Source organism: Platalea leucorodia (assembly GCF_965183815.1).
Source record: "Platalea leucorodia genome assembly, chromosome: 3".
NCBI classification, from domain to species: domain Eukaryota; kingdom Metazoa; phylum Chordata; class Aves; order Pelecaniformes; family Threskiornithidae; genus Platalea; species Platalea leucorodia.
In genome coordinates, this window is record NC_138825.1 from 111,749,919 (window position 1) to 111,894,097 (window position 144,179).

General features: G+C 42.6%; 3 protein-coding genes across 7 annotated transcripts; 1 reads left to right on the forward strand and 2 right to left on the reverse strand.

Annotated features, from left to right (window-relative positions):
* Positions 1 to 36,696: 36,696 nt before the first annotated feature.
* NOL10 (nucleolar protein 10) lies at positions 36,697 to 98,436 on the reverse strand. 5 transcript variants are annotated; one of them, XR_014227639.1, is made up of 22 exons: positions 98,345 to 98,436; positions 97,804 to 97,849; positions 96,907 to 97,005; positions 96,020 to 96,097; positions 94,140 to 94,177; positions 90,223 to 90,359; positions 89,401 to 89,466; positions 87,887 to 87,947; positions 87,269 to 87,354; positions 86,863 to 86,941; positions 85,481 to 85,630; positions 83,078 to 83,144; positions 77,617 to 77,669; positions 56,861 to 56,987; positions 55,102 to 55,181; positions 54,831 to 54,929; positions 54,061 to 54,150; positions 52,132 to 52,305; positions 51,493 to 51,740; positions 46,016 to 46,118; positions 42,133 to 42,650; positions 36,697 to 37,927 (listed from the first exon to the last, which is right to left on the reverse strand). XR_014227639.1 is itself a non-coding variant. In XM_082306645.1 (21 exons), exons 1-21 carry the CDS (start codon positions 98,408 to 98,410, stop codon positions 42,531 to 42,533), a joined length of 2,067 nt encoding a protein of 688 aa, XP_082162771.1. In that variant the 5' UTR covers positions 98,411 to 98,436; the 3' UTR covers positions 36,697 to 42,530. The 5 variants fall into 5 exon arrangements, 2 of the variants coding, with proteins under 2 accessions (XP_082162771.1, XP_082162772.1); XR_014227640.1 differs by having other exon boundaries at positions 36,697 to 41,620; XR_014227641.1 differs by having other exon boundaries at positions 36,697 to 37,176; positions 37,815 to 42,650.
* Positions 98,437 to 105,779: 7,343 nt separating this feature from the next.
* On the forward strand, positions 105,780 to 124,784 carry ATP6V1C2 (ATPase H+ transporting V1 subunit C2; the record flags this gene model as incomplete). The annotated part of the gene is made up of 12 exons (XM_082305647.1): positions 105,780 to 105,908; positions 107,476 to 107,543; positions 112,120 to 112,205; positions 116,972 to 117,066; positions 117,766 to 117,857; positions 120,098 to 120,196; positions 121,287 to 121,355; positions 122,295 to 122,387; positions 122,808 to 122,901; positions 123,208 to 123,305; positions 123,714 to 123,843; positions 124,689 to 124,784. 12 exons carry the CDS (start codon positions 105,780 to 105,782, stop codon positions 124,782 to 124,784), a joined length of 1,149 nt encoding a protein of 382 aa, XP_082161773.1.
* Positions 124,785 to 124,992: 208 nt separating this feature from the next.
* PDIA6 (protein disulfide isomerase family A member 6) lies at positions 124,993 to 141,444 on the reverse strand. Its single transcript, XM_082305881.1, has 13 exons — positions 141,386 to 141,444; positions 138,337 to 138,478; positions 136,856 to 136,913; positions 135,952 to 136,078; positions 135,354 to 135,460; positions 133,753 to 133,886; positions 133,218 to 133,332; positions 132,138 to 132,278; positions 130,841 to 130,925; positions 130,674 to 130,746; positions 129,441 to 129,599; positions 127,357 to 127,453; positions 124,993 to 126,625 (listed from the first exon to the last, which is right to left on the reverse strand). The coding sequence occupies exons 1-13, from the start codon at positions 141,417 to 141,419 to the stop codon at positions 126,557 to 126,559; spliced, it is 1,341 nt and encodes a 446-aa protein (XP_082162007.1). The 5' UTR covers positions 141,420 to 141,444; the 3' UTR covers positions 124,993 to 126,556.
* Between the last annotated feature and the right edge of the window lie 2,735 nt (positions 141,445 to 144,179).

Consider the following 144,179-nt stretch of genomic DNA (forward strand, 5'->3'; position numbering starts at 1 on the left):
AATGCCGGCATTCTCATTTAGCATCCATTCAATACCAAAGTTAATTGGAGGAGATATCCCTAGGTGACTACCTGCATGAAAACAAGATGAGATCCAGCTATTTCCATCCAGGGAAAGTGCCATCAGCCTCCCTGCAGTGGTCCCCTTAACTGTCGTAACAAGCTACACAGGATAAAATGCAGACCACCTAAAGTTGCTCTGCAGCAGCACTCAATCTTGGAGAGCATTCACTAGGAATGTACCTGATAACTCAGAAGTTCCTAAGATGATGTTCAAAAAGACCCTGATCTGGACAGAGATGCAGAAAAGGTTGAATATGGACTCTGGTTTAGGCACTAGAAGCCCCTAAAACTTTTAATGGGTCTGATTTGGCAGGTGTGCTCAAGGGAAGCATATATGTAGCAAAAGCATTAAAATCAGTCCAGAGCACATCTTAACCTGCTTTATCAGCTTCTGGGTAATATCCCTGTGGCCAGAGCAGACCCCCAGTGACTGCGAGACCTGGCTTCCAGTATCACCAGCTTCCGTGGGTATGAGCTCTCTTCTTGCACATGGAGGAGACTGTCCTGGCCACCAGGCTATACCATATCCCTGGCATTTGGAGGGGAGGAAAGAGGTATATATATTTATTTATATTTATATGTTAAAGGTGGGCCACATGCAGCCTGGACTGCAAGTCTCAGAAGGTCAGAAGATGAACAAGTGAGAAGCAGCTTCGTCACGGGAGGACTGAGCCAGACTGGGCTATACCCAGAGACCAATTACTCTGGCTTGGAAGCACATTTGATAGAAAGCTGGATCTGTTTCTGAGCTGCGCCTAGCTGGTGTCCATGCGGGCTTGCGGGACAGAGGTGAGTCTGAGTCAGCTGGGTACCTCCCTCTTGCCTGGAGGCAGCACGGCTTTGCATTTCAGGTACCTGGATGGGCTTTATACAAGGAAGATTCTTAAAGTGTGATGCTGCTCTGAAAAGCAAGGAGGTGAAAACAGGATGGTAAGTCTCTGAGTTGATTCCCTCGGTGACTCAGAGGAGATATGGCCTGCTTGCAGAGGAGAATGAGGGGGAGGTTCTCCACTCACCTTCCTTTGGGAGCCAGGTTGGTTGTTTTATTCTCTGGTCATTAATTCTGCCTGATTTTGCCCAGGGAAAAGAGACAGCCATTTATCAAAGAATTATTCTGATGATGCAGTAAAGAACTAAAATACAGATTTCTACTTATTAGAGCAGGGGCAATCCTACATGGTGAGTGTTAACAAAAAGTGAGTAAGTGTATACTTATATGGTACAGTGATCAGCAGATAGCACTCTCAACTTACATGGGATCTGATGAAAAAAACTTTATTTTCCTCAGCCACATTTGCAGGCACACTAGAGTTACACAGTCATTTCAGAAAATCTTCAGATTAAGCTGTAGGTTTTCTTCTCTGAGAGGTCTTTGTTCATCTCCTTGCAGTGTTTCAAGCTTTGCATGTGCCTGCGTCCCCACGCACAAGGCAGATGGAGGACTGAGCCCAGATCTAAAGTCCCGAGCCCAGGAATTTGGGTAGGAGGCAAAGGAGCTACATTTGAGCCACAGCATCTATAGCCAGCCATCTTCTTTTTCACAGTGTTCCCAAGCACATTCACGTTAACGTTATTAGCTGTCCTTGTTTGACTGCAGCACTTTTGATATATCCTGTTAAATTCAGGCAGCTCATTCACCAAATTGGCTGTGGTGGCTCATGCACCCAAACGTCCCATGCTTTTGCTTGCAAGAAGCTCGCGTCGCACCGTGCCTCCTCCTCCGCGCTGCCAAGCATCAATGCAATGCACAAGTCCCCGTTTGAGCCCGGTTTCACTCTGTGACTACAAAAGGAGGGGACGTAAACTGGGCAAGAAGAAAATTCTGGCACTCGGTCCTGGCAAGCGCAATGGCCTTATTTATTATTTCATGCATTTTCTTTCTTCTGCTCATGCAGTCAGTTCAGATCACAGTTTGTCTTCCAGAGATAAATTAGAGCCCGCAATGGGCTTCAGACCAACTTCGATGGAAGCTGCTTAAACAGAGCACGAATTTGCCCCTCTACCTTTGCTCTGATTTAAGGAAACATGCATGCCCAGATTATTTCACCTGAGGTAGCCAAGCATTAATTAATTACATAAAAGCATTTGTGAACCTGTTAAAACTATCTATTAGATGAGCAGCTCTGCTATCTCCACCATCGCTCTAAACGTTTTAATTAATTTGGGGGAATTTACACATGCACATTGTCTGCCAAATTCAACAAAACTTGCTTTATAAACTAATAATAGCATTTGCTTTCACTGTGAAGGAGTTATGCAAGTTCTGTATGTGCTTGCAAGTGGAGAGGGTGCTGGCCTCTGTCCAGAGCCAAGTGCCGCTCGGTGATTTACCAACAAACCGACGTTCTCATCAATATTAGTTTCATATTAATGTCAGTAGAGGTGCAGGCGCTCAGCACCATGCATGCAAATGTGTATTCTGCATCTGACAGGATCAAGCCCATCAAAAACAGTCTTTTTTTTTTTTTGCAACAGGCTGAGAAAAATATCGATTCGTTTTCTCAGAGAGTTGCAGAGCTGTCAGTGAGGCCTCGGTGACTTGTGCCGTCCCCTTTGTCTGCTGCAGATTTCACACTGCATTTAGATAACATAATTATAGCAGCACGTCAGGGCTCAGCTGCTGGAAATTAATGGCTGGTGCATGATTTTTAAAGGAAAAATTACTGCCTTTTTTGGCAGAATTTGAGAGGATAACTCATTAATTAGGTAGCCTGAAAAGCAAAATAAAATCCTAATCACCTTCAGTGGATGAGCCACACAGGGCGAGAAACAAGGCCTGCGCAGATGTGAGGAAACTTCACTGAACAGGGCAATGTCAGCTCAGACCACATCCCAAGGAAGGCCTGATCCTCTGCTGCTCTGACAGCATTTTCCTCTATGGACATGGGAGAAAAAAAACCCTCTAGCACCTGAGCCAGGTGGCATGAATGCACTTGCCACGGAAATTCCCCGTGCACCAGCACAGCTGCCCATGCTGTGCTTCACCACCTGCCCCACAGTCCTCATGCCTGGCTGGGAGAACTGGGAGATGTCCTGGAGCACCCCAGCGGTCCGCGCCGCCAGCACCTCCAGCGGGGGCATGCAGGGGATGGTGCTGCCGAGCCCCGTCCTGCAGCCTCCAATGCATCTGTCCTCATCCCACCTCTGCGGGGTATTGCCCCATTTCACAACACCGAGGGTAAGGCATTTTCAGGAGCGTTCAGACGTCTAGATAGGCATCTGGCCCCAGATCTTCAAAGGTGCTGAGGCAGTGCCGCACTGCAGCTTGAGTTAAACTGCCTGCAGCCGGAGGTTAAGCGCCCCTATGCTTGGGGTTTTCTCCAGTTTAACTACATCACTCCAAATCCACCTAGATAAACCGATACAACTTTTCTTGTATAGACAAGACCTTAATCTCTCCATTTAATCTCTTCTTGCTATTGCTTCTCCTGGCCCGCGCCTCTCGGCAGCCCAGAGCACTAATTGCAGCGAGGTGCATGGCTTCCTTGGGATGAGCAGAGAGCTACCCTGCGAATTCATTTCCACTTGTGGCTGGCATTGGACTTGCGCTCCATCTCCCTGAGGCAATATTAGTTTCGACATTTCCAGCCCAGAAGACTCAAATTTAACATTCAAAATGCATCTCCATAATTTATCTCCTTCACTTGATATGATCTTCCCCGTGCTTCTTGGTGATTTCTTTCTCATGATAACCACGGCGGTTTTGACAAAGATCCCCCTTCTCCAGCAGCAGCAGGCATGATGGGATTCAGTACACCACATCACACTGCTGGTCTGTCCGATTGCATCTCCTGCCTTTGACAGGCCCTGCAATCCCATTTTTTAGAGAAATGTGGGGAATCCCATCCTATCACCAGGCCTCTTACAGAGTCACCGACCTTGCACCACCTGCCCAGTACCGCACATTTGCCGCTGAGGACATCTGTGTGGCTCCCACACAGAGCTGCCGTGCTGGGCAGCTCTGTCCTTCACGGTAATCCCACCACAACTGCTTGTGCACACGAGATTGTGCCATGCCAAGCAAGGACTGTGTTTGTTAGTTTCTCTCTTTTCCCTACAGCTGCCCACTCCAGCCAGGTCCTCGCTGTCCCCTGCAGACCAGGGAGCTCCCACGCCAACCCAGCCTTCACCTGGTACCTCTGCTTCTCCCTGCAGCTCTGTTGCCCCTCCAAAGAAAACACAGTGTAGAGAAGTGAGAAAAGAATAGACCTGGCAAGGAACAGGAGTCTAGAAGCAGTGTTTTGGGAGCACTGTTCTTCTGGTGTCATCTGCCTGATGGGGGGATTCTCCTGCAAGGAGAAGATGGCCTTTGATTGCCCTGGCTCAAGGTTCTATGCTCCCAAGCCTGTTGACTGCTCACTTTTTCTTGAGCAGGTGACTCTGACTTTATCAAAATGAGGTCGGGGTCCTGTTAGAGGTGTCACTCGAGGTGACCACTTAGCTCTCCCCTGCTCTGACCTCAACGCAGATAAACCAGCGGAGACAGCAAGTGGGAGTCAGCATCTGGCTGGGGTCAGAGTCTGGCCTGGTGGGAGGTAGAAGTCGTGTTTTATAGAATCTGCTGTCATGGAGGCTCATGACCAGGTCTTCTGGGCCTAGCTTATTACAAAAAAGTAATAATTAGAACCATAATCCTAAACCCAGTCTATATTTATGAAAACTCCTTCCTTTCCTAGCCTGTCTCACTTCCCTTGCAATGTTTCGCAATTGTACCTGCAACTGAAGGTGCAGCTGATATTCTCTGAGAGACAAGGAGGAAGGATGTTTTCCATTTAAACAAGATTTGGAAATCATCTTGGAAATTTTCTGCAGGCCAGTCCCCAGATCTCACCCGGCCCCGTTCCAATCTAAGGCACAAACGTACAGCTTCACATTAATAGATGCAGCTCTTAACATCTCACAGGGAACACATAGCAGCACTCAGGACTCTGCATATAGTGTTTGTCACTTGCAAAACCTCTGCTGTCCCCAACAGTGAACCATTTGCAGTCACCTAGAAAAGTAAGAACAACACATGGCGTGCTCATCTGCTGCCGTGAGGTCTGTGGGCGCGTGTGTGTACCCAGTCACATCCCCTTCCTCATGCTCTCTCACTGACGGTAGGTATTTCCCTTATCATTAACTGAACTAGCTCTTCATTCAGGTGAACGTGTGTCTGTGCTTAACATACCGTGCAAGAGGAAAATGCCAGAAGGGAAATTTGAGCAGACACATCTGCAGGATGTGCAAATCAGTGCAGAAACAAGGAATTTGGCAAGTCTCTCGGAAATGATGATAGTGATTTTTTTTAATCTCATGCCTTTTACTCATTCAGCCAGGACATTATTTCCTATTTCAAGACATTTCCACATTGCGTATCTGCTGGGAATGTAAACACAATCCAGGATTCAGCTACAGCTTTTTTCAGGAGAGAAACATCTGCTTTCCAGTGTCACCGCCAGCCACAGCCTGCGTGGGGAAGCATTCGGCGGAGGAGTGACACAGCCTGACATAGGCTGGATGGACCACCGCTCCACGTTGAGTCCACGCTGTGTGAGCAGGGCAGGCAAGCTCCCCCCTCCTTATCTCACTTTCCATCCCGTGCAGGTGGGGAATTAAGCTTGGAAAACTCCTCTGGAAGATCTCTGATGAATGGTAGGCATGTTCGGTACTTTCCTCCTGCTCACAAGGCATTGCTGTGGCCCAGCTCTGTGTTTGGAAAAGGCTTCGCACCTCCCTGCCAGGGGAAATGTGAGGCACAAGGACAGAGCACAGGAGAGCAGCTGTGTGGGGACCGGAGGGGCAAAGTCAGGCAGCAGTGGCTCCCGGACCAGCAACAGCAAAGCCAGGGCTTGCAAATGGAAAAAGAGGGAGTGCATGTCAACAGCATGGAGGGGGTGGGAGATAAGTGTCATGACCTTCTCGCCACCCAGGGTACTGGAAAACATGATGGTTAGTGACTCAATGGACAGGGATGTAATTTTTCCCATAGGAATTAATGTAACTGGGGGAGGAATTAATGCATGCAGGGACTTATAAAAAGTGCACAGGGACAGTACCTGTGGTGTGGAGGATGGAGACATGGGGACAGGACCATCGAGTGAAAGCTTTTCAGAGGCTGATTTTTGGGAACAGAAAGGTCTCATCTGCTTTTCCCATGAGTCTGACAGCTCAATGTGCATCCTCCTGCAGAATTCCTCCTACCCCTTCTGAATGATTACTTTTTCATCGTTGTCATCATCTTCCTCAGGTGAATAAATCTCAGTCAAGGCAATCAGGGGCAAGGAATGAGAAAACGAATCAGTGCTGAAGGTTAGTAGAGCAGAGTGTTAGATGATTGGTGATGAGACACCAAAACTGCAGGCAGAGAAGGGCCGGGCAGCAGGACGTTGCTGTGCTGCCCAGCCTGCCTTCCTCTCTGTAATGGTCCTATTTTCCACACAGAAAACCAGGTTTCCCTAAGCCCTCGTAGCTGTTTTCCAGGGAGCAGGAGAAGCACCACTGGAACCATCATCCTGCACTGGTGACCCCTTCGAGGGGGCAGTGAGCAAATGAAGGAGGGCAGGAAAACCCCTGTGCCCTCACAGGAGAGTGATGAAGAGCAAAGCACCCAGCTGCCTGCAGGCTGAGAGGCAAAGAATATTTCCGACTGTTTCCCAGAGAGGCAAAGGCCATTGAGGCCTTCTGCACCAAGGAGATCCATGGGCAGGGGACGACAAGAGACCCTTGCTCTTGATGTTCCCTGCAACTGCTGTACAAGGGGTGCTTTGCACCCAGCATCACAGTTCAAGCCCATATCATGCACAGGACAGAGCACAGGCTGTGCAAGGACTTGGTTTTTCTGCTTTGGTTTACAGCTTTCTCCATTTATCCGACCTCATTGGGTTCCTCCTGCACTCGCCCCAGTGTGGCATGATGCTATCAAAGCACTTTGCTGTCCTCTTCAAAGTCTGTCTTGCACTTTAGACATACGCTCCCTTCCCTGATAATGCATTTCTGCTGCATTTTCTGCTTCTGCAGAGTCATGTTCTCTCTAAGTGCAAAGCTGTGCAGTGATGTGGCAAATTTACACCTCCTGAAGCTTTGGCCCTAAAAATCCAGCCAAAAGGGCTGCTGAATTTGAGAAAAAATCCAAGATTGCTATTCCAGCTGTCCTCCCTCCCCTCTGCCTGGGCGTGCATGGGTACCTCATTTGCCTCATGCTGCCCTCTCCAAGGTGGATGAAGAAGGTCACTTCTTCTCAGGAGCATTTAATTCTGGCTCAGCGGCACTGAGCTGCGTTAAAGAAAACATGGAATAAATGAGGACAGGTAATCCTATAGGCAAATTCATGACAGACTGATACAAGAAATTTCTGCCATTTACTGTTTTCAAGCAGATGTTACTGTCCCTTGCCCCTCTAGCCAAATCACCTTGACTCTTCAGCTGACAGAGTCTGCAGGCAGGTACCTTAAATTTAAACTTGCATCAATCCCTGCTCCAGAAAAAATGGCTCAGGATGGTGACCTCCGGCCAATGGCCAACTGAGGGCAGTAGCCTCTCAAAGCACCCCACAGATTGTGCCTGTCACTGCCTCAGCCACCATCAAAACTGCGACATGCGATCACTGCTACAGGACCTTGTCGAAGTGGTCTTAAATAAGTTCTGAAGTTAAAAACTGAACGCAGCATTTCACACAGAGAACCCTGATACATCCTGTTAATTACCCACACAAGGATAATATCATGATAATTAGAAGATCAGATAATGGTGCCTGGGAAACACCAGAACAGCAACAGCAGAAATGTTGGTTTAGTAATGAAATGCATGTTAAGTACCCTTAAATACCTCATTAACAGCTGGGGTGCGATTCCCAGTGCCAGCCTCAGTGTGCTAACAGCAATAAGACACGTGGAGCTCCAAGGTGAAATGGATACTTTCTCACCATTTTTTAGATTTTGGAAAATGAGTGAAATGAAATCATGTGAAAAGCTTTTTTTTCCACACTGTTTTCAGCGTGAAACAGTTTTCGTTTTTCAGCATGGTGAAAATCACTGAGTTGCACTCCTCAGTGTTATTTAACTTTCCCCAGCCTCCCAAGAGATGCAAGAAGAGCTCAAAGAGCCCTGAAAACCAGAGCAAGGAAGAGGAGGAGAGGATGTGGCATCATTGCAGGAGAGCCCCTTTAACCACCAAACGGAAACTGCTGCGGTGGAGAGATCTCATGCTTTGACTTTGCCTTCAGCTCAGAAATCTTCAGGAGGAAATCGCACCAGGGAAATGCATGAAGTGGGTAGGAGCGAATGAAATAAATATACAGCCTACCTGTAACAGGGCATCAGGGCAAGTGCTCCAACAGAGACCAGCTGTTTGAGCAGCCGCTTTTTCCTGCATACTGTTTGTGGCATTTCAAAGAAGCTCCCTTTTCAGAAAGACCTGGCTTTATATCTGCTGGAAAAGTGAGCTAAATTTGGGCAATTAATGAATCCTTTTTGGAAACTTTGGCTGTCTCACTGTAGGATATTAAGGAAAACAAAGTCTTTCCTGTCAAGCAGTCTGTAGTTGGTAAGAGCAACGCTTAGAATAAGTAATCTGTGGTTAAACCAAGAACAAATAATGAGAATAGCTGCATCACAGGTTTTAAGCCTCCTTAAACCAAACCAAAGGAAAGAAAGGGGTAGGAACAGCAGCCACTGAAGCAAATGGAGGGGTGCTCCCTCTCTGGAAGAGCGACAAAAGAGGCGTTCAGCACAAAAGCCAAAGCCACCCCTGCAGACAGATTCCCATCTCCAGTTTGCCCCAGCTCCTGGCATGTGCGGCCTCAGATGGGCAAGCTCCTGCTAGGAAGGACTACCTACCCCTGCCCAGTTTTGTTTTGCTGAATATGATCCCATTAAAACCTGTCTGTCAGAGGAGGGACCATCTTTAGGTCATTTGCTGGCTGCTTGATGGCCCTTTGGCGAGATTTGACACTGTGGCAGTACCAGCTAAGTGTTGTCTTTGACAAATACAGCTCAGTTTTTAATCCAAATACTCTATAGATTTCTGAATGGGTTCAAATACCATATAAGCAAACAAGCTCAAGAAACTACAGGACACAGTTCAGGACAAAACTGTAAGCAATCTGTCATTGAAGGAGATGGACCATGGCAAAGGATTTTCCAGTTGTGTCCACCACACGAACACCCTCAAAGGCAATGCTATTGGGAGCATGCCTTTGCACCCATGCATACATGACCGTGACTAAGGCCTTTTTATTGCATTTAATCCTACTGCCACTCCCTGGAGAAGCGTTTGGTCTTCCTGTCCAAAGCTTGTTATTAAACTACCAAGCACTTTGTAGCTGGAAAACAGACTTCATCGTGACAGTTCCTCAAAGTTTGTGAAACCCAGGAAAAGCTGAACAGCCTTTCTTTAGCTGCTGTAGATACTGCTTATAGATTAAAATAGGAACATAAAATAAAGAGTAATTTGGGTTTTTTTTTTTAAATCACTGAAGGCTGCAAAGTTGCCAAATGCTTGTTCTGCTCCGGACATACTTTGATAGCCAACTGGCAGAACATTAGGATTATGGGATAGGGATCAAGATATTTAATCATTAGCACCCTGTGTCTCCAGCCCATGATTCTAAAGGTAACATCAGTCAGTACTTAATTAAAAAGTGATACAATTTCAAACTTGTAAGCCAGTGTTTTGGGTTGGGTGAGATTGCAGAAAGGGTACTTTCCAACTAAAGATTTCTCCTGCTCAGCAGATTTCTGTCCAGAATATTTTGTCTACTGTACCATTTTTAGGAGGGACCACTGAACTGAAAACAGGCTTTGGACAAAAGAGCAGCACATATATATCTGAGGGTGTACCTATAAATGGGTCCAACATCGTAAGTTGTGACCTGATGGACTCCCTGTGATTACCCAGGGGATCTCCCCATGAACTCAGGCTTGTGAACTCAGGCTGACCAGATCAAATTGCAGTGCCTTAGCATCCATGGCACTGCCAAGGATGTGTCACCCATGTCTCCCAGATCAAAGACGATCTTTAAAAGTTAAAGCCTTCCCTTCACTTTGGACTGAAACATATCTACGTAGTAGATCAAATGTTTTATTTTCCTGATGTTGCTACAGACAAATGGGGGGGTGGGAAGTAATTCCAACACAGAAGAACAAAGCAACAAGATTAGTTCTGCTTCTTGAAAACTGTAGTTCTCAAGCAGCTCTAGGAGACCTCAGAAGGAGTCACAAGTCCCAGCAGGAGAAGGGCACGATATCCTAGCAGAGGACCAGCCACATCACTGCAGTCTCTCCCAGAAGAAAGGTTTAATGAGTGAGGGGACACCACCCTCAGCTCAGTGAGTACCCAAGGGGAAGCTAAACGTGGAACTACATATGAACATACATACACACACTCCCATACATATATGTTCTGTCTCACCATGCATTTTTCATGATAGCTCAGTAAACACTGATTGTCTGCCTACAGTCTTTACAATGCCTGTTATGGCACTTTCACATGTCCCTGACCATGTGAAATCCAAGCCCAGGGCTGGGGCTGTTATAAGTCTGAGGCAGCTGGGCCCTTTTCTAGGAAAGGGTTGTAGCAAGTAGGAAATTCAGTGTTTAGTTCCAGTGCTAAAGTGAGTGAAGAAAAAGATTTTCTTGCAGCCTCCTCAGAACAAGGGAAATGGCAAAGAAAGGTCCAGCATAGTAAATCCAAACACAAGGGTCCAAAGCCCATCTACCCAAAAGAGCTTTTCCAGGCCCATATTCCAGAAACCCTGGGAGATGAAGTGCTGGCACCTAGTCCCAGGCAGGGCACCTTTGTAGGTGCCTGTCCTCAGGAGAGAGGCAGTAGCTCAGATGGCCCTGTGCCCCGCATTTCATTTTGACTGGCTCTGGATAGTCTCCAACGTAGCCTGGTGGCTTCCTGCATCTCTCTCCAGCGGTACTGACCCCTCACTATGGACTCTGTGTGGGGCTGGGTACCTGCACGAGGCTGCCTTTGCAAGTCTGGGGCAAGTCTGTGGCAGCAGAGGGATATGGTTCAGCTACCTGCTGAGCCATCCCACCCCTCTTGTGGATTTGCTCCAGTTTTCTGACCCCAGGAGGAAATAATCCAACCAAAAAGTGCTCAGCAGGAGTAGGATGCGAGCAACCTACCTCACCTTGGGGAAATGTGCGGAGCCAAGGCAGCATCAGCCACTGTACACCAGCCCTGGGAGGCACAAAGCACAGCACAGACCTGGCATGGGAAGTGATCCCTCCTTGACTTGCATAATGCAGAACAAAACAAGGTCCCTCCCATTAGCAACATAGGATCAGCTCAGTGGACTCTTTTATCAGGCAAGTTACCATCAACCCTTTCTTCATTGTTCTACCTGGTCTCAAGGAACTCCATTGTTTCTAGATGGATACATGGTCTCCAGGGCACCACATCCCACCTCAAGTAATTTGCTTGCCTGCTACCCCAATAGCACCCAAACCTAAGGCATAAATCTTCCTAATTCATTGCATTTCTGACAAATGCCTATGGTAATGCCAAGGTGTAGGATTGCGCTTTAGCATAGTGCTCTTCCAGTGTTGTCTTCCTCAAATGAAGCTTACCTCTTGCTATGTTGGGTAAAACTGAAGTACAGGAAAAGAAATGACACTGTACCGGACCATCCCTTTGTCAGAAGTTACTGCACTTTTGTTTTGTAAAATCTAAGGTGACTTCCAAGAAGCTGTCAGATGCTTTTGGTGCAGCAGATTTTGCTGCCACTAGAGCCTGATGTAGGCTACTGGGTCACCATACAAACCGGCACAGAAATGTAAAGCAATAAAAAGCTTAGCAGTCATAAGACACTAAACGGTGGAAGGAAAATTGACTAATTAAAAGGCTTTTTAAGCTGTCCTGTCAGGGGTGCTTTATTTGAAAGCCATTTACTGAAAATGAGCATTTCCTCTCTAATTTGTGCTCCTTCATAGGGGATTATCATCTCCTTGCCACAGGTTGCATTGCTTGCCGGTGTCTGCGATGTGGCAGAGCATGTTTTTCAGGGCTACATCATCTGCACCAAAGAGGCAAGTTGCCAGGCGTAGTGAAGGTGGAAGTTCAAAGTTGAGCTTACTGATAATTTGTGAGTTTAATGCCGCCTGGAGCCAGAACTGTCCCGCACCCCCTCTTCTGCATCACACCAGGGGACTCCACAGCCAAATCGCACCATGTAAAAGACTGCAGCTTGCTGAGGAGGCTAAAAGGTCCAGAAATAATGTGGCGCAAGACCTAAAAGCTTGCTCTTAGTAGATATCCCGGCACTTGTCAATGGTTTGTTCAATAGTTGCAAAGGGAGCTCTCCCATTCTTCAAAGGTTATTTCATCTGGCCCTTTCAGGAAGGGAATGTATTTCTGGGCTCTCCTGTTGTCGGTGCTGCTGACTCAGTTTTACATCAGACAACATGTTGGGTATTTTCAGCAGCTTTCACACCAGACACGAGTGACTTCTGTCCCTGCTCTGAGCAGGGCGAGAGCAAACCAGGTGCAGCCAGGGCCACGCAGCTGCAGAAAGCTCAAGTACATTGTAACTGCAGCAACTTGACTTCTCGTTAGGAGTTGGCTTGGCTGGCGGCAGGAGAGCTTCTCCATATCATGTCAACCTGGAAAACACTCATATTCCCTTGGACTCAGATCCTGATGTCCCTAGTGAAGGGTTTTCTGATGTGCTGAGCACTTTGGTTTGTGGCTGCTCAGACTTCTGAGGCAGAACAAGTTGTTTCTTTGTGGGTCCCCAAAATCAGACACCACTTTCTGAAATGCTTGTGAAGGTATCTTCCACTGAGTGCTCTTTTGGGACAAGCAGGGACAGGTTCCAGTCTAAGGGCTCTGCAGGAAAAATGCTCAGCTACTCTTCCACATACAGAGGGGTTGTCCAGTGGTTGTAACCATGACAGTAGAGCATACTGCAAGCAAATCATCTTATAAGCAAGACACACAATTTTGAGGCCCAAGTCAAACTCTACCTAGAAGCTAAGAACCATCAACTGTCTGGATGACTGAATTGCATAAAAGAAGCCTTAACGTACTCTTTTAATTATTTTGCACTTCGGTAGCAAATGGAGACCTCAGTGGAGTCATGCTCCAGCATGCCAAGCACTATATTAATAAATGTCATGGGCTGGTCCTTACCCCAGAGAACCCAGTGTACATAGACAAGGCATATTCTGAGAAGGAAGCAGAGATGCAGAGAGAGATGACACGACTACCCCAAGGCCAAACAGTAGGTGGTTGGTGGGGCAGAGATTTCCCAGCGCCACACTGCTCTTGAGCCTCAAGAGTCCTGGCTTTGTGCACCAGCAATTGGCAGTGGTCAACCACAAAGCCCTGCTTAGTACCTGAAAGGCAAAAGTATGCTTTTGCCTCACATTCCAGTACCTTTTTGGAGGAGGTAGGAGGGGTTTTTTTCATTGACTCAAATTTTTTTTTGGCTAAGAAGTTTTCTGTAACTGCTTATAGAGACAAAAAAATACAGCTGTCTAGCTCCATCTTCTTCACAGAGTTGGGTGCACATCCACCATGTGATCAAAATACAGGTGTTCCCCAAGAAGCAACGTTTGCGTGCCCACTCCCAGGTTGGGATACCACAACCTCTGTCCTGTGTCTCAATGCATAAGTACACTCCAGGCATATGACTGGCTGTGTACTGCTCACTAGGCAGAGGCACCTGCATTTTTTTAGCTTGCCTATGTGCTAGCCTGAGTGCATAAGACCTTCCAGAAAAGAGCTAGACAAGAAGCAGACTTACGGCCACCAAAATGAATTGTAAACAGCTTCAAGAACCTGCTGGAAAACAGGTGAGCTGAGACTAGGTGACACAGAGACTGCCTGGCTCATCCATCGCAGTGTGTTCAGAGCTGCCTGCGTGCTGGTAGCATCGCACCAGCCACGGGCACAACAGGAGGCAAGGGGGAGCAGGGAGCTGCCTCGAGAGACGCAGCAATGCAGCAGCATCCATCTTGCAGTCATTTGAGCTCACTGAATCGTTTCACTTCTAGTAATCGATATTTAAGGAAGTCTGTTCCTGAAGCACATTTCTACAGTTGTGGACCAGAGTCCTTTAAGCATTAGTCTATGGGCTCAGGGTCATGAGGCAGTGCCTCACATCATTACACTAGGCTCATTGCCAAGGCATCAACAGGGGATGAGTTAAGCGTAATTGAAAAGCACTGGCCCAGCTGTTTGTAGATTTGTACGGCTTATGCCAGGGTTTGGACAGCAAGAATCACCCCTCTGTGTGCAACATAAAATAAGCTGTAAGAGTGTGAGGATACATATTAGAGCCTCTCCACAGCCCAAACATGCCAAACAGTTATTGGCTTTCTTGTGAACATAAATAGTAAACCCAATTAATCATTACTCCCTCAGTAGATGTTAATGATACACTTGGCTTTCTGGCCATGTTCTGGAATAAAAAGGAGCATGTTATTAATTAACTGCAATCAATGTATTCATTACACTGTGTGGGACCTGGATGATTCTGTTGTTCATTTTAAATCAATTACAAAATGTGATTATTGCAGAACTTAGCAAGTCAAATGGGTTTCTGAGGTAATGTAAGGTAATTAAGTGCTCTTGCAAGATTCCTCTGTTCTCGCAATGTCCATATGGACAGCAAACGTGGAATTGCTTACATGAGGATGTGGATGAAAGACAGGTCTTTAGCACTTAGCCGACAGCCCTCCACCTTAAATAACCCATGAGCCTCATTATACTGGACAGATTTATAGGGGTGAATATGCCAAAGTAGCTTGTAGAGTACCTGGCTAATACGAGGCATGACACTGGAGAAATACCTCACGTGGTGCCAGTTTCAGCCTGCAGCAAGGCAGATCCATGGTTTTCCAGGTTGCAGAATGGTGGTGATCAATTAGAGGGTGACTTGGGTTAAAAGAGGGCAAGTCTGCAACTGCACATGCCAGGGTAACAATCCCAAAGGGGACAAAGGAAACAAAGACAATGGAATAAAGATGGTGCAATTAAATTCTTCTCCCATTAACTACATCACTTTGAACACAGAGTTGCTGAATATGATTGCCACAAGATAAGGAACAACAGTTATTCAGTGTGTTGGCCCAAATTCACTTCCAACACAGGCAGAAGCACAGAAAATAGCACCAGGGACAACTGAGAGCAAAAAAATGAGATAAAATGACTGCTGTATGAATATAGTCTGAATAATGAAAAAAGGCATTACAGGTTTATTCATTATAGACATTTTCAGAGCAGACATATAAATCAACAGCCATAGTGAAGGCTGAACAGTGGTGGGGTAAAATTCGTATTGCCCTGACTCTTGTGAAGGAGCCCACCTTACAGAGGCAGACTGCCTGCGGGATGGTGACTGTGGGATCTCAGGCAGAATATTTCCCAGAAGAAGATGGTTTGCTCTACCGTGAATTTTTCACCACATCCAACTGACAGCCCACGTTCAAAAACCGAGGAAGACCACCGTTCCCTCTTTAATTCAGGGTTTAGGACATCTCAGAAAATAAGACGTTCCTGGTTCAACTCCACTCTTTGTCTCATTCAGCCCAAGGCTTCAAACTGAGGGTCTGCCATCATAAAACAAACTCTGAGGCACCCTGGTGTGGGTAACCTGCAGTCCCCACTGTTCACAGGAGCAGGAATCAGAGCCTGAAATTAGTTGTTCAAGGGCTGTTTGCTTTTTTTCCCTGCAGATTAATCATTAAGTTACCTTATAGAAAGCAGAAGATCCAACATGAGGGATTGAGAGTGCTTGCAATATCTTTCTTCTGTCTGTCAAGAGTACACTAATTCACACCTGGTGGCGAGGGCAATGTCCTCGCAGGTGGGAGGTGCAGTTTCAAATTCCCTTGGGCAGAGGAATCAGTCAAGCCCTAGGTCTCCCACATCCCAGCCCCAACCACCTACCTTACTCATTACAGCTAGCGACCATGTGCCGGGCTCTAATACCTGAGCCTAACCTCGCAAAGATCCTTTAGCTCCTCAAACAAAGAAGTTCTTTGTGGATGTCAAAGCATCAGCTCTTCCCGAAAGGTTAAACAGGGCCTCGACTCCTTCAATTACTTGGCTTGGAGACAATGAGCTTTAGCAGGCTAAGCAAAGCTCTGCATGTAAAAACAACTGAACTGACATGTATTTAGTATGTTGCTGGCTTCTCCCAGAAGCTTTGATCAATGTTCAGAGAGCAGGTAAAACGTGCAGTGCATGCCCAGAACTAGGATGCCAGTGGCAGTTCCAACAAGACACCCAGGCAAAAAAACCTCCTGATCGGACAAAAAGGGAGGTCTGTGATGCAAATAACAAATGAATACCACACAAATCCTCCCATCTGCTGATCTAAAGAACTCTGCTGATGGCTCCTCAGTGAGTGTTGCAACCACCATGGGAGTAAAGTATTTTCTCCATTTTCAGTGCCAAGAGACTGAAGCTTAGAGAAATTTGGCGAAAGCCACAGAGCAAATCTGCCATGCCAGAAAAGAACTCCAAACTTCCAGCTCCTATTCATGTTTCAGCTCCTTTGGTCTTGCTACCTCTTGGTGCACTGAGAGCAGGGACTCCAAGTGAAGCTAGCCTGTAAATATGACTGGAGACCACATCGCTCCAGTCCTGCCTGTCTAATCAAGTCCATTTTCTATGATTCTATGATCTCCTGTGTCCCTGAGAGCACTGGAATGCCAGGGTGACCTCTGGGATGCAGAAAATCCTAAGAGATGTCTCCCTGGGTATTAAATGACCACTCTTATTTCAGGTTGTGCCTTTGTATTACAATGACATCTTTAGGATTTAGAAAAACTGGGGTGCAGACACTGGACAAACAGTGAGGCACAGAGAGGACAGTAATACCAGCAAATAAAATGTGCCCAGACCCATTCTCTGATCCTGAGGTCAGTGGCTCACCAGATCACAACTGTCCAGCTTTGCTTTCTGCAGCAGGGTGGCCACATCTGAACTGCTTGTGAGACTGGGTCTAAGCTGATCGCCAAGCCACAGGCTAGACATTGCCTGAAGGTCCAAGCTGATTCAGGTCCAAACCATGCTAGGCACAGCAGCAGCAGGTCAACAGGCCTCCACAGACACCACAAGAGCTGCAGCAGCAAACGTCCTCCCTCTTTGGAGAGCGTGCCCAGTCCAGCTCTGAGTGCACACACAGGCTGTGAACAGACTTTTAGGGTTATCTCTGCCAGCAAAAGGCATTTTCACTGCCTAGGGCACAACAGCATCTTCTTACTCACAGTGGCCACTCCTGTGATCTACCAGCAGGAGGGACCCTCTACAGCAGGACTCCCCAGCCTGCTGTTGTCAAAATCAGCCAGATATTATTTTAATGTACCAGTGCTGACTGTTCAAACCCATGTGGCTGACTGAAGCTGATCAGAGGTTGTGTGCATGGTCTTGTCCAGCGTCAGAGGTTTGGAAATGGTGTCCTCCAGCAAAGGGACCACCACCTGTACCCTGAAGAGGCAATAACATCTTCAAATGGCATAGCTGACAGCAAAGGGAGGGTTTGCTTGTGCCCTTACTGCTGGGGCGCTGACTTGTCTTTTCCAGTTGATGAAAAGCACTGGGTCAATTTTTCTGTAAAAAGAACTGTTGCAGTTACAGCACGGGCAACAACAACACCAGGAGAAAATCCAGACAGGACAGATGCAACCGAAGGCTCTCACCATCTTGGTGGGGATCAGATTGAGAGCAGGTTAAGCTCAGTTGTGGTGGTGATTTGTGACAAACAGGACTGGATTGATATGAACAGGAATAAATCATATCAAACAGACCAGTAGAAAGCTACTGAAGAACAGCCTATTTCAATCATGATCGATTGTTTCATAGCCAAATTAGTAACCCAGACAGTGAAAGGCTCGTATCGCATCATGCATCCAGCCCAGAAGCTATCTTTAGACACAGCAGGAGCTCTGTCTTGTCTTCAGACCATCCCAGATCTCTGGGGGTGAGTGTGAGGAGGCAAGAACAGGAAAGGGGGAACGTAGAATGAAAAAAAATAAAGCATGTTTAGTCTTGTGGGCTGGAAGTGGAAAAGAGATCATAAAGGAGAATAACCAAAGCACACTGACAAAAAGGAAACACTGGACCTTGAAAAGATAAATAGATTTAATGGTGTTGTGAAAGTATTTTTAACTCATGAGGTCTTTCTGCTGCTTTATAACATATGAAGAAGGGTGGATGCCTTTTTGGTTTTACTTCCTGTCTTTTTTCAAGCTTGTCTTCCCCAGTTTTATTTGGCACGTTCTTAAATAGGAAGGACAAGATCTGAGATTTTACCAAATTCATTTTTAAAGTATCAAAGAAGTATTTTGTCTTCTGATTTGAACTGCCACTGTTGTACAAGCAAAAGCAGGTCTAACGCCGTGCAAAGAAACAAAAAACCATATCTATGCTCAGATTTCTGCACCGATGTAATGATGTGCTTTAAAGACTGGTTTAGGAAATGGCTTAAGCAAAACCATGTTCAGATTGATTTCAGCAACCTGACCAATTTGACAATATTAATTAACAGGCTTTAAACTTTAAATCAGTGCTAAACTGCCTGATGCTTCAGAGCTTCTATAAAAAACTTCCCTGGTTTATCAGCAAGCTGTTGTTGCCATTTGTGCATGTAGAAGAGCCCTTGAAAACATGGGTTTAAGCAAAGCCAAAGCAGAACTGTCAACAGCTGAAATACAGCAGTTACCTAATTTTAACTATTAACTGCAAAAACAGGTGTTGCCTTTGGAAACAGGAGGAGCACTTTCAGAAGTGGCTGCCCCTCGCAGCTGGCCGCCTCTCTGCGAGAGGCTGCTGCTCCGGCAGTAACCGTGTTGGCAAATTCAGCCCATTTGTGTTCCTTGAAGCACAGAGGAGGCTGCTGCGGCTTGGTCTGCTTGCAGAGGGAGTCCTAGCTAGGACAACAAACTGCCTGCTGGAGCAGCTAAGGGGTGTAACCTGTAATGCTGGATGGGCTGGTGCTTGGGGAGCAAAAGTACCTTGAATTGCTCAGTCAATATTCATTGGAATACAGCTGCCAGTTCATTCAGGGCCCCCTTCCTAAATCATACCGAAGCATCCTCAAGTCTAACTTCTTTTGACCTTACTGCTTATACTTAAGGTGCCCCGTCTAAAGAAAAAAAAAAAAAAAAAAAGAGAGAGAATTTAGCTTATTTTATCATCAATCCCTAGCAAGCTTCAGAAGAAAATCAAGTTTTTAAGCTGTTGGCTCCCTCTCCTCGGAGAGAGACTGCAGGACAGCTGACTTGAAAAGAGCACCAACAACTTCAACTGGCTGAGAGCACGGCTTTGTAGCAGCCCACTGCTGTTCCCAAGGGTCCTGTGATCCCCCAGCCAAAGTGGGGGGACCTTCCCTAGTTCTGGGCATGCACCTTCCCTTCTGGCCCTTTGCTCTGGGCTCCAACTCTGTCTCTGCAGCAAAGCCCTTCCCCACTCTGATTTGGTCAGCACCATTTTATTGAAGGGGACAGAGGTCCCCGCTTACAAACACCTTCCACTGAGTGAAAAACACAGATGAGAAAAGCCCGATCAAAACCACTAATCGTGAAATTCAAACGCCACTCAAGGCTGCCGGGCAATTCACCGAGGCGCGTCCTTGTCTTCTCACCACGTCCTCAGCGGTGGAGTGAGGGCAGCAGAGACAAATCAGCTGATCGGTCTCCATCCTGATCGCACTGCAGTTCTGGTGTCCGGTTCCTGAGGGCACTTTCACCCAAAACAGGTGTTTTTAAACAGATTAGCAAGCATCGGGCCCTTCTGTTGGTGATGACAACATTTCAGGAACGTCCTGTCACGGCAGCCTCGTGCTGTGAGGAAGGACTTTTCTTCACGGGCAAATTTGCCTACACACAGATCCTTGAAAGTTATACACAGCAGGGTAAAGTCTCTCCTTGCTATGGGGCTGCATGCTCCAAAGATCACCCTAACTACAAAAAGCTGAACTTCAGGTGTCTGTAGGAGACACCTCAGGAAAAACAAGAAACCCGACCAAACTCGGAGGACTCCCGCCACTGTGATGCCTTTAACACCGTCAGACAGGATCCCCGAGTCTCACAGCCTACCAGCTTTTCCTCCTCTCTCACACTTGTTACTTGTTAGGCTCTCATGACCATGTTCTCCAGTTAAGCCACAAACTTTCATGACCTTTTCTCCTCTGAAATAGGGAATTGCTCCCGTTCCTAAAATGCAACAGAACAAAGCAGAGTTTAAGTAAGTGACTTTCTCAAAAATCACACGGGAAAGCACAGGTAGAAACTAGAACTGCAGCTCAGCCCTGCCAGCCCAGTGTCCTAACTGTAGGACCATCCTTCCTTCCAGATGCTGAGCTTTAAGAGGAAGCCGAGATAAAAAAAGAGGTCTCCCGCGGTGCTGTGCCCCACCGCTGCCTGCTCTGCAGGGCAGGAAGCGCCATTGTTATTCCGAGCTGGGCAATCCCCACGCATCCATCTCTGCAGTGAAAATACAGCCAGTATCAGCAGCCGCAGCCAAGGACACTGCTGATGAAGGTGCCATGTTGAAACGGATGTCCGGGATGTTTGTGATCATCAGGGCTGGGGGGGGTCTCTGCACCTGGACCAGTTCCAACACTGAGTTTTACAGCCTTCAGCTGCCCAGATCAGAGCTTGCCCCCTTTCCTGGCTCACAGCTGCTCTGTAGTTGAGGGTGGCAACATTTTTGCTTGTGTAGGGAAAAACAGGGACACAGAGGAATGTCCTTTGCAACACATCACATGAATGGGAACACTCTGCCTCCGTTCCCACCTTCCTCAACTGACTTAAATGACATAAATCCTATAGCAACTAAAAAGACACGAGAGCCCTATGTGCTGCCACAGCCCTGGGAACAGGGAAGCTCTGGGGACTCCGGGATGAGATGTGGAAACAGAAAAAACCCCTTGTGCCTGGATGCACATTCACGGTGGCTTCTTGAAGAAGCCACTGTTGCTGGGGTGCCAGGACTGTCCTGGACTCCAGGACTGTCCCAGGTAGGCTCGTGACCCTCTGAGCATTTGAGCTCGCACAGGTAAAATTCCTGCTGCCTTCCAGCGACGGCTGCATTTTTACAGCACACAGAACAAACAGATCCCCATCTGAATGAACAGGCCTTTCTGCCAAAAGGCTCAATCATACAAGCAGTCTCATCGACCTTGCGGGGGCCGATCCGATGAGTAAGGACTAGTCCCATGAGTAAGACCCATGGGACTGGACGCAGCTTGTCATTCTTTTTTCAAGTGCGTGCAGGCCTGCTAAAGCTGACCTGCAAATCGGGAAAGAAAGTAAACATTAGAGGTTATGCTGTCCTGTCTTCTAAGGCAAACCCTGGGATGCTTGAAGCACTCTTCTTTCCCATCGTACTTCCTTGGTCTCTCCAGACAGCCCCAAACTTGGAGTTACAACACCTTTGCCTGAAATGAGAACATTGGCTGACAATTAAGATGAGCCCCACCAATTTCCCAAACCTGATTTGCTCTCCTTGCTTTACCTGGAGTCCCTCCAGTGCAGTAGTCAACATGCTAAACCCCCTAGCATGTACTTTGAATCAATCTTCTTTAAAAAATGCCTGCAAAAGTGTTAACGCCTGCATGGCGAGAAGGGCCGGAGCAGGGGCTGCGGGCAGGTAACACCATTGGGTTTCCTCTCGTCAGACATTCTCCCCCATTTTCTGGAGTGAGTATGTACAGAGCTGACCTCTTGCTAGAGCTCCTTGGATGAATCATTTTTCCTTTAGAAATGTTTTTACTGATCCCACAGCAACTGAATAAACCCAGACAAGAGGAGTTTGCTGGAGGCAGGTGTGCAATTCACGTTCCCTGCTATTTCAATAACTCATTCATACAAGTACACGTACAATAATGTATGTGCACCACGTGTGACAAGAAACATAACTGTAACTTCTGCAGTGTCAGCAGCATCGTTAGCTTCTGGGAACTAAGAGCAAACAAAAGCACGTTGTAAATGCTGGTTTAGTAGGGAATGCCCCAAGATAGGAGTCACTGGAATTTGACATGTGCTAAATCACAGTGAAGACGTGTTTGCATTCTTCCTACTCATCTTTGCATGCTATCCTCAGACTTGTTATCACCAAATAGCATATGCATGCAAGATGCATACTATCAGCTCCTATATGTACACATGATCATTTAATGTCTTCATCTCTCTGAAACACCTCCTGCTACGCAGTTGACACAGGACACCAGAGAAGAGAGAAAACATGAGTGAATTACTGACCTAGTAAAAGGTTTGCTGCAGCCTGTCTATTTATGGGGAATTACTACAGTGTGCTGATTAAAGAGATTACGATTATCTCTTTATAAGAGATTTATCTGCTGTGATTGTGTGTACATAAATACCTCACTGCAAGTAGCTGGAGGAAAAGCTATAGTCAGATAATACCAGATCCAAGACCAGAGTATTCGGGATGAGTGACAACAAATCTCTTAGAAAGCCAGGAATGTCTAGCCAGACACTACTAAATCTTGGCTAGGTAATATTTCATCTGACAAAGCCAGTGCCCAATCCCCATCTGGCAAGAACTGGCAAAGCTCCAGTGACCAGCTGAAGAGCTGGCCTATATCCGACAGAAATCCCGTCTTTCCCTTCTGCTTCCGAAACAAACCAGGCAGAAAGTCAGGAAGCCTAGCAAAGTGTCAGAAGTGAGCTAATGGCTGTTACGGGTTGAGGTGGGTTGCCATAACTCAGCTTTCAGATTCGCCTTTGAGAGGCCCTCTGGAGTTGTAATGATGTATTATGCAGCATACACAACACAGTTGCGGTAGGTCATATCAAATCTATAATGTTGCAGACGTGAAGCAGGGGGAAAATCCAGACCCACACGTTTTACAACATTATCAGTGCATGTATTATTTCAGCTTTAAAAAAAAACGTTGTTTGAAGATTAAAGGTCACACGAAGGTGATGTCCAGCTCACCTCCAAATAAAAATCACAAGAGATCAATTTGCACTGGTGCCGACCACAAGGTGACGGAAGGGCCACCCCAGGCGATGCAGATGCAGGAGCCAGAGCAGAGACTTCGGCAGCAGCTGTGTTGTTCTGTGCTGCCCTGACAGAGCAGCTCCAGCTCTGAGATGCAAGTCCCTCCTGCAAAGCTTTCCCTGTAAGCAGGAGGCTTTGCCCGGTTGATCGGTACCCTTGGACTCACTGCGGGATGGAACAGTTTAAATCGGGGTGTTGCAAAAACTGGGACTTCAGAGCAGATCAGTGACAGCCAGTTGTTTGTGATCATCTCTTCTGGCATGACTACATGGGAAAAGGCCCCTTTTAACTCCGGGCTCTGGCAGAGCAACTCTAACAAATTTTGCCACAGTGGTTTAAGACATCCCCTTTATCTGGCAGCACATCCAGACAGGGCTCACAACTGCACCCCGGCTACCCAGTTCATGGCAGAGGGAATTAGCCTGTCCACCACACAGGCACCGAGGCCAGCCGAAGGCACCCACACTGCTCTGCTGCCATGTCACACCTGGAACCACACGACAGTTCGGGGTGATGATGGGGAGGATGGCACTGCAAAGCGATTCAGTGACAAAATCACCCCAGCCAAGCCGAGAGGTACGGCGCTCACCTCTTGCTGTTTGAGGTTTGCTCACACGGTGTTGTTAGTACCCATGGCTCCTGGAAAGTCCCACTCAGGAGCGGTTACCCGCAACAGAGGTCACTGATAGCCCAAAAAGCAGCAGCCACATTCAATACAAAAGAGGAGAAGCGTCCAGGGGAGCATCTTCTGTGCAGCAGCCCAGAGGCCAGTTCACACCTCAGAAGAGATCACAGAATCGTAGAATGGTTTGGGTTGGAGGGGACCTTAAAGATCATCCAGTTCCAGCCTCCTCGCCATGGGCAGAGACACCTTCCACTAGACCAGGTTGTTCAAAGCCCCATCCAACCCGGCCTTGAGCACTTCCAGGGAGGGGGCATCCACAGCTTCTCTGGGCAACCTGTTCCAGTGCCTCACCACCCTCACAGTGAAGAACTTCTTCCTTATATCTAATCTAAATCTACCTTCTTTCGGTTTGTAGCCATTACCACTTGTCCTGTCACTATGTTCCCTTGTAAAAAGTCCCTCTCCAGCTTTCTTGTAGGCCCCCCTTCAGGTACTGGAAGGCTGCTCTGAGGTCTCCCTGGAGCCTTCTCTTCTCCAGGCTGAACAACCCCAGCTCTCTCAGCCTGTCTTCATAGGAGAGGTGCTGCAGCCCACTGATCATCTTCATGGGCCTCCTCTAGACTCGCTCCAACAGGTCCATGTCCTTCTTATGCTGGGGGCCCCAGAGCTGAACACAGGACTCCAGGTGGGGTCTCACCAGAGCAGAGCAGAGGGGCAGAATCACCTCCCTCGACCTGCTGGCCACGCTTCTTTTGATGCAGCCCAGGATATGGTTGGCCTTCTGGGCTGTGAGTGCACATTGCCGGGTCCTGCTGAGATTCTCATCAACCAACACTCCCAAGCTCTTCTCCTCAGAGCCGTTCTCTATCCATTCTCTGCCCAGCCTGTATTTGTGCTCAGGATTGCCCCAACCCATGTGCAGGACTTTGCACTTGGCCTTGTGGAACTTCAACTGTGGCCCTTTCTTTTCCTCTTGCTTGCAATGATAAAGAACAAATCAACATCTGCTACCAAGCCATGTGATAAAAGGAGACCTTTGCAAAAAGAGTCTCTAACACTGAATGCAGAATTTTATTAGAATAAGAAAAACCAAATTATTAACACTATTCTGCCTCTCTCCATGCTCCTGCCAGGGACATACCCAAATTACTCCCATCTGCCACCCTGCTGCAAATTTAAAAGCAGCAGTAATCCATAGATCCTTGCAACTATGATTAATTCTATCTGGGAAGGAAGAAAACCTCAGAATTCAATGAAGAAGTGACCACATACAAAAGAGATGTTGCCTAATAGTGGCCAGCTTTTATTTTATTAGAACTATAACACTGAAATTAGTTGCTAATGTTTTGAGGTCTGCCTTTGATCTTAATAATATATGTGGTGAGAATTGGACAAATCGGTAATTGTCTCCAGCTGGAGATGGAGCAGTTGGAGGAGAAGTCATTTCAGGATTCTCCGTAGTTGCTTAAGTAAATCCTAGGATTAGGGACATGCAAATTTTACTGGGAAAGGGAACAGTGGAGAGGCTTGCAATGTTGAGCAGAAAAATGAATAAAAATTATTTTAGATGGGACAGAAACTGAAAATGCTCGATTTTAATTAATTTCAAGAAAATGGAAAACTCAGTTTTGACCTGCTCTATCTGCAGTGAAAGCCAATAGCTGAGTTCACAGCTGCAGGTGACAAACCTATCCAAAAGGTTTTGTCAGAGCTCGTACCGAGAGGGAGAAGAGACACGACAGAGAATTGGTTTTGGAGGCCTCCTCTGCTATGTGAGAGCAGGCGTGTGGATGGAGACCTCCCTCTGAGCAGTGTCTGTTAATCACTTCCATACACCATTCTGAGTGGAATTATCCCAACCTCACCTGATGAAACAGTCCTGGGATCTGCAAAATATTCAAATATTAATTTGGGCACAAATGAGTAATGTTTTGTAGAGGAATGTTTTAACCATAGGCTGTAGAGTAGTTGTTTCCTTCTGCAGTCCAAGCTAAAATTTTCTGTAAAAGACACCTGCCCCAAAATGCCTTGTTCCTCAGAGGCGAAGAGATGAAGACTTCTCTAGTCAGCTTGTGTAAGAGACCCTAGTCTTCTTGCCCCTGTTGCGAGTGGTGCCCAAAGCCTTCAAGAGTCCTGCCTAAAAAATCTGGAGAATTCCGATCAGAGTTTAAACAGGCCAAAACTGCACTTTTTAATGAAAAGAATGCTCCCTATAAACACTCGTTAGGATCCTGATTAGGATGTTGCAATGTAATCTTTGATTTCCCTAATGCTGGGAGCTAATAAGGACACACAAACAATAACGGGCTGATACCACATCATCTCCCTCCTGCAACTATCACGCGATGGCTCCAGGATGAGCCTAGCTAAAATAGATGCAATTCCTTTGGTCTCTCTACATTAAATACAGAAGTACTTTTGGAACAGCAGAGGTGTGTTATGTCCTGTCAGGCTCCCTTTTCCAGCAGGATTGCAGAAATGCCACCTTCAAGACTACTAGCAGTCAGACTGACATTCTTCCAACCAGGTTTCATTCCACAAACACATCCCTTATGCTCTAATTTTTTGTGCTATGCCTGCATTTAATAAATGCAAGTAACATAACAAAAAATAAACAAATGAAAGAAACACGCTCTCTAATCACTTTAGAGGTTGTCAGCAACAGTTAAAAACAAGCTGGAAATATTTTCATTTGTTGCTCTGGTTTCAAAAGCATTAGGGAAAGATCTTGCCCCATAGGAAAAGGAGAGGGTTTGTGGAGGTGGAACGCATTTATGAACTGCAGGGAACTGTCTGCAATTATTGTTTGTAGAACATACCTTAATGGAACTACACTGAAGTGGTTTACTTGTGGTTCAAAGACTGGGTGTTACTCATACTTTATATGTGGTAGACACTATGAGGTTGGCTTGGGCAGGAGCCATCAAACACTTCTGACTTCTCAGCCTCCTAACATGCATGATACGGCCATGGAAGGCATCTTCAGGTTTCTTCACAACAGCTAGTCAGAGCCTGGAAGCTATTTTGCCTCTGAGGAGGGATTACCAGGCTTGGGTATTCGTGGTTAGATGCAGCTCCAGTCTCCTGGACTCGGGGACGATGAGCTGGACTGAAAGTCAGAGGTTCAGCTGTCTTCCTGGCAATACTACTGGTCTGTTAATAACAGAGGACCTCAAAGTAAGTCCTTGGAAAAAAAGGCTGTAGCTCACATAAATCTTCAGTCATTCTCAAAGAAGACATAGGGGAACATGCACTAATTCACTGTTTGCTTACACCTTTTCTTGCATGTAGTGATTTTCAAATGCCAGGTCTTCCTATGTTCTTTCAGTTACTTGGGAGGTCAATTTGTCTCTGTAACTGCAAATTACAGAGGGTTTTTTTCATCTTTTTCTCCCAGCATAGTTTGTTAGCTCTTCAAGTGTATTGCTGTCCATTTTCAATGCTCTCTACAGGGATTGGTTTTGTTGGAGGAGAGGGAGCGGGAGGGAGACTCAGCGGTAACTTCCCTGTGGCATTGCCTTGAAGAATGTGCCCTCTGAAATGCACGAGCATCAGCATCTACTGTAGCTGCCCTCCCTACCATCAACATCGCCTTGCATCTGGCCACAGGGTCCTGCGGGTTAGCTTACAGTCCAAAACCACAATCATACCAAAAGGAGAAACTAAGAGCAGTACGTAGGGATGAGGCTGCTATCTGTCCTGCAAGCCCATTCCTGTTTTGTCCTTTTTCCATGGGAAGCTCATGGGCCAGATGTGTTGTGAAACTGCTCCTTAGATCCTTCATTTGGATCTTCACCGCTTCTGCTGCGATGTTATAACAGCTCACACATACAGGCCCAGTGGTTGTAATTCCTTTCTCCCAGGGCTTGAAGCAACCTCGTTCTGCTGTTGCACTCCTCCAAAGGCAGGCTGCCAGTAACACAGCAGGCTGACATGATGTTGGCTCCAGCTCCTACAGACCCGGCTTATGGCTTAGCCTGGCCTTTGAGTCACATCCTGGCATGTCTGCTCTGGCACACTTCAGAGGTGTAACTCAGCCTCAGCCTCCACAGTGATCGCAATGGTGGGAAGATTACATGCTGGTTGCAGGCTCTGCCCTTGTTTCAGCCTTTCCTTCCCTTTAGCACCCAGGACCCCATTCTCTCGTGTCCTGATGACAGCCCAGAGGTGGGAAGAGGAGAAGTAGGCACTTTCACTCGTGGTTTCCACAGAATCGCAGGAAATGGGATCAAAGTGATGTTCGGAGGTCCCCGAGTCTAGCTTCCCTTCTGAAGCAGGATCAGCTCTACCTACCCCACATCACAGAGATGCTGAGCTAATCTGCTCTTAAGCTCCTGTGATGGAAATCTCACAGCCTTCAGCATGCTTACAGCAACAGACAAATACAGCCAGACCAAAGTTAGCTGCTCCATTGAAGATATGTAATGAAGGGTACAAGGAACAGGACAAGTACAGAGTGATCTTTGTCTCAATATGTGCTTCCAGCTTCAGGCAATCACTAGTTTAAGGATTTCTTGAGCTGGAGATGGCATCCAGGTTCTCAGGTACAATAAATCTCAGTAGATTTATCACTTGTGAGCATATCTCACCCCTTCTAGGACTAGTACCTATGTTCGGCCTCCATAATAGCCTCAGATGACTAGCTTCACAATGTACCTATACATCATATACATAAATAATCCATATGTTTGTCTTAAACCTGTGACCTGATAATTTCATCTGATGGCACCTGGATCTTACATTATGAAGAATACTTAATAGTAGTTTTGTAACCTTCCTCTACACACCATTCCAACTATTTTATAGGCTTCTATCATATGGCTGCTCAGCGGTCTTTGTTTCCAAGATGAAAAATCCCACACTGTTTAATCTTTATTTGCAAGGAAGCTCTTCATGTCTCTCATAAAAACATGCTGTTTCTCTTCAGTGCATAGTTATACCACACCCTTTCTTAAAGTGAGGTGATCAGAACTAAACATAACTCCTAAGGTATAGGAGCTCTGGGGGTTTATGTATAGCACAGATATTTAACTTTTTTCCTCTTCCTCTCATTTCCAGTAAAATTTGACTATTGCTGAACACTGAATCAGTGCTTTCAGAGAACATTCTCCAGTAACAAGATCTTTCCTGAATACCAATAACCAGTTGAGAGCTCACTGCTGTGTCCCTGCAGCTGACTGGATTTTCCTGCCCATCTCTATTACTCTGCATAGCTGACGTGCCATGGCCATGTCACAGCATGCCACAGTGACAGCTGTCGCTTTGTCTTCTACCCAGGTTTACTGAATTCTCCTACAGCTCTTTGCAGCATTCTTTATTTTTTTACTTTCCTGGGTGATGATTTATCTTTCCAAATCACTTATAAATAAGTGGAAGAGCACAGGGCTCCACGCAGGTCCCTGGGAAAACCCACTGCTACCCTCCTTCTATCAGGAAAACTGCCCATTTACTGTCACTCTTTCTTTCCTATCTATAACAACTTATTAACCCACAGGAGGACCTCTCTTCTTACCCCCATGACAACTGACAGAAACCAAGCCTAGTTTCCAAGCAAAAGGGAAAATATATTATTGATAGCTTTTCAGAAAGCCAAGTGCGCTGATTTATTTGCGTGTTTATGGATGTCCCCAATATGGGGCAGCTTCTGTACAAGGAACGACTGAATAGTTCAGGACTTTAGCCTGGAAAAGAAACAACTTAAAAGGGTCATGAAAGAAGTCTACGACATGAAGAATGTTGTCACAAAGAGGACGAAAAGGGAACAGCTGTTTCACTGTTCCCTCAAAGCCGAGAACTGGAATGAAGTGCAAGTGAAGCCAGGGAGCCAGGCGCAGCGCTAGCAATAGGCAGTGTCTCACCACGCAGCGGTAGTAGATGTTGTGGATGCTAAAAGTCTGCAGGCTTCAAGGGGAAGCTGGAGAAGTACACAGAAGCTGAGGCACCAAGGACACAGAAACCATATCCAGCTTAGGCTGTCCCCAAGCCAAGTAGTCCTGATAGCTGGGTGACTATTAGGTAGAAGCTGCTGCTGTAAAAACAAGTGTCACATCTCCAAGTAGATATGGGCTGTACCACAACTATGTACTGCTCAAAGAAAAGTTTTCTGAGAGAAGTACCAATTCATCTGAAGCTGCAAATGTTCGTAGGGTTTTTGTCTCTCCCCAAGCGCTCTGACAGTTTGCAGTCCCATTGCCCTCGCCTAATCCTATAACCACATAGGAAACCCGTGCAGTCACCTACAGATACTGAACCCATTCTCCAGGGGAAACTTCAAAGCCTTCTACATATAAAACCCAACCAACAATGGCATTTAAGACCTGAACTGTTCCCGATTGGGGCTGCAGACATCTTTGGGAGCAGGATCCATAGAGTTTCAAGGGCACAAACCACACAGAAGTAGACTCTTCTGGTCTCCCTTAGCTCATCAGAAGTAAAACAGAAGAAGAAAAAAAAATCAGTGAATTGTTTTGTTTATTTATAAGTATTCTCTAAAGATTCTCTTTTTTTTTTTTTTTTTTCCTCTCAAATTGTATCTTCTCAGAGAAAAGGGTGTATGTGGTTTAAAACCTTAGCAACAGCAACTGGAGCACAGAGATACGTTGACAAATACTCTCTCTAATTAAATCACCAGTTTCAGAGCAGGGAATGCACCTTTTTTTTCCCCTGCCTTCCGTGTAAGGCAGAACCTATTTGCATTTAACCACCTTCCTAGTGTACGATGTGCCATACTGTCAGGAAATCAAAGCAAAGATGTAAAAGGTCTTGACCATCACAGCAGACCAAAACTTCAGCTCCTTTCCGTGCCAGTTAAGACACCCCTCTGAAAGAACCACTCAGTGGATTCAGAAACTTTCACCTTGCTCTTCTGAGACACGGTCCTCATCTCATCCCTTTCCATTTTGGGACCCACCATAGCACATACATTGGGAATGGGCGTGAAGCGAGGGAGCAGCAGAAATCCTACAGAGCTTCCAGTGTTTTCCTGCATCCTCCTTCCACTTTGGGAAATTACTTGGAAACCAGGAACCAGGTCTATACAAAGCATATGGCAGATCTGAGTCCCCGAAGAGGGCACCCTGCTAGACTTGTGCACAACTCACCTTTGGCCTCTGCCACAGAGCAGGAATCATGCGCTACTCTGCACGGCCATCGTTAGGGGTCAGGGCAGCAGCCAGTAGAGCTAGTGAACTCACCATACCTAAAGCCATTTTCCCTTACCCCAATACAATATACTCCTCCTTAATTCCACCCACCAGAACAACCCAAACCAACAGGAAACCAGTAAGCCAGACAGTACCATGCAATTGTCACAGTAACCATACAGCCAACATCATCTCAACACAGGCAAAACTCCCTTGATGTCAGTGAGAGTGTGGCTTGCATCAAATCAGCAGGATTGACCCCGTTGTTATGGAGGCTGTGTAGGTGGAAAAGACAAAACCTGCAGGTGGAATAAAAGCCCAAAGAAAATGAATTGAGAAATTATTCAGTAACAGTTCAAAGCTCTGCATGTGGGATGAAAGCCGGCTTGTGCTTAATAAATCTAAGAAATGATTCAGTAACAGTTCATCCTGTGCAATGAGTACCCTGTAATTAATGTAAGCAGCATCCATGAGAGCCAATATAAATTAAGTACAAGTAGGACACGGACCTGTTGGAGCAAGTCCAGAGGAGGGCCGCAGAGATGATCAGAGGGCTGGAGCACCTCTCCTGTGAAGACAAGCTGAGAGAGCTGGGGTTGTTCAGCCTGGAGAAGAGAAGGCTCCAGGGAGACCTCAGAGCAGCCTTCCAGTACCTGAAGGGGGGCCTACAAGAAAGCTGGAGAGGAACTTTTTACAAGGGAGCACAGTGATAGGACAAGTGGTAATGGCTAGAAACTGAAAGAAGGTAGATTTAGATTAGATATAAGGAAGAAATTCTTCACTGTGAGGGTGGTGAGGCACTGGAACAGGTTGCCCAGAGAAGTTGTGGATGCCCCCTCCCTGGAAGTGTTCAAGGCCAGGCTGGATGGGGCTTTGAACAACCTGGTCTAGTGGAAGGTGTCTCTGCCCATGGCAAGGAGGCTGGAACTAGACGATCTTTAAGGTCCCTTCCAATCAAAACCATTCTATGAAATACTGGTCATTTGAATTAACCCTCTGCCTTTTGGCTGTTTTAGTTATGTACCCAAGTAAGAACTTTTAACTGAGAGAAAAGTAAGTCTTTCTCAACAATCACATGCTAGTCAACCCAAGCTACAGATCTGTTCTTGAGGGATTTGGAGCATGGTCACGATAGCTAGCTCTCACAGTATCATTGCTTCTCTGGTAAAAACACAAGAGATCCCATTGATGTAACAGAATTTCCTTCTTTCAATACTTGAAATCGACATGCAAAATGGTGTTCAAAGAAAACTGTTTGAGTAGCTTTCAAATTTCTTGCTTTATTTTGAGTTATTTCCATGAGATGCTTTGAGAGACCAACACTGAAGTGCCTCAGAATCGTTACTGTCCCTTGTCTATTTATGTCCTTCTGCCTTAGGGCTTAGTCCTCCTTTCTCTGAACCCACTGGCCAGCTTTTGTTCACTTTCAGAGACCCTTAGTATTTATGGAAGAAAATAAAATCTATTACGGACAGTTTTGGTTCTACTGCTTTTCAGCTTGGTGGTGAGGAGCATTGCCTAGGCCCCACAGGAAGCTTGTGGTACCTTTCTGAAACACTGAAGATATTTCTAGATATACTGGCCTCAAAATGCACTGACATACTGAAAACTTTCAAGAAAGAGCAGGAAGATTGCTCAGAGAACACACAGTAGAGGGAAGGCTAGAAGCATGGCTGTTGCCAAGCTCTTAGGACAGCCTTGTGCTGAAGATTTCTGAGCTGTGGTCAAAGCAGGGATAGGCTTATGTTCTTAGATTCAAGCACCTTTGAGCTCTGAGCAAGCCCGGAGGCCAGTCCAAATTCTTGCCTTAGCCAAGAGGCAGAAATTTTGACCTATGGGAATTACACAATCTAATACAGTAGAAGTTCACTGGCCGTAGGAGTATCTTACACAATGACAGATTCTTAAGCCCATCTGGTTCTTCAGCCTGGTTTGAATCTTGATGTATTAGTTTAGATGCCCTAAAATGCATTACTCAGTGTGGTGAGATAGATGAAGTGATGCAAGAAGCCACAGGTAGGGTTGTCTCAAAGTCAGAAGCTCCAAAGCTTCCTGTGATTAAGAAATTATTTCCACTTAGCTCCTATCAGTTAGTTGTCACCAAATCCCAACTACACTAGGAAAAAAGAAAAAACACATCAGCACTGATAATAATTTTCATTCCCACTATTCCTACTTAGTGCAGAAATTGGCTTGCTATTAGGACTTAACAACTAGAGACAGCTTCAAGAAATGAAGAGGTTGTCTATCAAACTGCCTACAACTGTTTTGTCCTCTGAATAGTATTCACTAAAACCATTTTCCATCAGTGAAAGGAGGCTGGGAAACCTTTTGCTGACAGCTGCTGTTGGTCATTTTCTTGATGCTGTCAGTGTCAAAACATACCTACCCCGAAGGAAAGGAGGATAGAAAGGGTTCAGACAGCTCAGCGCTTCAGCGGCCACAAGCTGCAGGCACTTCACGGGGGCACTCACTGACTCGGGCCTTGTGATTAGATAGTGCCCAATTATCTAACCCCCAATAACTCCAGATGTTGACAGGGTAGGGAACCAGGGGAAGAAAAAAGTTTGAAAAGTTTGCGTTACTATTTCTACCTGACCAGCTCTAGTAACCTTGTGATGCTGGCTGGAGGAATCCAGTTTTTAAAAGACACTGAAGTGCAAAAAACCAGAGCAGGTCAGGACAGGACTGTACCCTCCTAAGAAAAAATGGTGGTAAAATTAAAAGCTAGAAAGTCTTCACTGTAACCCCCAAACCAAAACAGACTAGTTTCAGCTCTTGAAAATTTGACATTTACATTGATAAGCTCTTTTCTCTGTTGGAAAGTGTTTTAAGAGAAACATTTGGCCAAATCTCAAATGATTTTCCATCTCTCCTCTCTCCCTTCCTTCCCAGCTGCTTTACTGACTGCCTTACTAGACAGTTACTCTTTTTCCAAATCATCTCTTTCTATGAGAAATTCCTCTAATTTCATGGGGAGTGGTGGCCTCTTTGAAGGAAGGATCTCCGCTTTCCCAGATCTTCAGAGGCACAGGGAAATCATAAGTCTTAACTGACATGAAAGGTCAATTACTTTTCTGTGGTCAAGAGGAAGCATGCAAGTATCACTAGAGACCAAGAAAGACATCCACCCTTGGGCACCACCCCCTAGAAATTGCTTCAATAGACATCATGTACACATCATATAACAAGGGAAGCTAAGAGAGATTATCTGGAAAAACGGTGGAGAGAAGGAGCCCCTTGCCTTGACTATTTGGTTATTTCATCCTCCAGTATCGAGGCGCAGTGTTCTCTCCACTTGGGTGTAAAATCTCCCTTGCTTTGATCACATTAAATATCCACCATATACTAGCAGCCCTACCCTCACTTCTGTCCAAAATGCCACCACTGAAATCAGCTTTCATTCCCACCACTCCAGGGAGGTCAAGTGTTTCTTGAATACCTGAAATAGCCTCATGCCTCATCTCTGCTCTGGAGAAGTTTCCATCTTCTTGCAGTCTTGACTGGAACCTCTCATGGCTTGAGAGGCTGACCACAGACATAAAGGATCGTCTCCTTCGCATTCTCCTAAAATAACTTTCTCTAAAAACTTATCAATGCTTCTAATTTTTTCCCTTAACTGGCTAAACTACAGTTAATTTAGTGATACTAGTCTCCAACTACATGCACTTGTGGGATATTACACATAATGTTCTTGCCCGTGTCTATACTCGTAAACTGAACAGCGTCAGGCCCCGTCCTAAGCACTCGAGCATGTTCATCTATGCTCTGCTTCTAGTAATATTTAAATTGCAGCAATGTAGTTACCATGGCACTGTGCAAAAGTGTTTTGTTGTAACCTGTCTAAAATATCTCAGATAGAGGATATTTATTTGCTGTGGAGATCTGTTTAAAATATTGCCTCATATTTTCAGTGTAACAGTGTCATAGTCCCGTTGGGCAATCGCCCATTTACATCTGGGAAAGGAGAAAAACACAGTAGCTATGACGGGAGTGTTGCAAACTTCCCTTTTGATTCAGTTTACAAGAATATCAGCAAAGTCCTAATAGACAAGACTTTTCACAACATTCTCATTTGCATAAGATGATTAAATCCTTACAGGTAAGCATGTGGTCTTTTATGACCCCTACTGCATGCACTTCACTTGTGATACAAAGTTGCAATATTACAAAGGTTAAAATACATAAGAAAATATATTTACAGAAGAAATGTTGGTAAATAGAATGGACATAATATTCATTACTGAAGTCAGATGATATAATTTGAATGCTTTTGAATGTTGAACCTTTTGTGTAATGTAATGTAATTGTGCATGCATGTAATTGTACATTGCACTTGTACTAATGCAGTAGTAAAACTCTTGAAAAAATTATAAAACATAACAACTCCACGCAAAACACCCAGACCCTTACTGAAGTAGAGCTAGCACAGCGGTACAGATGTACACAGAGCAGTAAGAGTGGAATTTTGGGGGGTTAAAACAGCATTCCCCCCTGCCTATTGCCAACGACGTGCACAGGAGCACGTGCCAGCTCTCTGAACCCCCACCGTGCACTTTGATGTCATGGCTCTCCACATCTCCAAGTTCACACAAATACATTCTGCTCAAGATGTGCCTAGACACAACCTGCCTACTATTGCCATTTTAGTGCTCATTCTCAAATACATGCTATATGTGTACAAATTTATACTATAGATCCTGACATTAATAGAAAAACTGGAGTGTAGAGATAGGCAGCCCACAAGAAATAGCCAGATGTTGAAACGAGAGATAATAAGTAGGAGAGACAGAGCAGCTTTAGCAGAAACCGCTGTAGGGAAGGGAAGGGTGGTTCCAGGAATTGGGAGTATAAATTTTGATTAGGGCTGGGCTGGTATTTCCCACTTCAACTGCCTAGTTTTCTCTTTAATGAGGAAATGGGATTTTCACTTTTGCCCCACTCAATGAAGAATTAAATGGGAACAAGGACTCGCCTTCATAGGTAAGCTGACCCCAATGTCACTTGTAAAGCATGACCACACTGGGAACAAGAGTGTTTTAAACTCATACCTGATCTTGCTGTAAAATTATTCTACTTAAACTCTAATTGAATGTAACTGTCAAAGGAAATGCAGCACTTATCTCTGCAATTATTTCTTTCAAACGGTAAGAGAAAAATTACTCCTTTCTGAACACGCTCAGGATCGATCTTCACTCCTTGCACATGCCCCGCAGTCTAAAACACTAAGCAAACAAAGAACAGAAGATGAGATCCTTAAAAACATGGTCAGCAACAGACAGATACATTTCTGAATTTATACTAGTATGGATGATTTCTAGTCATTGCAGTTTTCATTCACTTGTACAGAATCAGCTTACTTTACCTCTGCTGATGTGTGAGTGTGCAAACTAGTCTGTACCACAAGATGCTCAAGTATTCTGTACGGAAATGCAACTTACAGTACAAATGCAGGATAATGTGTGACATATTATCCATAGAAATTTGCCACTAGGTCCCATGTGGATCAAGGATCTGGGCCAAATTAAAAAACAGAGTAGGAAGGAAGCGATACTAAAATGCAGTTAACACAAGCAGTCATCAGAGAGAGGAATGGGGCAGAGAGAGAAAGCCGAAATTATAGGGGGGGGGAATGGGTGTGGAAATTAGCAATACACAGTTTTACAGACAGAATGACTTATGAACCACGTTGCAAGATTTACAGTTATCCATCTACAGAGTCTTTGAAATGCAGGAATCCTTTTTCCTCCGGTTGTATAAACCTCAAGCTCTGCTAAATCTGACTATTTTCTGCAGGCTGTACTATAAATTGTTCGCTTTGGTGGTAGAATAGGAATACTTCTTCATATTCATCACAAAGAGTCAGTTGTTGAGTACAATGGGCTTTGAAACACAGAGATAACGATCAAGAGCTAAGGTTTATTAATAGATTTATGTGCTTTCATTCAGCTTAAAAACCCCATACTTCCCAAGATCAGACAAAATGTATTAGCTATGGAAACAAGCCAAAAAAAGTATTTAATCTTTATGAAAGAGATAAAAAAATAAAAACTAGTGAGTGATTCAGTTGAAGGATGGGACAAAGAAGAAAAAGCACTGCAGTCAATTAATGCTGCGCGCCTCTTCCTTATGCCCTACAACCAATCATAGAGTCATCGGGCTGGAGAGGTCCTCTAAAGTTCATTAATCCATTCCTCCTCCTAAGGCAGGCTCCGCTATACCTGTGGGGTTCCTGCAGATGTTTAATCTGACATCGCAAGTCTTCCAGTGGACATAGCACAGCCTCCCCAGGTAAGCTGTTGTACTACTTCACTGTCCTTCTGCATCTGAAAGTTGGTCCACTCTTCCTGGAATTCAAGTCTATTACTTGCTTTCCCATCTGGAAACATGAACACAAATATAAAAGGCTGCTCCAAAGCAAGATGGAGTAATTTGAAAAGTTACACCCTCCCTTGCAACCCTTCCTGAAGCTGGTAATCTCAAATCATACCTACTTTAAGCTCCATAAACGAACCCTATGAGTATAAAAACATGTATACACATTTTACACACACTTGCTATTTATGCAGGGGAATATTTTAAATCATATTTCACTATTTTGTTCAGATATTAAAAATCAGCAGTGTGGTACAGTAAATTCTTCCATTGTTTTGTATAAACTGATGGATGCTCTCCATTTCAGACAATTATACCAGCCACAGGAACACAGCATGCTTCTTGGCTTGGTAATAGCATTTTGGAAAGAACATTACACAAATAGTTTTGGTTCAATGTTTGTTCAATGACTAATAACCTATCTGAAGTGAACTATATTACTTGTGCAGTAAGAAAGTAATGAAGTATAGGAGACACATCAGATCCAGGTCTTTTCTTTATCTTGCCAGTATTTCACTCACATTTAACCACTATCCGTAAATTTTTTTATAGGGAGTTTTTAACCTGATTCTCATGACTGACTTCTCATATGTATGAAACAATCAGGGTTTCCACGAGGCTACAGCATCTGATCACTCTTACCTTAGAGTATGAACCTTAAATGTCAAAAAGGATCCCAGCAGCTGCTCAGCTTCTAGGAATAGCAATACTGGATCAATACTGATTCCTCAGTATGGAAAATGAAGTACTGCTGACTGAAAAAAGGTTGATGTAATCAGGTTGATACCTAAGAAATGCCTGCTTTGGTTGCATTATATAGTTAATCGGTTGCAATGATGTTGCATTAATATGTCAGCTTCTACTGAAGGTCCCAAATACTCCCCCAGATAGCTGTTCAAGGACATGAACCTGGTTTATCAATCTCAAGATTGTAAACACGCTTCATGCCAGGTCCCTACGTGGGACTTTAGGGCTCTGCTGCCTCTCCCCACCTGGCCAAGGGTTTGGCTGTCTGTGCTGAAAGCCAGCTCTGGTAACAGTATGGCCGCACAACGGGACCAGACTGCTATGAGAAGAGCTGTGTGAGAAAGAGCTCTGAGCAGCCTTGCCAGAGGCCTGCCCCTGCTTTGCTTGGGAGCCCCATCACCCTTAGTCCTCGCCTAAGCTATGCTGCAGGCGTGCCCATGCCTGCCCAAGTACCTCACAGATACCGACCTGCTCACTTGACCCTGGACCTGCCTTGTCGTTATGGACTTGTCTGTCTGGTCTGTGGGTTGAACCTCATGGCTGTCACCCTACTGCTCTTCTTGTTTGATAACTCCAGGACTGCACCTCCTGTCAGGGAGGCCACTGCCCCTGCCTGCCTCGTCACCCTGAGCTCCCAGCCTGCCTTCCCTCATAGAGCTGCCCGCTCCTCCTGCTCCCTGATACCTCAAAAGCAAGGCTTGCAATGAATCTTCATCCTTCTTTCACCAAAAAGCTCTTGGGCTCGAATGCGTGCCAGGCAGCGTGGCACAGCCCGCCAACTATAGCTCACCTGTGTTCCAGAGTTCCAGTGCTGGACACCCTGAAGAGCCATGCCTCACTGTTAGCAAAATGCAAACATCTAACACTCCTCCTGACCAAAGTGAGCAACATATAAAGAACACCGCCCTCTTTCAAAGATTTAATAGTCAGATCAAGACTAGGAAATCCACTTTTCTGAGTACCACTGATTCTAAGCAGCTGCTGGTTCATGGGAAAAAGCAGCACGAGATTCAATATTAGTTCAATTTTTTGGGCCCCTCACTACAAGAAGGACATTGAGGTGCTGGAGCGTGTCCAAAGAAGGGCAACGAAGCTGGTGAAGGGTCTAGAGCACAAGGCTTATGAGGAGCGGCTGAGGGAGCTGGGGTTGTTTAGTTTGGAAAAGAGGAGGCTCAGAGACCTTATTGCTCTCTACAACTACCTGAAAGGAGGTTGTAGGGAGGTGGGGGTTGGTCTCGTCGCCCAAGTGAGAAGTGATAGGACGAGAGGAAACGGCCTCAAGCTGCGCCAGGGGAGGTTTAGGTTGGATATTAGGAAAAACTTCTTCACCGAAAGGGTGGTCAGGCAGTGGAACAGGCTGCCCAGGGAAGTGATTGAGTCTCCATCCCTGGAGGTATTTACAAGACGTGTAGATGTGGTGCTTAGGGACATGGTTTAGTGGTGGACTTGGCAGTGCTAGGTTAATGATTAGACTCGATGATCTTAAAGGTCTTTTCCAACCTAAACGATTCCATGAACTTTAAAATCATATACTATCTTTCTGTTTTAGAGACCTGCTGGGTATCCATTTGCCTGTATTAGAACGATGTGTGCTTTCTTCAAGAATATAGCCACAGCAGGAAAACACCTTCAGCACTGCAGACCTATTTCTGGTTACTTCTCTCTGGTCTTTCAAAATCTGCATCAGCCACTGGTTATCTAGTAGAGCACAAATTCAGTTATGGTAAGATGGAGACTGCATAGAGCTTTGCCTCTTCACCTTCGACAAGCAGACATGTTTACAACAGAGTACAGTCTCCCTCCTTGAAGGGGCACATCACAACCGGTCAAGTTACGTATGCCATTCACGAATATTCAGGTTCGTGAGCCAACTCTAATGTTCTCATTCACAAATGCTATCTGTGACCTCCAATTTTCTAGGATTCTTCTCCATAATGTCTGGTATCTACTACTCGCGCTTCTATCTCTAATTAGGCTTATTCTAGAAAGATTCTGTACAGAGAGAGTTTATACACATTACACATAAAAATACAGCACACTTACAGGCAAAGCCTGCAGTGCTTTGGAAACCCCAAACAGTAGGGAGTATTGTAGAGTATCTTCTAAACAACCTAAGTTACGAAAAGTACACCAAACCTGTCTTCCAGTTTCCACATTTGCTTCCTATATTATTCAAATCACAGTCACCACCCTATCTTTCCAGGCATCTCGCTGGTTATGCCTAGTATATATTTAAACACCGCTTAAAGTGCATCCCAAATATATTTTATGTGAAATAAATGGTGTGCTAAGGACAGTTTGCATGTGCCTTCTCTCTAACAGTACCAAGTATATTCCTTTAATCACACAGGCTCCAACCTAAATACATGATCAGTATTATCATAACAAGGTACTTCATAAGTGCATGAAAAACAAAACATAAACTGACCTAAACCAGTGTCAGTCAGGAGAATCTCGAACCAGAAGAAACACACTTTTTTTTAAGCTGAAAATTAAGCATTTCAAACCCAGTTCACTACTATCCCGCATACAAACTAGATTTTTTTTACTGCTCTGGATAGCCAACAAAATCATTGCTGAAATAAGGATGCTTTAAAGCATAAATGCACCTCTAGCTCTTGATCAAACATAACGGGATTTAGGCCTACCATGAGAAGGAGGAAACTCCTAACTCCTGTTCTTACAGTGCCAGTTATGTCCATCTAATTCCCAGTTCTCCCTATATCAACCAGAACAGTGGCAAGTTTCCACCATTAATCTTTCCACGTTCAATATAGCCATGTGTATGAAGCGAACATACCTGAATTGCAGGCAGATAATTTGTAAGAGATAACACAGTGCTCCAGGGGAAAGACATTGCACTAGTACAAACTTTAACTTGTCATTGCACTTGGATTTCAAAGGCTTGAATGTTATCAAAAGATAAGACTCCAAAAAGAGGGACATACCCTGCAGCAATCACAGCTGCATTCCACTTTCTCAGTGGCTAAAGAGAAGTCATTGAAGAAGACATTGGAATACTGGATAGTTCTGTGTTAAATAGAAAGCATGAGAAGCTCATGGACAATGCAGAAATTTGACAGCCAGAGGTAAAAAACAGGTATTGAGAGACTCATCCTTTAGTTGAATACAAAGACAGAGAGTTGATGATTACAATGTACATTTTAAAGATGAAAATACCAAGTGCAAAAGACATTTTTAAATTAAAGGAAATGATACAATTGAAAACAGAAGCAAGGAATTAAAGCAGGTAAAATTACAACAGGGAGAAGAAGATAAATTTAACCATGTGACTGATTATTCTACCATCTTAAAAAAAAAAAAGCATCAGGCTACAAGAAACGAAGCTTTTTACTGAAATAACTGCAAAAATTCTATGGTAAATACTGTCCAGGAGACCTGACCAGATTAATAAACTCTCTGGTTTATGAAGCAAAACACTTAAGAACCTCTAAGTCTCTTCAAAAGATTTACAGTGATAGGGAGCTTCACTGATTCTTGTTGGATCCAAAGTTCACAGTTTCTTGGATTTAGCAAAAAGACAATTTATAAAGCCTTTTAAAAAGCAACAAACAAAGCTCCTTTAGGATCAAAGGTAAAAATTAATTTCTTTGCTTAAGTAGTGATCTACTTATTTCAATGATGGGTTTGCAAGATAAAAATCAAGAAGAGATGCTGTATCCTGGTTAGCAACAAGCATTCTGTTGGAAATCAAAAAGAAGACATAGAAAAGAATCAATCATTTCCTTAACACAGGTTCTAGTTTCTTAAGTTATTTAACTAAACTAACTTTTTGAAGAAAGGAGGCTACTGGCATGGCCTTAATGTGCTTGTTATGTGAACATACACCACTTGACCTATGTTGAACCATGGCTGGCTTACCAAAACATATTAAACCTGGTCCTAAGGATTCTGAGTAAAGGCAATATTCATAAAATTTAACTTAATGAGACTATCCTTCAGAGATTCCCCTTTGTACATCGGTGTGGCAAGTGAGGTTTCCTTATAGAATGACTTAGAGGAACCTAAATCAGGCATTCTCAAATGCCCTCATGACACCCATTTGTACCTCCTCCTGCCTACTAAGGCAACCCAAGAATACAAAGCCAATGTCAGTTTTTGAAAAACACAATTGTATGTCATCCTTCAAGAACCATAAAAGAAAAAATTTTTGTGCCCTTGTAAAGTTAAGATTTTAGACAAAATAACTTACCCTTGATCTTCTATCTAAGCAGCCACAAATAAAACATTTCAGAAAGCAAAATCCCACAGCTCTTCAGTTAAATAAAGGACAGGCAGCCTCGTTGTATACATAAATTCTTGTATAGAAAACATCCAGGGTTACACAATAACCAGTTGCTGGTGATTTCTGCACAAATACAATTCACACTGGAGCTTATAATACACCATAGTCATAGTGTCCTTTGGTCAATACTTCTACATTCATAAACTTTTCAGTAATTAACACAGGGTTTAGCACGTTCTGGTTTTTGCGTCCATCAATGAATCAAAATACAAATACATTGGTACTCTGTCCCAATTTTAAAAAGTCCCTTTTTCAAATGAAAAATGAGATAAAAGAAGTTTCTTAAAAAACTAACATAAAATAAATCAACGAAACAGTCGTCCTCTTCCACGTTTGCTCTTGAGATGACTAGCAGAACGCCTAAGAGTTTTCCTCTCTTGACGATGTAGTTTCTCAGCCTCCTGCTGTTTCTTTTGCTGCTCTGACTGGAATATTAAAACAAAAATAGACTTAGGTTCTTGTAAACTTACATATCACCTCATTGTTCAAGTATCTATATATCAAGTCAGAATTCCATAAGGGAAATCTGGAAATGTTACTGTAAATGGTCCCATGCTATCTTATCTTACACCATACCTGTTGATTCTGGGTATCCCTAGGCATTATCATTCCAAGTAATTCAGAGCAAACATTTAAAACAAAGAAATCGAAAAACAGTGAATAAAATCACGTATTTCAGATGAAAACCAATGTCTAACAATAGACTGTAAAATTACACTCCAGAATTTATGTTTTAATGCCCTTAGGAAGGTAGAACACAATTTGAGGCTATTTAGTATCTACTTTGGTTAACTAGTATTACCACATTTAATATGTGCACAAATGCAGTTTAAAAAGACAGAACAATTAGTTAAATTTGCTGAAACATACAGGTTTTCTAAAAAGTGTTCTTAGAGGTTCTTGAAAGTGTCTGATATGCTGTATGCAATTCTAGAAAGACTTTCCACATGAAAATAATTTAAAATCTCTGCTCCTGTGGCACATGCTCTATTAATGTTTTTCCTCTTCATCAAAAAACATGCTGAAAGGGTTTCATTTACATACCACATTAGATGAAATGGCTCTTACAGCCATAAACTATTTTCTTTGGAAGACTAAGGCTTGTCTTCAAACTAAGCATAAACTAGAACTAGCAGACTTGAACTAGCCAAGCTCAGGCAACAGTCCATGTTATAAAGTACTCCAGCAATTACAGCAGTTTCAACAGCAGCACAGGATAAGTGCATTAAGTGTGACAGAATTACTGGATATGCAGCTGTATCCCCACTGCATCTAACTCTGTAATCAGCAGCATTCATACATCAGCCCATCTCTTCCTGCATCTCCCATTAAAGTACTATTTAAACTTGAGCTAGAGATCTGCATGCAGAGACAACATTTTGGCTGAGGTGAGATGTGAACCAATTTACCAAATGTAGCAATAAGCCCATACCAGTATCATGGTAATAAAAGCTAGTGGTCTTTAGATGTTGTTGAAATTTATTGGCTCCTGTTTCCACTGCAAGTAGGGAAACAAGAAACCCAACTATGTGAAAATGTAAGTAGTTTCTCTCTGTCTCCAGATTTTGTCTGAACTGGTCTTGAGAAATCTTACTTAATATAATGCTTACTGCTACCGCTAGTATATTGAAATGGAATGATCTTGATTTGCATTTGAAGCTTCGTTTTTTGTTTTTGTTTTTTTTTTTTAAATGTCCTCTATACCTCCCTAGTAGTGTAAGTACTTAGGTATTTTAGAAACCCTGCTATTTTGTTATATTTGCTACGATAAAGCATGCTGAAATTGAAGAACAGGATGCCATGACTGTAGGAACCATACTAAAATCCCCTGAAAACTAAATGTGAAATACCAATGACAAACAATTTCATCACTGGATCCGTCAGTGGTTGCTGGGCATTTGGGAGGCTGCTAACATACCACAACTGTAGCAGCCGAGTTCAGTCTCAATTCCACCGACTTACACAGTAGAGTGATACCAATCCCATGGAAGCCCAATTCTCTCCCCCACTAAATCTTTCTACCTACTCCTAAATACACCTGCACTTTAAGGAAAGGGCATCACAAAGCAGAAGGTGATGATCCAAGTAACACGTAAATCCCTTCTTCGGCTTGCCGACTTCATCTCTTCATCCTCTGAAAAGGAGCATCAAGACACAGCATACTGCATAGGGTGACTTCTTCCTAGCTCTCCCTGCTCCATTCCCTAGGACTTCAGAATATATACATAGGGTCTGTTTATTTGAGAGAAGACTTGTAAGTCTTATTTTGCTATTCTGTTGATAGGGGAAAAGATCTCCACTGTGGATGCATTATTTTTCTTTTAATTAGACTTTTAAAAATCTTTTTAATGCAAATGAGCACAACGTATGTATTTCAATAAAGCAACACCAGTTAACAGTCAGAAAAAAAAAATCCATATACGTTAGCAGCGACAGAATTTTAAAAAAAACCTCAAAGCTATAGCATATCTGATGGAATCAAGTAAAAGTGGCATTCTGAACCATTGCCATATCTGTCTTACTCCCAAATCTTCACAAAACTGTTAGCAAAAGGTGACAGTTCATTGTTGACCACCAACTGCAAGAAACCTTGTGGCTTTGCGCTAAGCTAAAGCTACTATAAAAAAGACTGTGCTTTCGAAGCCCTGCAAAGCCCATTGTATTAGCTGCAAGGCACTAACATATCAGTTACAGCAGTCGGTAAGATCCCCAGAATGGTTATCCTACACAGCACTGCAGAGGAATCTGTGACTTATTCCACATTCAACACATTTTAAATTCCAGCAACACAGGAATCAAAAACAGATGAAAAAGGACATCTGCAAACAGATAGTAATCAGGTAAACCAAGTAAGGTAGAAATAGTCCAATAAGTTTGGTTATTTAAAAATTTTTTTTCAGGCATACCCAATGTGACAATCAAATAACTACTTAGCTATTCTTGTGACAGCAGTTTTACCAGTGACAATAATATTTGACCACTGGTAAGAAGAAATGTATTATAGCAAAAAGGCTTACCTGAGGAAAACCAGTTTTAACTTAAGTACATTTTGTCAGCTCAAGTATCAATTAATATGGGTCTTCAGCTTTTATAATGCATCCTCTGCTCAGTTCTAAAGCAATTATCTAGCAAAAAATCCCTAAGTGTTCTACAGCAGTAGCAGATGCACACATGCATTTAACTCTGCCCACACTACAAAGTAATCACCTGTCTGCGATCTACAAAATTCCTTAGCACGGACAATAAAAACCCTTTGGGAAAGGTAGATAGGCAGCAGTCAACTACATACTTCAAATGGAATTTGGCAAGTAGAACAGGACCAGAGCTCATTCTTGTGATCTGTGTTATAGAAGTTCAATGAAAAAAGTGGTTAGGAGCTCCGTTTTTTTTCATGCCAAGACCTAGCAACATTATCAACCAAGAGAAAGCCTGTCACCTACAGCATCCTTGTTGCATTTGGACTGGCAGACCAAGATCTGATAAGTCCTGGCACAGAAGTCAGGTAAGGTCACAAGCTTCTGATTGTATGTCTGCAAATAAACTATTAAAAGATGGAAGCCAGTATTTTCCACCGGAACACAAGATTTTATGAGTGCTGCCTGAATTATAAGGGTATAAACACACAGAGTACTACCGGAGGCTTTCAGTCTCTTGGCAAGAAGCAGAGGGGCTGGCAGCTTCTAAAGAAATGAAGAGGGACATTTGTTTGACGGTTTTAAAGTTCCTGTTCTTTCATGCAAAAACTAAAGTTACTTGTGTATTATCTTAAAAAATTATATATATAGCTCACCTTCTTTAATTTGAATGTTGCCTGTTTGCTGCCTACTGTGGTATCAGACACATTGAGCGTGCCAAGTTTTTCTTCAAGCTTTAAACGATCTCCAAGAGTTTTCCTGCAGAGAATAATTAACATTAGTCCCTATTCTTGCCATCTTTTTACTATAATAAAGGCTGATAAGGCAGTCAAAACTAATCTCAATTTCTCTGAAACCTTGAAATGCCATAACTCTAAAAAATAAACATTCAGTAAACAGAAAAGAAACACAAGTTCAAATCATTCCCTCCAGATATTGCTTTCAGTAGAAACAATTTTAAAATTTAGGTAAAGTTCATTGTTTTTTCTGCTAAAAAGCAACAAGACTCTAGTTGAGAAAGAAACCACACCCTTCTATTGCTATAGTTTTCTATGAAATGTTAGAAAAAGTCAGGAATATTCAGCTGCAGTAATAGATACATACATAAATAAAAAAAAATAAGGCTAGATATAACCAGTTTTCTTAAAATCTTATCATTTCTGAACTGGAAACACTTCTGAGGGAAGGAAATAATCTTGACTATACGTCAGAACGAAGTCATCACCAAATGAATAATTTCACTGATAGAGACAAACTACTTAAGACAAAATACAAATGACTGTTCAGACACTGCGCCCGTAACAGTCTAACGCAAATAGTTTTCTAAATAAAAAAACAATGCAAACAAGTGAATATGATGAATAAGACAGACCCTGACCCCAGAAAGGAGCTCCACATGAGCATACGCCTTCAAGCACATGGTGCTCATCAGTTAGTTTCTGCAAGCGAGCTGGTATAGAGCCTCTCCCTTGGGCACTGAACTCCAGCATTTCTAAGGAGGAGGTAGCTGTTGTGGCTGAAGCTGATACTGCTTTCGGCTCTCCCCCACTGGAGGTTTTGTAGGGACATGAACTAAGGCACATGGAAGTGCCCCAGTTGCTCCAGGTTGTGAGCTGATATTTAATATCACCCTTGCTGACTTCACAAGCTGGGTTGCAAACTGGAACAGCTGAGGAATGGAAATACACCTTGTTCCCGCATAGGCTCCAGCAGAGGGGTGAAGCAGGCAGGCAGGGATGGTGCTGGCTTCAGCCAGCCTCCCTAAAGGCACCTGTGAGTCCTAACATGGCTTGTCCTTCTTCTATAACGTGGGCCCTACAAATAGGTAGTGCCACCTCAGAGTGTGACATGGCTTGTATGATCAAACTCACTCTGCGATGCGCTTAGAAAACATTCGCCTAACTGTAAATGAAATTAGTTTCTGCAATTTGAGATACTGCTATTAGTGCCCTGTTAGATCTCTCTGAAGAGGGCTAAGAGACATTTCTTGTACAAGTTTTAAAGTGGAAAATAAGTCATCCTAAAAATACAGACACTTAGCAGCCACCAAAGTCAATGGCATTTCTGTGGATGAAGGGCTCATGGATGAGCCTATGCATGAAGTCTCTGAAGTCTGCTGAATTTTGGTTAATGAGCCATTTTATGTAACAAAGACTTTTCGTATTAACAATGAAAAATTACTGTCATGAATTACTTTATTTCTCATGACTAGGTACTTTGTATTTTTTTCTGTAGTATATTTTTCATTGAGTACATGTAAAAACTTGTTCCATCTGTGCGAATCGGGAAGACAAGCTAAGCCTTAGAGCTAACTATGGCAGAAGATCAGTCACTGACATTGTGGTGGGATTTCTACATTCAAGTGAAGTCCCATTTTTCTCCCCTTTGAAAGTGAACTGGAGAAATATGGCTACTACCCAGCAATTATTTAGCATGACTGCCTAGATACTGCTTCTGTCAGGAGAAAAACTAAAATGAGGAGATGCAAAGCACTGTGGAGTTGCAATTCTACTGAATAATTGCAGGTATGGCTATATTTATCTGAAAATGCGCAGACCTCAAATGATAGTGAATTGCACACACTGATACACAAACATTTCCAACAGCTAGGTCTTTTTGTTGTTGTTGTTTGTTTTTTGTTTTTTTTTTGTTTGTTTGTTTTTTGTTTTTTTTTTTTTTTAATCATCCTCAACAAATTGATTCAAGGGATACATTAACAGTGTTATTAAAAGCAACTTCCCCTGTCCTACAGTAAAAAACAAACAAAAAAATTGCCCAGGCACTTCTTTTTTCCCCTCATTATAGAGAGAAGAGTTTTTCAGGACTTCTGATGTTTTACTTTAGCAATACCTAGGAATGCCAATTATGCTTTTGTTAGCTTTTGTTAACTTTCTTGGCCACCTCTGAAGACATATACATTGACTGTCATACTTTGTAAAGTATGACTACTGGAGTTCTTAATTCTGACATGCTCTAACTTCCATAACAAACCTTTAAAAGGGACATCAAGAAAATCAAAAGAGCTCTTAGCACACTGATAAAAACCCTTTCCTTTTACTGATTCCTTTTAAGTTACTATGTAAGGAACTTAAGCGGTAAGTAAACAAAGAAAAGTTTTGCAGGTTTTCATGTGTAAGCGTAAGAGTCCAAAAGCGGAAAATGAAATGTAGACGGATTTGAGACAAGGCGGTTTTTTACAACTATGAGTAAATTTTGCAGTTTTCCTGCACAAAGACATGCGTAGACTGTTGGTCTATGAAGAAATTTATAGTATGCACCACTGCTTTAGAAGTTGGGCTTGGAGCCGTGCTGAGTCAGGAACATGTCAAAAGAAACACCCAGTTTTATATAAGTCATAAACTGTTTCCTCAGGTAGAACATTATACGATTAGAGAAAAAAAGAATACCTAGCCATTAAATGCATAGTGAAGGTATTAAGGTACTTAATTATATTGGTCACAGACCATCATTCCATAACTTGGCTAAATCAAATCAAAGACAAACATGCCAGCCTCACCAGATTGTACATGCCACTACAGTCTTTCCAATTTTCAGTACATTACTTGAATTAATTATTTTTATGCTGACTACTTATCACTGAATAAGGGCAGCAGAAAACATATCTAGGTATTTTCTTCATAAAGTTCTAATATGTAAAAATGCTTATTAACCAAACAAGCTAGCTCACAACACAGACTAAGTCATTATGATTACAGAACCGTATCAGCTATACGTTATAAGAAACAGATACCAGCTGTTAATTTTTAAATGTCTGCTAAGAATTTGAGGAGTATCAAGCTCCATACTAAGAACAATGCTTGGATGAGCACAAGTGGGATCAGTGAGTACACAGCTAATTGCTTAGACAAAAATAAAAAAAAATTATGGAAAGACAATTCAATGACAGCAACTCAGAAAACATGAAGGATGTAATGCTGTCACATCCATTTTTTTTTGTCATCCTATTCTATCCTTAATTTTCTCTCCTTTGTTTTTTTTTTTTTGTTTTTTTTTTTTGTTTTTTTTTTAAACATTTTACATTACATACCATCTGTGCATCTACCACACAGAGGCATCTAACGTAAGCCACCCTAATTATGCATCATACCTTGCAAAATATTCTGCACAGAATTAGCAGCAAACCTTAAGACAACTTCTTTTCCCTAAAAGCAGTCTTTTAAAAGTCTTTCCACGGTTTATGTCATCACTGATATTCCTCCATCCACTGGACAGGTCTGTGGTATCTGCTTTCATTTTTCCCAAGCTGAAGCAACGATTTTCCTCCCTCTATACACCAAAAGGAAAGAATTTACTTTGTCCTGTGTCACACTGTACTAATTTTTTCTAAATGTTTTCCTTCCTTACACCTGTCTTGGTTTATTTACTTAACTTTCAGTATCCTTGTTCACACTTAAGCCTTCCATGTTTTGAACAGAACGAAATCTTAATACTTCAAATTGAATGTCCTTGAGAATTGCCTTCAGAGGTCAGCAGCTGAATTTGTGTAAAAGAACGGTATGTGAGTAGGCTGCAGCCATACTGCCTTTTAGGGAAGTATTTCAATGGCAATGAGAATACAGTGCCTTTTGACCACTGTTTCAGGCTCCTTTCCAGTCACTTGCTAACATGACTATAAATCCAAGTACAATGTAAAAAAATATCCTTAACCTACAATACTCTGTCTGAGTGTCCAGAGTGGATTTTCTCCTGACAAAGAAGAAAAACTGACAAAAGGACAAAGTTGCTTCATCTTCCGGAAGAAAGAAAGAAAAATAATCAGAAAAAAGTTGAGGGAGAAATCTAAAAGTTAGAGTCCAGAATGAGTGGGTACATTCAGTATAGAGAACAAAAAAACCCCTGTGTGAAAATGCTTGCTGATAGAAAACAGCTAAGGAAAACTTGGGAATCAGTTCTGCAGAATTGCTATAAATCCCAACTTATAAAAACTACTACTTCTATTTAAAGAGGTCTTACAGGTACAACATGGAAACCATAGACTACTAGACTACTGTAGAAACACTGTCTCAGTAATACTTAAAGACCATTTGACATGGTAATTCCAGTTAAAAACTTCCACGTTTAACGAACAGGCTGAACTTTTATCAAATGTTTCTTAACATATCTCCAGAAAAATCCACCATGAAACAACTAGGTTGTAGAGTCAGTCATTAGTGACATAAAGAAACAGCCCCATTATATATATTATTCACTTCCTTTTCTTTGACTGTATCGTTTCATTCTACGTAAAAACATAATGGCTATTACGAGATCCATCTAGCCCAGCAACTTGTTTCCAACATTAGTCAAAATTCTGCTCTGCATCCAGTGTGCTGCAAGAACTTTGAAGCTACTGTCTTTCAAGGTTTTAATACTAGTCTCTGCGCTCCAAATGATAAAAGGCTATTAAATCTCAGCTTCTGAAGGGCTCAACTCACCTCTGAAAAAAAATATCAATGAGCTTTGTAGGCATTAAGCGCCTCAAGCCCAAGTCCTTTAGTTTGATGTGCTCTTTACATAGTACACAATTAATTCAGTTGATCACCAATTTAAAGAAATTAAAATAAAAAGGTTTGATTTTTTGTATTGCAAAAAGAAAAACAGAAATAGTGAGACCTGACAATATAAGAACAGCGTAGTTTTTTGAAAGTTTCTGGATGCCATAAAAATACTCAGACAAAACAGTTTTTCTTTTACCACCTTGATCCTACCCCCAAACCAATGACTAGTCATGCAATATTCTACATCCTTTTAGATGGTCAGATGAAAAACATCCAGACTGTCAACTTCATACTGACACTGGAGAAACACAACCAGTCTCACAGACACCAGCATTGTTATTTGTGAGAGCAGCAGTTCACCAGCACTGAGTAATGGATCCCCAACTCTGGCTCAGAATATTAATCTCTTACTCATCTCATTTGTGTTGTCTCTCTGCCATACTTCAAACATTATATTTGTTTAACTACAAAACAAAAGCTTTCAACAACTATGTCGCTTTAAGTTATATTCCTGAATTGCCAGATGTGGCTTTACTAGTAAGTGCTTCCAAGCCAAAATGCCACTGGCCTGCATTGTAGAGAAATACTTGAGAATTGTCCACCCCCAGCTATTAAAATAGGAACATTAGTCTTACTTCATTAATTTTTGTTTTTTGGCAGAGTCTTTGAAGCTTCTGAATTCCTCTCCTTCTTTAATCTCAAAAAACTGAGGTTTCAGTAATGTTTGCTGATCCTCCTTGAGCCTTTCCCGCCGCTTTACTTTTTCCTCTTGGCGCAGAAGCTTGCGCTGTTTCCTGACCTCTTCAACCCAGCCTTTTTCATCATCTGAACTCTCAGAACTTTCTGCATCACTTGCTTTTCCTTCTGGTTCTTCCTCCTCTTCCTGCAGACAAAAATAGCATAAAATAAGAGATCATCAACTCATTTTCTTTTCAAACCATTCCTGCAATTAGAGTACGTGACAGCTTTTACATAGATGCAGCTGAAGAGAACTAAAATTTAAACAAAGGCAGTAACAGCAAATGAAGCAGAAGATATATTATAAAATTGTTTCCACCTACACGCTTTATATTTTTCAAACCTATATTCATGTAGACACAATATTGTTCATATCTAAAAACTAGGATAACATTACAAATTACACTTAATTACTATAGCTGATAAGACATTCTTGCATTGCTTCCATCTTCTATCTATGGTGAAAAATCTGAATGCTTGAAACAAAGGAAAAAAAAACTATGGATTTTTCCTAATCCAAATGGAAAATATTTTACCTGTTCTTGTGCTTCCAGTTCCTCTAAGATCTTTAGTTTCCTCTTTCTTTTCTCACTTATCTTAGAAACAAGTGGGTTAAGTAGCCTAAATTCTTCACTCTGCTCATCCACCTGGAAATCTGGATTCTCAAACATGACCTTAAAACGATCATCCTTGAGAAGGCTAGGCAGATTCTGGAAAAGAAGCAAAGCATGAGTGAGTTATAAAATTCTGAAACAGACACTGGTAAAGTAAGTAACACCTTTTTAATTAAACAAAACTCAAATCCAGCATGTGAAATGCCAGTTGCTTTATCCTTCCAGGTTATATAAAATCAAGATTTATGCTTATTACATTTTATTACTTTCACAAAGATCAAATAAATATCATTCTAAGCTACCTGTGAGCACGACAGCTTTTTTATGCACACTATAGACACCTTAAATACACAATTACTAATATTTTTGAATTAACGTTTTTCATACATTCAGACAGCTTGTCTGCAGAAGTGTTGATATCTATTGACTAATCAGCAGTACCTCCAAGGCAAATACCCTGCCAGACGGGGATGATTCTACAACATGTACAACAAATTACCAGGGTAAACGTGTCTTTATGCAATGGTACTACTGGTTTACTGTAAATACATAAGACTAAGTGTTTCTATACATCTTATAACACTTTTTCTTCACTGCCCTCACACACAGAATGGAAAAGGCAGTTTCATTCATGTCAAAGTAAAATGAATTAAGTGTAAATTATGCTACTGTTCAATTAGGAACAGTTCAAGCTACAATTTCAGCTTATGCAAATACCTGTTGTCATCATTTTAAAATCACTGAATACATAGCTTTTTATTATAAAAAGCTGATCTTTCAACATTGCCAAAGTTATACCAGCACATTCAGCCCACCCCAGCATTAAATTTTCATCGTCACTTAAGAAGCGGGGCGGGGGCGGAATATACAGGAAACAACAAGTGTAAATTTCAAACACAGAAACTGTTGCAAATGTGTGACTTGCAGTCACGCAGACAAAAATTAAATCCCAAAGCCTAAAATAAATTGCTCTTCATAAGACTCTAATGCCATTTCAGGAAAATAACCAGGACATGCATTTTTATGTATACTCTTTTTAGTCCACTTAATAACACAATCCATATATACTCCTAGAAAAATCAGCCCCCATTTATTGATCTCATATTTCCATCGTAACACTGGCTTAGACAGTCTGCATTTAAGGTTTTACCACCACCTACTTTTTCAGTAGTTCATGCTTCCTGCTAACTGTAACACACAGGATTTCATTAGATGCCATGTGAAGCTAATGCCTGCCTTTCATGAATGCTATATTCCTGTGAGAATGAGCACCTATAGAAAGCCCCCCCCCCCCCAATATTAAACATTAGCTCATTTTTTCCTTTAGACTTCACTTAGGATAAAAATTGGATTATTTTCAACACCAGGAAGAATTCCTGTTGCATAAGAGTGAACCATTTTGGCTATTTTATAAAATGTAGTTAATTGTGTACACAAAGAAAGGCAATTGTATCTTCAGTTTTACAGATAACATCTATCTCGTCATGGTCACCACCAAAATACCAACAAGTGCAAACAACAGGTCTTTTTTGAACAACTTTGGTATTGACTCTGCATTTCTCTAGCTTCTGGAGTCCTGTGAAGCCCATAGAATCTTCACAGTGAGTATTTCATCATTTTAAGCTTTGAGTTACTACATGGACTTTTTGGTGCTGCAGCTACAGTGAAGTCCACCTTAAAGCCACCTACTAGAATAGGTTATTTATGAGAAACAGAAACAACCAAATTTTGAATCTGTTTGGCCAGGTAACAAAAACAAACAAACAAACAAACAACAAAAAAAAAATCAATACTGTAAGCATTACTATTTCTGTGTTCCCAGTCAGAGAAGTCTCCAAAACAAAAGCTTACCTTCTGTTTCCTTTTTCTAGTAACCTGTTGCTCTTCTCCTTCTTCTTCAATCAGTTTGAGTGCAAGCTCTTTATTGACTTTTGGTAGTTTCTAAAGAGAGGAAAGCAATTAATCAGTAAATTACTCTCGTACACATGCAAAAACCTACATGCTTTACATTTGTTAAGTCCGGGGAAGATAGAATTCTTATTCATTCTTATAACTCTTGCTGAAAAGCTCCTTGACTGGTTTCAAATATTTCTAGGTACTAGTAAAGCAATAGCGCTTGGAGAAAATTTAAGCAGAACTTCTGTATTGTTTTTTCCTTGTAATGCATCAGCTTTAGTACTTTAAAAGCAATTATTTCTCCTTGTATATTGAGCAAATTCAATCTAGAAAGCTACTAGTTCTAAACACAATACTATTTTTATATATATATATATCTCCATATATCTCTTTCCAGAGTATTATGTTTTATGTTCTAATGGCTTAAGTCATTTAGTTTGATGACAGAAATAGAAACTGCGAGTTTTACCAGTGGGTTATCTGCTCAAGTGGCAAATGTGATGAGAGCTGCTCTTTTACAGTTTGGTATCAGTCTTTCTCATCTGTGGGAATCACACGCATGGGAATTTTACAGTTCCATTCAAAAAGTTCTATAAATTACTTTGGGTCCCTGATGACAAATGGAATCAAATCCTAATTCGTTACATCTCTGAGATACACTTAAGAATACATTACTCTTTATGAATAGTTTTCCCAGAAGTATATTAATTGTTTACAGGATTTACCTTTAGTTGAACTCTCTGCGCACGTGTTTCTTCTATCTTCTGCCTTATTTTTTCTCTTCTATATTCTTCATAGGCAAAGGGGTTGGCCATCATTTTTGCCTTTGAACAAGTAGGAGGAAGTAAAAAGAAAATACCATTAATACAGGACACAGTCTGTTATTTGGAGGAAAAAAACCACAAAACAAAACACCACTAAAAAACCCTCAACAAAAACCCAACACACATATTTTATTGTTAAGAGTAAAAATTGACAAGCATCAGCCCTATTTACCTTATGATAAAGTCTTATGTCCATGAAAAAGCCATGCATATACGCTCTGAGCAATGATGATCCAATGAGATGAGCAAGGCCTGGGAAAAAAAGTTACAGAGGATTTCAAAGAGCTTTCATATATAAAGAACTCCTATTCCAAACTAGCCACTTCACTTACCCAGTTCAAGACAAACAAACACTGTCAATGCAACACATCAATCTAAGTCATATCCATTACATCAAGACTAAGTAAAACCGCAAAAAAAAAAAATGCAGTGTGGCCAGCAAGAAATTTGAGCTTCTTCAGAGTAACAAAATCCATTTTTCTTGTCATAATACATGTTACTGTGCACTTTTTAACAATGCCCACATGCACTACGCTCCATAAAAGTTTACAAAGAAAAATTTGAGAGCATTTTTTTGAAAGTCCATAGATGTTTGACAATCACTTTTTTTAGTGTGGTATAGAGATGTTTTTAATTAGAGAGTTTTGCCTTGGGTCACTATATTTGAAGAATCAACATGTTGAAAAAAATACAGTACCACATCAGGTCATAAAACTGTCACCCTAGGCCCTAACCTAAGTAAGAATGAAAATACTTAAGAGTTCTCTGATTTTCCTCCCATGTATCTTCACAAAATTCCAAGACTGAGAAAAGGAAAAGCTTTTTATACCAAAATATCCTCTACAGACCCCAAATCCTTAGAAATTAAGAATTAACAAACTTCTAGAACTAAATGGCAAAAAAAAAGTTAGAAACCACTGTGCATCTCAGAAAGCAAAGTTATCTCTAAAAATGTTTTTAACTGTTTCCAGGAAACAATCTTCCTGCATATTCCAACATGAGAGTACTCCAGCTAATGGCTAGTAATACAAAGCAACCCTGACATATGAAATACAAAGCAACCCTTAAGCTGGTTCTTCATTTGAAAGCTTGCATTTATGGGGAAATGAATTTTACCAAGTTATAGTGAATTTAAAGCAGAATAACTATTCCCAGTCAAGTGTCTGTGTAGATAATACTACATTGCCTTATTCCCTTATGACTGGGATAGGGGTCTGCGGGCTACATTCAGTCCACCTACTCTAGAACACTAACACTGAATATGCAGGTACTTTGGATGACCTCCTCCTTGTATGGCCTCCTGCCAGGCCAAACCCAACTCCCATATTCAGAGGTAAATTAATTAAATTGAACTGGAGCAAAACACTGCAATCAAAACACATAATGGACAGAAAAAGGACTAACTACCTTGGAAGAAGCATGAATACCTTCTCTGCTATATAATTTTCAGCACTGTAGTTCCTTGAAACTGTTTCTATTAGCCCTAGTACAATTTGTGTTTTCTGGAAATTACTATATTCAATTAGGGTAGCCTTTGGCAGGTGAATCTTCCTAATTTTGCTGCGAGTTCCATCATACTATTTGAGCACCTCAAAAATAGTTTGAAAACTACACCAACTTCTCTTCTTATGCCTTCCACTTAGTGTATGAAAGCATACACAACAGATTCCTAGACATACTAAATCAGCAATTATCAATCATCTTCTTGAGATAAAAATCTGAGAAACACAAATATCTACTGTTGCACTGGTTGGGAACCAAAGAACATAAAGCCATCATTCTGGTATATTAATAACCAAGACGACTGGATGAAACTACTACCAGTGAATTTTCAACACTCCTCATACATCACGTGGAATTACAAAACTTACATGCGTAAATGATCAAAAGCTGAACAAAAGTCAGCTAAAAAGGAGATTCAACTGTCTTACCTAAATTTTCAAGGTCTTTTCTGGTAACAAATTTGTAATCATCATAAACTGTGCTCTCTGGATTCTCTTCCAGTTCTTCAGTCAAGTTGTCCAAGAAGGAACACCATTTTGGGGCAGGTCCTAAAACCTGCGGATATATAGAAAGTTATAATGCGCATTCTTACAGAAAAAAACTACAGTTAGGCTCTTAGCTACTGTGCTGTAATGGAATAACAAATGAATCCCCCTGAAATCAAACAGACCTTAAGAGCAGGAGCAGTTAGAGAACACAATTAAACCTATTGGTTGCATCACCAATAAGGAGTACTATAGATTATAGAATCATAGAATCGTTAAGGTTGGAAAAGACCCTTAAGATCATCAAGTCCAACCGTTAACCTAATACTGCCAAGTCCACCACTAAACCATGTCCTCGAGCACCACGTCTACCCATCTTTTAAATACCTCCAGGAGTGGAGACCCAACCACTTCCCTGGGCAGCCTGTTCCAGTGCCTGACTACCCTTTCAGTGAAGAAGTGTTTCCTAATATCCAACCTAAACCTCCCCTGGCGCAGCTTGAGGCCGTTTCCTCTCGTCCTATCACTTGTTACTAGGGAGAAGAGACCGACCCCCACCTCGCTACAACCTCCTTTCAGGTAGTTGTAGAGAGCAATAAGGTCTCCCCTCAGCCTCCTCTCCTCCAGGCTAAACAACCCCAGCTCCCTCAGCCGCTCCTCATAAGCCTTGTGCTCCAGACCCTTCACCAGCTTCGCTGCCCTTCTCTGGACACGCTCCAGCACCTCAATGACCTTCTTGTAGCGAGGGGCCCAACACTGAACACAGTACTCGAGGCGCGGCCTCACCAGTGCCGAGTACAGGGGCACTATCACCTCCCTAGTCCTGCTGGCCACACTATTCCTGATACAAGCCAGGATGCCATTGGCCCTCTTGGCCACCTGAGCACACTGCTGCCTCATGTTCACGCAGCTGTCAACCAACACCCCCAGGTCCTTTTCCGCCAGGCAGCTCTCCAGCCACTCCTCCCCAAGCCTGTAGCATTGCATGGGGTTGTTGTGACCCAAGTGCAGGACCCAGCAATGAGCCTTGTTGAATCTCATACAGTTGGCCCCGGCCCAATGATCCAGCCTGTCCAGGTCCCTCTGCAGGGCCTTCCTACCCTCCAGCAGATCAACACTCCCACCCAGCTTGGCGTCATCTGCAAACTTACTGAGGGTGCACTCAATCCCCTCATCCACATCATCGATAAAGATATTGAAGAGGACCAGCCCCAACACTGAGCCCTGGGGAACACCACTCGTGACCGGCCACCAACTGGATTTGACTCCATTCCCCACTACTCTCTGGGCTCGGCCGTCCAGCCAGTTTTTAACCCAGCGCAGAGTGCACTTATCCAAGCTGTGAGCAGCCAGCTTCTCCAGGAGAATGCTGTGGGAGACAGTGTCAAAGGCCTTACTAAAGCCCAGGTAGACAACATCCACAGCCTTCCCCTCATCCACCAAGCAGGTCACCTTGTCATAGAAGGAGACCAGGTTAGTGAAACAGGACCTCCCTTTCATAAACCCATGCTGGCTGAGCCTGATCCCCCAGTTGTCCCACACGTGCCACGTAATGGCACTCAAGATGATCTGCTCCACGACCTTATCCAGCACCGAGGTCAGGCTGACAGGCCTGTAGTTCCCCGGATCCTCCTTCCAAGCCTTCTTGTAGAGGGGCGTCACATTTGCTAACTTCCAGTCAGCTGGGACCTCCCTGGTTGACCAGGACTGCTGATAAATGATGGAGAGAGGCTTGGCAAACTCCTCTGCCAGCTCCCTCAGTATCCTTGCGTGGATCCCATCTGGCCCCATGGACTTGTGGGCATCCAGGTGGAGGAGCAGGTCGGTGACTGCCACCTCTTCAACAACTGGGGCTTCATTCTGCATCCTATCTCCATCTCCCAGCTCAGGGGCCTGAAAACCCCGAGGATGACCAGTCTGACTATTACAGACTGAGGCAAAGAAGGCATTCAGTACCTCAGCCTTCTCCTCATCCTTCGTGGCAATGTTTCCTTCCGCATCCAACAAAGGATGGAGAGTCTCCTTGGCCCTCCTTTTGTCGCTGATATATTTGTAAAAACATTTTTTGTTATCTTTAATGGCGGTGGCCAGTTTAAGTTCTAGCTGGGCCTTCGCCTTTCTAATCTTCTCCCTGCATAACCTCACAACATCCTTGTAGTCCTCCTGAGTCACCTGCCCCTTCTTCCAAACGTGGTAAGCTCTCCTTTTTTCCCCGAGTTCCAGCCAAAGCTCTCTGTTCAGCCAGGCCGGTCTTCTCCCCCGCCTGCTCCACTTAAGGCACATGGGGACGGCCTGCTCCTGCGCCTTTAAGACTTCCTTCTTGAATAACATCCAGCCTTCCTGGACTCCTTTGCCCTTCAGGACTGCCTCCCAAGGGACTCTGTTAACCAGACTCCTAAGCAATCCAAAGTCTGCCCTTCTAAAGTTCAGGGTAGCGGTTTTGCTGACCCCCCTCCTTACTTCTCCAAGAATTGAAAACTCTATCACGTCATGGTCGCTGAGCCCAAGACAGCCTCCGACCACCACATCGCCCACCAGGCCTTCTCTGTCCGTAAACAGCAGGTCCAGCGGGGCACCTCCCCTGGCTGGCTCGCTTACCAGCTGCGTCAGGACGTTATCTCCCACACACTCCAGGAACCTCCGAGGCTGCTTTCTCTCTGCTGTGTTGTATTTCCAGCAGATAGCTGGTAAGTTGAAGTCTCACACAAGAACAAGGGCTAGGGATTGTGAGACTTCAGCCAACCGCTTGTAGAATACTTCATCTGTTTCCTCATCCTGGTTGGGTGGCCTGTAACAGACTCCCACCAGGATATCTGCCTTATCAGCCTTCCCTCTGATCTTCACCCATAAGCACTCAACCTTATCATTACCGTCGCAGAGCTCTAGACAGTCAAAACACTCTCTGACATACAAGGCTACCCCGCCGCCTCTCCTTCCTAGCCTGTCCCTTCTAAAGCGCTTGTAGCCATCCATTGCAGCACTCCAGTTGTATGAGTCATCCCACCATGTTTCCGTGATGGTGACCACATCATAGTTTTCCTGCCACGCAATGGCTTCCAGCTCCTCCTGTTTATTGCCCATGCTGGGTGCATTGGTGTAAATGCACTTCAGTTGGGCTATTGATCTCTTCTCCAACACAGGCATGCCACCCCTAGGCTCATCCCTAGCAAGCCTGGTTTTATCCCCTTCCCCCTTCGAATCTAGTTCAAAGCTCTCTCAATGAGGCCTGCTAACTCCTGAGCCAGAATCCTTTTCCCCCTTTGAGACAGGTGAACCCCATCTGCCTCCAGCAGGCCTGGTGCCATGTAAACTGCCCCATGATTGAAAAACCCAAAATTTCGCCGCTGGCACCAGCCTCTGAGCCACATGTTAATGAGATGGGTCTTCCCGTTCCTTTCCATATGCCTCCCGCCTACTGACGGGATGGAGGAAAACACTACCTGCGTTCCTGATCCTTCAAGTAATCGCCCCAGTTCTCTAAAGTCCCTTGTGATTGTCTTTGTGCCTCTATCAGCTACCTCATCACTGCCAACCTGAACAACCAATAGTGGATAATAATCGGATGATTTTACCAGCCTAGGGAGCTTCCTGGTAATGTCTCTTATCCTTGCCCCAGGGAGGCAGCAGACTTCCCTATGGGATGGGTCCGGTCCCATCTTATGTAAGTGTTATTTTAATTTAGGTCATTTATTTGAGACCAACAACCTAGAGGTTTCAAGTTCAACTGCTTCAAGTGGTCCCAGTCTGATTGATTAATTTATTAAAAGCTCAGAGCCAAACATTACAGATAAAATTATGAACTAATGGCACTAGATAGCAACGGATCTGTAAAGCACTGTTGGATCTCGAACTCATTAGGTTCACTATGCAAATCATGTTAAATCCTATTCTGCCCTATTTATTTTAATTAAAACACCACAGGTATATTTCATGTATTTTTATTCAAGGACAAACCCAGACTGTATGAACAGATAATGGGAAATATTAAAAAACTTGCATATTTCCACCATGAGGCAAAGGATTTATTTGAACAATATTATGTTGCACTATCAATGTACTTTTCCATATAAGCTTCCTCCCATTTCCCAAGTTAACAATTAGCTCCCTTCACTTTTCCCTCTCGCTGTTCTGATTGAAATCCCTCTCTATCCTGATGCATGCAGCCATACTCAACTGTTCCAGGATTATTATTTTAGTAGGTGAGTTAGCTGAATGGAAAAATCCAACACTACATTTTTCTCCCTAGAGCAAATCAGCTACCATTTCAGAACATCAAGTGGTCAGTTAACTCCTAGAGTGGGACTTTTAATGAGGCTTCTGATTTGCTTGCTAAAAATTCACATTAAAAACTCCGCAGTCAACATGACCATAGGAATGGTTGTGATTCAAAAACAACATTTTAAGATCCTATTCGATTATGGAGAGAAACAGAAGTTATTCTACATATATAAAATACATACAGTTTGTTTTAACATGATAGTGTGGTAACAGTATGAGATAATACTGTTCATTTAAGAAGAAATGTGTTACTACTCATTGAAAAGTCTTCTTTTGAAGACAACGATACACAAAAAATTGTAAAACTGTATTCTAGACCATAATATTCTACTAATATTCTAGACTGTAACACTCCAGACAATAATATTGTATTCTAGACCACTATTGTCTCTGTATCAAGTATGATTTATCTTGGTAAGACTGCAGCCCTAGCTGAGAACCGTAACGTGCCAAATGGAAAACTGCGCTTTTTTACAGTGCTGCATATTTTATTCCAATTAGTAAGAGCTTCCAAGGAAAGACCTAAGATGTCCCTAACAGGAAAGACATTACCTACCTAATGAATTAACCAAACCTCAGCATCTGCTCCAGTAACACTCAGCTTAAACACTATGTAACATTCAGACTGATTTCTTGCCAGCATTGCAGATGCTTTTATCTCCATCTAGGTTTTAAATTTTTCAGTTATTTCCCCCAAAATCACGTCTTCAAATCTAAACACCAAACTTTTATATTAACAAGAAAGCAGTCTAGATATATTAAATGTAGCACTGGTTTTCATGCCATTCAAGAAATCAGTTATCAGTGCTTCATTACCAGATCATCAAAATATGACTGGGGTGGAGGAATCTTCTCCAAAGCTTACCTGTATTTTTGTTTTGGATGAAACTGTTTGTCCTTCTTATAAAAAACAAGCTGCTTACTAACTAAACAAAACGTCTCTTGTAATAAAATTTAAGTACAAGTTTCTCTCCTGAAGATTATTAGAAATGAGATTAGAGAATCCTTGACTCACGTCCATTCACATTAAAGAAAAAGTTCCCCTTCATTCTATCTTGGTGACTCATCATGTAAAGATCTCTATCACTTCACTAAACCTTGTTCATCACTTCCATGTCTACAACACTATCTGCTCAAGCCTTACAATGTGCACGTTACTCATTAGAACTCAGGCCACTCCAACCAGTTAGGGTAATTCCTCGATGGGATCTTGACTGGTGTAAATCTCTGAATGAGTAACTAAAGCAGAAGTCTCACAAATAAGGGAAAACGGTTTATCTGCTCTTCAGCAGTAGCTCCACTCACTGTTCCAAGTATCCCTGTACTCAAAACCTGATACTGAGAGTAAAACCTTTCATTGCATGTAATCTGTGCCATGAAACACGAAGCCAAAAGACCCAATTACTCATTATAATCTGTGGAGTGAGTTGGACGCTCAGATCATAGAAAACAAGGGGGGGGGGGGGTGTGTTAATTAATGGAAAAAAGCAGTGGCAGAATACCAGGAAAAAATAGAAAGTCCAACCATTATTCAAATTTCACATGTAAACTGACAAAAAGGAAAACCCTACAGAGATGTTTGTGTTAAGTTTTATTGCCTTGTTTCCCTCTCTCCCACCCTACTGAAACCACTTGCCTACCTATTCTAGGACACCTTAAGAGCTTTGCTTTGTGTATTAAAACAGAACAGTTTTTAAAGCTTAGGAAGAAATTTAGAAATACAAAAGGCAAACAATACCAGTCACAATGACAAAATTCACAGAATTTAATTGCCCCTGCATTTTAACTGCAGAGTTTAATGCTCCTATGTCATCCACTGCCAGGCATCGCGGGGTGGTGCCGAGAGCACTCTGAAATGGCAGGCTCTGCCATTCCTGTGCCCAGGTACAAATGCCACAGTTCAGAGGGCTGGTCTGCACCGGGCCACCGAGGATGAGGCGGAGAGGTGAAACCTGTCTGTCCCCCCCCGTTCACGGGTTTCCATGCAGCGGGCGCGCAGCAGTGCAGGGGGGACCCCTCGGAGCTCCTACCCCCCTGCACTGGCACCACCTCAGCCCGGTGCACGGTCCCTGCCAACACTAGCAAAACAGCCAGGAAGCTGTGGAGGTTGGGCAGGCTAATTAATACACTTGTCAATTTAGATTGGGAACGTACAATTCTACCGTATCTAAGGGAGAAAAATGCACTGGAATTCACAGCAAGAACAAGAAAATGTTATCGGAGTAGGTAATCACATGCAACTAAACTGACAGATCTCATTTTTACAATATGATATACCAAATAGGTTTCTCTGCCAGTTTTAGAAAAGTTGCACACAGCCAATGGGAAAATCATTATTAAATGAGCACATATCCACATTTGGCTTGTACTCAAATATTTCTTAGGATAGGAAAACCAGACATTATCACCAACAGTGATCGAACCAATATTTTTCGTACTGTCATTATTATTCTGTTTTCAGTAGGACAACCACTTCTTGAGACAATTTCCGCCAATTGCTGGTGAAATTCAAGAAGATTGTCTTCACAATGAGAACAGTCAATCACTGGAATAATATCCCCAGGGAAGTGGTCGACTCTGCTACGCTGAACATGTTTAAGACTCAGCTTAGGGACATGGTGCTGGGCCATCTCATCTAGATTGTGCTAGAAAGGTTGGGCCAGATGATCCTTGAGGTCCCTTCCAACCTGGTATTCTATGATTGAAAATATTTTTGCCTATAAACAGAGGAGCCTCTCCTGCGGGCTGGGCCCCGCTGGCAGCAAGCTGGGTGGGCTGCTCCCTGCTCTCCTGCCCTCCCGTCGCTCTCCTCCTTAACTGACTGGAAATAGCACACATGAGGTGACCAAAATGCAGTCATCCCCCATTGTGTCCCACCACCGCGTTGCAAGACAGAGTGGCGGCTAGGTCACACCGGGCAGGGGACGAGGAGCAGCCAGAGAGCATGGCCCTCTCCTCCCCGCGGCTGGACTTACCACAGGGGGCTTCCCACTGCGATACACGGGTAACACAGACATCTCGCCATTGCCTTTTGTGTCTGACACCAAGCCACAAGCAGTAAAGATGTGGACTTCGTAATTATTAGTATCGTGCCATCTAATGCCAAATTTTTGTCAGTACACATTAGAATGTCTTTTTTTTTTTTTTTTAAACTTTAGACACAGAAAACACAGAATATGATGAGTAATCTAGAATGCAACTGAGCAGAGACTACAAGTGCAAGGCCAAACTGTTCAAGAAAAGGAAAACAAAAATGTTGACAGAAAAATCTTTTTAAACTATTGTAAAATAACTTCAAAAAACACAGTTCTTTGGATTCTATTTTACAAGATTTTTAACTTAATAGTCTTGTAGCACCACAAATCTTACGTGGTACAGGTCTGCAATGCCCTGTACTTACGGCCATGCCTAATTCCTGAGCACTTCTGTAGAAAATATCACCCTGCCATCGGTCTGTAATTCCCCTGAAACTAATGAACCCTAGGACAGAGTAGGTATTATTCCCGACCCACAACAGATGTTCCTTATCTTCAATCTGGAACACCAGACAGCACTTGTACGCTTTTAAATGCCACTCAACAACTTGACAGCCAGCTCTGCAGAGCCCTTAGAGCCACAGAAAAACTGGGTCTAATCCTAACTAGTACTAAACATGCTCAACAACTTAAAAGAAGCCCAAGGTGTGTAGAAGTTTCCAGAGTCAGATGTCATGAGATTTAAATTAAATGACTTTGAATGCACATACAGACAAGTATTGTTAAGTATCTGTTCAAAGGTTTCAGAGACCGATTCTACACAAATGAACTGAACAGTTGCTCTTTTCTTCTCAGGGAGTCAAAACAGGTTCCAAAAATCTATTTTTCAGGATGTTAAATAGTAAGTCCCTGGAAGATTTCATATAAGGCAGTGATAAACCACGCATCTATAAATAAGATGTCAAAAATATATTAAGACTCAAGTAGCAGAAATGCCTCCCAACCTTCATTGATGTATTTTAGCCATCAAAAACATGCAAAATGTTCACAAACAGCATAAATCAGATTTGAAAATAATTAACTACAATTTGAAAAGTTTAAACTGCCTGAAATCCGTCTAGACGACTAACTTAATGTACATGGACATCATTCAATAAACCACTTCCAGAGCCTTTGGAAAGCAGAAGTATTAGCTGCCGTAGCTGTACGAGACAGCAACATGCAGTTTCACAGAAACTTCACAGTTTCACAAAAAATAATACTGTAATGCTGTATCATGCCATACCAAAATAATACAGTGAAAAACAATTAAGTATAAAAATACATCATATCACTGTTCTTTCATAATGTATTTTAAAAGTAATACTTTCTCTCAAAAATCTTCAAATTGTTTGTTGTGCTATCTTCTATGGATTTCAGGTAGACTGTAAGACCTTTACCAGGTAGCAAAAAATGTACAATTATAGTTAAATCACCCACTGCCATCCTAGCTGAACTATGTCGACCACAATGAAAATAGCGTATCTTTAAAGATTTCAACAGAGCTCTGAGTAGTGTATTCTGTAAAATTACTAGTCAGGATGAGAATTTTAATAACTGTAAGGCAAGGTAGGAACTGGCTAACAAGAAATAGTTCATGCTGAGAGGGTAATTACTGCACAAAAAGAAGGTTACAACTGAAGCTCAAGGACTGTCCTATTAAATATTTTCATTAATGACTGCCACATATAGTAGGAAAATGCCAATAAAATCTGCTGATGACAAACTGTCACAAAAGAAGGTTCAAAATCTCTCAGGTTAAAAAAAGGTACCTTGAAAACTAAAATGCTGGAAATCGGATGAAATGTAGAGCTAATCACTATCAGCTGTAAGGAACAGAATAGGAAAAAAATGATACTATCTGATTACAAGACAATAAAAGTCATATAAGGCCATTGCATTAGTATAGGATAGGAATAATGACTCAGTGTACATCTTGTACAACTCCAGGCAATAATGTTCAGGATACATGAATGCAAACTGCAGCAAGTACAGTGAAAGGCTGCTAGGATGATTTCTGAATGCTTGCACAAGAATAAATACATGCAAAGTTATCACAGTGACACCATAAACTAGAAAAGTTAGCTAAGCATGAAAGGAATGTGACTCTTGAAGAGCCTTTTAATGAAGATAATGAGGAAGAAACAAAACAACTAATTTTCAGATAAAATCTGACATATTCATGGAAAAGATTATACAATCTGATTGCCTGTGATAACATGGGACTGGACTCCATGATCCAAGGAAGCCCCTCCATTCCTCTGTTCCCATTTAAAAAAACCAATCAAACAAACAACCCAAACTTAAAGCACTTTAACATAGAGAGATTCTTTTCTAGATTATAATTTCTTTAAATTAAATATATTTTATACATATGACTCAGTGACTTCACATACATATTTACTTGTAGGAGACAAAAATAATTCTTTGGAGGAGACAAAGAATAATAATAATAAAATAAAAAGCATTTTAAACTTTTAACAGGACACATTTTCTGGAGAAAGCAAATGCACATCTATGTATGCATATTCTCAGCTTCAATCATGCCATTTAACAGAAGGAGATTACAGAAGGTCTAATGGGGGAGGAGAAAAAAAACGGGTGATCCCCAGGGTGTGGGCAGTGATTGAAATGTGCAATTGCATTTTAAACATAATTAGCTCCCTAATTGCATAGCCAAGTTAATTAATGCAATTACATGAGTAATTAATTACTATTCATTTTAAGAGTACTGTTTTCAATGTTTTGTTCTCTAATTTTAAGAATTAGACAGATCTCAATATATAATAACTTTGAAAAGTTTCCATCTATATGCACTGAAAAGGCAGAAGAAAGAATACCTTGTTAACAGTCAAGGTTACATCGATTGCAATTGGTAACTCTCAAAAATCAGATGGATTATTTCTAGCTTGTAGACATGAAAAGTTGCAGCTCTCCATTCTTGTTTCTATGCTTTTGGGCTTCAGTCATGCCCAGCCCAAGAACTTCAGAGAGCCCAGGAGATTACCTCGTGTCAGAAAGGAGCCTTGGGATCACCTCACCTTGTTATGTTTCTGTCTACTATGTTTCCATATACAGTGCATTTCCCTTAGCAACCAACGTGCTCCGAACAATTTGTGATGTTGAATTTTATTCTGCCATTCCTTTCTAATTCCTTTCTAATTTACTTTCTCCCTATGAACTCCAATTCTGCCCTGTTAATCTCATGAGTAAACGCATTTAATGTACTGAATAACATTCTTTAATTCTCTAAATTAAATGGGTTTTGGGAATAAACTCCAAACAAATTTCACACATATTTTCATTTTTCATAATTTCATGCTTTCATTCACCTTACATTATATGTTGTGGATTTTATGCTTTTACAGCCATCAAGTAGCTCACTGGAGTACAGCTATGACCAAGAGAGACTGAATAGCACATTTTTCCTTTTCGGCATACTACTGACAACAGCATTGTGTTTGGTTTTAAGCCCACGCACTCATAAAATTTCACTGAACTATACAATGAATTGGCTCTTTCTTTCATCCTAACTCCAGCACATCCAGACAGTTTTGGCAGATTCATTAATCTGAGAGAGGTTGGTTTTCCTACCTTTCACTACGCTATGGAAGCTGCCAAATCAACGATTTGGAGGTTTTACTCCTTAGAGAGCATGTTAAAGGAAATGTTGCTTTTAAGATCTTCCCAGTGTTAAACAAAAACTGCTGCAGGAACTTGCACACATCTTCTAGGAATGAGATACTAAATCTTTCTGCCCTGGTAATTATCAGATAGTAAGTACTTCTTTTTCGAATCCTAAGCAGTTTGGCTTTATAGTGGTTTTTTGGTTTGTGGTTTTTTTTTTTCTCCCCCCCCCCCCCCCAATCTCATATTGGCTTTATAGCTTTTTTCTTTTTTAAAATCTCATATTCTCTGATCCGACAGGTATTACAGTCAGTTAACCAGTCACAGGTCTGCTCTCACTGTGTCTTCTTGGTGAAGCCACCTTCTTTTGAAGGAGGCAATTGGTCCTGTTGCTCATAATGTTGGGAAAAAAATGCCCTCCAAGATAGAAACAGTTACTCCTTAAAACTGTAAATAAGATTAGCGGAATAGTTCTCTTCCTCACAAGACAGGAAGAAAAAGCAACACTTCTCACAAGTCATCTGTAACTTACCAGCAGTGGCATTAAGGAGTCTGATGCTTTCACCAACACCCCTATCATGTTCTGACATGTTGACATACATAAAAGATAAACACTCGTCACTATTGCTATGAATCTTTTTATCAGACTCCCTACACTTTTTAGGTCTTTAGACAATTGGAGCTGAGATGATTTGAGGACAGAAAAATAGACAGAAATTTGAAGCACAAGAACCCACTACTTTCACATTAAGTCAACTAATCAAATGAAGCTCAAGACGTAAGAAGAGACTGGCTTCTCAAAGCATGCGTTACAAGCATGACCTACTGTCAAGCACTTTCCCATAAATATCAGCTGGAAATGACTTAAAAGTTTCTGAAAGTCTGTTCTTATTCTAAGATAGCAGCTTCTATAGCGTATCTGCTGTAATAATAGAGGCACTTAGGTAAGTTACCTAAATACTGTGTAATAAGTTCAGCTGATACTCACTTCACAGTTTTTTTTTTACCTGTGAACATCTGCTGAGGGTTTGTTTCTTTATCCATGAAAAAAAAAAAAATCAGGTATGATCAGCTTGATCTAATGCTTTGCTGACAATGACAGGTAGAAACCACATTTTACTTTGGCCATCCACAACTCCCATTCCCTACCACATCTGACTATGTGCTCTTACCAATTCCTTTGCACAGGTTCTGGTATCCGTTAAGACCGTTCACGAAGCCAATTTACTGTTCAGTGACTCAACGTCACTGAACCAGCATAACCCCTCTCGCAAACACATCATCTCCACATTTTATATGAAGTCTAATAAAAAAAACCCACACCCTATCATGATACTCTTCAAACAATAAATCTCTCACTGCTTTTACAATTGTGACTGCAGGGGACACAGACAAGGCAATGGCAAGTGGGAGACTTCATAACTGCCTTGGCCTTTTTCTTACACAAGGAGAGAACTTTTACACAGCTTCTACCTGTTCCAATATCGTCAGAAATCTGTTTTTCAAAATATGATAGCATTTCTTGCAATAGTAAGGGCATGGGCCATCAATGGACAAAACTTCCACTACTAATAGAGATGAGAGTCACATGCGCATTAGTTTTGATATGTACATAATAGCCACTGACTGCAACCTAAATTAACAAGTAAGAAGAACTAAGAATAAACCAGAAATGCAAAATCCCAGCAAATCCCCTTCTCCATGTCTCTGATGGGACAGAAAACTTCCCAACCATCACACTGTGTGGGGATTTGCCTCTTGTGCTTTTAAGTGACCGGGAACAATAGGGCTCTTGCAGTACAAGCCAGATGCCAAGGAATGTTACAGCATAAATATCTTTACAGTCACGAAACCAAATCAGCACATGACCTGCATTTTAGGGAAATTTGAGGGATGCTGCAGACTTAAAGGTAACGGCAAATCCAGATGTACCTTATGTAACTGACGAACTACTAGAAATCTAGGAACATGTGAGCTTCTAATAACTCCCTACCATGGCGGCTTAATTGCTCTTTGCAAACCTGGGAGGAAGACTGCTCTGTGAGTTTATACAACTACTGCCAGACAACACAAAGGGAAGGAAAGGCAACTACCTGTTGGGAACATGCAACTCCTCCAGACAGATAGTGAAGATAACCTCAGCATAAATCAACCTACTCTTTACAGAGCATAATGCTAGTGAGAAGAAATTTTATATAACTTATGAAATAATTTTCTTTGAGTAGGAAACATCTTTCACATATTTGATGGTTTTATTTATCTCTCAGGTTTGTGTGATAGAAATCTTAAATCCTCAAAACTTTGTTACTATTTTGGTATAAAACAGTCATAATTCACAACACATTTGGTTCACTACTAAGTGCAGCACAGAAGATGACAATACAGATAAGCCACAAGGGTCGCTTGCCTCTGCTATCAAATACAATGAGATATTTAGTTGAAATTATCACACAGAGATTATTCTCACATGCTTTGTCTTTTCTGATCCAAAAGTTAAGAGAGACACTAATTCTTATTACATGCTGATAGACTATAGTATAGTAAAAACCCATCCTTTCATCAATTACACCTTTTCATTATCTGTGACTGCTTCTTTCTTCACTGACTGAAGCTGAGCAACTGCACCTCTAAATATTCAGAAACCAGGTGAAGAATAGATGGCCCAAAGGAAGGAACAAGCAACTTAAGAAATAAAAATTATCTTTCAGATACTCAAGGCTTAAATTTTCTACCACTTAAAAAGGGGAGCACCCCCTCAACTACTACATCATCGGCACCAGAAAACATCTAAAACAAGTTTCACAGGAAGACCAGAAATTGTTTCCTGATTATCGCACATTGGTGTTTTCCTTCTATGTATCTGTGGTAAGTGGTACAGCGTCTCTCAGCCAGTGCATGGGAAATGGAGGATATCCTTTGCTGGGAATAAGCCCAGCGTGTTATTTTTCAGTTTGAAAGTGTTTAGGTTAAAAGTAGGAAGCTCACATTTCTGTTTGTGAAGATAAACAACTTTTTTCCTATCCTTGTTAATACTCTAAGATAGGTAACGTATCATTCACCAGGCATTCTCTTTATATTGTTTGCACGATTTTCTGTGTAAAAGATTAGACTGTTCTGGATGGAAAACACAGTTCTAAAAGAATGATATACAAAAACTCAGAATTAGCTTCAAGGCCAAAGATGCGCTCAAGCATCTTTTTATTAATGGAAAGTTTTTTCTTTTAACACTTAGCAGTCCCAAAGCACAACTGTAATATGCTACTTCATAACAACCCTGCTTTCCACTCATTTCACAGTTCTCAAAATAAGCAAACTAAGGTTAAGACCAACATTTGCCACTCTATGTAATAACTACCGTGTTTTTATTTTACAACATTTTTTCCCAGGGAATGAAACATTTTTCTACACTATATATTGTTTCAGGATAGGGAAAAAAAAAAAAAAAAAATCTCTTAGCACAATTCAGTTTCATGGTTACTTTCCACTTCACCTAAAACTTCTTAGGTAAGGGCTGTATGCAAGGAGATGAACAACTGTCTTCTAAAAAATTCATCCTCATCATACGATCTTCAAGACGACAGCTGAGGCAGCATCAGTCCAGAATGACCTAATACTGAGAGTCAGAAGACATGAAAACATCCTAAAAGAAATCGAAATCTCACACTCTAGTCCTAATCTGTTCTATAGTGTCAAAATGCCTGCCACAAATATAAAAAGAATTGCATCATTTGCTTCATAGCTTTTACCATGTAGAAGCCAAAAATCAGCTCAGAAGATCTTGCTGTAACTCCAACACCCACAAACCATTTGAACGACAGCTGACTACACAGAACATCGGTCTCAAGGGCACGAAGTACAACGTGTGGATAAGTGTTTTTCTCTAATTGTATCCTCATCATATAAAGACCCAAGAGAGGAAAAAAAGACAACTAGTAAATCCAAAAATTATAAAAGGATAAGAAAGTAAGTCTTAGACTGATAAAACTGTTCTGAGGCTATGACCATAGAGGTAAGTGTGGAGCGTGCCACACATGAGAAACCTCCCACATCCTTTAAAGTGAAAAATGACAGACTGTAAGGACAGATATCTGACGATTAAAACCCCTCGTACAGAACGAGTGAGAGCACTGTGTCACCGGACTCACAGAAAATAGTAACCTATTTCAGATAAATGCTTTTTCTGTCTGCGAGTGAATGGAACACAACTCTTCAGTCACAAGTTCAGAAGCAGTTAACCTGGAAGCCTACAATCGAACCAAAGCATGTTCATCCTTCATTTAGAATCCAGAACTGTTCCAAATTAGTAGCAAGAAAGAAATAAAGGGGGTGAACTAAGGTATTAACCTTCGGCTGGGGCTGCACGGCTAGAAGGCGCGTCCCCTGGGTGGTGGATAGGGGATCCCTCTCTGGAGGGTGCACCGGATAAAATTGAAGAAGGTGCCGCGAACCAACGCAGCCTAAGGGAAGGCCACCCTGACAGAAAAACCACTGGCCCTCCAAGTCATGGGGGTTGGGCAGGAGGCCAACTACCTCCTCCCGGAAAAAAAAATAAAAAGTTGCAGAAACGACGAGCATCAGAAATGGCGGGGATGGAGAAAATCAGTAATGAAGTGAGGAGGAGGAGATGGAACTGGATCGGTCATGTCTTGAGGAAAAAATCAACAGAAGACTGCGCTGCGGCCCTTGGGACTCCAGAGCACGCAGCCGCGGACCGATCGAAGTGGAAGAACGATGTTCGCGCCTTGTGTGCCTCCTGGCACTGAGAGAATTCAGATCAGACTAAGGTATTAAAAAACTGCCTTCACTGATATTTCCTTCAGTGCAAGTTCCCTCTACAGATTTGTTTCATCAAATATCCAGTGTATTAAATGAAAACATATAAGCTAGTAGAAATTGGTGCCTTAATCTGTGATTATGTTATTTCAGGGTTAACTACTAAGGAAAAACTAGCTTTTTCTACAGTTTTTCTTCTAAATCTAAGGAAAAAAAACATTTATTTTTTTTTAAGAATGAGCATTTTTGAGGCACATCAAAAAAAAAAAAGATGGTGATAAAGAGTAATTAAAACAGGCAAGTAGAGGACCTAAAAAAAGGAGAAACGAAATAATTAAAATTGCATGTATGAAAGGAAAGAAGTACCAGGAATGGCTGGTTTAATTGAAAAGCCATCCAATTTGAAGAGGACAAAATTAATAAATATTTCTAGCAATAAAGAGATCCACGTATCCAAAGCGGGTATTGTATTAGAAACCAGACCCATTATAAAGATATTCTTGGAGAAACTGAATCATTGAGTAGGCAAGAAATACTTGCCCTTGAAACATTTCCAGCTTATAACTCCAACAACCCTGAACTAGGAGAGCGCTAGGATATCAAATGATTTTCCAAAACCACCTGAAAAGAAGCCAGAGACGCTCCAGGGTTTATTTTTTTTTAAAGAGCTTAATATCTACTCTACACCAAAAGTACATTGCTTCTAGCCTCAACAGGGAGTTTTCTGCCAAGACTGCAGGAAAGTAAAAAAAATCCAGAACACAGAATATTACACTCAATTAATTACACACTTAATTGCTCTCTTCTTTTAACAGCCTAATGAACAGAGCAAGTTTCAGTTTCAGTATGTATATGTAGCCCAAAGTTGCAAGTCCAGTAAAGGAGACGGGACTGATTTGAATTGTCTGTGCTAAGATCTGACATGTTCATGTAACCAGCAGTAAACACTCAGAATAAATAACATTTATGCCCCTTGCTTTACACACAGAGCATCCAGGAGCTAACATGTAGGGTTTTTTCTGTACAACCTGAAAAGAGAACATTATATGTCACAGAAGCGGACAGCCTCAATTAAACTTAAGAAAATCCGGCTCATCTTAGATCGCAGGCCAGTGGACCACCATGTCTCGGTGAAGCTTCTTCCTCTCTTCACTTCTTTGGCCAGGACCTGGTTGCACTATTGACTCAACTTACATTTCTGAGTCAGTAGTCTGAAAAGTATCCCAAGGCACACACAACTTTCATTTCAACCTTCCTGAGGCACACATCAAAGTGATATACCAGGAAGCCAGCTGGCAAGAAGTAGGTTCCAAATGTTTGCATAAACTGCAAGTTAACTATTAAACTATTGGCAAAGAGCCCAATTCCAGTCAGAGGCACTTGCCCTGGTTAAAGCCCAGAAAAATAAAATAAAAACAAAGTCTCTAAGCTAAGCCACTCAAGATGTTACCTACGTAAAACAAATATTTCATTTTAAGGGTCAGATTCAATTTGTCTTTTACTCGCTCCCTGCACTGTGTACCTGCAGAAGGCATCTTCTTGCCATTTAAAAATCAAACCTGCCTGGCCTTTCTAGTAAACCAAATATCACCTTCTTTTCCCTCTACTAACAGCTTTGCACACAAAGAACGAACTGTGGTGATTTTTTTTTTTTTTTTTAAAAAAGAAAAGCATAGCTCTCTCAGACATTCCTAGTCTCAAATGTCATACCTATCTTGTTGAAAATTCTGCAGAAAAAGCGGAAGCATGCCATTTCATTTATGGACAATATTATGATACCCGTTGTCAACTCTTTTGTAATCCTGAAGTTCAAGAGGCAGTCATTTTTTGGTTTTGTGATGGAAACTTAGCTTTGGCATTAACAATGGAGAGAATGGGCACATGTACACAGATAATTCAGTCAGACATGAGCTCAGTCAGACCGTACTCCAAGCTGGCCGGACACGAGCCAGCTCTAGTTCACAAGTCATGTAGCTGTGTTAGCACAGCACTGTGCCCACGCTAATAAAACCTGCTGAGAGGCAGGGTATATTAGGCTGGACACAGTCCTACACTGTCTGGCCAACTTCAATCAAGGACAGAGGATGCTGGGTCTGTCTGCACCCATCTGCGTACATATGCGCTTCTGCTCTGTAAGACTTTGACTTCTGTGCATCTCTTCTTCTGAAGATTTTTTTTTCTTATTTTGTAACCTAGAAGGGCTAGAGCACAGCACCATACATTTGACATTTTAAGTATCCTCCTTGACCATAACCACGGTAATTCCTTGTAGCTGTTCCAGTGAAGACTTAAAAAAAGAATAATTACTAGCACTACAGGGCAATGAGGGGCTAGGGCAATCAAATGGATTCTATTTACACAAAAGTACTTCCAAAAGCTCTGAAACGCAGCTGTCCTTTATAGTAGTAGCATTTCCCCCAGCCATTTATTCTGTTGTGGAATTCAAAAACTAGAACTCAGCTCTTGTCAATATCTCAAAAACAGAGGACACATTTTAAGTAGTATTCATGTCTATCTCAAAGTAAACAAACAAATAGAAAATTAAGCTATTCATTGGAAAAAAAAGGTGAATCCTAGTTCTTAGAAAGAGCCAGAAAACTAGACTATAAAAAGACATCAGGTAATACAGCAATTCACTAGTTCTTTAAAGTTTTGCTCCAAAGACACATGCAACGAAACTCATCTTTCCCTGTGCAAAGAAATTATTCAGTGTTCCAAGGATGGAAAAAACCCATGTCTTAATAATCTACTGACACAGAAACCAAAGGACAGGTGTGCATCTGTGAGCGCAAATAACTAGCCCAAAAGATCAAGGAATAAAACTGTAACAAGAACGTGTTAATAACATTGAGTTTTCCTTAATAACAAATGCCCTGGAGCTGCTTAAGGCTGACACAACTTCTCCATTTTATATTTTCTTCATTTAAAAAGGAGATTAAAATAAACCAAAACAGCCAACCAAAACAGATTTAGTGAGCTACATACTTGATTTTTCGGAAATGCAGTAAGAAACCCTTCAATTACACAATGCTATCTGTGCCAGCCCTTTCAGTCTTGCCTGTGAAAAGGCAGACAGGGTAAAAAAGACAGTTAGTAGAGTGTGAGACTTCTGTCTCTATTTCAAAATAACTTCTTCTCACTACCTTTAACTTTTCTATTGCCTAAAATAAGCATTCCATGTTTTGAAATGAATTATAGATTGTTGACTCAAAAAAAAAAAAATCATGCCAGTATTTAAGATGTCTTCAGGAGCCTTCAAACTCAAAGCCATTGATGCGAACTGGACAAGTTTAGCTTATTCAAAAAGCAAACTTGGTCTGGGCAGTAGCCTTTGAATTAAATTTTAAATTTTCTTATACAGAACAGTATTTCAAAAATAGAACTCATATTTGGATTTATGCTTTAACATTCATCATTTGGGTCCATTTATATACTCTCATGTCACTATGAATGTAAAACCCATAAAAAGGTACGACCTAAACAAGTTCAGGCAGACTCAGGTACCCATAACCAGAGAACGGTGACAAAGGAAGATTATTTAATGAAAAATTTGTGTTAATTTTCATCAAAATAGCCTGCATGCTGCAAAAATACTAGATAGTATTAGTCAGTATTTAGGTTTGCAATTAATGTCTGTTAATTATGATCTGAGATCTAATATAGAGTGCTTCTATTTCTTAGCTAAAAATTACTTATCTGATTTCAGAAACATGAATTCAGTATTCACAGAGGATTCTACAAGAGTGACATTTTTGAGAAAGTAAAACACAAGTATTTTTCATTTTGGTTTACAATACGTGCAAGAACACTCAATAATACTGGCTAAAACAAGTTCTAACAAAAATTCACTGCTAGTGACAATCAAGACAATGAAATAATTTTTTGGCTAAGTGGCAATGTTGGATATGCACCTCTAATGTACTATAGCTGTAAAGTTCATATATCATGCACACCTGCACTAAAAAAAAAAACCTCTGCACAATTTTCAGAGAGAAGCTGAACCTTACCCTTAGTGACAGAAGGAATGCTTTTTCCATCTGAATTATTTAAATGGAGCAACTAGTCCATTCAAGTTTTAAAAACTCAGACTGAAAATATGGGAGCTGGTCTTCCCCAATTCATTAATTAAAAAGACGACAGCTAAAAAAAATGCTTGGAGAACTACTCTCTAAATCTTACAAAGGACAAGGTAAACAGAAACAAAGTGTTCAGCTTCTAACTACAGCTAGTATTTTGTTCTAGAATACAAAATATTTGTTGGTCCCCCACCCTTTGTTATCCAAAGCATATATATATCCTACTATTTATCTCCTACCAGGCCAAAAAACCCCTAGTGAATGCACTGTAGAATCAAAACCAAAACAAGTGTGAAATGCAGGTGTAGTTTTCTGTCCCATTCCCTAACACCAGAAGGCTTGCTGTTAAGTCTCCCTAAAACCAATCGGCAGACATATAACATACAGTTAACCTACAGTTAAGCCTTTCAAGTGAAGAGCTGCTCAAGAGAAAAGCTGCAATTCAAGTAGGGCATTGAGCAGAAGCTACTGCCAAGAGCCATACTTGAAGCCACACAATAACATTCCTTTGTCAGAATAGAGAAGAATATTTACTGCCATGACTATGTCACTATATACCGCATATTAAAGACAATAATGAAATATTTCATAACAAAGCAAAATTATCTTGAAAGTAAGCTATATAGTCCCTGCTTAGGAGCTCTTTTCTGATCAGCTATGAAAAACTACTTTTTCCAGCAAAGCTCCACTTGAATTTCCTACTGCCACTAGCCAGTTTTGGAACTGGTAGCAAAAGGCAAATTACAGGCTGTTTTTTTAGTAATTCAATATGTTAGATGAATAAATTATGGTTAGCTTAAATTTACTTCATCGTTAAAAGTCAGAGCACGTAGATGTGAATTTGCAGGAAATTTTCCAGCATGAATATTTGAATGGCACCAAACAACTGAGTTTTAAAAGAGCAATATCAGCAACAATTTGTATTACTTACTGGTATATAATAGATATTCATTTTAGGGGCTTCATTGGCAGTCATTAGCATTCCTAAAAAGAAATTTCCACATTTAAAAATATTGGTCACAAGAGGATAACACTACTTTTTTTTAAAAAAAAAAAAAAATATACACACACACACTTGAGGCATTTAGTTCACATGAAGTAGATTTGTACATATGACTTAAAATATCTTCCCAGGAAAAGAAAGGGAAAAAATGGAAAATTTGCTGGCATCAAAGAAAAAAATTAGAATGGCAACCTGAGTATTTGTAGGGAAAGAACCCTTCATGGGTTAGGGGAGGAGGGGTGAAAGCACACTACCTGTAGCTCATACAGTACATATTCTTGGCCTGCAATGGAACAACTAATTGGGACCCATAATAAATTGTTGTGTCAAACACTAAGGAAAGAAAGGTCTGATAGCAGCACAATTAACGAAGCTTCGTTTCCTACATATTCATTCCCTTTTGTCCTCTACCTTAACAACTGTTCAGCGCCACTTCAAGCAACACTAAGTCCTGACAACTACAGGCTGTCAATTTTCATAATAAATTTAAATAGTTCATCCCATAATACCATTTAGAGAAATTCCAGTTAGTATTGCACTTAAAACATACCTTGGGTATAAACTTGTATTATTAATACAAGGGGGCTTTGTTTTTTTGTTTTGCTTTGTATTTAAACACACACCTATAGTCTAAACAAAGTCATAAATCATAACATGATTTATACCTTTGTGCTGATTTCCCAAGATGAAATACGAATAACAGCAGCTTGTCAACACAAAATGAGAGTCAGGATATTGTGGCTTCAAATGCAGTAATATTAGTGATATTAGCCAACCGGGGCAAATGTAACATTTCAAATACCTATGAATATACCTAAGAAACACCATGAATAAGGGTTGCAAACACTCCAAATATAAAAAACTACTGTAAAAATACTAAAATCCATGGAAAATCTCCAACTGCCACAACACAAGTTCAAAATGAGAAACACTCTCAATTTCCTTCTACATAAGAGAGTAATAAGGACATTTGGCATATACTTTTACATTTATCTCAATTTCGTCTTTCCAATGTAGCTGATCACCAGGTAATAAAAGAGATGGAATATGAAGAAGAGAAGAGCAATCAAGTTAGATAACATTCTGATCTAAAAGTACTGTAACATATGCCACCGAGACTATGAATAATTGGGTCAATTACTACACACCCAGAGGGTAGAAATATAATTTACACCCAACTAGAGGAACGCAATTAACATGGGTGGAGTAATCCTTCCTACCTAATCCTTTCATTAAAAGTACACAATGCATCTGGACTTATAATGTCAGAAAAAAGGGGGCTTGCTTTCCTGGCAAAGCAAGAAATTTGTGAAAGCTTAGTCAGCAAACTGAGGCTAAAAACCATACCTGGAAAGGTTTGCAGGCAAGTTAAGGAAAAAGCAAGAATCTATAGTATATACGCATATATATATACACACACACTATGTACTACATGTACATACTATAGTACATAGATTACATGCTCCCTTAACATACCAGCATGCTCGCTACTATTTCAGGAGACAAAGCATTTCTCCGTTGAATGAATATGAACTACTAGAGATAAAAGGGTAGAAATTAATTCTGCAGGTGCTTCAAAGATGACAGTAAAGGGAAAACCTCCTCTTTGAGAGTCTTCCACCAATAATTAAAGGAGGGAAAAAACAGACTTTGGAACAGTACATGGGCGTATACTACAGGGGAAATAAAAGAATAAAAAAAGGGAAAAACTCTGTGAAAGGGGAACTCTACTCCACACATTTTCATTGTTTCAGCTTGTTAGTTTTAACCAATTTTTATGGGAAGAGACACCACACCCTAAAAAACTACACAGCAGCCTAGTCTGATCACTTTAAGAGGGAAATAAATGAGAACTCTTTTTTCAGGGAAAAGGTTTTAATAAAACCATCTTCGGAAAGTGGTCTACAACACAGTACCATCAATTTAAAGGAATGAAAACACAACTATGAAGCGGTAGTAAATGGGAGAAGCAGTTTTAGAAAAAGCAAATTTTTTACTTTTAAAAAAATATTTTACAATAATTGAAACAAATGAGGCACAAATTTCTATACACTGAAGATGCTGTTAAGTTTCGTTTATATTGTACAACTTAACTGAAGCTGAGTCAAGGCTACTCAGTAAGTGGTAAACTTTTTTTCTCCTAGCCCCATTCTGTGCACATGTTATCAGAGAAAAGAGATTCACTAGTTTAAGAGATCCACTAAAGTTTGTCATGATGTAGTTGGGTCAAAGATACACAAAGGTTTGCTTCCCTGAAAGCTAGTAGTACTGAAGCTAGTTGGTAAAATAATTTAATTAAAAAAACACAACTACAACAAAATTCCCACAAAACTATTGAAAAAGAATAATTCACATTATACTGATCCACCGTTTAACATAAATATTTCAGAATGTTTTATGTTACAATGTAGTTTCACTTTTACAACTCTTTTTTTTTTTTTTTACTTCTTTTATAATTGTGACAATGCAGTGTTAAAATCATTTCATTACTGCACATGCAGCAGACATTTTGACGTAAAACAGAGCTGCAACTAATAGTATCAGCTATCTTCTGTGGTTTTAAAACAAAACTTGATTATTACAACTGTTGTAATAAAATTATAATTAAAAAATGGGAAAGTAAAATGTCTAGACATACTAGACAACAATTTTCCCCAAACAAAAGCATTCTAAATGTAGATTCAATGACTTCTGGTTCATGACATTTCTGAAATTACTCTCTTCAATTTGAAACAAAACATGTATGAAACAAATTCTGAATTTTGACCCACATCAGTGAAATAAAATATGAAAGCATTTCCTTCCATGTAATGATGAACTGCAAAGCTGTTTCAAGCAAATATAGGAGCAGGAGGGTGAGATTAGAATACGGGCTTTCTGAGCAGCAGTGCCACACGACCTGTTGGAGCACAAGCTAGGCAAATACCTCTTGGGCTTCCTGTGCCATGCTGGCTTCATGAACATCCAGGGCTGCTCTGAGAATGCTGGGGCACCAGTGACAGCACTGAGCCATAGCCATACCAGTACTTAAATTATAGTGTATTTCCAGCTCTCCACAACTGCAAGCTCCTATCACTGAAAGTATTTCCTTATTTCCAGATGTTCAAACATAATTATTCTTTAAATTCCGAATGAGCATGAGGTGGTGCCAGGCATCTTAAAATCTGCAGCAACAGTATTTATGACAAACATGCAATGCACCACCTCTTACCTTAAGTCACTTAATTTTCACTGCAACATGTTCTAGTTTTTCCCCTCTGTCTTCCATATGATTATAAAACACAATCTAGTGTTCACCCCACAACAGTTCTTATCAAAAGACATTCACCTGCTCCCCTAACAGACATGGCTGATGAAAGAACAAGAAAAGCGGAACTGACTTAAGGAGGAGAGGCGGGACACAGGACTGGAATGCGCAGTCTAGATCACAAGCACATGAAAAAGTAATGTCCAACAAGCAACATTAGGGAGATAAGTGCATTCAGTTCTTTGTGCTACAAAGTTCTTCCTGCAGAGTCCCATGAAAATCTTCTCTGCAAAAGCACTTGAGGCATGTCTGCATACCACAGAGGCTACAGAGCGTCCATACTAACATCCATCCTTGTAGATATCCAAACTTGACTGGTTATGTCCTGAGCAACCTGATCAGACTTTGAAGTTGGATCTAACTTCAAGTTTGGCCCTGCTTTGAGCAGGAAATATACGACCCCCAGGGGTCCCTTCCAACCTAAATTATGCTAAGATTCTACATTATCAAATAAATAACTTGTTTCACTCCCTGTCATGCGCCCTTCATTATCAATGCTGCATGGATGTCAATTCACTCCTGGGTTCTCTTTTGGATAAAATCAATAAGCTTATCAAAGGTGAAACCTGGATGAAATGCTAAAGATAATTCACTTCAATGACTTCTCTCTGTAGCCACTGTGGATGAGACAAGATCAGGTTTGTCTGCTTCCATGTCGCACAGTCCACACTTTTACCACACAGTTATTCTCAAACATCCCTGAAGGAACTCATACATACAACCAGGGCACCTGAGATGTACCCTCAGCGCCCTGCCATAAAGTCCCTGTTTTGGCAGGCTTCGATTCTTTGCTTACATTATTTTTGGCACTTTGATCTCGGAAAACCAAATATACAGAACACAAATAAAAATGGTACCGATGCCTTTCTGAGGGCTCAGAAAAACCTAGCTCAATTCCTGAGTAGCAAAACACCAGTGTGTTTCAGAGGGGACTAAACCTGAGCAGCATGGAAGCGAGTTAATATTTTCATCAGCAAGGTCCTGCAGACCATTACAGTTTTGCTGCTGCATAAGATCAGAAATGCCCACCATCTCAGTAGGGATCAGTATTTCAGTGCTCATCTTACCGACAAAAAAAAAAAAGGACACATTCTTAACTGAAGTTGGCAGAAAAGACAAGATAAGTTTTAACTTGTTCGAAATCTCGAACTCACTTATCTACAATCTTGAATTTGAGCTGCTAGTATGAATCAAAAACCAAGTCGCTCTGTCTTTACTGCTACCTCTCTCTTAAAATGAAGATAATATCAGAGTTTGCAACATAGGCATTCTCTGGATCAAGAATTTTGTCCTGTGCCATCCTAGTGGCCCTAATTTTTATTTCATCTTTTTCAGTGCTGCTTTCTAAAAAGGAAGTAGGTGTCACATACTAGTTAAGAACTAAGCAACTCAGATCAAGCAGAAAAAATTAAGGCCAGTTGCAGTCTGAGGTACAACCAAAGCACACGTGCACATACAAGCACGATTTTGTAAAATGTTTTTACTCCTAAGGTAGGATTCTGGAAACTTTGCTTAAAAGTGACCCTCAGTTTTGACCTCTAAACATAACGTTATGAGACAGAGCAAATCTGAAAACAGTCACAAAATGCATGCAAATATGTGCACTTAGGAATCTACGCTTAAAACCAAAGTATTCAACGTCAGGGAGGGCACAATAAGTGCTATTATCTAAAACAAGGAAAGATCAAATAGTTGTAAACACTTTAAAAATTTGTAAACTTGCTGTAAAGAGATTTTTCCTACCTCTAGAAAGCAAGCTCTAACTCACCTGGGACTTAGCCAAGACAAAAGGCCAAAATTCCTATTCTTATGAAATGAAACACTTCAGATATTTGAAAGGGCAAAAGAGGTCAATCACTCGACAGCACAGCAGCTCCTCACTGCAAAGAGGCTCCGATTTACTACAGATGCAGAGGAAACAATGACACTAACTGACAAGTAACCATTTTTTCCTAGCTCTGTCATAAGGAGGAAAGTGGACCTAATTCGTATCACCTGAACAGAAAAAAAAAAAGACCACAGCTTGGGTTAACACAAGCTTTCCCTTTTGAACTTACTAAGACATTAATGTATCTAACATACCTGAATTTGGATACAGGCAGACATCATTGATATCATATTCTGGCTCCATTGAAGTAAATATCTTCCCCTGAAATTGTAGGAAGAAAATATATTATAAAGAACTCCAACCAATATAATTAAATTTAGTAAATCTAAACATTAAGAATAGCCATTATAGAAGCTAAGAAATATAATGGAATAAAGATGGAACAGATTTTGCAGAACAATAAAATGTTATTAAAGTATCTGAACATAACACAAGGAACTCAATATTGTATTTTGTCTCTGATCCGATCTCTTATAAAGAAGTGTAGCCCATTGGTTATTGAAGACGCAGCAACGCACCGTGGCACTTCTGATTTCTCAGCTCACGCTTCTGTGTTCAAAATATGTGTGTCAGATCTGCTTTATTTTATTTTACGCAAAAGGTGGGGTGAGGTCCATAAGTTCCCAGCACATTACCACTGTAACCCTCTCTTTGTTCAAGTCTGAATGTGGTAGTTTTAAATCATTTTATTTTGGTAAGTATCATTAGCTGAAATGATGGATTGGGAGTGGAATTTGATTCTGCAGCTTGGTTCCTCCACCTTGCTCATGTCTACATAAAATGAAATACAGCTCAGCACTTTATCTGTAATTCATAAACTCAGTATTAAAGAGGTCTAAATATAAAACAAAAGTAGTAAAAGCATCCAGTGGTATCTAGCTTAGATCAGAATTGAAGTTATAAAGGTTATTTAAGAAAAAGTAAAAGCAGGAAACAACATTCTCAAAAAAAATTAAGAATTGGAACAGAGTCTGAAAAACCCAGACAAAATACAGGTGCTCTTATAAGCCAACATGCAAGACAGCCAGTAAAAGGAAGAGTCTCTAAGAACTGGGCCACAGAATCTTGAAGCATGAGAGTACATGCCTACACGGTTCTAAATGAGGGACAGGAGCAGAGCAAATTTTGATCCTATTCCTCTTTTTTCTTTCCCTGCAGCAATCCCACCTACCTTTCTGGGCCCTTCCTTTCCCTCCCAGTTACATGCTGTTACCCCACCCACCTCTGGTCTCTCCCCGATGATTAATAAGAGTCCTCCCCCACCCCGGTCTTAGCAGACAAAAGCCTCACACTCCCCACCCCAAGGCACGTCTCAGCATGGGGCTATTCTGGTATCAAAGCCATATGCTCTCCACCCCGCAGTCTGCCTCTGCAGTTGGTTCCCAGCCAGAGATAGTCAGGAACCAACATCTGGGAGAGGTGGAGCCAGCTGGAACATACTCTAGGAAAGAGTCCAAAGCTATCTTTGCCTTCCAGCAGTAAGAAACCCTCCCTTTTCCCACTGCAGAGGCCACCTGACAAACCTTGCAGTGTTTCATTCTCAATGAGGGAAACGTATATACCTAGGAAAAATGGAGAGAGGCCACTGCAGATGTTTTAAATAATAACCAATAATTTATTTGCTCTTTTAAACAATAAAAAGTAACTGCAGAGGAGCTTACAAAAAACTGCTTGCGATCACAGAAAAAATAAAAGAGGCTGTTGAAAGTTCATGACGAAGCCCAACAATAGAGAAATGACTGCCTAAAATAGTCAGAAAAAAGTGCCTCTAAACTACCATAACTGCTCTTGATATGTTTCGTTATAAAGCTAGAAAAGCACAGATGGAGCATGTTTTTTAGAAGGAATACAATGAGTAAAGATAGCCCCTCAAACCAAACCAAGCTGCAGTAGTATTACTATGACTCTATGGGGTAACGTATTTTGTGCAAGCTGCGTAGACAGAAAGATAAGAAAAAGAATAGCATAATATAATGACAGAAAGTCTTAATGAAACTTAAGAGATTTCAACTTCACTTAGAGGTGCAAAAGACAGGGATAGAGACGCTGCCTACTGCAACATAATCCATTAATACAGCACTGTACACACTGCTATTTGGATCTAGGCATAGTATCTGCTTCAATATTCAAATAGGTTTCTGTGAAAATAAGCAGTACCTGATTTTAATAGATCCTAAACTAACTGATCTACCTTTGAAGTCAGCCCTTCTTTGAGCAGGGAACTGGAATGACCATGTTTTCTCTGATGAAAAATCATAACTGAGTGTGTTCAAGCACACTGTGAGAAATACACAAACCAGGGCAATGGCTAAGATACTACTTTTTATGTTTAAATCCTTCTACTGAAAGAAGCATCCTAGGCAGACATGTACAAACAGCTAAAAAAAGTACCTAAGACTATATTCTTATACCTGACAGGCTGTTGAATACCTTCCCAGATGTTGGTCTATTTAGTCAGACAGGACAAAATGCTATGTAAATTAGGACACATTAAAAACCCAACTTCCTACACTGAATTTCAACTTTATTATTCAAGCTGCATGAAAAAACAAAAGAAAAACAAAAAAATCTGAATGCAGCAACATAAGAACACTTACCGTATCTTTATTCCACATTTTTATGATTCGAGAATCTGCAGAGATAATTAAATCCAACTGATGCTGAAACTGAATTGACTTAATAGGTAGGCCATAGTAGTGATCTTTGACTATTAATGGATTACTAGACCGGAGATCATATAATAAAACCTTGAAGAATAAGAGACAGATTAAACTTACAATATTGTAATATCACGAGGAAGTCATGCACACCCGATCTTCAATAAAGATTTAACTAAACTTGACATTTTTCACTTAAACACATGGACATGATTTATGTAAAAGAAATAATTTAAAATTCTGAAAACAGCTTATTAAGCGACAATGTATTTTAACCTCAGAATGCTACAGTCTAGAAAAATTAAAAGCAAATTTAAGAGCTCATAATCTTTCTAAAGTCTTTTTAATTTCTATTGAAAAAATAAACCGTTTTCAAGGCTTAGTATTCCTTAATTACTAATATTTCACTTCCAAATTTTTGTGCTGTTCTTGCAAGATTTAAATTTTCAGACTCCCTTCCATATTCAGTGAGTATCACTTTTGCTCAGTGAAACACCACAGAATATCATTTTTTATTTTAAGGAAAGTAGAGAGTATGGGCCCTGTCTTCCAGAAACCTGCATTTTTATCTCCAAAGTTTCCTATGGAACTTGAGAAAGACCTTAAATTTTTCACGTGCAAAGCATGAATACTAAAGCATGAATACTTGGGAAAAAAAATCAGTTTGTTTAACAAAAAAATATAATCTCCAATAAAACTTGCCTGACACATATACTAACATTATCACAAATACAACTCTTACATATGTACCTGCTCTTGAACAAGCTACAGTTTTCTAAACCCACCAAAATACTGATGGAGGCAGGAAAAAATCCCCATACTCTACTTTACAAATATGATGGTAACAATGAATAAATGAATCTAAATGATCCCTTACAGAAAGATAAGAGTAAAAACAATAGTTGAAAGACAATCACTTCTGCTTCGTTAGTCACCATCAAGATAAGGGACAGTATATACATTGCATTGAGATGGTACTGATAGTCTCAAAAAGCAGCAACTCCCCCGCATACTTGACTCTTAAGTTATAAGAAAACTGCAGAATTTGAAGTTATATAGTATGTAGGTTGTGATGACTTTAAGTGGTCCCTACATTATCCTGAAGAGCAAGACCATTTAACAAAATTAATTTGCAGTTTAAGGATACTCTTAAGTATTCTCTATACTTAAGTCTACTCTATACACATAATTTATGCTCTTATAAATACTTTTATTAATATATATTTACATTACAATAAGTGCACTCCATGTATGACAGACCTGGACTGGCATTTGCAAGAACAGGATCTCCTAAGAACTACTATAGATGAAGTTAAGTCTACCTGCCCAGTAGATGTTCCAACAGCCATATTCAAAGCTCCATCAAATTTCAGTGCTGAAATGGATGGTAAAGCATCTATCCTGCAAAGCACAATACTTATAGTTAGATATTCTTTCAATAAAGGCTGCAAATGATTTTTTCAATGTTAAAAATAGCTAAGATAATTACTGTAAATTAATTTACAATTATCACTCAGAAATACTACTTCAAAAAGCTGTATTGTTTACATTCACAACTTGTGGTTGTATAGAAAATTAGGCACTACTACTCAGATCAATAACTCCTCTATGACTAAGAAACCCCTTTATTCACACTAGCAATGAGAAGAGAAGACCATGGGTAGGTGTTTCTAAAAGCAAAACTTCTGAAAAAACAGAACACACTTTGAAAAAGTAGCCTTTACTCACTCTGTGTCTGCTGTCACACTGCTTAAAGCACAGTCCAACAGCCCAACTCGATTTCTAGTTCTAGGATCCCAGCATTCCACTTTACCCTAAACAGTTTAGAAAATATGTTTCAGGCTTATGCAACAGATGTCTGGTATTCAGAATACGTTATAAAATATATATAAAATTATTAATTATTTAATCTATGAATAATTAATCAAATTTCCTAGGTTGACATGAATTGTTCTAATAATGGCACACATGTTCCACACATTTCAGTCATATTTTTTAAAAATGTGATCTGAATGAAAATCATTAACACCAAATTTCCGAAGATTAATAGGGTATACATGCTAGCTAATTTCTACAGATGGCTATACTGTAAAGAAAGATAACATTATTTTCTCTCCCATCTGCAAAATCTCAAGCATCTCAGCAACCGAGGTAGCTCAGAAATTGTATCTGCACTATGCTTTAAAAAGTTATCTTGTTTAGTGGATCTATACGTAATGTAGCAAATTATATCAAACTAATTAATTAGGTTCCTGTCATGATTTCTTCTTATCCTCATGCAAACGAATATAAAAAAAAAGAAACAAACACTACTGCCCTTTTTATAAAAGGAATGCAAACATTTACCTCAGCCGTCCCCATAGCAAACAAGAAGTGTACAGGATTTATGTCACAGACATTACTCTCTCTAAAACAGAAAAAGGAGTAAGTTTTATGACTTCAGAATAATTTAACACATGAACAACTAAAAAGATTTCTGTAATCATGTATGCTGTTGCTCAGCCTGGAAAAGCAAAAGCTGGAGGGAGGGAGAGATGGCCACCTAACAGCAGCTTCCTATACTTAAGAGGAGCTCACCAAGAATTTCAAAGACAGTACTGAGTACCTGAAACAGGTGAGGTTCCAACTGGATGCAAGGATAATATTTTTATGCCTGCAGATAATTAAGCACTGGAACAGGTTGCCTATTCCACAGCCTAGAGGCTGTGGAATTTCCATCCCTGGAGTTTTCAAGACCCCCTAGGAAAATTCCTCTGAATTCAGTGTGACCATGCCTTGAGCAGGAGGCTGGGCTCTGAAGTTCTTTCCAGCCTGAATGATTCTGTGTTTCTCTGCCCATACCCACCACCTACCACTAGGCCTTTCCTTATCATTCTGCTCTACTATTTCCTTTAACAGTTATGTCAAAACGTGTTCCTGATCACTTATGTTCTGAAGCTTACATCTCCAACATATTCTGATGAACAGCCTGTCTTCCTTTCCCTCCTCCAGGTATCCTGTTTCTCAACAGGGCACCCAAGAGCTCTGTATTTCTCCAGCAGTTCTTCCAAAGTACAAATATTTCTCTTCATGCCACTCATCCTGGCGCCTTCCAACTTCTTCCATTCAAAGCCCTCCACCTCTAATTCTATAACTCATCCGATTCCCCTACTCTCACAACCTTCTCACAACTTCAAGTCTCATCTCCCTAATTCAGATTTTACACAAGACCCTTAGCATTCCCACTCCAGGATTTTCCCGTTTTTTTTTTTTTGCTACTGCTCAGTTTCTGTAATTATGCCTGCCCAAATATTCCTTCGCCCATTAAACTATCCTACCCACTGAGCACCAGCTGTTGCCCACCAACTAGCTGCTTTATCTAGTCAAGTCTGTTCTTCTCATCTGCCTCTCCCCACATAAAAGAAGCCCAGCTCCTGCTCTGGTAGGGTTTTCAAAAGAATCAGACACATGCTGGAGATATAAAAATTCTCTTTGGGCTACTCCAAAAGCAGAAGGACAAAGACATGCCTGGGAAAGTACATACCCTGTGGGTAGATCTCTATATGATGGCTAAATTGAGCAATAATGGCAAAGTTTTAATGAAATTCTATTAAGATCAAGTTATGTAATACCTACTACAACTCTATATTAAGCAATTTTAAAATATCCACAAAAGAAAACTCAATTAAAACACAAAAACTAGAACAAAGAATTACAGAACATAAAATAAAATGAGGCTCAGACTCAGCATATGATCCTTTTCAACTCTACAATGCATTTGGGCAGTATTCGGATACAGTACTGATGGTGAGCATGCTAGTAGTTTGCTTCCACCTGGTGGAAAGAAGACAGATAGATGTCATGCATTACAGATAACTTACGAAGCGTCAGTTTGCAGGGAGTTGAGAAACCTTCCTTGTTCCAGATTTAGCCTGTATACTTCAGAACTACAAAGAAAAAAATCAAAAATTACTCCTTTCTCTTACAAATACTGAAAAATACTGTTATAAGTTAGGAGGAGTTATGAAGATTCTTGCTGACAGCCTAATTTTACCAAATACACAATTTTCAGACTTCATGTTCTAAAACATAAGACACATCTATCCTTCAGTGTTAAAAATACAGAGAAAAATGTGCATGTTCACCATAGATATTTGTTACGCTGCAATATCCCACCAATTAATATTTTTCCAGGGAAAAGATGCATTAATTCCTTTCTTAAGATCTTTTAATTTCCTATGATTTACGTTACATCTTGAATTGCCACTTATTTTGTTTGAAACTCTAAAGACCTCATTTTATTTTTACCGCATCCTCTCACAAACTCAATTAATTATTTCATGTGATTTGACTCACACTTTAAGAGCAACAAAACACCAACCAGGATAGAAAAAGTTATTTAATTTTCCTTACTTAGATGCCAACCATTTTTTAAAACAGTATGCTGAATTGCAATTTTTATAACAAATTTGCAAATACATGATGTACCTTGTTTAAGAATCAAAGAAAAAAAGTCTTAAAACAGTACAGGAAAATGAATTAATCTTAGTCTTGCCATACTTTCCACTCTTCACAAGCTGTCTCCATTATTAATTTCGAATGAATTGCCACTTCTAATTTTTAACTTTTCTGGTATTTTAATATTCATTTTATTCTTGGAAAACATTGCTAACAAAAGTGAAACAAAATAATCCACTTAATACCTTGCTCCTACAAAATACAGGTCACACGATGGATAGTGATAAGAGAAATCTCTACCAAATTTTGGTATTCTTGTCCTGTAGTAATGGCCATGTTGTGAATGAAACTCCACAAATCTGCCACACTGCAAGAAGACAATCTGAAAATAAAATAGAAAGAACTGAAACATACAGGAGCAGACAACAATCTCGTCAACTTGTCTTACAGCACAAACTCCAGTGATTTTTTTCAAGCTCACACAGGTTTATCACAACCCATTTAAACCATTTCTACTAAAATGATAGAATTGACTAGTGCTTCATCATTCTCACTAGCCACAGCAAAGCACTTTATTAATAAAGATTAAATGAATATTCATAAGAGTATATGCAATACCCTGAAAGTGACTCTGCAACCAGAAGCTGTATAGCCATCTCAGTGTTACGCTGCACCAAAATTAACATCTGTACATCTTTCAGACACCAGAGTTAATAATTTCTTCCAGGTACAATGCCATGCAGATGCCAATATGTTCATAGGTACTAAGCACAGGTACTATACATCCTGATGCACAGCAGCGTTCCAATAAATGACACAAACCACCTTTGTGCATTTTTTTGTTGTTTGCCAACTGAATAAACGCATTGTTTCTTTCTGAAACTTAGACAAACATCTCAGTCCTGGAAGAGCCCACAGGGAGGCATTACTAGAAGGCTAGATCTATACCAGTAAATAAAATAGGCCAGAACCTGCCCCTATAGTCCTGATGGCAAGTTAACATTGCACAACTTATATTCATACGATGGAATTCTTCCCACTCCAAACAGAGACAGTATCATCCACACCATCAGTTACACCCATATATGGATAATCACAGGCTAACCCTTCACTCTGAGCCTCACCCTTATTTAGCTTAGATTAGAAAAGTGCTAGTTTAGTTTAGAATATGTATAGCCCATGCATCTTCTGAAAGTAGTAGATAATGAAGATTTTAAATTTCCTACTGGTCGACTACATTGTTAGCAGTGAAAATAAGGACGAGAAGCTCAGGAAAGGCAAGGTACAAAAGTTATTTTGCATCTGTCATCTTTCTTTATATAGCTGTACATTCTTCCCTTACAAGACATGGGGAAAGTACTGACCTGGGCTAGTACTTCATGCCTATTTATCATTAAGTCCCCCCTTACTTACGCTTTTTCTGATATCAGAAAGTGTTTCAACTTTTCAACTTCAACTTTTATTCATGGACTCACTCATCTTGGTCCAAGACCAAGTAGAGTATCATCTTTCAGCAGTGTAACTACGATTTCATATGAGAGTACAAATGCAGCTGCACAGTTGACATTATACAATTATGTTTTTCATATACATCCCAATCAATCCTTTGTGTGCCTAATGCCTTTACGCTTTTAACTGGAGGTTTACAACAAGCAAAGCTCTTTACTTATCCATTTGAAACAATGCCCAGATCAAATCTTTTCTCTATCATCATTGCAAAAGAAGAAATGTCTGCATCTTCATGCAGTACAGAAGCTAAATAAACTATGGGAAGAACATAATATTAAACTGTATTTAATTTAAAAATATCAGTATCACATTCTTAGTTCACTATCAGTAAGCCATCAGAAACCTGTTACCAGGAAGAAAGAAGATGCAATTTGCTTTCAATGAGAAAAGTGAATTTTCTTCTCACCCACTCTACCTCCAAAAACATTCTAGAAAGTTTTTGATAGTTGCCAAAAGCAACCAAATATTCTGCTAATGATTGCCTTACCTCTAATAATTTTCTATTTTAAGATAAATTTCTACAATGTTGGACTTGAAGACATTTGTGTCCTCTTTCATTAGCAGTGGATACAACTCACTGTACATCATGTTTGTCTTTCCTTCATGCTAAATTAATTTTGGTCACTACAACCTCAGAGTAGCAAAAGCATAGCCACCGGTGCCTGGCAAAAATACTAAGCAGAAATATGTGTCTTTTTGCAAAAGGCTGTGAGGAAAAATGATATCACTCTCTCCTAAGTCTGAAAATTAGTCCAAGTCTAAAACTTTTAAGTCTAAAACTTTTAAGTCTAAAACTTAGGAGAGCACAGAAGTGTAACTGGCCTTATGGATACCAGCACGAATGAGAGTCAACAGCATGTTCTCACTGCGAAAATGCAAATAAGCCTCAAAACCTTACAAGGACAGCGGGAGCAGACTGGAGAGAAGCTATTTTCCCTGCGCTGCTGAAGCATGATGCAGCGTGTCTAGTGTTGGGCCCCCCAATTCAAGAGGGATGCTGAGAGCTTCAAGAGGGCTACCAAGACAGACAAGGGGCAGAACGTACAAAGAAAGGCTGGAAGAATCTTAGCTTGTTTAGTCAGGCAAAGAGCACTCTGTAGGACGACCTAATAGCAGCCAGCAACTGAAGTGCAGTTACAGAAATGACAACAGTCAAACCCTTTGCAGTAGCAACTGTGAAAATTTCAGACTTTCCTGGGCAGGTTGGACAGGAAGGAAAAATTCTTTATGATGAGGTAGTGCAGCATTGCAACAATTTATTCAGTGAATTTGTGGAATGTCCAAGCTTGCAGTTTTTGACAGTCCTGTTCAACCATTAAATGACATCTGAAGGTCCCCTTCCAATCAATATTTTTATGATTCTAAGCATTTCAGGCATAATTTCTCAAATATTGTTCCCTCTTTCTAAGATGTTCAAAACATTATGACAGCTACCTGAAATTTGTTTTCTTTCTAATGATTTGGTAAGTTTTAGGAAAATAAAATTGAAAATAAGGTTGTATTAAGTTGTGAAAGTAGGGCTTCAGTCTGAAATACAGTACCAATTTCAGTTGAAAACACACACAAGCCTTACTGTTTGTAACCAGTCAGAAACATATTTGCGAACACCAGTCTCCCAAGTAACCGTTTGGTCTGTACAACCAGAAACATTCTCCCACAGACAGACAAGTGGAAGGATACTGTACTGTATCAGTCACCTTCTTCTGCTACTTGAATTCATGCACATTCTTGGAAATCTCACTGGGGAAAAAATTTGAAAAGGCTAAAGCTAGAAGGCTAGATGATAATGTCTCTGATCAAATAGAAATATTTATTAAAACAAACCTCTACTGGAAATGCTAAGGTTTCTTCTCAGAAAAAAAAAGTATTAAAATAAAAACTTAACTAAAAAAAAAAAAACAAACCAACAACAAACAAACCTTGTCCTAATGAAATCAGCAAAATTATATGCTTAAATTTCAGATTTAATTTGGATCATAACACCTTGATGAATGAGAAAAGCAAAGTTTACAGGACGAGGTAACATCTTTTATTACACCAACTCCTGCAGCTGGAGAAAACAGATGAGTTTTCAAGCACATAAACACTTTTCTAGGTGTTAAACAGAATTAGAAGCAATACTGGACCTGAAAAAGGGCTGATGGTCCTAAGAACTCAACTGTTTCCTTCAGGTACAGCACTCCGGTGGGGGGGAGAAGACATTATTTCTCTCCACAATTTTTGCCTCATTCATATGCTTATAATCATCATGGCTACAACAATGCTGACAAATCAGGCTGTTAAACTATCCCTCCTCTCAAAAATCGTGTATCTGTATATCACTCGTCACAAGGGATTATGACTAAATGTTATCCTAGAAAGAATAACTAATTCCATTTTTCACATTATTTTGTTCGTAGGATAGATCATTATTTGAAGTTTTTCTCTACTACAGACAAAAGACTTCAAAAGTGGTAACGCAAATTATAATACAAAGAGACAAAGAAAACAAACAACATTTTGAAGATACAAAAAATGTTTATCCTGTTTGCTTTGCTAAAAAAATTTTTCTGTTCCAAAAGTTGTGTTGACTGCCTTTACTATATATGAAAATGCATTTTAATATACATATTACACAATTTTTTCATTTATACATTGAAAACATTAAACATACCTTTGAGTAATCATCTGATAAAATCTCAAACGTAACCACTAGAGGAGAGAGCAAGAGAATTTTAAGTCAACTAAATAAGCAAACTTATTTGCAAACATTGGCATAAATCCTGAAAACATTTACACTCATGCTAACCTTTAGTCATATAAGTATTCCCCACAGCTGTCAATGCATAATGCAGGCATTGTGATAAAATCTTTAATTATATAACTTTATTTGCAAAATAGTAAGTAGTTTTCTAAAACTTTAGAAACATATGAAGCATCCTGTAATCTTTCTATCGTTCTTGTATACTTGACACGTTTCTCAACACAATGCTCAACCATGTATTTATTGGCTTGGGGAAGGTCTAATCATATGGTTTTCAGTGAGTGTGTGGTCCATGGACCTTTGGTAATCCATCAAAGATGGCAAAAAAATGACATAAGTTCGGATATACTAAGCACAAACCTGCACATGTGATCTTTCTAAGGGGTCAGCACTTCCACAGAAAAAGTTTTAAGGCTGAAAAAAAATCACAAATTTGAAAGCTACTATCCATGCTGAATACTGCAATGTATTGAACTTTGCCTAGTTTTAAATGAGCTGGGTTGGGAATATTACGCAGTAGCTGTTTCAGCTAAGTTGTTTCCATTTAAATGAGATAGCTCATTTAAAGTTACCTGAAGTGACTCTCTGCTACATTTCAAATTAAACGTACTTCTGCAGTCTAGTAAGATGCCAGTTCAAAAAAATTTACTTTAAGCTCTAATAACCAGCAAGCATTTACTATTACAATGGCTCCTACTCTTTTCAAGCAGGTCTCACTCTTGCCATAGCTTCCTCTCCCCAGCCCCTCCGAACCCCTGCCCCTACCACCTCCCCTCTTCCTATGTTGTAGCACTGTCCCTTCACCCTGTGTGACTCCTTGTAGTGCTGAGGCACAGGGTAGAGAAACACTACCACACTCTAATCCCCTTTTCCTGACCTAATTCAGTAGTTCTCCATTTTTATTTTTCACACCACTTTCACACACATCACAGTTAGACCGGTTTCATTCTTCTGTAATGATTTAGGACTTCTGCCACTCTGTGCTCATTCCTTCATTGCTTTGGTCACCCCTGTATCTGTTTTCAGCCATCAGTCTTCTAACAAAAACCAAACCAAACCAAAACAACCCACACACCATTCCCCAAATCTATGCCCCCTAAAACTCAGAGCCATGGCAGCTCTGACCTCCTCCCCTAATCTGCCAGCAGATTCTCCCTTTCCTATCGTCTAGATGGCTCCTTGCTTTCCTCACCATAGTTGTTCACCCTCCAAATCAGCAGCAAACAAGGTGTAATTAGGGCCTTGGCCATGCTACCATCTATCCCTAAGTACCTTGCTTCCAAGAAAACAAACAAACCAAACAAGCAAACCAAACCACTCTCACGGAATTCTCTTTACCCTCTAACTCACCTATTGAGCTTGGGCTCCACTGGGAAAACAGTGAGAACTCATTTCAGTAATGATGGTGCAACCACTGTGCATTCTCCTACCTCACTGCTTCACAGAAAAGGAAAGAAGGGAGAACTGACTGCTACCCAGCCATCGTACCCACACAGCATTCCCCAAACAGAGCGCAGCCTTCCGCCTCATCCACTCTCTGAGCCCTGCGCTTACTGGCTCAAGGGAAACCTTACATTCCTCACACTGCTCCAAGAGAGGAAAGAACTTTGAAGGAGGAGGAAAAGGAGAAAAATACAGAGATAAAGACTAGGTGACGTTTTACTCTACATTCTTGTGTTCCCCCAAAGTACATTCTGTCCCCTCAGCCCGGAGAGGGAAATTTCTACTCAAGTCCAACCTGAATTATATAGGAAAGATACCTTGTACTAACAGTCGTAGCTTGTACTAACCTTCAGAATCTAAGCATCTTTCAAATTTCTGGGATAACTGATAGGTATCAAAACAGCGGATCCTCGGCTTGTAAGTTCCTGAAAGAACAATTTGATCTTTAATAAAAAAATTAAACAAAAAGATAACATTAAAGCATTTTTTAAAATATGAAGTCTTACATATACAAGCTTTACTGCATTTCAACTATAAGTATTCTGATCTTACCAAAGTCTCTGTGACTGGAAAAACATGCCTCTTAGTAACATAACCTTATGGCTTGGTTCTTGTCTGTGGCGCCTGAAAGCACCCTACTTGTATGTAGGTTCTTCTGATTACCAGATACATTATACAGAATTTAATACCTTCCAGTGAGTCTGAAAGACCAAGTCTCCTTATACTATTCATGCCTATTGAAGTATTCATGTTTGGATCCTGCTTTGATGGTTACAAAATGTAGCATTATCCTCCATCCTTTAAAACAATACTCAAACAATGATGTTCAGAAGTTATTTAAAGCAAATTTATCTACACACAATAAAAATAATTAAGAACTAAGTTTTTAACTGTATTATAAACAGTTTAGGTTTTAACTGTATTATAAACAGTTTAGGTTTTAACTGTATGATAAAGCCTCAGTGGCAGGGGGGGTTGGACTAGATGATCTTCAAAGGTCCCTTCCAACCCAAACCATTCTATGATTCTAAGAACATCTGTGTTCTGAAGTGTTTCCCAATACCACTAGCAAGACAGCCACTCTATCACATCTTAAGAAAAAGCTTCCAAAACTGTTCAATGCTGTATTTAAAAATGAACTCATCAATTCTACCTGAAATACTAAGTCATTCTGCAACCAAGATTTTTCTAGCACTTTTGGCCTCTCCTACAGAGAGACGCTTTGTTAACTCACCAACTGCCATAATATACTGTCCATCTCTTGATACCTTAATCTTTGTGCTAACTGTGGGCATTTCAAAGTCTTGAATAAGTTCAATTCTTCTACGGACATCTATAAAGAAATAAAATAAAATAAAATTATTTTTTAAAGGTAGCACTATTGTATCAGCCCCCAAAAAAGTAATGGTTTCTCATGGAAGCACGTTGAGTTAATTGAACATAGGGAATATCTCCTAAGATCTTTTAAAATATAAAGATCTTTTAAATATAATTAACATATTATAAACAGATTAATACAGTCTGTTAACCCTGAGATGCAGGCTACCTCCATGGAAAATAAATGCCTATTCTGAGGTGGTAACTATGTAACAAATTATTATGTAATGTAGTAGCAAATATTTATCACACATTTTACACAACTAAGATGTCGTATAATATATTCCATCCTCCTGTTAACTCTACGCATTTTTGGTTGGTTGAGGTTTTTATACAACCCTTCTTATGGTATGTAAATAGACATTATTTTATTTTGGATAACAAATTTAGGCTAAAATTATGATGTTCATGCACTCTAAGAGGAGTACAATACACATTGAGGAGTTCATAGTTGGACTTTATCATAAGCTATACATGGAATTCATCTGCCATGTTTCTGTACAATCTACAACCCCAATATTTAGTGCCTGAAATTTAAAGCAATATTGGTAATATTCTGTTTATATAAAGCTGTGTAGAAAGTTGAAGCATAGCCTCCTAACCATAAATATTTATAGCTTTAATTTTGTAGTTTTTAAAATAGGAGGTATGCATAACTTCCTTGTTATCGGTTAGTAAAGTGTCTCCAGAGGGAGATGCATGTTGTACACGTGCAACCAAATATTGCTGAGGAGCCTGTGATGGCAAAACTCACCCACATCTTTCTTCTGCAAAGCTCTTTTCTTCCTGTCTGAAAGCCACTGTAAGAAAATACATAAATCAGTCCTGAGCTTGTTACGCACAAAGGAACCAGAGAACTGCTTAATGTTTTCCCAGTTTGAAAGTATAAGAAATGTAGGCCATTAATTCTTTTTCTCTTGATTATTTTCAGATTTCCACTGGTAAGTTTAACCATTTCACGTCAAGAAAAGTAGCGTTTTTTAAGGGTCTGTGGAATAACACACCTACAGCTAGAGCTGCACGCACCCGAGCTGCATTTTTAGTTTAACAAACACTTGTAGCTGGTTTTCGTTAAGGACCCCCGCCCTCAGCACAAGCGCAGACGGAGACGGGGCGGCTGGGTGAGCCGCTCCGGCCCGCCCGCCGCTCGGGCCCAGAGCGCACACCAGGCTTCTGCAGCCTGCTGCCGCCGCAACCGGCGGGCGGCCCCCGGGCCCGGCTGCGGGACGGGACGGGACGGGCCGGCGGCGCGTCCCCTCGCCCCGCTCGGCGGCCTCCCCCGGCCGCGCCCTCACCTCCGGGAGGCTCCTGCCGGCGCTGAGGCTGTAGATCTTCACCTCGTTGAGGCTGGAGACCTGCATGGCCGCGGCGCTGCCCGCCTCTTCCCGGGCGGAGGGGAAGCGGAAGGCGGCTCGCTTCCGGCCCGCCGGGGCCTGCACGCGGGGCCCGGGGGCCGCGCTGCTGCGCGGCGCCGGGGGCGGCCCGGGTGGCGGCGGCTCCCGCCCCCTCCCTCTCGTCGGGAAGAAGCAAATCCCTCTCGTAGCAAACCCGAGAGAAGGCAGGCTTTGCCGGCGCGACCCAGCTTGTCTGCAGCAGCTTGCGCGGGCGTTCGTTTCTAGCGTTCGAACAGCGCCCGTGCAAGAGGCCGTTGAAATTTGCGGGGACGGGGGGTGACGGGGCGGCCGTGTGTGCCGCGCAGCCGGGCGCTCTCCTCCTTGGTAGGCAAGACCCCTCTGACACGGAGACCCCTGCCTGGCCGTGGAGCAGGCTGTGGTGCCGTTCCCGCAGGCCTTAAGGTCGAATCCGAAAGGCAGGCGTTGCTTTCCCAGGCTTGGTGGAGGAGGTTAATCTTCTCACCCTACAGCAAACCCATGCCCGTTATCTACGGAAAACAATGAATCCAGGATTTGGGTGATCAGAACCTTGCCAGCAAATGTAAAAAGATACCTTTTTATTGCTTTGTAGCAGCACCATTTAAACAAGTACGGACATGCAAAAGTCAGACCATTGCTACTTTTAACTTAAAAGAGCAATGACAAGGATCAAAATTATGTATATCTGATTTATATACATCCTCAAGAAACAAGGAAAACCAAACCCAAATACTTACCATAACGATAGGTAAGTCCAGTACAAGATGCAAGCTGAAGCTGTTTCAAATAAGTCTTAGGTATGGTGTTCCCTGGTGTTTCCCACAGTATTCTCCTGGAGAAGCTGGCTGCTCACGGCTTGGATAAGTGCACTCTGCGCTGGGTTAAAAACTGGCTGGACGGCCGAGCCCAGAGAGTAGTGGGGAATGCAGTCAAATCCAGTTGGCAGCCGGTCACGAGTGGTGTTCCCCAGGGCTCAGTATTGGGGCTGGTCCTGTACTCAATATCTTTATCGATGATGTGGATGAGGGGATTGAGTGCACCCTCAGTAAGTTTGCAGATGACACCAAGCTGGGTGGGAGTGTCGATCTGCTGGAGGGTAGGAAGGCCCTGCAGAGGGACCTGGACAGGCTGGATCATTGGGCCGGGGCCAACTGTATGAGATTCAACAAGGCTCATTGCCGGGTCCTGCACTTGGGTCACAACAACCCCATGCAGCGCTACAGGCTGGGGGAGGAGTGGCTGGAGAGCTGCCTGGCGGAAAAGGACCTGGGGGTGTTGGTCAACAGCAACGTGAACATGAGGCAGCAGTGTGCTCAGGTGGTCAAGAGGGCCGATGGCATCCTGGCTTGTATCAGGAATAGTGTGGCCAGCAGGACCAGGGAGGTGATAGTGCCCCTGTACTCGGCACTGGTGAGGCCGCACCTCGAGTACTGTGTTCAGTTTTGAGCCCCTCACTACAAGAAGGACATTGAGGTGCTGGAGCGTGTCCAGAGAAGGGCAACGAAGCTGGTGAAGGGTCTAGAGCACAAGTCTTATGAGGAGCGACTGAAGGAACTGGGGTTGTTTAACCTGGAGAAAAGGAGGCTGAGGAGAGACGTTACTGCTCTCTACAGCTACCTGAAAGGAGGTTGTAGCAAGGTGGGGGTCGGTCTCTTCTCCCAAGTAACAAGCTATAGGACAAGAGGAAACCACCTCAAGTTGTGCCAGGGGAGGTTTAGATTTGATAATAGGAAAAATTTCTTCACCGAAAGTGTAGTCAGGCACTGGAACAGGCTGCCCAGGGAAGTGGTTGAGTCTCCATCCCTGGAGGCATTTAAAAGATGGGTAGACGTGGTGCTCGAGGACATGGTTTAGTGGTGGACTTGGCAGTGATAGGTTAACGGTTGGACTCGATGACCTTAAGGGTCTTTTCCAACCTTAATGATTCTATGATTCTGTGATTCTGTGATGTATTTCAACAGTGATGAGACCAACACCATGACTAGAAAGAACTCTGTTCTAGTTCATATCAAAGGGTGTTATAGCTGGGATTCATGGGAGATTAACACACCTAAATATAGGTGTCTACGTAGGTGCTAGGTGTCTAAGCTCCCATTTCAGAGAGCTAAGGCTTCACTTGCTTATATGTGGGTTATCTAGTGACATTTGAGATGCTGTATGGTATCCAGGACACCTAGATGGGGCTGGCACAAGACCTTTGGAAAGCCCATGCCCTTCTGCAGTGTGAGCTGGAGGCTAGGTGGGATGTGCAGGGACATCTCAAGTGGCACTGGCAGCTCAGGCAGATGAATCTCAGCCCTAGTAAATGCAGTTAATGAAGCCTGAGGAGCAATGTGGAGCAGTAGCCACTAGGTGTCTTCTTCGGTGTGAGCTCAGTCATTTGTAGGTTCCACTGTCTAATTACTCAGACGGCCACTGGCTATTGCTAGACATTTAAAGCTGAATTCACTTGTCCCCACATAGAAGTCTTGTGCCATTCGGGATGCCCTAAGGAATCCCAGACATCTGCAGGGGGTTGGCTGGTGTGATGCAAGATGTGCAGAAGACAAGTGTAATCCTGGAAAAGCAGCTGAAGGCCCAACGGGATGCTCCAGGGCACCTCAAAAGGTGTTAGGCAGGGTCAGGAGGACTGAACCCACAAAGAATTCCTAGAGGAGTAAAACACTGGGGATTCTTACAGACTGGAGAATTATGTGACTCTCTAGGTGAGACTGCCCAAGGATTCCTAACCCTCTCGTCTGTTCTCCAGATGCATTTGACTGACCACAGTGCAAAAGAAGAGGGGTAGAACCCAGAGGTTCTGGCTGCACAGCAGGAAACAGTGATTTATTTCAAGTTGCTTGGAATTAATTTTTTGTTCTTTTCAGTCAAATTCAGTTCTCAGGCAAAGTTGATAAATCTGAGCCTGGCCAGTCATACATTTAAGACTTCTTAGAAAGTCAAAGGGGGAAAGATCAACTAGAATGTGGACTATGAAAATTTCAGTCCAGATAACTGAAGAGCAGCCAAATCTGCCTGTTACACTTGCTGCAGAATTAAAAAAATCAGGATCTGAATGATGCAGGAGAAGCTTTGACAAAGCATTTTGTTTCCTGTGTAAATAAATCTTTGTTGCGCGTAGTAATGAGATACTTTCAGATTTTCCATTCAAATAAATATAGATGAGCAGGTAAGCGTACTGGCTGCAAATAGGTGTAATATAGGATGCTTTCAACCAAGAACAAATAATTTTGCTTGCTTTTTCTTTCTTTTTCTAGTGTCAGAATTTGCTGTGTGCATCACCTGGTGACAGACGTGGTGGTGCGGTGTTCCGAAACAATGTGGTTATAAGCAAACTGAATGTTACCTTTGCTGATTTTAATGATAACTAGACAGTGCTCCTTCAGTACGTACATACGTATAATTATGTTAAGTACAAGTTTTCCGGTATATTCACACTGAAACAACATTTCACGTTCAGTGTACAAAAGTAAATAGATGCAATTCATCAGGAAGGTTCTGCTGCACTTCACAGTACGAAGAGAGTGAGTAACCAATATTCTTTAACATAATTAAGAAATAGATACACAGCTAAGGAATTATGATAAAGAAGTAGTTTGCACGCTAATCTTAAAAGTACACAGAAAAGTGTTTTGAATAGTATTTTATTATCCATTATCAAGTTATTTAAGAGTTCCTTCATTGAAATATTTTAGACTATAATTTCACATACATTGCTACAATAATAATAAAACACTCACAGGATTAGGAAATAGGATTTTTAAAGATTCTTTTTAAGCAGAGGGGAAAAAACCCCACACATTAATAGAAGACTAAACAAGTAATGCATGTAATAGATGTATAAAATGTTTTACAGAGAACTACAGCTCTCTCTCTTGCTGTTCTGCAAGCTTAAAACATAAGCTTTCCCATTAGTACCAATGTCATTAATTGTCTAGGTAATTAATTTTGGTTATCTGTTAGAGAAATTTGCCTTGGTAGACACTTCAAGTAGGATATTTCAGTGCTCTTAATGACTGTTTGGAGGCAGAGTTTTGCTCCTTGGTGTGGCATCTGAAGAAGTACTCATAAACACAGAGAGAGGCAAAGTCACAGAAAGGTTCATTGCATTGATGGATCAAAGGGAGCAGAAAGACACATGACCATCACGAGGGAATTAGACAGCTTCGCGATCACATGGCACAACGCGCAGCACCAGCCAGGGAAATGGCAGGGCAGACATGAGAGCCGTCATAGCTGTGTTACCACCAGGGCATGCAGCACACTCTCCAGATCCCATGGTGTGCGGTTGCTGCATGCTCCTCCCCTCCTCCACCTTCACTGCTGCTTCATCCAGCCTAAAATAATGTATAATGGGGGAAAAAAAAGATTTAAAAGTCACAGTAAAACTGGAAAATGTGATAATAGAAAACATTCAACAGCACATTGCTTAGGCATTAACATCAAGTTTCCTTGATAATTTTCTATTAAAACAATAAGTTGCAAAATATTTTCCACTTTAATAAAAGTAACCAAAGCAAATGATTCTATATGAAAAATAAGAAACAGAAAAGTGACATTGCTGCAATAAAAACAGTTAGGAAGGAAACAACATATATTGTAGAATCTAGACAACCCCTCAGCTTGGATTTTACCTTACTCACTAATAATATCCATCCATACAGAAGCATCCCCAACAGCTAGTGCCACTGCAGCAAGTAACATTTCTCGTCTGTTAACACTAGTGTCAACTGACACAATTCTAAATTTAAGAAGCTTATGAGAATGTAACATTCCTAAAATTAATCATGCAAAGCATTTCTATGGCTTGAGACTGCAGCAAGGATCCAGTGAAAACTGTACTTGGTTTGAGCAGGGAAAGAACTGCCTTATCTAGGTGATGAGGTTTCCTATACCTTTCAGACCACTAGTTTGTGGGTAGAGATATACGATGTACGTACTCGAACATCAGCTAATTCTGTTGTCAGTATTAAAATGTATAGTCTAAAGAAACAAAAAAATGGAAGATTAGACAATAATCACTATTTCTATGAATGCCATCACACACATCAATATGTTAGGCTTTTTGCATAACTTCTGGAAAGTCCTTTGTTGTGCCCTAGGGGACACCATGATTGAAAAGAACTAGAATAATTGCAGTTATGAACACTGAGTGTTTAATTAGCCTAGAAAGGAAAAGGAATAAATCAAAACAAGAAAGCAAATAACCCCATAGAGTAGTTATTTCAGCTACAAGTCTTCTCAGCGTCTTTTTCTGGAGAGCTTTCAGTAGAGACTCTCCTCCTCCACACATGTATTGCTTTTTTATATATCACTAAAAATGTTAAAGAGAAGCAAAGGAAGATGAATCCTTGGCTAATCTAAAGAGTTTATAAATTTAGAGTCTGGGACTTTGACCTGTACGTTAGCTACCTAACGCATGATTTAGATGGAACAGTCCAAGTCCACGACTGTTCCATCAGCTGCTTCTACCTCGTGCTGGCGGTACTTAAACCCATTAGGGGTCTTCATTTAAGGTTCCTGGAGGTGTCAAGAGCTCTGCTTCTGTGCACGACCAGACCTGCCTGGCCCCAGCAACTCAAATCCTCTCAGTTTAGGACAGATCATGTGGAAAACCAGGAGCATCCTTCTGTTTAATTTCTTGTGGGGCTTCATTTACATTTGATACACAGAAACACGAGCAAAAAATGCACTGTCTTTTGAGGAAAACAAAACAGTAGTAGGAGAGATTTGCCTAAGTGCAGTATGGTAGTATAGGGATTAGGCTATGAAAATGAGAACTGGGTGCAGCATGTGCTTTCTGTGAGGGGGTGAAATTCCCGCTCGCAGAGATGCCACTCAAAGGCAGGCACTGGAAGTGTTTAGACTCCTTTCCTTCAGAGCAGGTCTGGTTTAGAAGGATGTGCAGAACACTGCTCCACATGAGCTACGAAACACTCCGAATATCTTAAGCAAACTTAAGGCCATGTAAGGCAACCTCAAGACTTCGTGAGGACTAAAAGGCACAGCTGTATCCTACCAAGGAAGGAGCATCACCAGGGCAGGAAGCATCGCTACCTTGCTTACCTGCACCGCTTGAGTATTGGCTAAATAAAGCACCCAGGGAAGTCCCAGAAGCAAGAGTTTACTAAAAGTTTCTTTAATTATTCGAAAACCTTCAGGCTTGCTGAGGGCAGCGGCGTTTAACAAAAACAAATGGCCTCTGCGTTATTTTTGCGAGTTCAGAAGACAGCAAAGAGATGAAAAGCTGCGAGAGTCGGAGCTGCTACCGGCTTTTAAGGGCGCAGCCCCGAGAGGGAGCCTCCGCCCCCCGCGCCCACCCGCGCCCCTTCCCCGCGGGCCCAGCGCTCCCGCCCCGCCCCGGCCGCCTCACCGAGCAGGTCCGTGTGTCCGTGTCCGTGTGTCCGTGTCCGTGTCCGTGCCCGCGCCCGCCCCGCCGGCCCCGGGCCGGCAGCAGCGTGGCGGGAGAGGCGGCTCGGGCAGGTAAGGCAGCGGGCAGGGCGCCGGCAGCGTCCCCCCGCCACCCGCCCGCGGTGGCCTGGCCCCGGGGCGCGGGAAGGGGCGGGCAGCGGGCAGCGGGCAGCGGGCAGCGGGCAGCGGGCAGCGGGCAGCGGGCAGCGGGCAGCGGCGCGGGCTGCCTGAGGGGCAGGCGTCAAACCTGCCCCGACCCGGGCACCTGAGCGCAGGGGCGGGCCGGGAGCGGGGGGTGTGCGTGTGGCTTCTGCCCCCCGCTGCCCTGCGCTGTTCGGTGCCGCCGTCCCCCGCGGGTCGGTGGCGTTCTGCCGGTGGCCCTGGGTCTGCCGCGGCTCGCCTTCCTCCGGCGCCTTCCCACCCAGCCTGTGAAGAGAACGGAATATTCCGTCCCACCGCTGGCGTCTGTTGCAGCCTACAGGTTGAGCAGAAGTCTTCTTACATCTTGTTTTCAGCTTTGCCTACCGGTGTCCAACAACGTGAGAGACGATATTTATCAAACAGAAATCCTTACTTACGTCTGGGCGGTTCGGTGAAGTCCCCAAACTGCTGAACGGAGACTGGACTGAGGGCGCCGGGCGAATGGCACGGGCCGGGAGGGAGGAGGGGAGGAGGAAGCTTCGTTTCTCCGTTCAGAAACTGGGTGGGACAACCCTGAGAGAGGAGGAACGGCCGCGCTCTGTCGTGACATTCTGGAGAAGGTCACGCTCCATTTCAGCCCGAGACACAGGGCTGACTCACCGTCCTCGTGGTTCTGAAAAAAATCATTCATCTGTTCTAACAACTTCTGCTCTTGGGGAAGAGCCCGTTTTGTGCGGCGCTCTGTTAGCCGCTTACCTGCTTTGTGTTTCTACAGTGACCAGGAGCGAAGGGAAAATATTAGATCATGTCGGAGTTCTGGCTAATTTCTGCCCCGGGAGATAAAACAAATCTGCAGGCATGGGAGAGAATGAACACGGTGACGTCGAAATCCAACCTGTCCAGCAACAGCAAATTCCATATTCCAGACTTAAAGGTAAATGAGGAAGGGGTTTGTGTATGGGCGATACAGCAGCATTAGCCAGGGCTAAAGACTTGTGGGATAAATGTAGGATTTGTCTTTTGGGATAATATGCAGAGAGTATAAGAAGATTGCAGTCGGGGAGTAAGTTGTGTTCAGTCAGCTGAAAATTGATCGGAGAGAAAAGAAGTCGTTGTGCTTGAAGCTGACCTTCCCATTGGAAGGATAGATCTATAAGGACTGAAGATGACCAGTTAAATAACTAATCTATTGCATTCAATGTGCCTTTTGCTCCCAGTCATGAAAGTCATACAGCATCGTACATCTTGCATCGCTAATGCAAAGCGAGTAGCTAAGTATCTCGAACCGCGCCAGTAAGACTGCCGACAGGGAAAACAGTGCTATAATGTACATTACTCCTTGGGAAATGGATGTATGTGTGTATTCAGCTACATTACCCAGCTTCATATCATCATATAAATAGGAAGAGTATTAATCCATGACTTTTTTATACCTTTGCATTATTTAATCCTTATTTTACAAGATCTGCACCTTATTTTTATTTCATTTGTGGCTTTGAAAAATCCAAATATTCTGCATTAAAGTCAATGGAGTTACCACAGACGTAGAACTTGGTTCCTTGGGGAGTTGCCATCACCCATCCCTTAACGAAGTTACTCTTAGTGCATCCAGGATCTGGCTTTAATCCAAAAAGATGATTAAGTTATAACTTGAGCTATCCCAATTACATAAGGATGCAAGTAAAAAGGGAGCATGGCCTGTTCTCAAGTAATAACCTACTGAATTGTCACATGAATGTTTCAGACTGGGAATGTTGCTTTTTGCATGCGCACCTGAGACTGATACGATTTTTACCATCTATGGGCCTTATGCAGCTGGTGTTGGTGTGAGTCCACTAATGTCAAAGGAAATAAAGCATTTGCAGTATCTGAAGATGCAACCAGCCCATTAATACTCTGCTAATTTTTCTACGTAAAATTTGTTTCTTCTCCTTCAGCTTGACCCTTCATAATGTTGAACTCGCAACATTACAAGAAAATGTTCGGCAATATATTGCAATACCATAAACATAAGATTATGACTGTGACAGAGTCAAACAAAAAGCAGATGTTGATCTTGGAGGAAATGGCTTTGTGAGAGCCTTAGTCTTTGGTAATAGCAAAGAACGCAAAGAGAGACACCTTTTTGAATAAGTGCTGCTTCACTTGGTTTGCTCAATACATCAGATTTGTTTGTATGTATATTGTGTGCATTTCTAGTCACTATTTTATCACGTAAAAGACCAGTCTATGCTACTTGATGATACGGGAATGAAAACAGGAAGGAAGACATTGACGTGTAATCTTGAGACTACACATACATTTTTTCCTTTATTGGAAAAGGCTTTTTATGCCCTAGGTCTCAGATAAAGGAATTGCTACTTTTTCCACTAAGTAAATAAAGTTCTGCCAAACTATTGAATTCACAAGTGCTAAATACAAGTCGGTGTCCCTAAGACTCTGCAAACAGAAGCCTTAGACAAACTTGTGCATCTTTCACCTACTTCTCATCTTTTGCGCAGGTGGGGACACTGGATGCTCTTGTTGGTCTGTCAGATGAGTTGGGAAAACTTGATAGCTTTGCTGAAAGGTAAAATAGATCTTATTTACTACCTACAAATGAGAAACAGACATTGTTTTTATGGGACGGTATGTCCTTGTGTTCACCTCGGGCTGGCTCAGTTCAGCCTGGGCTACAACTGGGCTAAAGTGGATAGGCTTTGTTTAACCCTTGTGTTGATTGTCATGGAGTCATCACAAAGAAAGGACCATTCCTTTAAATTTAGATTAATTAATTCAGTGATAGTTTTGTCTGCACAGCAATCTGTTTGAGTGGCAGTGCTAGGGAAGCTGTTTCTCAAAGGGAAGCTACTAAAAAAATGTTCTTTTTTTTTTTTTTTTTTTTTTAAAAAGAACATCATCCCACCCCATCCAGGAGCTTAAATTAACAAAACGGCATTTGGAGAACATGAAGCCCTCCCTGATCTTATTTTCCCAGAATATTTCTCTTGAGCCTTCTGCCCCTTTTCAACCAAATAGAGGAGTTCTAAGGAATAAGTTCTTCTGAATGAAATCCGGAGCTCTCCCTCGACGACGTGTAAACTCCTTGAAAATCAGAATATTGACTCACATTCTATCAAATCTACTTACGCAAAGATTCACATGATCTCATTGCTGATCATTGCCCAGATTGCCTTTTGGGCCAAACTGACCTGGGTGTACAAAGAATAATAAGTGTAGCAAGCTGAGAAAATGCCAGTTGTAAGATACTTCATGGGATGAAGTAGACTTTGTTGTTGAGGCCTCTGGTTCATACTGCAGAGATTCTTCATGAAGTGGGGATAGGGGCAAATATGGGCAGAGACAGTGCCAAAACCTGCTATCTCTTCTAATGGAAGGTGTCTCTAGTCAGGGCAGCAGATAGACAAGCAACTGTGCAATCTGGATTTGAGAGCTGCCAAAAATAATACAGAACTGATTTTCAGAAGGGCTTAGCTAATTCCCAGCTCTGTGAAGAATTAGGACTTCTGAAAAGCCGTCTGTAGGATCCGTGTAAGATCATGGTGGCTAATTTTAAGTGAAATGTCAGTATGAGCTTCCTAGGCTCACTGTCTCCTTCCATTACCTTTGTCTTAACTGGACAACATGGTACAGCTCCTTGTTCAAGCTGAATGCCACTTTACTCCGCTAATTGTCCCTTTAATGTCAGTAATGACACTTACCGTATGACATGCTATAGGCACCGAGCAAAGGGGTCAGTGAGGCCCTTCCATCATAACCTACTGAGGTAAGGACTCTTCCTATTTGTCTTTTTTGCCTATCCAGCTAGGTAATCAAGAAGGATCAGCGAGATATAAAAATAAGAAAAATATGTTAAAAAATAAGGAAAATGCATTAGAGTAGAGTAATAGCAGAGAATAAGCAACACAGATCAAGTCCCACAAGGACGTGCAAAAGCATTTTACCTTAAATAAATGCCCAGGCTTTTGAGTCTAGATTGTGATTCAAGGGTTAAAATGCCAAGCGCTTGCACTTTGTTGAAGTAAATGGCATCCAGAGGGTTACAAGCCTGTTCAAATGACCTGAGCATTTATGTTCTTGCTCCTCTGAAACAGCTACCTGCTGAACTGTTGCTAGATAAACACAACTGCCGGTAAAGCCAGGCAGCGCAAACCTGTCAGCACTGCCTCCTGCCAGGACAGCAGAGAAGGGGCAGGAGTTTGCAGGATCTATTGTTTCCACGTACTTTTATTATTTATTTACGCAGGGAGGCAGAGTGTTTTTCCATGTCACCGTGTGGTAACGTGGAGCTCTCTCAAGCTGATGATCCCCTCGGTCACTCTTACCCGGGGGTTCTCCTGAGTCCTCGGTCGGCGGAGCATTCCGCAGCGGCCTCAGATTGCGGGGCTTCTGCTTGCCACGGTGTTTTGAAGGCCTAGCTGGCAGCACCCTTTAATACACAGTGTCATTTAAAGAGTGTTGGACTTTTTTTTTTTTTTTTTTAAAGTAATGACATTGCAGCAATTTCAGAAGCAAAATGTGAGAGTCTTCCAAGCCATAATACTAGGCTAAATGGAGTTATTCTCTTTACAGGTTTCTATTACTACTTCTCGAGGCAGTTTAGCTGAAACCCTCTCCTTCTATAATGCATCATTTGAGCATGGTATTTGCTCAGGGTGGGATTCATCTCATCTAAAGGCAGAGGTTTAAGGGCTGAATGTGAAAGCTGCTCACTGTGGGATGTCACTATAGTCGATGGGCTCCTCCGGGGGTCTGATTCCTCTTGCTTGCCTCAGACATCAGTGGTATGCAGGGTGCGTGTTCTGTCTTCACACAGGAATGTATTGGATGAGTGAATCCCACTTGGGTTTCACAGGATGGAAGGCAAGGCACAGAGACTAAGCTGGGACTGGAGAACATTGCTCTGGCCCTGCTGCCTGCAGGGACCCTGGGGTGTGTGGGCTGGAAGGGACCCAAGCCTTGCCTGGGCAGCTAGGACTGTTGGGTGCACCAGAGCACGTACCTGTCCCACCGTCTATACCTATGGAGAGAGACCAGAGCTAACTGTCTCCCAGCCATCAGGTTAGCTCCCAGCTGCACTCAACAGTAACAAAAGCAGCTCAGGCCCTTGGGAAAGCTGCTGGTTTATACACTTTCCTGTTGGCTGCTTTCTCCGTTATGCCCTTCGCCTCCTGCTATACTGCTCTTGCCAACTGGGCTGGAGTCCTGTCTTGTTCCAAGTTCCTTTGGGCTCCCTGGACATCATGAAGGGGCTGAAAACCAGCTGCGTCTGCAAGCTGAAAATTGCAGAGGTGCTTGGCAGTGTCGCAGCTGATGGGGAACCACTGTGTGGGTCCCTGCACGCTCCCCACAGCCCGAGTGTGGGCAACACGCGGTGTTCTCCAGCAACGCTCAGCTGGCACCGGGCCCCCAAGGGGCTGCAGCCAGATGGTGCAAAACTGCGCAGCCGTAAGAGGCACATCCAACCTAACCTTGAACATTTCCAGGGATGGGACATCCACAACCTCTCTGGGCAACCTGTTCCAGTGCCTCACCACCTTCATCATAAAGAATTTCTTCCTTTTGTCCAATCTAAATCTACCCTCTTTCAGTTTAAAACTGTTGCCCCTTGTTCTGTCACTATAGGTGCTGGTAAAAAGTCTCTCTCCATCCTTCTTAGTGGTGGACTTGGCAGTGTTAGGTTAACAGTTGGACTTGATGATCTTAAAGATCTTTTCCAACCTTAACGATTCTATGATTCTTAAAACCCCCCTTTATATATGAAAGGCTGCAATAAGGTCTTCTCTTCTCCAGGCTGAATGACCCCAAACAGCAGGAGTTCTGACTACAGCATTCTTGGCAGCATCAGCAATCTCAGATTTTTTCTCCCCATCACAGGACTGGAAAACCTTTCCAAAGACTGTGAGTTTCTTCACAGGAATGGAGAAAGCGGGAATCTTTACCTCTGTGAATTACTGCTTTTAAATGGCCCGTATAACTGCTTTGCAGCACATCAAAGAAAATCCTTTTCTCTGATGCTCTCATGGTATCTGTACCTGGCCTGAAGTCCCTTTCCTGGACTGTTGAAAGCCACAGGCTGTCACAAGACACGTTGTCCAAACACTGCAGGTGCCCTTTCAGTCTCCAGCTCATCTGCAGCTGCGGTACTCTCCCCTCTGTAAGGAAAGAAAGGGAGCAGAAGCCTGGCATTGTGCTCCACTGCATGTCACCACGCCAAGGATTATGTCCGCTTCACATCTCTGCCAATTTCATGATCAGGCAGCTACTTTTTAGCTGTTGCTTTTTTTTTTTTTTTTGTACACGATGTAGTCAGCCTGGAATGGTTAGGGAACTGAAGGCCAAATTCTGTGAATACTTCTGAGTACAGAAGGATACTAGAACAACCAGAAAGGCTCTTGGCCTGCATGAGATAGGTACTTTGACTAGGACCAGGAGGATCTACTGCTGGAGGGACTTGATGAATACATTTTTTAAAATCACCAGAAAATAAGTAACTGTGTGGAGACAATGTTCTCCAGGAGGGGTTCTGTTCAATTCACTGCTCTGAACTGGGCAGAAGGAGGATTTGAATCTAGTTCTCCCACGCCTTAAAGGAGCATCTTGTGCCCCATGCTAAAGAGAAGAGAGAGAAAGGGTCCCCTAAAGAAGAGGAATAAGAAGGAAATTCTCTCTGTCAAACAAGAGAACATTGCCGTTTTCCCCTGCGTACTTTGTAAGAACCTTATCTCAGCAAGCCCTAAGGGTTTACTTAGCATCCCATGGAACAGATTTTCAGCCAGTGTTAGTCTGTATGTAGCTTCTTGTTCCTCCATCACCTTTAGAGTTTTAAACATGGGTTTCTTGCCTTCTGGTTTCTGCTATGACTATCATGAGTGTACAGAAGACGGAATCTTGATCTTCTGGAAGTCTAGAGCACTGGGGAGACGATATTACCTATGTGTTTGTGGAGATCAGTGTATTTAGAAACAAGGCATTTAGTTCTGCAATATGCCATAGGTTGTTTATCATCATTTGAATTTCAAATTAACCTGCCTTGCTTCAGAAGCATTTTGTATGGGCATCTTCATGTTTATCAGATCATTGTGGCAACTGTTTTATATTCATTTTGTTTCTTCACTAACAAAGCTTCTCTTATTACACCTAAGCATAATAAAGAAAATAGCCCAGTACATAGGAGAAGTTATGGAAGACTCAAAAGATAAAGTCCAGGAAAATCTTCTGGCCAATGGAGGTAGGTGCTGTGAATGTGGATATTTTAATGCATTGATGCTGTCTGTGTTTGCTTTAGAATATGAACATATAGAATTGAAACACACATTAGAAAGGACAACCATCAGCAACATTTTTTAAGACCACATCTAGCCTGTTCCCATTTTTCTCAAAGTTAGCAGAAGCTTTATCCAGCACCAGCTTTGCTTCCTGGGCAGTGTTCAGCATCTAGTACTGAACTAGTTTCTAACACCAGAGCTGTGGAGTGAAGAGGAAAGCAGGAGACATCCTTCTTCACTCCTAAAGTGACCTAGCACCCTTCTGTGCCCCATATGGGCTTGATCTCTTACAGGCAGCTAGATCTCACTCTGTATGGCTGCATGACATCTGTCAGTGATCTGTTAGTGATTTGCCTTCCCTCCTGCAGTGCTGGGATAGATCACGTTGCTAACTGTGGATTTCTGACATCACAGGTGGACGTGTGAGGCAACAGCTCCAAAACATGGAGCCAGGGCTGTGCTCGCAAGGTTGTGCCAGGGGCCGGCTGGCCATGCACGTGCTACTCCTGTTAGGGGAAATGCCCTTCGGTCGTGTCCTGCCCTGGCTGGCAGCAGTTGTGTGGCAGAGAAGGAGACCGGGCAGTGATGGCAGGGGCACTTCTGACATGCCAGGGGGCCGTGGGAGCCCACTACCTTACTGCGTGCTCCCCTGCGGCATCTCTAAGTAGTCAATATGATGGTTTTATAACCTCCGTGAACTTATTTCCCCCTTTAGTATCTAGTATGATACCCAAGGCCCTGAAGGGAGCCTGCGTCAAGGACGAATTAACATTTAGAAACTGATGGCTCCTAGATCTCTGCATGTTTTGTTAGACCCTCTGTGTGTTTCAGAGCAAATTCCTTCCCAGCTATACTGGAAAAGTACAACAAAATTGGATGCTAATTACAGTCTTGTAGAATGACGCTTTTAAATACACTAACAGTGCACACTCCATCACCCTTTGACTGTCTGCAATGTTGTACTTCAGATCTGTATGAGTAAAGGATGGGGAGGGAGTTCTTTTAGAAATGTCCTCCTTGCATGACGTAAGACTGGCATTTGATGAGTGCAACTGCTTGACAAGTACAATAATCCCGCTTACTGTGTTTCAGGGCTAAAGGATAAAATGAAATGTCTCAAAAGTATGTTGGGGATTGATGATTGCGGTGTTGTTACAAGCATGGGTTTGTGTGTATTAGTGCTAGAGACAAGTCTTGGTCTGGTTGTAGAGATACAGTGATCAGGTTACGATGGATTTCTCAAGTAACAACCTCGTAGCTTGATCACGATATCCCTATGACTTGAGAAACAACAGGTTTCACTTATTTCCTTTGTTTCCTCTTTTTACACCATTTTCCTTTCCTATCAGCTCTGCACGTGTTGTAATAGAAGGATGTGGAAATTACTTGTATGTTTTACTAATTTCTGTCCTCTGTCTGGATTTGGTCACCCAAACAAATCATATTAAACTAAGACATTAACCTTTCCAAGATTATTGACTGCATCTTAAAAAATTGAGTCAGCTTTAGTATATGAGGATACCCCTAATATATTCCAGTGTCATTCTTCATAAGCAGCAGCAACTTTGCCGTACGAATTCTTCTTCCTTCCCTTTCTGGTTAGCAAAAGGGCCCTAAAGTTGAAGACTTCCTCGAGATTGTGAAATCAGAAACAAAATGATAAGACACGGGTTCTTGCTGCGTGGTCCCGTTTCAGGCTATTAGACCATCCCAACTCAAATTTTGTTTTAAGTTACACTATACAAGTTTTCTGATTTTATCTCAGTTGTATATGTTCCTGACAGCAGTTTGGTCCATGAACTGATGAAGATAGTGCCTGTGTGTCTAACAATTGTTTAGATTTGTGTGAAGAAAAATGCAAAGTACTGGAAAATACAGCGCTTTTAGTTAAGTGAACACACACACTACTTTCCAGTGGGCAATAGTTGGAAGCAGCTACATGGAGTTGTCTCTCTTAGAGAAGGAAAACGTGTGTTTGTGTAATAAAGGGAATTTTAGTATATCATCACAACAGCAGGAAATGCTTTCTTGCTTGTGACAGAATAAAAAATGGGAAATGTAAGTAAAGCTTTTCTTCAAAGATTCGGACCAAATTCTCTTCCATTTATAGTAATGTTAAACCCATATGAATTTTAAAATTTGGTAAGTGATGGAATAACTCCACTCTTTTTAATGAGCTCAAACCAAAGGAAAATGGGGAGCGTAATAATTTTGAAGAATTAAGTGTTTTGAAGGGAAAGTGTTCACCACTGCCTCTTAGAGCTGGGTGAATAAATCAGAGTTACGAGAGATTCAGGCTGTGGGGTTCCTGGGCAGCTGCGAGCACGTTGGGGTAGGTAGGAAGCATCATCTCTCCTGGATGGGCAGCTATGTGAAGTCTTTTAGAAGTGACTTGTCAGGTTCCATAAAGGAGGGGTGCCATTCCAGGAGCATCAGGGTGCTTGGACTGCTTGGCATTTTGAGCTCAGTTCTGCTAGTGTGTTCACAGTAGTTTGTGGCATCCCCAAGACCAGGCTGCTTAACGAAACTGCACCAGTGCCAGAGCAGTGCTCAGGAGTGAACTTGTAAAATGGACTGAGAACTCATGCTGTGCTTAACTGCCTAACATTTGAATTCTGCTGAGATTCAAGGAACACGAGGATAGAAAGGGCATGTGTAGGTCTTCAGGGAACTTTCATATCTCCTCAGCTATAAATAGATCAGTGTCTGTCTTTAAAGCGCCTGTGAATACATTGTTCCTCTGCACAGCCCAGTAATGCCATGCTCTTTGCAGGTTTCATTCCCATTGAATTTAGGAAAGCCTAGGCAAGAAAGCTTGGAAGAGATGCAGTAGGATGAAATCCTTGTGTCACATACCCCATGCTGAAAATGCTCCGTGAACTTTGTCGCTCAAGTATTTTTTACCTCCCTGCCTTCCCCCCAGCGACCATGAGCAAGCACTGCTGGAGAACTGCACAGGCAGGAGCTGTGTGATAGCTCTCCCTGCCTTCTGCAGTTTTGCCCCCTTCCCACACGCTCCCTGTGCAGGAGAATTTGCTGATTCCTGATCAGACCTTAGCAGGAAGGGCTGGATCTTTGCCTCGTGACTCCTGTCCACTGGATGTGGGCGAGGTTGACACAGCTGTGGTTTTCAAAGAAAGAGGGGGAGAACACCGTCATGCCAGTGCTCTCCGCCTCCGAGGCAGCTTATCCGTTGATAAGAAGCCTGTTTCCTCCTAACATAAGACTTTCCATGCTTTGGAAATCTAATAGGGTAAACTGACTCTGTTGTGGGGTGAGAGGAGCCCATGGAAAGGATAGCGCTCTCCTGCCAAGGGTATTCGGTATCACTCGAGACAGGGGAGTACCCTCAGCCTGGTAGTATGGCAATTACACAACTTTTCACATTCCTTCTCATGCATCTCAGTTCATAAAGTTTTCCCCACACCCTGGAAGTCTAGCCCACAAGAAATTGCGCTCAAACCTTGCTGTGGGAATGAATGAACTCTCTGGACAAGGCAGCGAAGAGCACTGAACAGCCCCAGCGTGCCTCCGCTTTTACTTGGCACCTTGAGCTTGTTTTGCTCCCCATCTCCCCAGGGCAACTTCCCAGATTTTTGCCATGTTTACCCCCCTGGTCTGGAAGAAAGCCCACCCTGCAGGTGACAGTGCCTCTGGCTGCTTTGTCTAGACACTGAGACCCTGCCTGCTGCCTTCCTCCAGCCTCCCTAACCTGCAGGGGCGCAGTCCCAGCCCCGCTGCTTGTTGTGGCAGGATGTGTGACTTTTTATCCCATCCATAAAGTTGCCCAAGAACACTATGTAGGGGCATGCTTGGTATCCTAAGGGCTCTCGGGACTCAGCTTAGGCAAAGAGCTGTCTGATTTCATGAGCTGCTAGAGGAGAATTCTTTTATCTGGTACCATAATGTACCAAGCCTTAATGTTTTCTGATGTTAAGGAGCCTTGGTCTTCAGAGTGAAACAGCATGATCCTGTTCTAGGAGCTGGGTATCATACGCGTCATCTCCCCTTGATTCTGGGAAGAAGTCTTGGCTTCCCGTGGTCCCAGGGTGCCTCATTTTGGGGGGCTGCATGCACAGGGCTTTGCTGTGAATTTCTGTTGTTGGATGCTGTGACTGGATTTATCCATTTAGAGAAATAGTGTATGGCTTTGTGTGAGATGGGGTGCTCAGTGTGCAAAGTCAGTGAGAAATTCGCCATCGCACCTGAATTTGTTTGATTTCTAGTGAGCACTGGACTGAATCACAGAGAAGTGACATCAGCTACGCTCTTAATATCTTGGATCAGACTCTCCCTGAGTATTACTGCTGGTCCTGGGCACGAAGTATTTTTCTGATAGCTCTTGCCGGGGTTAAATTCAGGCATATTGCAATAATCAAGATTGAGGTTACGTGAAGCTGTTTCTGCTGTAAAGAAGAATGGCTGCACATTGCTGTGTCCTGCTGATACAGCTAATTTTACAGTAATGCTTGTTCTGTACCGTTAGGTGTAATGCAGAAAAGATTTCTGGTTCTATTTCTAAGTTTGGGGATGTGCAGAAAGATGATTAGATTGGGCATATGATCTGTGCGGATTTGATCTAGATCGAATTTCTATGAGGTGGGCTTCTGGTTCATACCCATCGCTAATGTTAATCAAAATTATGCCTAGGCTATAGTGGGGACTACTACCCAAACTTTGATCTGCCATCTGGTAAGCGTCTGCTTTAATGCATCTCTCTGCATTTCAGTTGACCTAATTAGCTACCTGACACGGTTTGAGTGGGACATGGCCAAATATCCCATAAAGCAGCCACTGAAGAATATATCAGAAGCATTAGCAAAGGTAAATTGTACTCCGAATTTTAAGAAGATGTCAGCATGGGGAAACATGTCTTCTTGGCAGTTTTTGTTTCTTCCTCTCATGGCAGTCACTGAGAGCTTTGCCTTTGGTTTGGGCAGGAGCAATCTCAGAAGCACATACTCTGCACTGAAACATTGATATTATTTTAATTTCTACTGTAATAATAATGATACATATATTTAAACCTACTGAGTCTTTAAATATATGGCTCTTTACCAAATGTACTAGAATATATTGTTATGGTTTCTGCACTTTAGTCCCCTTCATTGTAGTATTTTATTGCTTTTATATACTGCCATATTATTCTCCATTTCGGAGTTCTTTTGTGAAACTGTTGGCCTGACAGTAAATCAAACACATTGCAGGCCGGATGAATTATTTACACTGTCAGCCCATTGAGGAAGGCATGATGTGTTGTTCAATGTAGATAATAAATGAAACCGTGAACTTGCTCCTTAGGTACAGCTGTGACACAGACAGCAACAGCTAACTGAATCCGACTTTCTGCAGAGGCCTTTGCCGCGGGGGGGCTCTGACACCGGCTCCCCCTTGCCCACAGTCAGGTGGTTTTACGAGGGGCTGACAGCTGGGTCCTTGCATTAAGGTGCAGAAGCGGTGGGAAGGGGGGTGAGGACAGCACCTCAAGCACTGAGTTGACTCACTTTTTTTACTTTGTTTTAGCAAGTGACTCAAATAGAGGCAGACCTGAAGACCCGATCAGCTGCATACAACAACATTAAAGGAAATTTGCAAAGCTTGGAGAAAAAAACTGTGTAAGTATAGCACATGCCTATTCACATCTGGAATGCTGCATGGCTGAACTGAGGACAGTGCATGCTCACAGCCATTGCTGTGCTGTCAACCATGTGTGTTCTGGTGGGAACAAATTTTTCTGGCTTTGGGGCCTGCAGACCTACAGACCCAGTGAAAGCTGGAGGGGAGCTGGTGTGATCAGCATGTCTCAAAATCGGTTTGGGGAGATTGCAGTTCCTAATAGGATTTTATTGGCAGTGTGAGCAGACAGTCTTGGAAAGAGTCAAAACCAAATGCACTGTATTGTTCTGATGAAATTCCAGGGAGTCAGAAATTAGATGAGCTGGGTCAACCGGTGGATTCCTTTGCAAGGCAGAGCTGTTTCCCATGTTCTGAACAGCATTTGCAGAGCTCCCATAGGAAACAGCTCTGTCTTACTTGTTCCCGCACCTCTCCAGCATCCCACTTAGATTTTTCTTTTCTTTGTTTCATTCTGTTGGTCCAGGTAATGCCCTGTCAGGGCTTCCCAAATGTTCTCTCTCCTGTCTTCAACTGCTTATGGTCTTTACCTATGTCAGTGCTGATACCTGGATTTTTTTCCAGGGTATCACTGGGGAGAACAGTAAATTCCAGTAAGTAGTAAATTTAAAGCAATTTAGATAATGCTATGCAAGCCCTCGCCCAGCACATGCTTGTATGTGCCACTCTTTCCTACTCAGGCCCCTTGCTCTGGGCACAGGACACAGGTAGGTCCTTGCCTTCCTGGCACTGCAGCCAGCCAGGCTGGCAGCCTGCCTAGAAACCAGCCTTTACCCAAGGAAGGTACTCACAGGAGCTCAAACCAAACCCCAGGGTAGCTGGAATTTTGTTCTGAATGTGGAGCTAAAATGAGCATGCCTGGCACCAACTCCACCGAATCCAACCAGAAACCACAGAAAAAGTACTTCTGGGTGGTGGTTCAGAATGAGTTTGTCAAAAAAACGCTATCCCTCATGGAGACCTGCTCAAGATGGGGACTGCAGTGCCCACGAGGGTCAGCAGAGCCATATCACAGTTACATCTCCCTCTCTCTCTGCTGAGTTCCTGGCTCTGGCCTGTGCTTCCAGCTTGGTGTAGACAGTGTTAGACACATTTGTCTCAGGCTGTGTGCATGTGGATAATCATGGGCGGGAGCGAGAAGGGGACATTAGCTCCCATTTCCCTGTTCTTGGCACCGTTTGTATTCCCAGCCCACTCCTGCAGCATCTCTCCAGCTTCCACATTGGCTTTGAGCACCTGGAGAGAGGCAGAAGCTCTGTGTGGGGAACATGAGCAGTGCCAGGCCTCCGGCAAGGTGATGAGGGAGAAGAACGGAGACCCTGTGGTCCGCGCCTGTCTTCCTCTCACCACCCTGTCCACCTTTAAATGCTGGCGTCTCTGGTGCCAGCTAGCCTGGGTTGAACAAACATCTAAAAGATGTTACTGGCCAGTTAATTAATGTTTAGACTGGCACAGTGGGCCTCAAACCAAAAACTAGTGGTTTATGTCCTTCTTCACTCCTGCCCAGTGACAGAGAGGGCAGCTGCTCTCCTCCCATACACACCTAGTGCCTACCAGCCATGCCCGGCCAGCCCCAGCCATCTACGCTTCCTAGGTGTGCAGCACTAGTGGGACTTAATGTGATCAAGTGGGCTTAGACTGTGAAGAGACCCCCTCCTGCAGCTCCCGCCTGCGCACGAGCCTGCTGCTCCCGCTGTCCTTCAGCTGGAGGTGTCTCTGTGTGCTTGTCCGCGGCAGTCCAGGTATGCCAGGGTTGCTTTGGTGGCTTAGGTCCATACCAGCATTGCTTGCTCTGACTGCAGCATGGTCACACAGGCAGCTCAACAGGCACCCTTGAGAAGGCAGGTGCCTCCCGCAAGGTGCGGCAGCGACCGGGAGCGGGGTGGTAACTTCAGGTGTGCAATTCCCAAGCATCTACAACCTTACTGTAGAAACAATAGCAACAGAATGGTGTAATTTCACATAAAGGGCATAAACTAGCCTAGTGCTAGTCACCAATATTCTGCCATTAGTATTAGTTGCTTTTTTATTCTTTTTAGTTGCAGTAAAAATAACTAAACGGCCATTTTAGAAGTGTAGATGTGTCCTTTAGCCACCTCCTTCCTGTCCTTCTTCTACCCCAGTATACACTATTAGCAACTATACCCACAGCACAATACCTCCAGTGTGGTGCTGCTGGGTTCCTGCTAATGTTATTTTTCCTCTGTCTTCTTCACCGTAGGGGAAATCTGCTGACTCGGACCCTAGCAGACATCGTGCATAAAGAAGACTTTGTTCTGAATTCCGAGTATCTTATCACGCTGCTCGTCGTGGTGCCAAAGTAAGGCAATAGTGCGTGCACGCACGCTCAATGTGGCATTGAGTTTCAGGCCCAAGCGCCGGATCCAGGCGATACTGGGTCAGGCTGGGGCAGCTCATCAGCGCTGTGGCTGGGGTACGGGTGGAGCTGTCAGCAAAGAGAAAGAACAGCTTCTGCCAAGGGTGGTGCTGGCACAAAAGATAAGAGACAAGAAGTGCTCCGAACTCCGAGCAGGACAGAAACGGGATGTAGGTTTTTAACTGTTACAGAGTGGGTTCTCAAACAGCCTCCTGGTAGGAATAGTAAAAGTTAAAAAAAGAGAAAAACAGATTCTTACTTAGCTTAGCCAGTTTAAAAAGGAATTAGACCTGTCAAACTCAGAAGGCCACTGCTGGTTGTGTATTCGTAAGTACCTGCATGTAGGATGACTGCCATCACCATCAGTTGTGAAGTTACACGATGTCCTCAGAAGCCTACACAAAACTTTTCCTCTCTGGATAGCCCTGTCCCAACACACACACATACAGTACCATCACTTTTCTGTCTGTGAAAACCATGTTACAAAAAGCTATCTGAAGTAAGTTTGTTGAGTTTATTATCAGCACATTCTTTCAGATTCCCCCTATAAACAAACTCACTTTGCAAACTCTTAGTGTCCCCTTGGCCCCTTTCTCCCAGTGCTGGCACTTGCCCCGTTTGCAGTGTAGCACCAGATCAGCTCTGGGATTGCACATAGCGGATGTACCACGCCTGCCCGTGGATCCGGGGCAGCTTGTGCAGGGGTCCTGGAGCGTGGGACGCTGTGTGGCAGCCTGGAAGTACGTGCCAAAAGCCACCATCTTCCCACCATCAGCTTCCTGCTCCGGGCCCTTCCTCGTGCCAAGAGCCAAAGTGAGGACTGAGGGTGCGGCGTTGAGGGAAACATCTCCCTAGCTGGTGACTAGGAGAGGAAAGGGTAGGAAAGGCGTAATGTGTCTTAATGACATAACCCAGCACGAAGAGCTCCAACCCTTCTACCCTAAGCCATTAGCTTAATTAACTATATTTATCAACACATTTGCTTTCTAGTATATAGTATTTATTACTGTGCTTTGTTTTGTGTTGATCAAAGGTCAAGCTATGTACAGTGGCAGAAGACCTACGAATCCCTCTCCGATATGGTAGTGCCTCGCTCCACCAAGTAAGTGAAATTCCAAATTAAGGTCACTGTTTGTTTCAGAGGTCCCTGCCGTATTTCAGCCCCTCAAATTGCTGGATCCTGGAAGGAATCACTTGTCTAACGCATGGGCTCCATGCTAACATACAGATTTGCCCAATCTCATTCTCACTTGAAATCAGAAATTACTCTGTTGAAGGGAAGTACAGATGAAAGAAAAAAAAAAATCACTGTTTTTTTTTTACAATTAGCTTGTTGTTCCTTTTTCCAGTAATGCAGTTCTTTCTACTTTCAACCAGGGCCTTTGCTTTTTGTGTAAAACAGACAAACAATTTGTTACAGTAATCCAGGCATAATTCAGACACATGCAATCACATACAATGTTATGGAAACTACTTTTTACAAAGATCAAACATTATCTTTGCATCTTTAATTGCTTCCTGCTGTAGATCAGCGTCATTCAGTGTACTGTCATTTGCATTAGCAAATGCCGTATTAACTTATCTTTTCACCTGGAGTAAAAAATCCTTCCTAGGAGTTAAATATGCCACTGCTCAGCTCCCACAGACCATGAGGTCCAATTCAGGGCACAAGAGGTGCTGTTATCCAAAATGGAAGAAGCAGAGAGCACAGAGAAAGAAGCAAGCTGTGTGCTACCGCCTGTCTCAGAAACACTCGTGCATGGGAAGTGGGGGAACGTTACCAGGAAACAGAGAGAAATCAGGCAGGCAGAACGTGTGTGTACGACGATGGGTTCAGGAACTTAACTCATGGAGTTTTACATTGGAGATCGTGTGGCTGGTGCGAGTGAAGTCCTTGTTCCCTATTTCAGTCACAGCAGTTCTTGACAAGCGGGGTGTTGTCCAGTATCATAAATGAAAAAAAGAACTGCAAAAGAGGAAGGTAAAGAAAGGATGGGGGATTTGCCATGTCAAATCCCAGCAGTGAATTTCCCTCCCACAGAATGATTGCTGAGGATGCAGACGGAGGACTCTTCACCGTGACGCTGTTTAGAAAAGTGATGGATGACTTCAAGGCTAAAGCCAGGGAGAACAGGTAAGAAGCGCTGAGTGCTAGGCAGGGCAGGCTAGCAAACAGATGATGAGGATAAGGTGAGGCTTGTTCTGTGTGCAGCACAGCTGAATCCATCACTGGTTTTTAAGACTTCTTTACTGTTTGGGCTGCTGCTGGCCTTAAAGCCACTGAGAAGGAGCTGCGGCAGCAGTACTGGCATACAGTGATCCTGTTTAAGCACCAAACTACGGATCCTGGAGTTGTCCTCCCTCCGCTCATGCTACTGACAGCAGGAAGCTTGCTTTCTGGGGGTGGCTTCAACTCCCACCCTCCGCATACGTTACCTGGTTAAATGGCTAGCAACTTTGAAACATCCCGTACCCGCTTCTCCAGAGGCAAAAGAAATGAGTGCGCATATTGCTTGGACTATGGCTTGTGAGAGCAAATGTCATTCAATTGTAGGTTCATGGTTCGAGAATTTTATTTTGATGAGAAGGAACTGAAATGTGAAAAGGAAGAGCTGATGAAATTAGCTTCCGATAAGAAACAACAATACGTAAGTAGCACATCAAGTCGATAGCCCCCATGACAGCCTTTGCTACCAGCGTGCCGAAGCACCTCTCACTCAGAAATGGCTTTGTGGTTCCAACAGACTCCTGTGAGCCCCTTTTAGCCCAGAAAACTGAGGCACAGGATAGGTGACATGATTTGCCCGACGTTACTCAAGTTTCTGATAAACTGGGAGCCACTAACAGGCTGCCTGAGAATTATCTCAGCCGCCCACGATGGCTTCAGTGGTGGCAGCTCTGGAGCCGCTCCGCGCAGCGAGGGGATCGCAGTACCGTTGTCTCTGTTCTCGTAGGGCCCGTTACTGCGCTGGCTGAAAGTGAACTTCAGCGAAGCATTTGTGGCTTGGATTCACGTGAAAGCATTGAGAGTTTTTGTTGAATCTGTCCTGAGGTAAGTGGGTAAACGTGCAGTGCCAGCAGAGATGCCTGTCGAAGTCAAAACGTACAGCTGTCTTCCTGGGGCAGTTCCTTCCTGGGAGGGAACAACCCCTCCACACCACCCTCCAGAACTCACAGGAGACAATACAGATGACCACGAAAAAGGTGACATACAAAGTTGATGAAAAAAAGTTCTTTGGGGACACTTATGGGGAAGCGGAAAACAGAATGACGCTCTTTAGTTGATTTTTAGCTTTAAAAAGAGAATGCTTTCAGGTAAGGAGGCAGCACGCCACCAGTGAGGTGGCGCACTGCAGCGCACAGACAGCCAGCCTGCCGGGAGACGGAAGAGGGAGAAGGGCGGGAGCGGAAAGGCGAGCCCCTTCCCCGCAGGTGAGCGTCTCTGTCGATGTGTTTCAAGGTACGGCCTCCCAGTGAATTTCCAAGCAATGCTGCTGCAGCCAAATAGGAAGTCTGTAAAACGCCTGAGAGATGTCCTAAACGTGGTCTTCAAACACCTGGATGAAGTGGCAGCAGCAAGTATAATGGATGTACGTATTTGGACTACGGCTGCACGTGCTGTAGCTTGTCTCGGTGTAGCCAAATGAACGCTTTCACAGTCCAGGGGCTAGAGCAAGCAACTCCTCACACCTTGCCGTGCTGGGATCCCGGGATGCAGCTCTAATCCTTGGGGGTAACAGACTGGATCAGGGTAACAGGTAGGCTCAGACTATGCTGGAGATGCATAGAGATGGCTTACATTTTCCATTGAAGCACCTGATGTTTACAGCTACCAGACTGAAATAGGCCTGCTCAATTATGTCAGTTCCTCTAGTCAGAAAGCTTCAAGTCTTCTCTAAACATTCAGATCAACACAAGCAAGGAAAATGAATTCAGAGATAAATGGTAGGACTGTGACACCGCCGTCCCCTGTAAAAGGCCGTCACTGACTTAAATACCTCAGCCTAGGACTTCAGCAAGCAGCAGTGCTTGCTTTCTCCCTCCCCACATCTTGAGTGCACAAACAATTTAGGATAAACCAATTAGGATAAACAAGCAGGCATTAAACCAGCCTAAAACCAGCAAGCGTAAGATTCCCAGTGCACAAAGGGGGGAGAAAGAAATGAGTTGCTCTGGAGCTGAAGCACACAAAAATGCTACGATACACATTCATGACGTTGCAACCAAGCATGCATTCTCAATGCTAGCTGCATTAGGCAGCCTGACACCACCAAGCAAACACCAGATTCTCAGTGGCGAATTCCTCATCTTAAGCAGAGCAAATACAAAACTCCATTCCACCTGCAGAAGAGGGGCGCAAAGGCAACCCACTGTCGCCTGGAACTGCGCGGCAGTTTGTTTGCTGGCACTAAAGTCACACTCTTTCCTTTTGCAGCCTGGCATGGACATCCCTGGTTTACAGCTGAGTAATCAAGAATACTATCCTTACGTCTATTTCAAGATTGACCTCAGTCTTCTTGACTACAGTTAAGGAAAAACTGCTCAAGCTTCATCTATTCATTTTCAAGACCCTAATGTTACCACAAATCTTTAGCTGCTGAAAGTCAAATTAAAACGTAGATGCTGTAGCAGGATAATTGCATAAGATCTTCCTACCACTTCCAGTAATTTTTACAGTGACTTCAATATCAATATCTCTTGTTCATAGTTTTACAAAAACATATTTCAGAGGCAGGAGGTACTATGGTAGTATTTATTTTTTTGGTAAGTTACAAAGATGGAATATCTATTGGACTTGAAATAAAACAATTTAAAAAGTGTGGTGACTAATGGATCTACTAGGTGTGCACACTCCTGTTTTTCTAACAAAGCAAACAAACAAAAAAAAAACCAACAGAAAAAGTAGAAAGCATCAGAGCAAAACCCAAACTTTTTTTAGTTTTTTTAATTTAGAAAGAAAAGCGTAAGAAGAAAGATTCTCAAAATTGCTGTGGAACTTACTGCAGTATGACTTACAGTCCCAAGTACTCCAAGTTTAGTTTTTGCCAAGACATTTCAGTTAGAACAGCTCCATTACATCTCATCTGCTGGGATGACCTGGAGTCGGAGCACAGCTCCTGCACCACATCAGCAGTCCAGTTACTGCTGGCTGCCCGTGGTTCTTACGCTGCCTTGCACAGGGATGAGCTACAGGCACTCTCTTACAGACACGAGATGACAAATATCCATATTATTTCCTTGAAAGGAAGGGGAACTTTCAGTTCCTTCATTCCTTACTTATAAACAAGCTGATGAGGAGGGTCACTTCACTAGACACCGATACACAAGAGATGGAGAGCAACACAACATGATAGTATTTTTATTAAAAAAGCAGCAGCGACCATCCCCATTCCTGATTCCCCTTCCAAGGAAATAGCAATTTCAAATCAAAACAATGCCAGATGGGAAGTGAAGAAATATTAGATCCAATTTGCTGGAGACAGCACCGCGGTGTTTTTCTGTTAGCACCTGGAACTCCTCACGCCCTAAAACGGGGATTAGCTTCACTGCTAATCCCAGGGGAAGAGACCAACAGCTCTCGGTGTTTCCCATGGCAGCAGCAACCCCACTTCCATTGCATTAGTGATCTTACAAAGTCTGGCACAAAGAAAGAGAAAGCCCCTGAGAAGGAATAGGAAAAGGAAGACTAAAGAGCATTTAAAGTAAGATTGTCTCTCTAATCAGGCTTTAGGCCAAACCGTCAAGATCATTCACAGCGAGGGGGTGGTTTAGGACTCCCCCCCTGCACCAGCCTCTCTATTCTAGAGTTCATTTTTCAAGAGTCATCCAAAGTGGGATAGCTTTTATCACCTGCACCTTTGTTGCTCTATACAAGACTAACACTGTGTGTCAAAAATATTTTGTTTTATTCTTTAATTGAAACAGAAGCTGACCAGGTTTTACCTCCATGGAAAAAAAAAAAGAAAATCACATTTAAAATTGGTTACACTAACAGCCTCCAGTAACACTCAAACAGCACACTATCAACAAAATAAAAACTAAGATGTTCCAAAGAAATATCCATGTTGTCCTCAAAATATTTGTTACACAGAATACAATCAAGTTTACTGGTTATGACAATTCATAGAATTTCTGCAATGTTTTCTTGGAGATGCGTACAGTTCACTGCTGCAGTGCATCAAATAGCACAGCGCGTCACGTGCTATTTCTCCATAAAAAGGCCACTGGAATATCCATCTGATTGTGAACCAGGTTGCAATCTGCTGCGCAAACTCTCCCAAGAAAAGAAGTTTCCTGAAGATCTCACAGCTCATCTTTATCCCAGTCATCCAGATCCACATCACTGAGATCAATGTCATCTTCAACCGGAAGCTGTGAAAAAGGGAAGGTTTTGAGCACGCGTTTAGGAGCGCTTAACACTGGGACATCACTGACTTGGGAAGATGCTTACTGCATCCTGAGAGTAAAGCTCCTGCCCGTCATCTTTCATTCATAAAAACTCAGAGTGCATTAAGCACAGGACAAGTAATCAGAGTTTAGACTAGAAGGTTATTTTCTACTAATAAACTCCAGATAAAGGCAAATACAGATAAACTATGTAACAAAGCTACTAACATAGTCTATATTTTAATTCCACGTCAAGTAGATCAAAGGATTGTAGTAACTTCGCTTTTTACAGCAATGTTGGACCTGAAGAACATACTCAATCACTGTTACTACACGGGCTTTAGCTTACAAACTTTCTGACATGAAGACTTTGATGGTAAGGTCAGCATATTGCAGAAGCAAAGTCTCCACAAATGTTCGGGTCTTGAATGCATACACTGCCACCTCCCTTAGTCAGCATGGGTAAGAACAGGTTTCAGCCTCGAGGGATTCAACTTTCAGATTGCATCCTAACAGCTAGGCAGGAGTATCTGTCCACAACGTCAGATGATGAATCTGGTCTGGTGGCAGGATTTAGATAATGGGAAACTATCAACACAACTTGCCGCGATCTTTGAAGAACAAGAATTTTCACATTGCCAGTTATTGCTTACTCTATCCAGTCACTTCTGAACCTAGGAAATCATCAGCACTTTTAGAGATGGAGCACCTCTTACCTCACCATCTTTGCCATCCCAAGGTTCAACTGAATGAATTTTAGGGAAAGCTCCACCACCCACAGGGGCTGTAGAGCCACGACCAACAGACAGTTCCCTGAGAAAGAAAATAAGTAAAATTTAAATTTAAGAAATTTCTCCAGTCTCCATCCACCCGGAACAGTGCCTGCTTCAGATAAGAGGAAGTTAACTTTGAAATCTGCTTGCATCCCTTGAAGCGAATCTAATCTGTCTGGAAGCAAACGCTTTTCAAATTGAGAAGCAGAAAATTAAAAAGAGCCCTTAAAGCAGCATTGTGAATTTACAATTGGATCCAAAGAGACAAACTATGTGAACTACGCTGTTTCATATTTCAGCAGTGCCCCTTGCAACACTCACCAACAAACACAGCCCCTGGAGCAGTATGTTGTGTATCACTTGAGGCAACTCCACGGAGTCTGTAATTCTAGTTTTGGAAGTCACCCGCAACTGTTATTTGAAATTGCTAGCGATCTTTTTTTAGTGGACTCTAAGCCTCCCCAGGTTACAGTGGGTACAAGGTAACCAGCTTCTGCTTTGAGACACCCCATCTTGCACTTGCTAGTTAGGTTTGCTCAAAAAGCCTAACATTAAAATCCTGAAGAGCTAATCCCTTTGCATTCTTTCAGAGGCAAATAACACCGAATAAGTATTCCTCCCTATGTGGAGTCTACAATTTTTATGCTCTTTGTGCTTATTTCCTTACTTTTGGTCAATACTGTGGACACTGCCTATCAGATTACAAAAGCTGCAGGCAGCGAGCCGAGTTAACAGGCAGCCACCCCAACTGTGGTTGTACTGCTTCCTCCAGGCAGCACAGCTGAGCTGAAGTGTCAAGTGAGAGATTATTCCAGCAAGTATTGCTCTGTAGTAAGACAACACCAAACCAATTATCTAATGCAATATAAGCTGTTAAGTTGGCTGTTGTGCCCTGAAGCATCATCCACCCTCAAGAGGAGAGGCTTCACTAAGATGGATTTTATAGACGAAGAGAATTTGCCATGTCTGAGAAAGGCAGACATTTCTCTCACATGCATTAGTACAGACTGCCTGGTATTACTCTTCTTGCATCTGAATCCTCTATTGTACTTGATGCTCCGAGAACCTTCCCTTTTTGGCACTAAGAAGAAAGTCTGATCACTTACACAGGTAAGAGAATATGGCACTGTTTCCATTAATCCAGCAGGAACAGGGTTCAATTAACGGCAAGGCGGGGAGAGACTGTTGGATTTCCTTTTGCAATTCTGACTGTCCTTTGCCATTCTCCCAGCAAGGACATGGAAATAACACTGCTAATGTAAGCTCTCAAAGGCTCTTACACCCCTTACAGCCGCTGCTGTTTTACCCAGAAGCAGAGTTCTCACTTCGCTTCGACCGTGCCTAAGTAACGGTTTAAGTTTAGCTGCTCTGTTTCAGCACTGCTGCCACCTTCGGTCCTCCGCCCCATTTCCCTTCCCCATTCAGTTTTTCTCAGCACTGGCTCTTGCCCAGCTACGCAAGAGGCAGCTTCAGGGAACCTGAGCTGAGCAGAGCACTATTGACTTTTTGGATGGATTGCTTCAGCTCCCCCAGTTAGTTTATCAGATGCCAGGGGAATAGGGAAGGGGAAGACAGGACCGGACTGAACCAGAAAGATAAACAGCAACATACAGAACCTCGAGAACCTCAGCAGCACCCATTCAGATTCCCAAATTGAGCACTTCTCAATTACTAATCAGAATGCACCATTTGAATTAAATAGTATTGATTACCAAATCCCATTAATTTCTTGGGTTACCAGAGAACCAGAATTTTTCAAGATCAAAGCTCACTTCTGATTTCAAACTGTTTTCAAAAGTTGTGCTAAAACTACCATTTAAGTCTAAATGTCCAACTTCTTAATTCTGTCCACCACAAAAAGATAGAGACTGCCTTAGTAGTTGCAATCCTCACTGAAACCATTCCCTTACTCCAGTGAATGCTCGTCATCTTAATTCTCTTAATGTACAAGTCTTGTCTGATCCAGGAGATCCTGATTTTGGTCTAAAGAGTCACAGAAAGATTTAAGTCACTTAAAGATTTCATACCTGAGAAACTCATTAATCCCTTGCTCACTGAACGATCCTTTCAAAAGAGCAAATTTCATCTTCCGAGCATTAACAGCTGCCATTGCTGGATACCCAAAGCCTCCAATCCCCAAAGAGCTCTCAAGATCTGACTGAGCACCTGCTTCTGTCCACAGCCACCTTGAGGAAAAGATAAAATAGAAGATGAATAATTAGGATAGGCACTACAGTCATTTTGAAGTCACACATATCCTGCAACCCTGCGGAGTTCAAGCTGGACTCTGAACTGCCCTTGACAGTGTTTGAAATCAGGAGGGAATAGCAGGGTCCTGATCTTGAACCGTGTAACAGAAGAAAGCCCCTCCGGAACAGCACCTCTAGCCATGTTCACAGCCACTGAAAGCTGGAGCGGAAGAACAGCCATGAAAGACAGTCCAGGGAAAGAACTATGTTACCAAACCAAACAAATTACTGCACTTTAGCCTATATTAAGCAAGGTTTTAAAATGGCTGAAGCCACAGCTCTAACCATGACAAAGTACTGCCCAAATCCCACTGTAGAGGATTTCTGGCCAAAGACTGCAAGACCAGTATTTCGTTCAGTATTAGTTCCTCACTGGTCAGGTCTCAGTTCCTCTAATGCTTAACAAGTCCCCTGAGGAACCTCTGCAACCAGCCAATCTCAGCATTTCCCCCCAGGCTTTCATGGCATTTTCCCTCCTTTTCACAGCAGTCAGTGTGCCAAAACAAGTCACCTCCCAGAGAAGTCCCAGAGATCCTAACCTCTACTTGAGAGGAGGAGGAGAAAAAAGGCAAAGCCTGCTGGCCTGCTTCCTTGAGAGCATGAAATTTGTTAGTAAACTGCCTTTTTTTTTTTTTTTTTTGAGAATTCAACAGTCATACTGGCAGAGTCACCCACCAGCAAAAGACTAAAAGAAATTGGATAAATACTGCCCTAAAATATTTTAGCATTCAGGGCAAGAGTAAAAGATGCTTAATCTTAATCTCATTAATGCTTAGATATCCCTTGTAAATGCAGGATTTGAGAGGTGGATGAAAAGACAAAAAAGTCAGCAGTTTATTCTAAAGCCACAGCATCCCCTCCTGCAGTACAGTTACTGAAATACCAAGATACACTATCCTGAACAGGGAACAACTCTTATCTGCAGATAAATCACTATCATACAAATTCTATCCCATTACCTCTATAAAAATGCTCACATCTTTTCCAAGACCAGTCTACAATGACACTTACCCCCACATTTTCTTTTTGTATTTTTCAGCCATTTTTAACATGACATCCAGGTAAGAATTCCTCCCTGAAGCTCCTGTTTGTTAGACAGAATCGGGGAAGTTAAAAAACACAACTAACATGCTTTAAGTGACAAATTCATACGGAAGTTTGCTTGCTTGTATGTCTACCTGTATCAAGAATATGAGGCAGGACAGAAATGATGCAGAGCTGATGAGCATCACAGGTACTCTTCAGAACATCTTCATTAATTATCTAGAAGAAAGCAGCAGAGAGTCAACGAGAATAAGACTTGGTTACTCAGCTGTGACTGCACTTCCCTGCAACAGCCTGTCAGGTCCATCCTACAAGGTTACAAGCATTGAAACAACTTGACACAAAAGCTTAGGAGTCTCTCCTACTTCACTGGTCCACCAACACAAGACTAATGACAAAGAGTTCACAAAGTCTTCTGTTGAGACTTGCAGCAACAGGAAAGTAAGCAGTACCAAATACGGCTTACAGAGAGCACAGTAAGATGTCACTTCTTGCTCAAAGTCACTGTCCTTGGAGCAGGGCTGGAAACAGCACACCCAGAGCTATGCGTATGCCTGTAGGTCTCATTCATGGTACTGCTAGCATAAGGAGAGCCAGCAGGGTGCAGCATTTGCTGAAGATGAGGACATTTAATTGACAGTAACAGAGCAATACCACTTTTGTGTGATCTACCTTAAAAAGGAATCAATCCATTTATCTACACCAGTGGTCTCCAAACTTTGATTGTGCACCGCTACCAGTAAAAAAATCTCTAAGCATGCAGCCCCAATAGATGTATATCGGTTACATGCATGTACTACTGTACTAACATTATGTACATTATAAGGCATACAGAAAATAGACATTTTAAAGGAGTGACAAAGATGAAGTAAACACCATTTAAAAATATCTTTTTTTAATTTATTAATGGTACAATTTTTTTTTTTCTTCCTGCACCCCAATGGATTGTCTTGCATGCACCCCAGTTTGGAGACAACTGATCACCATTTCAAACCTACCAACATCAAGCTGAAACTAGAAGTCACTATACAGAGAGGGGAGCTTTTTGGACAACGGGCCAGATTAGACATCGTGCAACTTCTAATTGACAGGTTAAAAATGACAAAACCCTGCCCTCTTGTTGTAAGAAAAAAAGATGGGGCACAGAACCCAACCTTTTCACTCATTCCTCAAAAGAGGATTCAGACACCCTGGTACCGTCCTGTCAGTGCCTTCACTGTATCAACTCTGATAATCTTTCAGTCAACAACAAATTAACAGTAAAAATTAAATAACAGCTGAATGATCAGACTTGTCATCCTTGACATTCTGCTGCAAAACAGTATGCAAGCAGCACACTTAGGCTGTTTTATTTACAGTCAATGTAGTCCTGTAAAAACAGCTGCAAAGGATATGATGGAAAAGCAATTTGAGAAAATAACGTAGAGGTACCTCCAGGAGCTCAGGTGGTGGGGCATTATCAGAAAACAGATCCAGAGCACGAGCAATGATATCAGATCTAGTTCTGCCACCATCATAGTCAACAGGGTCTTCTCCTTTCTGGAAGATTTTAATTGTGGGAAATCCACGAATCTGCAAGACAAGTTTCAGCCATCAGCTCAAATAAATCTGAATATTTATGGTGGAATTTATCTGCTACTCTGATGTATTCTAGATTAAGGGAAAGGGAAGAGATTTAACATCTCCACGAATCAAGTCTCACAGCATGTTAGGACTGAACTGGAACAATTTTGTGGCTTCTTACTTGTGCAACAATTCAAAACAAGGCTAACATACACTGAAACACTGTTTCAGGTTTTAGGCCTGATGAACCAGCAAGTCTCACATCAGTGTAGATGCACCAAGCACTGCAAGTTTAAGTACCAGGAGGACTATCTTAACAATTTGTATTTCTTAAACGGTGCTTTCCCGATTTGTCTGTGGGGAGGCAGCACTGTGCCTACATGGCAGCAAACGGACCTTAAGCTCCCTCTGCTACACTTCCAGTAAAACTTGCTCAGTCTTGCCGCTGAGCCATGTGCGCTTACAGGGAAACAAAGCGGCACACTGTAAGCTCCCTGTACTGTATTAAAAATTAAAGAATATCAGTTCACTTTGGGCCCACGCCATAGCTGATCTGGGCAGCCAATACTGTCAGAGTGATCCCTGATTACTGGCTCCAAGACGTATAGGTACATGTGTGTGTTCTGGAGATGCCCAGCCAGCACACAAACAGTCTGAAAGAAGAGACCTCTCACTTCAGATGATAAAGCTACACAAGACCTTATGGAAATAAACAGCCTTTTACATCAGCGACATCCAGATTTATTCCTTTCCTCTCACCTCATTTATTTATATTGTTACTGACATTCAGGAATGAATTATTTGTGGAAAAGTGGTATGTGTCACTTAACATTATTTTTAGCACAAAACATTTAAAGTGGTACCAGATTAAGGAACAGTTCAGTAAGCACAAAAGGGAAATCTGACTTACTAGAGATGGAAATTGTAACCACTGCAGAGCACACTCACCCCGTATCGGCTTGCCAGCATCTGATTGACTGTTGCATCTACTGCAGCCAGCTTGACTTTTCCCTTTGTTTGTTCCTTCACCTCAGTGGCAGCAGCTGCCCATTCTGGCTCCAGGCTGAAAAACAAAGAGCATGAGTGCTCTAAGCTCTCAGAGCTAGCAAAAGCATACCACATTCCAACATTATGTAGCATACTCCACCCAGGAAAAGAAAAAATAAAGTCTCTGCAGAGAATGACAGCTAGGAGGGTTATTCCAAGTGAGACTGAAGTCTTTCATCTGAATGAAGAGGCTGACATAAACTTCTGGATCTTATTTCCACTAGTAACTTGGAATTTTACTGCTAAGGAGGAGTGCAGCTAGAGCAGCACCAAGGTGCACTGAGCAGGAGAAGTCCACATAGTTTTGTTAAAACACCTTACAGAAAACCCTACTTCTGATATACCAGAGATGCAAGGTCCATTTTAGCGGATTAAGAATATTGCACAAAAACAAGCACTAATGGGAACTGAATTGTTAAAGAAAAACCTCACTTACTTTTTGCAGTGCCCACACCATGGGGCATAAAACTCCACCATCCACACATCGTCACTGTTTATGACGTTCTTATCAAAGCTGTCATCAGTCAGCTCAATCACATCCTTCTTATCTCCACCTCCGCTCTCTCGGCTCTGTAAGAAACAAACAGACCCGCACATAAGAAGTCACCAAAATTGGTTTCCCACACAAGCCATCTCCTGTGTGTCATGTTGTACCAAATGGTTTTTATTTGAATGAGATACAAAACAGGCAGTGTTAGGTCATACAACTTTCCCATTTTAGAACTGACAATACACACAGCCTACTCCCACAGCACTTTCAAGAAACAGCAAGTGAACCTTCTCCAAAAAAAAAAAAAAAAAGAAAAAGAGAAATCGGGTCAAACTGACTAACAGGGAGATGTGGGAACACTTCCCCAGTTCTTCATGCTCTGATCTGTCCAAGAACAGAGTGCTCTCCAAACCCCCTTCACCACCGTGCCCTGGTTTCCAGGCAAAACAAACGTGAGTGCAATACACACTACAGGGTACAGCCCACCCAGGTCTTTTATCTGGCCAACCTGGGGATGTCAGAGCGTACTTGCTCCATGATTTAGAAACAGCAGTAGGAGCCAGAAGCTTTTCAATTTACCTTCAGGGAGAAATCCAGCAAGCCAACTTCAGAAGAACACTACCAAATTAAAAAACAACTCATCCATCTAGCTTAGACTAGGATTTGGCAAATGGTACCTCAATGAGTTGGAGAATGCTGCTAACAGGGACGTCAAAGTTCAAAGGGAGATGCAAAGTCTTGCACCTGGGTAAGAATAACCCCATGCACCCGTACATGCTGGGGACTGACTAGCTGGAAAGCAGCTTTTCAGAGAGGGACCCGATGGTCCTGGTAGACAAGTTGAACATGAGCCAGCAATGCACCCCTGTGGCAAAGGTGCCCACCAGCCTCCTGAGCTGCTTTAGGCAGAGTTGCCAGCAGGTCTGGGGAGGTGATCTTTCCCTCTGCTCAGCACTGTGTGAAACATCTGGAGTGCTGGGCCCCGTTCTGGGCTCCTCAGTATAAGAAGTATGCACACACTGGAGCAAGTCCAGCCAAGGGTCAAAGCTGATTAAGGGCTTTGAGCATCTGACATGTGATGAGAGGTTGAGAAAGCTGGGATTGCTCAGCTGGAAAGAGAGAAGGCTCGGTGTGGATCCTATCCATGTATATAAATACCTGAGTGGAGGGGAGTAAAGAAAACAAAGGCAGACTCTTCTCTGCAATGCCCAGTGACAGGACAAAAAATAAGTTGAAATACAAGAATTTCATTTAAACATAAAAGAAAACTTTTCTACTGTAAGGGTGGTCAAACACTGGAACAGGTTGCCCAAAGAGCACAGTTTGTGTGGAGTCTCAGTCCTTGGAGACACTCACAACTTGACGGGACTCAGCCTTGAGCAATCTGCTCTAGTTGACCCTGCACTGGGTGGGGGGCTGGACTAGACAACCTCCAGAGGTCCCTTCCAACTTCAACTATTCTGTCAACAGAGTCAGGAGCACAAGCCCTGATCTCCTGTACAGCACAGTCTCCAGCTGAAAACAAACCCACACATTCCCTCAAATACCTGTTTCCCAGAACTATATCCTCCACTTCTGCCACTAAGACGGTCTTTCACCAGGGACCGAAGAGCACTTAGAGCAGCATCGACAATGGCGTCACTTGTCCTGCCACCTGCAACACAGCAAAATCAGTGTTTAAAGCATCAAAAGGCCAGTTTAAGGTAGGCCCCTGAGTTAATTACAAATTTAATATGCCCTCACCCTAAGCATTTTTCAGGAAAAGCAGGACTGGGCTATGAGTGATATGGTACTAGTGATGGGACAACACTGACAAACACAAGCAGCAGGATTGACTTCACTTTTTAACTAACCACCTTATCTGATGGGGGGTGACTGTGGCAAGCTCCCAGTAAAGAGGAAGAAAGGAATAATTCTTTGGAACTGCCTATCAACCTTCACCAACTACAAACTGCAGGTGGGACTGTTAGCCCACGCTAAGACATGCACAATTTGATCAAACAAGTCCCACCCATCTGTCTCTCAGTTACTAGAAGCACTAGACAGGAAGGAAACACCACACAACAGCATTAACAGCAGCAACCATAATTACTGTATTCAGAGAAGTTTTTAGGCATGCAACATGTGAAAGAGCATCGCATTTACCCTGATAATCCTCCGCTTTGTTTTTGTTCGCTCCAAATATCTTGATAGTTGGAAACCCTCTGACTCCATACTGTCCACCCAAAGACTGATGCTTATCTGCATCTACTGCACCTACTTTCACTACACCCTGTGGAAATAAAAACAACAGCTAAGACAAGACTTCTACAATGATTTAACACATTTCATACTCTGTGCATGCTGGAGAGAGAGTTACTAGGAAGGTAAGAAAACAGTCACTAGAAGAGAGGTGTTATCCCCTGAGAAGCATTAAACAAAAGAACATCATATACGTCCATTTCTTTCTTCACCCTGACAAATTAAATTTTAAATTGTTTAGGGTTTTTTTTTTGGTTGGGTTTTTTGTTTGTTTGGTGTTTTGTTTTTTCTGTTTGTGGGGTGTTTTTTTTGTTTGTTTGGTTGGTTTTTTTTTAGGGAAATACATTTTGCATAGGCAAGAGTTCAGCAAATCGCTACATAACCAACTTTTCTGTAATTAAAGAAATACTCATCACCAACAGCTTACAAAGCTGTGTTCATATATTCAGTTCATGCTGTTCCCGTACTTCAGAGGCAGGTGACAGGACAGCGAGGAAGAAAAGAGAAACATGCTATTTTGGGGGATGGCTGGATTCTAATGCCTTCTGGTGCTGTTAAAAGCAGCCCTGGAAAACAGCAATGGGAATTCACAGGGGCAGAATGGACTTGCTTCCTCTACAATTCAATGGCTTCTTTTAAAAAAGAAAAAACCCACAAAAATCCTGATTTCTTCTCTGGCTGGACAAGTATGATTAAAGTGATATGGTTTTGGGGACCAAACCTCACCTCTGTGTTCCCAAGCCAGATGACAAACAGCCAAACTCTCCTCAATTCACTGCCACAAGCACATTTGAAAGGTTAAACTTACTTTTAATGCTGTTGCTGCTTTCTTCCACTCAGGGGTTAGTCTTTGACAATGACCACACCTTTTAGAAAAAAGAAAACAAACAGTAACTGTCATTCAGATCTGGTAACTATTTCACAGATTGGCCTTGTTGGGTTTGCAATTACAGAACAGCTGCTCACAGCAAACTGTGTGAGACTGAAGGTCTAGTCATGAAGATGGGAAGAGGCTATGCCACAACATCACATCATCACTCAGACTTCAGAAGAAAAACCTTCACATGTATTATATAAGTGCATACACACCCACGCACATATCGATAAACACATCTCAAAAGCTACCTGGCGTTCCTAACACAGAGGCAAACTTGAGCACCAAAATTCAGATCTGCACACTAGCCCACTTGCTGCAAGCTAAAATGCACCCATGATGAGGCCTGAAAAAGTTATCCTAGAGGTAACTTCTTAACTAGTAAGCATTTGTGGCACAACATCTCCTGGAGGGTGTCTGGGGGAGAAGACCAACAGTGACTGGCAACTGGTGTATAATCACAGCATCACAAGTCTGTAGGGAAAGAGGAGCTGCCAATTTATTTATACTTGTTCTACGCTTTATTACCATAAAGCTTCCTGTTGCCCGTAAAGCTGCAATACTAGGAGAGGCACAGCAAGCTTTCCCCTAAACCTCTCAGTCCAGACACAGTCAGGCTGTTGCAATGAAAGGCCCTTTTCTCCAGAACATAGAGCTTTGATGGCAATAGCACAGAAGATCTGTGCAAAGGTGGAATATATATCACCAGAATTTACATGGAAGATACTACATGCTCTGGAGATAGAGGTGCTAAATTAAGGTGCACAAAACTGGTATTTTTCAATGGAAACTGGAAATTCTAAGTGTGAATTCAGATCTCTGCTTTCACATCAGAATCAGGTTCAGAAAAACAGAAGTGAGGGGCCCTCTCACTTACCTACTGCACTTTGATCAGTGATTTCTAATACTAATTTCAGTAGAAAAATTCAAGTAATAAAATGGCATGCAAGGTTTTCATAGAATCACAGAATGCCAGGTTGGAAGGGACCTCAAGAATTATCTGGTCCAACCTTTCTTGGCAAAAGCACGCTCTAGAGAAGATGGCCCAGCACCCTGTCCAGCCAAATCTTTAAAGTGTCCAATGTTGGGGAATCCACCACTTCCCTGGGGAGATTATTCCAATGGCTGATTGTTCTCATTGTGAAGAATTTTTCTCGTGTCCAACTGGCATCTCCCCAGGAGTAACTTGTACCCGTTACCCCTTGTCTTTTCCATGCGACTCCAATTCCTGCCTTTTTCCCCGGTGAGGATATTTAAAATAAGAATCCCAGATACAGCTACTTTGCTAGTCATGAGGCCATCAAACCGATAACTGTGCTGCCAACAACTGAATGAAACCCTGGACCGATCAGCACCAGATTAGTATGCTGCTCCTCCATGACAAGAGCAAGCAAGTACGCAGCTGTAATTCTTACCATGGGGCATAGAACTCCACGAGCCACAGGTTCTCACTCTGAATGACCTCCTTGTTGAAGTTAGTTGGTGTTAGCTCTATCACATCATCACTGGCCGAATATAAACCATTAACTGCCAGGAATAACGTGCAGCTCACTGTGCCTAGAACAAAAAGCAAAGCAATCAGCATTCCTGCAGAACACTTATGATTCTCCTGTTGCCATGGCTAAATCATCTCTCCACCCCCTGCAAATCAGCAGGTAAAAGGGAAAGGGATTTCAGTTTGACCAGGAAAAAAAAGGCAGTTAAAGCAAGATATATGCTTTCCCTCCTCACTTAAATCATGATTTCACAGGATCACGTAATATATTCTCTGTGCCTAAAGCTAGCTGGAGTTATGCCACTCCTGCTATGGCTCTCCAGAGAGCATTTTGTCAAAGCTGCTACCCTAACTACTACTGGTACAAGACCAGCAGACTTTCCACGCAGATCCCTACGATCAGCTACATCTTATTTCAGTTCTTTCTTATAGAAACTCCTAAGCCAATTGCCCACACCTCTTGCACAGCAGGCACTCAAATACATCTTTCATAGGATCACATAATGCAGGACTGTCCCAACGAGTCTTAGTACAGTTACGCTGATTTTAGGACCAGCACTTGATGCACTGGGAGTGCAAGGAGCTCCCTCATTCTTGCTCATGAGGATCTTAGTCTACCATTGATTTGTCCCTCTAGCAACAGACTGGAGAACAACAGCTAAATCTCTCTGGTTAACAACTCAAGCACTCTTAGAATGAAAAAAAAAAAAAATCATTAAAGGTACAAGGAAATTGCTTTCTCTTAAGAAAGACTGCATACTTCTTGGTCACTTCTAGATCTTATTATTGCTTGAGACTTTGCATGTAAAACCTCGTAATCCTTCCTTCTACCTCGTCAGAGAGACTGAGAGACAACTCGATGAAAGATGACAAGCATCTCTAACAAAATCCACATAGCAAAAGACTTTTCTTAATCCACCAAAGGCTGGAGGGAGTAAGAGCTCGGACACCGAAGTTAGAACTAGGCAAAAAATAGTTAGCTTTGCTGTGAGTGGTTAATAACTTGAATAGGAAGCTGCACATTCTCTCTCAAGACTGAACATGAGAGGAAGATACAGTTCAGTGATGCAGAAACTGTACAGCACATGGTACACAGACTGCACAGCATTACCTATGCTTTATCAGTCCCACTCAAGAAAAGCCAGTTTCATTACACCTACTCTGCAGGTGAGAGAAGCTGAAAGAAATAACATCTTCCAGCTTACTCAACCAGAGATCAGGGCTGAACTGCCACACTGCAACCCAGTGCCCCATCCATCGCACCACACCTCCTCCTAACGGCTTCTAGCCCTAGGACCCAAACCCTTTCCATTGGGGTGATCCAAGTTGGTTTCCACCACCAGATTTACACGTGAGATTGGCTCTGTCCTTTCAGTATGCCCACACACAAGCAACGCTTCATCAGCGCTGATCAACTGACTTCCAAGGCAATCTGTGGCTGTCACAGCATGTTACGGTGACCTACAACACCAGCTGCCACCGGGGCAGAGTAAGAAAACAAGGATGCAAAAAGCTACCGGATTGTTACAGCTACTCTTAAGAGAAAAACACTTCTCTAGATGGAAGGAGACCATTAATTTGAAATCAGCATATTTGGCATCACCTAAATCTATCTGTGGCAGAATATATTCAGAAGCTGAACAGACTTCACTCAGCCGTTTCTGTCACTTCAAATAGAGAAGTTCTAGCTTATGCAAAAACACCTGCTAAAGAGAACTAACAAAAGAAAGCACATGGTGAAACTCACCTAGTGACATACCACTGCATTTTTTTTTTTAAACTATGACTCATGAACTGGTGGCATAATTTTCTTTTCTACAGTGAAATATTCACGGTTTAATTCATCTTTAGCAAATAAAAAAATCATTTTCTTACAAGCATCTAAGCCAGGAAAATGCAAATCTGTCCTTGATATTAAGGCAAGAAAAAAATCTCAGATAATCTGATTTCAAAAGTTGTTTTCTAATGTAAGCAAATTACATAGGCAGGAGCGATGTTAAACCAACTAAGGCAGCTCCATGCTGGCATTACTCGCCCTCATCGAAAAACCCAGCTGTAACTCTGCAGAGCCGTGAAGAAAAGCTTTTGCTACGGGATACCGATGATGCGCTCCCTGCTCAGAACACCCGCACCTCCTGCAGCGGAGCTCGGTGCGCCGAGGACCGCAGGCCCCTGCCCGCCCGCACCCGGGGAGCGAGAGCCGGCCCCGCTGGCCGGCCCCGCCGGGCGCCCCGCGGGGCCCCGAGGCGGGCGCTGAGCGGCCGCAGGGAGCTGCTCGCAGGAGACCCAGCAGCGGCGGGGGGCAGAGGAAGCTCCGCTCCCCACGGGCTCCTCCTTTTGTCTTCAGCCCCCGCTTCCTCACCGCCCCTGCAGCGCCGGGTCCCAGGTCAGGGCCGCCGGGCAAGCAAAGCATCACCGCTTACTGGAAACCAGGGCGGTTTGCTTTAATGAGGGCCAGAGACAAGCACCATTTTAATTTTTTTTTTTGTTGCTGGGACCTTTAGGCCGCCCCCCTGCGCTCCGGGAAGCCACCCAGCAACGGGGGCGCGCCCCCGTCCGCCCCCCCCGGCGGCTCGGACCGGCGACGGCCGAAGTGCGGCTGCGGGCGCCCGCCACTCCAGGACTCGCCCGCCCCGCCACCGGCTCCCAGCCCGTCCCCAGCGGCCGCCCGCTCAGCCCGGCGCCCAGCCCCCTCCCGCCACGACGGGCCCGCGCCCCCGGCAGGGCACGGAGAGCCGGGAAGGGGGAAGCCGCGCCCCGCCGGGCCCCCCGTCCCCTCAGCGGCCGCCCCGCCGGGCCCCCCGTCCCCTCAGCGGCCGCCCCGCCGGGCCCCCCGCCCCCTCAGCGGCCGCCCCGCCGGGCCCCCCGCCCCCTCAGCGGCCGCCCCGCCGGGCCCCCCGCCCCCTCAGCGGCCGCCCCGCCGGGCCCCCCGCCCCCTCAGCGGCCGCCCCGCCGCCCGCGGCTCCTACCCCACCAGAGACGGCCCGCGGCACGCGCGCCCATGGCTGCCCGCCGCTCCCTCGGCCGCCGCTCCTAGAGCTTGCGCGCCCCGCCCGCGCCCCGCGCGTTCCCCGCCGTGGCCGCCGCCCATTGGCGGCGCCGGCGCTCGCGCTCGCGCTCGCCAATGGGGAGCGGCCGCGTCAGTCGCTGCGGGGCGCGGGTGGGCGGAGGAGTCTCTGAGGGGCGGAGGAGGAGGAGGAGAGTGGCCGGGCCGGGCTGGGCCGGAGCGGCAGCCAGAGCCAGAGTCGGGCCTTGGGGCGGGCCGGGAGCTGCCGAGGGCAGGAGGGTGGCGGCGGTGTGCCTTGTCAGCAGGCCGGCCCCCGGAAAACACCCTCTCCTGCTTCCAGCAGCTTCCCAAGGAAGCCAGAGTGCCCCAGCCACTCCCCGCCTCACAGCGCTCGGGGCTGTGTGGGCCTGGGCTGAATCCCACGCAGGCCGTCAAGGTGAAGGAAGGCAGGCCAGTGTTTTGTCCTGTTTGGTGCCCGAGCTTCTTTGGTACTGTCTGCAAGTGCAAACTAAGTCTCGAGGACTTGACAGTCTAAACGGTGTCACTGTGAAAAGTGGGACTGGCATCTAGAATCGAAAAAAATTTATTTGCAAGCCACAAGCTTGCATGTAAAAGTAGAAATTAGCCGAGCTGCATCTGCTGTAGGCCAAGGAAATAGAAGGAGGGGGAGGGGAGGGCTGGTGCGTGCTCATACAAGTGCTGTTAAAACCCAGGTAGACTGCCTGTGTCCAACTGAGACTTGGAAAGCTTAGGTGCAGCAGCACTATATATAAATATATATATATGTATATGTGTGTATATATATGTATATATAGCTATTTTGTATGAAAAATCAGCATCCCAGTTCAAAAGCTCTGGAAGCAACTGATTCAAAAAGCTGATTGTTTCCCCCCCAACAATGACTGCACACTGCAGGAGGGTACTAGAGCCTGGGGCTATGTTGTTGGTGGGCATAGATCCAGATAAAGACTTTTGCAGAGCTAGGATTCAACGATTAAGTGAGCTGTGAATGTTTAGTGTAGTAGTAGCTGAACTTAATGTACCATTGAAATAGAAGTTTTCAGCAGTTGGATCTGAAGTCTAAATTTTACCCCCATCCACACACCCATTACTTCATGCTCACAAGTAGCATTTTTCAGTCCTGCTTTTTGAGAGTATGAAATTGTTAGCACAGTAGTGAGAATGGGCCCCCATTTTCACACTCAGGTTGTTTCAGAAATGGAGGAACAGGGATGCATGAAATCAAGTTTTAATCAGCATGGCTACAAAATATTGACATCTTGGCATTTCCATCCATAAAAGGGCAGCCTGCTGGGTAGGCAGGTTCAAGTTTGTGGTGATTCCTAGTTCTTAAGATAAAACATACCTCACCTCTTATTTTACTGACTCCTGAAGCAAACAGGAGCTGCTTTGCAGACCATCCTTCCCAAGGAAATGAGTATTTCGCTTACGTTTCTCTTATGTTCCACCAGTACGATGAAGAAAGTAAACATGACATCTTGGGGCACTATTGAGCAGTTAGCATGACATTAGCTCCAGGTAAAATCCTCAAAACCAGAAATAATTAAAGGATAGTTTTATGGCATGTAAATTGGCAGAGGAAATTGATAGTTTTGGGGGGGGGGGCTGGCTAATAGCAGGAACTACATAAAGGTAATGTGTTCTATTTTTCATCAGTGTCATGTAATAGTAAGTTGAATGGCTGTGTTTAACATTTCTATAGCACCAAGAAGCATATGTTAAAGTACTTATTGCCAAATAAGAAGCTTTTAACGCAGATCTTTACTGGCTCCATAAATTCCTAGTGACTTTCTACAGGAAACGATTCTACACCAGGAGCTATTCAACATTTTTATGTGTGTTCTGGAAATACACATAAGATAGTGCTGATAAAACCTGCACCAACACAAATATTAGTAGAATGATAAAGAACAGTGAAAACAGGGCAATGATATGAGGTATTTGATAAATGAGCTGCATTCAGACAAAATGCATTAAGAGTTTTAATGAGTTCGCATGGGGCTTTACTATCTCAGTGAAGACAGTACTTGAATGGAGTCTCTGAAAGAGATTTAGATGCTGTTTCTCCATTGCAGCATGAACTTCTGTTATATTACTGGCAAAAAAACTCATGTGACTCATGGCTACATTAAAAGGCGAATAATGGAAAGATACTTTGCCTGCAGAGGTTCATGAGACAAGTTATTGAGCCTGTATTTCAAAAGGTAGAGGTAATTGCAGGGACAGGATTAGAATGGACTTTGCAGATTTGCTGCCCAGAAGAAAAGAACCTGGGGGTGTTGATTGACAGCCGCCTGAACATGAGCCAGCAGTGTGCTCAGGTGGCCAAGAGGGCCGATGGCATCCTGGCTTGTATCAGGAATAGTGTAGCCAGCAGGACCAGGGAAGTGATAGTGCCCCTGTACTCAGCACTGGTGAGGCCGCACCTCGAGTACTGTGTTCAGTTTTGAGCCCCTCACTACAAGAAGGACATTGAGGTGCTGGAGCGTGTCCAGAGAAGGGCAACGAAGCTGGTGAAGGGCCTAGAGAACAAGTCCTATGAGGAGCGGCTGAGGGAGCTGGGGTTGTTTAGTCTGGAGAAGAGGAGGCTGAGGGGAGACCTTATTGCTCTCCACAACTGCCTGAAAGGAGGTTGTAGTGAGGTGGAGGTCAGTCTCTTCTTCCAAGTAACAAGCCATAGGACAAGAGGAAACGGCCTCAGGGGAGGTTTAGGTTGGACATTAGGAGAAATTTCT

Bases quoted from the DNA above. Each gene is read 5' to 3' on its own strand.
- PDIA6 (XM_082305881.1), bottom strand. From the start codon at position 141,419: ATGGGCGCGCGTGCCGCGGGCCGTCTCTGGTGGG. The intron at 132,279-133,217 runs GTGAGTGTGCTC...CTTGTCTTGCAG, and splicing joins TGCTGGCAAGCCGATACGGG to ATTCGTGGATTTCCCACAAT. The intron at 129,600-130,673 runs GTAAGTGTCATT...CTTTTCCTCAAG, and splicing joins TACAAAAAGAAAATGTGGGG to GTGGCTGTGGACAGAAGCAG.
- NOL10 (XM_082306645.1), bottom strand. From the start codon at position 98,410: ATGCAGGTCTCCAGCCTCAACGAGGTGAAGATCTACAGCCTCAGCGCC. The intron at 77,670-83,077 runs GTATGTTAGATA...ATTTCTTTTTAG, and splicing joins CTGCCTGTATCCAAATTCAG to GAATGCTAATGACTGCCAAT. The intron at 54,151-54,830 runs GTAAATCCTGTA...TCCTCTCTTTAG, and splicing joins CGCAGAGAGTTCAACTAAAG to AAACTACCAAAAGTCAATAA.